The sequence below is a fragment of the Pelodiscus sinensis genome, chromosome 24 (assembly GCF_049634645.1).
Source record: "Pelodiscus sinensis isolate JC-2024 chromosome 24, ASM4963464v1, whole genome shotgun sequence".
Taxonomy (NCBI): Eukaryota; Metazoa; Chordata; order Testudines; family Trionychidae; genus Pelodiscus; species Pelodiscus sinensis.
The window spans coordinates 13222892-13362896 of record NC_134734.1 but is presented as its reverse complement, the minus strand read 5'-3'; the positions used below and the strand labels follow the sequence as shown (position 1 = coordinate 13362896).

Sequence of the window (140005 nt, the reverse complement as noted above, 5' to 3'; positions counted from 1 at the left end):
GCCCCTCAGCCTAACCAGAGGGCAGACTCTCCACGGGACGGGCCAGAGAGCCGACTCTCCATGGGGTAGCGTGGAGAGGTGAAGCCAGGAGGAGGGGACAGTGGGGCAGGCATCCTGGCCCCCTCCCTCAAGGAGTTGAGGGGGCGGGGCAGGACACCCCAGTCCTCAGTTTTGGGGGTATCCATCACTTTTCTGAGTCCATCTTGATGATGTTCATCAGGGCGTTTTTGAGGCTGTTCTTGCTGGGGGACTTGACGGCAGGTTTGAGGCCTGCGGCCTCAGCCTCGTCCCCCCTCAGTTCCATCTCGATGGTCATGACGACCTTTGAACTGCGGGGGGACTCGGCGCCCGCCTTGGGGGTACCTTCCCTGCCTGCTAACCGCTATTTCTTGTCTTTGCGGGACTCGCCCAGGAGGCCCTTGGATTTCTTCTCGCTGGCTGACTTGGTGCTCCGGCTATGGTCCAGCATGGCGTACAGGACGGGGGGCTGTGGAGGGAAGGACAGTGGTGAGGAGGCATCCACAGCGGGGCAGAGAGGCCATGGCTGATGGGTCACCTTTGAGTGTGTGGGGAGATGCCAGCAGCGAGCGATGCCAGAGTTGGCTCAGGGCAGTGAGCCGGGCCTTAGGGTACTGGCCCATTTCCCAGGTCTGTAAACCCTCCTACCAGCTCTGCTGGCACTCGGGCCCTGACCCCACAGGGCACGGTGAGCCCTCGATTGCCACAGGTCTCAGGCACCTACGGGCAACTCACAGGGCCAAGTCCTAACTTGGGACCTTTCTGTGGGTCCCACAGGAGGCGGGGGGAGATTTACCACTGACATGAGGGAGAACAGGTTACTTCCTGCTCTCCTTTCCAAGGCATGCTCCCATTGGTTTAGTTGCCTCCCCCCTCACTTGTGGGGCTGGAGTGTGATGCTGGGGCTGGGATACCTGGGTTCTAGTCCTGTTTCCTACTGCCCAAGTGCACCCCCCTGTTCCTCCCCAACTGCAAAGGGGGACCTAGGTGTTTTATCCCCTTGAGAGCTGACAATGGCTCCGTTAGTGCTGGCCTAGGAGTGTCCCTCCCCCCATCGCACTGTGGTCATGCTCTCACCTGGCGGCCTCGTTTTGACGAATCCTTGGCTGACCGCTGCAGTTTGCCTTTCTCCATAGCACTAAAATTAGAACAGAAATTGGTCAGCTCTGCCTGTAAAACACCTAACAGGCCAAGCCCTGGGGGACCCATTGTGGCCATCTAGTCTGACCCCCGTGAGAACACAGACCACATGGCTTCTCCGCATTAATCCCTGCCCAGAGCAGAGCTTTTAGAAAAACATCCAGTCTTGGTTTTAAAATGCCTAGTGATGGAGAACCCCTCCCCCCCCCCCAGCCTTTGCTAAGTTCTTCCAAGGGTTAATTACCCTCAATGTAAAAAAATTGCACCTTGTTTCTAGTCTGACTGTCTAGCTTCAACTTCCAGCCATAAGACCGTGTTCGACCTTTGCTAGAGTGAAGGGCCTGTTATTAAATATGTGTCCCCCCATGTAGGTACACCGTGGACCGTGTGTATGGACCGTGATCAAATCACCCCTTCAGCTTCTCTTTGTTAAGCTAAATAGGTTGTGCTCCTTGAGAGTCTTGCTAAGAGGCAGATTTTCTTACCCATTAGGGCTATGTCTACACTACGAGTTTTCTCTGCAAAAAATATGCTAATGAGGGACTCATTTGCATGAGTCGGGATCTCATTTGCATATTTTCTGCTGATCCGTTTTTGTACTAGGTGTTTTTGCGCAAAAACAAGCAGTGTGGACGTTTTCTTTTTCTGCAAAAACCCCCTTTTCTGCAAGAGCGGTACGGGCAGAGGGCAGCCGGAGCCAGTGCAAACAGCAGAATGAGCATTGTCCTGACCAATGTTTCCTCTATTTTTTCCCCATCTATATGTGGAATAAATTTTGTCATGAGCACCCAGGCATGTGCAGAAGTGCACCACCAATATAAACACTTGCTGCCTGCTGTGGGTGCTCTGCTAATCAGCGAGGCAGCATTTGAATCTCTCCTGGGCAGTCAGCCAAGCTCTCAGCTTACAGGGAACACTGGTCCTGATCCATCCACTGGCCTGCCCCGCCATTACTCATCTCCAGGTAGCAGGTGCTGGGGAGCCAACCATCTATCTGAGCCGTCTCCCTGTCCCTCAGGGATGCCAGCCCGACATGCTTCTCTCACCACGGTCCTTCTCCACCCTAGCCCCACCCCGTCCCAGCACAGGGATCTCTGCACCCACCCCCAGCCCGATGCCCTCCCCCCCACACCCTTGGAGCCAGCCCTACCTGAGTTGTCTCTGAAGCGTTGCCTGCCTCCTTAGCCAGCAATACCTGATGAGATAGGCTAGCACCACCACGAGGATGACCAGTCCCAGCACGCCTCCGATGATGGACCCCAAGACCACACCGTACTGGGTGGGCACTGAGGAGGAGAGGGCCCTGTTACCCAGGCGTATGCCCTAGGACTCTGTCGCAAACCATGGACAAGCCCCACTTGGGCTCAGCCTCCAGATAGTGCCCTCGGGCCTTAAAAACTGTGAAACCCATAAGGGCTTGGTGGGTTCTTTAGTAGCATTTCTCATCTGTATTACAACAGCACTGCATGACCCAACTGAGACCAGGCCCATGTTGGTTGCTGCATGGACACACAGCCAGAGTGGGTGGCTCCTCCAGGCAACTCGCAGTCGGAATGGACAATGGATGGGAGGGGAAACTGAGGCACGGAGAAGGGGTGGGGGCGTGCCCAAGGCCAGTGCCACAGCTGGGATTGGAACGTGTACACTGGGATTCGAACACTGCTCACACTCAGAGCTGGGGAAGTCAGACAGCTCCAGTTCAGCCCCACATTTTAATGCTTGGGGGAGGGGGCGTTCCCATGTCACGGCTGTGTCAGGTGAGTGATGTGGGGGGGTCTCAGTGTTGCCCCTAGTGGTGGCGGTGGACAAGCAGGTACTGGCATTGGCCAGTGGCCACAGGACTCCTTGCCAGGGTGTGTTGAGGCAACCGCAGTGCTGGCGGTGGGGTGAGGAATTGGGGCGCGGCCTGTGGCCATTCTTGGCACGGGCTAAACACGAGAATTCATGTTCCAGAATTTCCATTCTTCTGCCACAGCCTACCATTCCCATCCCCCCACATTGGTAGGGCCCGACCCCAAGCCCATCACCATGACATTATGACCCAGGGTGGGTTCATGTCTCGGGGCAGGACAGCGCCATGTATGGGTCTGAGGCCCAGGGTGGGTTGATGTCTCGGGGCAGGACAGAGCCATGTATGGGTCTGAGGCCCAGGGTGGGTTCATGTCTCGGGGCAGGACAGGGCCATGTATGGGTCTGAGGCCCAGGGTGGGTTCATGTCTTGGGGCAGGACAGCGCCATGTATGGGTCTGAGGCCCAGGGTGGGTTCATGTCTTGGGGCAGGACAGCGCCATGTATGGGTCTGAGGCCCAGGGTGGGTTGATGTCTCGGGGCAGGACAGCGCCATGTATGGGTCTGAGGCCCAGGGTGGGTTCATGTCTCGGGGCAGGACAGAGCCATGTATGGGTCTGAGGCCCAGGGTGGGTTGATGTCTCGGGGCAGGACAGAGCCATGTATGGGTCTGAGGCCCAGGGTGGGTTCATGTCTTGGGGCAGGACAGGGCCATGTATGGGTCTGAGGCCCAGGGTGGGTTGATGTCTCGGGGCAGGACAGAGCCATGTATGGGTCTGAGGCCCAGGGTGGGTTCATGTCTTGGGGCAGGACAGGGCCATGTATGGGTCTGAGGCCCAGGGTGGGTTGATGTCTCGGGGCAGGACAGCGCCATGTATGGGTCTGAGGCCCAGGGTGGGTTCATGTCTCGGGGCAGGACAGGGCCATGTATGGATCCACATGTGGGTCTGATGGCTGGATCAGGTGTGGGTCTGACTGGGGGTGGGCACTGGGCACCCCACATAACGAGGGGCAGGCGAGGAGGGTGTGGATGGTGTGACTGGAAGTCAGCAGGCTCCCACATCTCAGTGGGGCAGGACGATGGGCCCAGCCCGTCCCCGCCGTACCTTTCTCGAAGACGTAGAGGGTGACCTGAGACGACTTGCCAGCAATGTCGGGCGGGTTCTTGACGTCGCAGGTGAAGGTGCCGTTGTCGGTGTGCTCCAGGTTGTGGATGACGATGGAGCCGTCCTTGCGGTGGGGGTCCCCCACCCACTCCATGCGATTCTTGAAGGTGCCCACTTCATCGACGTAGGGCTGCCCCTTCACAAAGTGGAATATCTGAGGAGAGAGACGAGACCGCCATGAGGGTGCGAGCCAAGCCTAGGGGACGGGACAGAAGGGCAGAGGGGCCCTGCCTCCGCTGACGGCCGCTTACTGAGGTGGTGTCCTTGCCGGTTTCTGGCTGGAACAGCCACGTGATGGAGACTTCTTCGGAGATCCACTCGCTGGACCAGAAGCTGCAGGAGAGGGTGACCTGGGATCCCACCGTGCCATGGACCTCCCGGTGTGTGTAAACGTGGATGGCCAGGGTTGGAGACAGCACTGCAGGGAGAGGAAGCTGGAGAGTTATTCCACCCCGGTACCGCCTCAGAAGCTGTTCAGAGCCAGCTCCACACACCTCTGCGTGGCATGCGAGGCCCCTAGGCACCCTGCCCACATCTTCATGGGAGGGGAAGGGGAAAAAAGCCCGGCAGTGGAGACTCCTATCTAGTAAGGACAATTCTCTCTCCCTCCCAGCCTAGTGAAGCGCTGACCCCAGCTGGGGGCTTGGGTTTTTTGCTTCACACAGTCAGTGCAGTGGCTTGCCCGGTAGTGCCAGGTAATGGCAGAGCTGCATCCAGAGCCTAGACTGCCTGGAGCCAGGCTGGAGCATTACCCACAAGGGCATCCACCCCCCGGGCCTGTCTGGTGCTGCACTGAGCACGGAGAACCTAAAGGGGTTTCCATCTGCAGTGCCAGCTGGGGGCGTTGGCAGGCGCCCCTAGGCAGCGCGATCACTCTGACTTCTCTGGATGGGTGCAGCCAGCCCGGACTCCCTGGGCAGTAGGCACACGGCTCCCTCAAGAGTCTGCATGCCCCCCTTGGTGCTGGAAATATGCCCGAGCCCCAGGCCTATGCCGCCGGCTGGGGGCAAAGGCCCCTTTGTTCCATTTCGGAGAAAACACAAGGGCTGGGCCCTGACACTGGCCCATTGTCCCCGCTGTGAATGGCTTTGTTCTGGGCCCCTCCCCGCCGCCCAGCCCCGCTCTGCTGGAGGGGTTCTGGCGGGCTCCGAGTTGGGGGCCAGAACATTGCTGGGCCTGCTGGAGCCACTTGGGTGAGGATGAGCCAGCAGCTCAGTCAAAGGGGGCATTATGCTCCTGAGGAGCGCTTGCCCAGGCCTTCAGCCCACCCCCGGGCTGGCATTCCTGATGGCAGCAAACACCCCCCCACTTCCCCGTGAGCGATGAGGGTGGGGCAGGGACTGTCAGAGCCACTGGCTGGAGGCTCAGGCCCTGCCGTCGCCTGGGTTGAGGGTCGTCCTGGCTAGCAAAGGAGCCGAGGTTCACAGACGTGGGCTGGCTAGGCTCCAACTCTCGGCACTGCAGATGCCAAGTGCCCTTTGTCACTGGTCTTAGCTTTGGCTCCCCCCAGGACCTGCCTTGACCTCCACCCCAGTGTGACGCACTCGCCCTGCCTCTCCCTGGGCTGGGCCCAGCCCGCACTCAGCCTTGTTCCCCACGGCCCGCAGCCCCCGTCCGATGGAGCCGGTGTGAGGTGGCACCTGGGCACAGCCAGGCAGGGGCTGTGGCACTCAATGGGCCAAGGCCGAGGCAGGAAAGACCCTGTGAAACCAAAGGGCACACAATTGCTCCGAGGACACTGCCATGGGCGACAGGGTCCGGGAGCCAGGCTGGGCCCCTGGGGCTGGCTGTGGGCAGAGAGGTGCTGCTATAGCTCTGGGTGTCTGAGGTGGAGGGCTGGGCTAGGCTCCAGGAACACAGACTCTGCAGCCACCCTCACATCACCAGGGATAAAGGAGGGGTTCCCCTCCACCACTCTAAGCCTGGGTCAGACCCTGCTCCCCCCACCCCTGCTTACACCAGCCAAATAGGTCAGGGCTGTGGGGAAATCCCCCTGTGCATGGGGGAGCACCAAACTTACATCTCCCTTCCCTCCCCAAGGGACTGGGTGGGGTGGAAGGGTGGCCCTATGCGCAGGGCACTACTACAGGAAACCTGCCTTTGATTCGCTTCCCTGACACAGGCTCCCTGCATAACCATGGGCCCGTCACTTAGCTTCAGGGGGCATACCCCACCCTCTCCTGGCTTTAGGGACGTGAGCCCCACCCTACCTCTCAGGGGGCTGTGAGGAGAAATACATTAGTGACTGGGATGTGAAGAGGCCTTCCCCGAGACGCACCCAGTGCAGCTCGGAGCCCAGATGGCTGAGGCCAGCCTGAAAGTGTCTTATCTGATGCAAATCCCTGCCTTGGTCTAGGCTGCAAAATGGTGTGCTCTGCTTGGGTGCACTAGTACCCCGTGCAGCATGACAGGCGTGCTCTGCTTGGGTGCACTAGTGTCCTGTGCAGCACGACAGGCATGCTCTGCCTGGGTGCACTAGTGCCCTGTGCAGCACAACAGGCATGCTCTGCCTGGGTGCACTAGTGTCCTGTGCAGCACGACAGGCATGCTCTGCCTGGATGCACTAGTGTCCTGTGCAGCACGACAGGCATGCTCTGCCTGGGTGCACTAGTGTCCTGTGCAGCACGACAGGCATGCTCTGCCTGGGTGCACTAGTGCCCTGTGCAGCACAACAGGCATGCTCTGCCTGGGTGCACTAGTGTCCTGTGCAGCACGACAGGCATGCTCTGCCTGGATGCACTAGTGTCCTGTGCAGCACGACAGGCATGCTCTGCCTGGGTGCACTAGTGTCCTGTGCAGCACGACAGGCATGCTCTGCCTGGGTGCACTAGTGTCCTGTGCAGCACGACAGGCATGCTCTGCCTGGATGCACTAGTGTCCTGTGCAGCACGACAGGCATGCTCTGCCTGGGTGCACTAGTGCCCTGTGCAGCACGACAGGCATGCTCTGCCTGGGTGCACTAGTGTCCTGTGCAGCACGACAGGCATGCTCTGCCTGGATGCACTAGTGTCCTGTGCAGCACGACAGGCATGCTCTGCCTGGGTGCACTAGTGTCCTGTGCAGCACAACAGGCATGCTCTGCCTGGATGCACTAGTGCCCTGTGCAGCAGGGCAGGCGTGTTTCTCCCAGGTGCACCTGGTGCTGCTGGCCCAGCTATGGGCTAGACTGCAGGGTTTATGTGCAGCTGAATGCTGGTGTCGGGAGGGGGGGGGGTGTCCTCCCTGACCTGTGCCATTCCTGGGCTGTGCTTTTCAGTGCCCACTCCCTGCTCCAAGGGACAGTGTCACCTGGGCCAGGAGGCTGTGATGGGTGCATGCCAAAGTCGACAATAAATCAGAAGCAAAGCCAGGAATGGAATCTGGGAGTCTTGGGGGCAGCTGCCTCCTCTACCCATTGGCTGGATATTTTCACCAGTGCAAGCTGCTGTAACTGCTGTCACACCAGCATGGTGGCACTGGTGCAAACGGCAGCACGATGGTGACTTAGCACCCAAGGACTCTCAGCAGGGGTAACTGAGCCCAGTGCCAGCCCACAGAGTAACTCACACCCGCTGGGGATCAAGCCCGTTATTCTCCGATCCAGACGCTGGACACGGGCAAGCTCTCTTCTGCTCTGCAGGGCCTTGCGCTGAACAGTCCTGGCCAGAATGGCTGGGAGCTCCTGGCACCACTGTGAGGCCAGCACTGAGCCCTTGGGACAGGAGGAAAGTGAGGGAGGGGGGATGGGAATCCTCCCTCATGGGTCTCCCCATCTGCACACAGCCCATGGGCACAAGTGAAGGTCAACTGGGGAAGGCAAGTCCTAACCCCGCCCCTTCTATCCGAGGCCCACCCTGGAGCCAAGCCCCGCCCTTCCCACCCCGATGCTATGCTGTGCCCCTGCCCCAGCCCTCCCTGGGGAAATTTGGGGAAGTCCCTCGCCTACACGACTGACTGCCCAGGCGTGCACCGGTGGGAGAGTGAGGAGCACAGGTTTGTTCACGTGGGAGCCAGGCTGCCGGCTGAGATAAAGGGCCTTGAGGACGACAGCCGTGGAGCCTAGGCTGGGGGAGGAACTTGGCGGCAAGGAACCACTGAGGCTGATGGTGTCCTGCCCGGCTCTCACCCTGGCCCCTGGGCTGTAGCCTGGTGCTGCCTTTAGAGACAGAACCAAACATCCCCACCTGGCCCCAGGAAGGAACCCAAAGGCAAACCCTGCGCTGGGGTAAAGGCAGGAATTGGCGGTGGGTGTGTCCTGAGGAGCTGCCTCTTGCCGCTCCGGGACATGGTAGGCAGCTAGTGGGGGACTGGCAGAAGAGCACTATGGCTCTGCCCTCTGGGGCATTCTCTGAGCCAGGCCCCTGCCTCTTCCTTGTCCTCTCCTCACCCTGCTGAAAGGAAGATGGGACCTGTGCAGCTAATGATGGTGAAAGAAATGAGGTCATAGGGTCTGAAATTGATCTGTGGAACTCACTGCTCCATGAACTGGCTAGCAAGACGTGCTCTGCTGCTAGAACCTCACCAGGCACTGCCGTGACTAGGGCTGATGGGCCATTGGGCTAATCAGAGAGCAAACGTCATGCTCCAGGGTGTGGCTGATCACTCTGGGGTCAGGAAGGAGTCTTCCGTTCACCGTGTGCAGGACGGCCCAAAGGGCCCAGGACATTATGGGCTGTTCCAGCTTTAAAGCATCCAGCACTGGGCTCCTGCCGGAAGTGAGCTATGTGTGTGGATGAATCAGTGGTTGGATTCGGGCAGCAGCTGGATCAAGGGCTAGCTGGACCCAGGCTCTGGTTCCATAGCAGATAGAAACCTGGCTCCCCCCAGGAACATTTTAGAGCTTTCTCGATTCCCAGCGGAAGCACTGGCTGTAGATTCGTGTATTACTTGTAATATCCGACGAAACTAAGGAGCTGCAGCCATACAGCAGGAGGCAGGAGTGGGTAATAGAACGGTGGCAGTTCACCAGGTTTAGTCCCTGGTGGGCTGCTGATGCTACATTTACCTCTGCAGGTACAGGCGATCACAGCTCCCATTGGGCGGGAAGAGCGATCAGCGGCCAACGGGAGTTGCAAGCCCCTGTACCTGAGACGGTGCATCCGGGCTGTGGGGGGCCATGAGGGGCTAATCCTGGTGGACAGGATCCAGCCTGCGGGATGGTATTTGCTCACCCCTGGGCTAGGTGCACCAATGACCTGACCTGATATGGCAGAAGAGACAGCAGCAGCTCCTACGCTCTGATAACTACAGGCTAATTCTGGGCTATGTCACCACTGAGGCTACAGCCAGATTGTTAAAGGGATTTAGGAGACTCCTGTGATTTTTAAAGCTCCCACTAGGCACCTAAATGCCTTTGCCAGCCCGGTCCTAAGAGCGTGTTACAGCCGGGATGTGTCATCCCCCCAGAGAGACACGGCATCTGCTACCGGCTTCCAATGAAGAGAAACATGCCTGGATGGGACAACAGCTCCACCCAGCCCCAGCCCGGGGGCTCTAGGAGAAGGCCAGGGAAGTAGCTGCCCACAGCAGCCAACGCTCTGAGTAGCTGGATCCTGTCTCTGCCCCGTAGGGTGAGAGGGAGGTTGGTGGGAAATGCAGGGCCAGGAGTCAAGGGCTCTCTCCCCCGGGATCGCATGGCATGAAACGCACCACAGGATCCACCCATGCCAGTGGGCGCTGATACCCCAGCCAGAGCTGGGTTCTTGCCCCAGCCCCCAGCTGGGGATGGGAGAGACATTTCCCGGGGGCGGCGCAGGATCCTTCCCTCCTGTCTGTGCCCAAGGACTGCAGGGCTCTCCAGATGGAAGGGAACCCTACGCGCCCGCGGGTCCGAGGCAGCTCAAGCACAGAGGCACAGCCCTAGGGCTTCAAACAATCCCTGACATCGTCCTGCCCAGCCCTAACTCTGGCTCCTGTGACACCAGAGACCTGCAAAATGTCTCTGCCCAGCCAGACCTTCCCCACTAGCATCACCCCCTCTCTCCAGCTCCCCCGCCTGCACCTTCCTTCCAGGGCGGCCGGGTCCCCGGCACCGCGGAGGAGAGGCCCAGAGCTTCATGCCCCCGGGCTCCATTCCTGTGGCCTGGGGAAAACGTTGACAGAAAGTGCCGGGGAAACATGCTCATGGAGCAGCAGGAACCTGCCTGGGGAGGGGGCAGGGGCAGCCACTGCCAGTCTGGCAGAGCAAACTCAGCTCTCCTGCAGCAGAGCGCCTGGCCCTGGGACGCTGCAGGTGGAGCAGCATCTCCTCCTCTGCCTCCCTCTCCCAGCCCCCCAGGATGCACACTTCACGGCCCTGCTCCCACTATGTGCTGCCCCCCCTCCCACACCCCAGGAGAAGCCTCTTACCCAGTGCAGAGAACAGGGCAGCAACCAGCAGGAGGCTCCCGCTCCCCGAAGCGCCCTGGGACCACATGGCTTCCAGTTACGGTACGACTCCTAGAGGCATGGGCGAGCCAGCGGTGGGGCGGAGAGTTCCTCGCCGAAGGATGGCTGGCGAGCGGCCCTGGGGCTTAAGAACAGCCCGTGCTTCGGCGAGGCAGGGTCTGCCAAACGGCCGGGCCAATGGGAGCCTGGCATCCGGGGCAGTGGGGGAAAGGGAGAGCGAGAGGAACAACACTGAAAGGGGCATTTTGTTTGGTGTTTGCGCGAGTGGTAAACATGCCGCGGGCACACAGCCACCTTTGTCCGGCAGCATTCTCTGCAGCCGCGTAGGGGCCCCCGCGGCCCCCGGGAGGAATGCGCTGTGAGCCAGAGGGCAGGAGCAGGGCTGTCGGACAGACAGAGCTCAGTCCCTGACAAAGCCAGGCCCCAAGCGAGGAGCCCTGGGGTAAATCACCTGCTCGGCTCTATTGTCAGCCTTGCGCCGCTCCACTCCTCATCTCCACTGCACCCATGCAAGGCTGACATGCAGCACACACATGGTACACCCCCCCTCCCCCAGCTTTTCCAGGGGGCTTCCCCTCTCGGGGGTGAGTGACAACCCCCCCCACTACAAAGTGCTGAAAAGACAAACTAGCAGCCACTCTGACCTCCCCTTTACAGACTTTACACTGGGCATGAGCCCTGAGCTGGCAGGGAAGCCAGGCCCTGGTTGCACTGCCTGGGAGTTCATGCTCTGGCACCCTGCCCCTGGCACGTCCCCCAGATCCCTAGTGCTACGGGGTCCCTCCCTGGGATGTGGCTCCCGTGTGGATGACGGTCCCATGGGTGGTGCAAGAGCCTTGTTATCGCCCTGCAGAGGGACAGACACCAGACTCCTAAATCTCACACACACACCAAGGGCAGCGCCCCGCCACCTGGCTCTGTGCATGGGGCTTTGCTCCATGGAGTGGAAGGAAACTTTCCTTCAGCTGAGCAATCAGGCCTGATCCTCCGGGGCCAGAGCTGCACACCCCAAAGCTGGCCCCTGGCCCTCCTCACGTCAAACAGGGACTTCACAGCTCACTGTGTGCAAGGGGACAATTGTGTGCCAGTTGTGCGGGTGTGAGGAGGTGAGGGAAAAGCCATTGCCTCCTGGCAAACCCCCTAAGGCAGCCAGCACCCATCTCTGAGGGGGGGGGGGGCAGGACTGTGGGCTGGGAGAAGGCCGTTTGTTACTGTGGGTAGTTGGGTTCCCTGGCAGCCAAATTTCTTGTCATTGTTTACATCCCAGTGCCTCTGAGAAACCCCAGCCCAGCTGAGGGCCCTACTGTGCTAGGACCTGTACAAACATGCCTGAGAGGCAGTCCCTCACCCAGAGAGCTCAGTGCAGTTAGCCACAAAAGGGAGGTGAAACTGAGGCTCAGAGAAGGGTGGTGACTTGGCCAACGGCCCACAGCACGGCAGTGGTAGAGTGGGGAGTTTCCTGGCTCCCCATCCACTAGCCACTCTGCCCTCCCATTGCTTTGTGGATGCAGCAGGGCCCTGATACAGCAAGGCTAGTCTACACTGGAGGGTTGTTGCGCCAGAAGTATGCAAATGAGGCTAAGCATGGAATATTGCCGAGCCTCATTTGCATACCTAATGAGCCGCCATTTTTGCGGAAGAGGCTCTTGCGCTAGAAGGTTCTGTCTACACTGCCCCTCCTTGCGCAAGAAAAACCTTCTACGCTGATTTTTTCAGGAATAACGACATTGCGCAAGAGGGTTTTTCTTGCACAAGAAGTGGCAGTGTAGACAGCTCCTTCTAGCGCAACAGCCTCTTCCGCAAAATGGCGGCTCATTAGGTATGCAAATGAGGCTCAGCGATATTCCACGATTAGGCTCATTTGCATACTTCTGGCGCAACAACCCACCAGTGTAGACACAGCCCAGGTGAGAATGGCCCATCCCAGTCCAAGCCCATTCCACCGGGCCAAGAATGACTCTTCAGCACAAGCAGGGCTCAGACTGGCAGGGACAGGCCCATGGTAGCAGAGCCTGAAAAGTTGTCCCAGTCCGGGCAGAGTGTACAATGCTGCAATGGGAGTCAGTGCACCTGTGGAGCTGGGAATGTGAGCTCTGGTTTCTGTGCCAACACCCAGCTCTGCTGCAAAGCCGCCATTTTGTGTCCCGTTTGGATGCAGCAGGTCATGGAAGACACACACACACAGGCTATGTCTACACTCGCGGCTTCTTGCGCAAGTAATATGCAAACAAGGCTAAGGGTGGAATATTGCCGAGCCTCATTTGCATACCTAATGAGCCACCATTTTTTTCAGAAGAGGCTCTTGTGCAAGAAGGAGCGTCTACACTGCCCCTTCTTGCGCAAGAAAAACCCGCTTGCGCAACGCTGATGCAGCACCTGTTCCCACCCCTGGCCTATGCCCACTCCCTTGGTGTTTATACCTTCACACTCAGCAGTGAGCAGGGCCCCCTTAGACAAGTCAGGTGGAAATAGCTCAGGCCCCGGACAGGCAGCCCCGCAACAGCCCCAGTGATTTCAGTGGGGAGCTGGACGGGGCACGGATCACATAGCAGAAGCAGGGCCTTGATGTTTCCTCCCACAACGGCCCCTCCAGTGCCTCTGTTGGGACCTGACAGGCCGTCTTGTCCCCAGTCTGTGCCAGCCACTGATCCCTACACCCTGACGGGGCAGCCGGGAAATGGGATCAAGGGCTGGAATCTCCCCCCGCCAGGTCTGGGAAGTTATCAGAGGGCTCAAGCACTCGGCCTCGCCTGCCATCGCTGGGTTTGTGACTGGCCCCTCACGCAGTTCGGGCTCAGGCCGGTACCTCCCTCGGCCCCTTCTCCCCTCCCACTGGCTCCCTCACACAAGGATTGCACTGGGACTAGCAGCCGCTGGCCCAGAACCAGCCTCTGAGTCAGTTCAGCAGCAGCTGCAGCCCCTGTGCCTGCCAGCCCTTCGGAAACAGGATGGGGGGACGCCGCCAGCGCCACCAAGCTCCAGGATTGGGGCCTGCGGGAGCAGCCACAGGATACTGCTAGCAGTGGGCTCCACACAGCAGGAGCAGCCGGGCACCCGTAGTTGAATACTGAGAGTGAGTGGGCTAAGAATCAGTGAACCCGTTGGGCCCTGGCCAGATGGCAGGCTTGGCCCCGTCCCAGCAAAACCTGGGCTGAGCATGGAGCACCAGAGCCACTGAGGTCCCACCGGTCCAGTGCTCTACTGGTTGGGGCGCCCCAGGAGGCTCTCAGGTGCCTGGCTCAGACCCTTCAGCCGGCTCCTCACTGCAGTGCCTGGGTATGGACTCAGGGAGTCCACTGCTGGGCTCCATGGATGAGAGCCCACCACAACTCAGCTATGCCCCAGAAAAAATGTCAGTGCCTGAGGTCTACCCCTCCTCCAAACCAGACCAGGAGCAGCAGAAGCTCCCCAAAAGTGGGGGGAGACATTGTGCTGCCCTTCCCCAGGGTACCATGTCCATGCTGCTTCTTCCCCCCGAGATCCTGCCCCCTGCTTACTACTGAAGTTAGATATTTTTAAATGACTCAGTCCAGACCACTTGCATCCAAGAGTTTTAAAAGAGCTGCCGATTGTGCTCACTGGACCATTAATGTTGATTTTCAATAACTCTTGGAATAGTAGGGAACTTCCAGAAGACTAAAAGGAAATTAATGCTGTGACATTAATTAAAATGGGTAAGGAGGATGACACACATAATTATAGGCCTGTCAGCTTAAGATCAATCCCAGGTAAAATAAGGGAACAGCTGAAACAGGATTCAGTAATTAATGAATTAACATAGGGTAATATAATGCCAATGAACTTTGGGTTATAGAGAATAGCTCCTGTCAGACTAACCTGCTCTTTTCCTTGATACAATTAGATATTTGGTTGATAACAGTATGAGAGTTAATGTCATATACTTAGATTGATGTAAGGTGCTTGAGTCAGTACGGCCCGACATTTTGATTAAGAAAACAGAATAAAACAAAATCGCCATGGCAAACATTAAATGGATTAAAAATGATCTAATTGAAGTAGCAATGTCAAATCCCGTTTAATTGGTTAACTGGTTAAACATAATGTTTAACCAGTTAACTGATTAAACGGGGAGCGGGTGGTTACCAGAAATGGAAACACATATAAATCTGTAGGGAAACATTTTAACTTGCCTGGTCACTCAGTTGTGGATTTAAAAGCAGCCATTCTTCTACAAAGGAGTTTCACTAACCAATTGCAGAGAGAGTCTGCAGAACTAGAATTCATCTACAGATTTGACACCATTACCAGGGCTTGAGCAAAGACATGGACTGGTTGGTGCGTTACAAAGCCAATTTCTCCTGCCTTTAACATCTGCATTTCCACATTAAAAGCTTTATACGGGACACATCCAGCCCACCTAATTAGCCTCATTAACATGGGTCCTACAATTGATAGATACTTCTTCTGCTGTATCTTGGTTTCTGTTATTTCCACTCCAATTCATCTGATGAAGTGGGTTTTACCCATGGAAGCTCATGATTCTATATATTTTGTTTAGTCTCTAAGGGTACATCTACACTGAGTGGCTATTTCAGAACACTGGAGGTATCCCAAAATAGCTACCTCATGTCTTAACAAGCCACCCATTATTTTGAAATATTTTTCAAAATAACAGGCAAGCTATTTTGGCATCCTTGTAACCTTTGTTTCATGAGGGTTAAGGGATGTCTCAAAATAGTACGTTATTTCAAAATCTGGCACTGTGTAGATGCACCAAATTGCAAAATGAGCTATTTCAAAATAGAATCAAAATTAGATATGCAATTTGCATAGCGCAAATTGCGTATCTTATTTTGAGTTTTGGGTGCTGTGTAGATTCACCCTAAGGTGGCACAGGACTACTTGTTTTTAAGGTAATCATCGGGTGCTCCCTCCCCTGTCAGCCATTCCCAGTTTCTGACAGACAGAGGCTAGAGACACCATTCCTACCCATTGTATTACTACTATAATAATCGTTGTGCAAGGTCTGCCTCGTGGGTATTATCTGAAAACTCCTGCTTTGGTGGGCACTATTGTCTTGATAAAATGTGTGGCAAGATTGCATGTGAACTTATAAGATTCCTTGTATGGTGTTATTAACACATGTTAAACTGCTCAAGATAGTTAAGACCAAAGCAGACTGTGAAGAACTTCAAAAAGATCTCACAAAACTAAGTGACTGGGCAACAAAATAGCAAATGAAATTTAATGTGGATACATGTAAAGTAATGCACATTGGAAAAAATAACCCCAACTATACATACAATATGATGGAGGCTAATTTAGCTACAACTAATCAGGAAAGAGATCTTGGAGTCATCATGGATAGTTCTCTGAAGATGTTCACGCAGTGTGCAGCGGCAGTCAAAAAAGCAAACAGGATGTTAGGAACCTTTAAAAAAGGGATAGAAAATAAGACGGAGAATATCTTATTGTCTTTATATAAATCCATGGTATGCCCACATCTTGAATACTGGACACAGATGTGGTCTCCTCATCTCAAAAAAGATATACTGGCATTAGAAAAAGTTCAGAAAAGGGCAAATAAAATGATTAGGGGTTTGGAACGGGTCCCATATGAGGAGAGATTAAAGAGACTAGGACTTTTCAGTTTAGAAAGGAGGAGACAAAGGGGGGATATGATAGAGGTATATAAAATCATGAGTGGTGTGGAAAAAGTGAATAAGGAAAAGTTATTTACTTGTTCCTATAATATAAGAACTAGGGGCCACCAAATGAAATTAATGGGCAGCTGTTTTAAAACAAATAAAAGGACGTTCTTCTTCATACAGCCAGCACACAGTCAACCTGTGGAACTCCTTGCCGGAGAAGGTTGTGAAGGTTAGGACTATAACAGGGTTTAAAAAAGAGCTAGATAAATTAATGGAGTTTAAGTCCATAAATGGCTATTAGCCAGGATGGGTACGTAATGGTGTCCCTACCCTCTGTTTGTCAGAGGGTGGAGATGGACAGCAGGAGAGAGATCGCTTGATCATTACCTGTTTAGTTCACTCCCTCTGGGGCACCTGGCATTGGCCACTGTCAGCAGACAGGATACTGGGCTGGATGGACCTTTGGTCTGACCCAGTATGGCTGTTCTTATGTTCTACACTCCACAGGCCTGCCCCACCCAAATTGGAAAACAGGTCTGTCCTAGGCAAAGGAATGGGTGCTTGCCTTGATTGGCATTTAAGCAGTGAACAGAATCACCAAGCAGGAAGGGAAAACAAAGGAAGCTCAAAACAGGTGGATCCCCACCCCAGCAAGGAACATCTTTCCCCATGGACTATTTGCCTCCCAGTTTTCAGCTGGAAATGGTTTTCAAGGGGACTGAAACTATAAAAGTGTTATGCAGGAAGCCAGACAAGAGGATCACAGATGAGAGGATGCCTTCTGGCTTTATCATCTATGAATAGGGCCCTTGTTGGTCGCCTAGAGAGGGACAGTCACCTGGACAGCCACATCCTGGCCTCGCTGAGGCTTTGTTAGTGGGGAGATCACATTTCCTAAAGGGAAAATGGGACAACACATGGGCTGACCCAAGCAGCTCACCCGGATTCCCTGTGAGGCTGGAGTTGCTGATATCTGGACTCCTTCTTGTTTCTCCCCTTGTTCCCCCACAAGGCTGGACTCACTTGTCCCCTGCCAACCCCTGCACAGCTGCTGCCGCTGGAGCCCTGAACAAGCCCTTCCTCCCCTCCCACAAGGGGCTGACATCACAGCTTGCTCTCCTCCAGGCACATTCCACCCAGAAAAAGGCAGGAAGGCCAGGCCAGGGCTTAAAAAAAGGGGACTGTCCAGGTCCAAACAGGACACATTGTAGGGAAGGATCGGACCTTTTATTTGGACTCTCTGCTAGTCAGGTGACCAGAGTTGCATGCTGGTGCGATGTGGCTCCGTTCAGGCTGCTACGCTTAGTCCCAGAGCCGTGGTGTATTCATCCAACTACAGCTCCCCTGGGCAGCTTTACAGCTCACACACCAGTCAATCCAAGCTGCACCAGGACAAATCGCCAGCTGGTGAGGTTTTCAGGGCAGGCAGGCCCATTATAGGATTTGAAGAAGCGCAGATCTGAGGAAAGCACCCTGGGAAATGGGTTTCTTTGCTCCCATATGACCCTGCCAGGCAGGTTGAGCTGAGCTCTGTAAGAACTGCTCAGATGGAACCTTATTTAATTTCACAGCGTCCCTGCCTGAGAATGATTGGAGCTCTATTTATTGTGTCTCAGCTGGAGAATTCAAGGGTGCATGTCTAGGTAATGAGCGCTGTAGTCCTGGGGCCTCCTCATGCCACCAGATGAGCCAGGGATATGTCTCAGTCAGAAAAATGAGGTTGTAATGCCAGGGTGGTCTCTAGTTTGTGGCTCCTAGTTATAACCTTGCGCCAGCAGGACCTGAGAACTTGGCCTGAGGCTGCACTGCACTTGGCACACACGACTGCAGCACATCCAGGGATAGCCGAGCTAGCTTTGATTGAGTTGGGTTATTTACACTAGTACTGTAGCCACTCTTGTGTACACCTCATAAGGTCTGACGACCCTGGGACAATCCCCGTTTCCTGCACTCTCAAGGCTCAAGGCATGACACAGTTTACAAAGGCACCCCCAGCCTTTCCCTACTAAAGGGTCAAGGTATCGTCCCTTTCCCATGAGGCTCAGGGAGAAACCTGGTCAGTTTAAGTACCCATCCCTACCCATGGGTCTTTGGGGCAGTGCTCCCTGTAAGCTGTGCAGCAGCTCAGAAGAGACTCAAATGCTCCCCATCTGATTAGCAGAGTGCCCATAGCTAGGTTTTTTCTTTCCACTGGTGGTGCACATCTACACATGCCATGATGCATGGAAAAAATTATTCTGCACATGAAAACAATCTGCACATGTATGGAAAAGATTAGAGGGAATATTGATCAGGTGAGGAGGCCCTCTATGGGGCTGCATGCCCTTTTCCCAATGAAAGAGCCTTACCAAGAAATCTGTTATGCTCACCACTTCCAAAGCGCAGATACATTTCACCTGATGGCCACTTGGGATCTGCTTGTCTGGGGGATCCCGGCAATTCTGTTGCACGTCAGGGTTGTGCAAAGGGGCCAGGGACAGAGTTCCAGCCGTTGGATGTAGAATGGCCGTCCAGAAATAGTTCCCACAGAGCACGGCTTTTCAGTGACATGCTATAGGCAAAACTAGCAACCTCCTTCAAGTTTACTAAACCCTTCACAGTATCCCCCACCCCTAAGTAACCAACGTTTTAACTAGTTACTCACTGGCCTCTTTGCGTCCTCCTTCCTGTCCATTTTTTTGTTTACATTTTATTTTTCATGTCCCAGTCATGCCCTTTTCTGGTTATGCATAAAAACAGCTGGTCAGAGCTAATCTCACCATTTGAAATTGAGTTGAGTCTCTTTCTGCATCCTTCCTAATCTCCCAGTGCCTGGGTGTCTGTGCTTTACAACATTGGCTGCTCTCTCTCTTGTTAGGCCATTCCTAAGGTGGGAGGTGCTTTATCAGCCGCAGACGGTTCTTTTTTTATTTTTAGTGGTGAGCGCCCAGGGGTGCATCCATGTCAGGTTTAATAGTGGGTAGAGAGAGGGTTGATTAGGTCTCAAGCAGACACCCCATGATCCAAGGTATGCACTGGGATGGCAAGCCTGTGTACTGTTATTTTTTAGCAAGCTAGACCAATCACAGCTAGCTCCAGCATGCCTTCATGTGCTGTTCCAATTGCAGTATAGACATACCCCTTAATCTTTTTATAGACGGAACCATTAATCTGTGGAACTCATTGCTACAAGATATTGTGGAGGCCAGGTGCTTAGCGGAATCCAGAAAAGGATCACATATTGATATGAACAATAGGAATATCTAGATTTGATACTAGCCATGATTAAAGAAAGAACAAAAAAGTGAGAACTGCCATCCCTTCTAGCTTCAAGGCACACACCAGCCTCTAACTAATGGGGATCAGGAAACAACTTATTCAGTGGACAGGTCATGCCATGCTTTTCCAATTCATGTTTCTATGAAACATCTGGCACTGGCTACAGTTAGAGGCAGAATAGCAGATGAGACAGACCCCTAATCTACCTGTTTCTCTGCTCCTGGTCTGAAAATATGTATTTTAAATACAAACATAATTTTGCCAGGAGTTACTTTTGTTCTTCTCGTTGCAGGAACGGGGGAAGTGTGGGGAGGGACAGAAGATTTGTGAGGAAATACAAAGTAGAACTTTCAACTTACATATATAAATTCCTGGCCGTTGTTATTTCACTTATTGTAGGGTCTGTTTTAAAGGGATGGTGGCACTGTATGAGAGGAAGGATACAATCAGGAAGAGTCAGGATACCTGGATACCTGGATCTGTACACGGCTGTCCCTCAAATGGATAAAAAAAACTTACGAGTAGTCCTGTAGCACCTTTGAGACTAACAAAAATATATATATAGTGTAAGGTGCTACAGGACCGCTTGTTTTTTAAAGTTTTTTAAAGTTAACACAGCTTCCCCTTTGAGAACTCAAATGGATAAGTCACTCCCCATCTGTGCAATGGAGATAATGTTGATCTACCTTGTGTGTTGTGTGTGTCTAGTAACATTTAGGACGCTATGATACTGGCAGAAGAGTGGCCAGTTCATGCTTAGGCCCCTAGGTCTCACCGAACACTGACAAATAGCTGGAGCCATATGGCTGCTCCGTGTGTTCGTACCATTACACAGCTAGCAGAGTTATAAAAACAGGCTCAGAGTTTAGACTTTCTGGAATGCTTGTACATTTCTGGGTACATTCATTTCGCTTATAATACCTGTGGGCTAAGTCACAAAGTAATATTACAGAGTTTGCTTTGTAACTGCAAATCACCAGAGGAGAGAAGCATTGCAAAGTGTGAAATACTTGTTTCCAACAGGAAGTGTTATCACCTGCCCAACAAAAGAAGACTCAGTAACACCAGAGAAACTGTTGCGGAACAGGAAACAAGATTTTGTGCATTGGTCCCCTCACCTCCTCCACACAAAGAGATGTGCAATCACATTCCTCCCACTAGTTGAATTCATAGCCCAAAACAGATTTGGGAAAGAATTAAAAAGACCAAACAAGGACAAACTCTATCTATCATGCTGCTTAGACTCTTAGGCTGTGTCTAGACTGGCAAGTTTTTCCACAAAAGCAACTGCTTTTGCGGAAAAACTTGCCAGCTGTCTACACTGGCCGCTTGAATTTCCGCAAGAACACTGAGGATCTCATGTAAGAAATCAGTGCTTCTTGTGGAAATACAATGCTGCTCCCGTTCGAGCAAAAGTCCTTTTGCGCAAAAGCGTTTGCGCAAAAGGGCCAGTGTAGACAGCTCAGATTTGTTTTGCGCAAAAAAGCTCTGATCACGAAAATGGCCATCGGGGCTTTTTAGCGCAAAAGTGCATCTAGATTGGCACGGACGCTTTTCCGCAAAAAGTGCTTTTGCAGAAAAGCATCTGTGCCAGTCTAGACGCTCTTTTCCGCAAATGCTTTTAACGGAAAACTTTTCCGTTAAAAGCATTTGCAGAAAATCATGCCAGTCTAGACGTAGCCTTGGAGTGAGGATTACCTGGGTTAGCCTTCAAGGACATATAGGGCTTGCTTATTCCATCAGCTTCTGTTACTTCTTGAAATTTAAGATTGGAACTCATTTGTGTGTCTGTGATTAGCTGCTTTAATATTGTAAGTAACTGTTCCTACCTTTTCTGATGTTATAAATCTCTAGATAGCTTATTATAGGATTGGTTGCAGCATTGCCTTTGGTGTGAGATCTAAGGTGCAACTGACCAGGAGTAAGTGACTGGGCTTTTGGAGCTGAGAGTAATCTGAATATTGCTGTGATCTTTGGTGTAAGGAACCATGTATCCACAGGCAGTGGGTGAACCCTGGATTGGAAAGACTATCCCCCAGCCCCACCCCTTCTGCTTGAAATCCCACCTCTTCCACACCCTATAGCACCCAGACCCCCTTCCCCAGCGCAGCCACCAGTCCCATGCCCTGTCCCAGGATAGCCCCTCCACAGTTGCTGAGGAGAATGAGGAAAGCAGATGGCGCATGGCCCTTGGCCCCTGCCTGCCCAGCCCTGGAGCACAGGGCAGGTGGGTGACAGGGCGATCTATCCCTACTGATTCACAAACTACACAGGACACCACAAAATTTGGAGCACCAAATTTTGTGGTGCTCTAGGCAGCTGCATGCTTCGTATGGGGCAGCATCTGCCCTGGTGGTCAGCCCCATCCCTAGGCTGAGCCCCTGTGGGCTGTGCCCAGCAGTACCATCCATAAGGGGGCTGCAGGGCCCGTGACAAAACCCTGTTGTACATGTTTTGCCTCTTCCCACTCTGCTCTGCCCCCAGTTAGGGATGCTAAAATAGTTCTCATCTTACTATACTTATAAAAAAGTTTTTCCTGTGGGATGACAGAGTGATGTCATCAGGTCACTCTGCATCCCACAGGAACATGCCCCACCCACCTCCAGCCTGGCCCTTCCCAGGGCCCACATAAAGGGCTGAGGTTGCCAAGCTGCTGCTTGTGGCGCATTTGCTGCCAAAGGCAGATTTTTGGCAGTGGTAACCCTCCCCTTCCCTGTGGCTGGAGGGAAAGCTGGGCCTGGGGCCAGTGTAACTCAGGCCCAGTCCCTCCCTCCCTGTGGGAAAACTGGGCAGGCATGACTCAGGTCCGGCCCCTCCAAGTGCATGGGGGAAAAACTGGGCCTGTGAGCCAGGCCTCACATGCACCATGGCCTGGCCACTGGCATTATGGTTAGGCCACAGTGGGGGGTGAGGAGGAAGAAGGGGGCTGGCTGGCGGAGGGGGAGGTAGAGAGGAGGCTGCAGCCACAGCCTGGCCCAGGGTTGCTTACCCCGAGACAGGGGGTTGGCAAACACAGCGAGCAAGGGGCACATCCCCCTAATTCATTTAACCATTTTAACTCTGGGCTCATTACCCAGTCCCATTGTAGCCACAGGGTACTGCAGCCACGGCTGCCCGCCCCTAGCGAGGCTGTGTGTCACAGGAGGTCACTGGCAGGGGCTGGTTAATCATTAAGCATAATGGTAAGCCTCATGTTTACCTTGGTTAACTGTTTTAACATCCTTCTCCCAATCCACCCCAACCCCCGCTTCATCCTATCTCTTCCCAACTCTGCTTTCCCCCCATCTTACCCCCTCCTCTGAGTGACACAGCCTGGGGGATTAGTGGGGGCTGGCACCGTCAGTATGTGTCCAGCCCATCCCAGCATTCTGGCTCCCAGAACTCTCCACCCCCGAGTTTAAGAACCCAGGCACCCTGGCTCTCAGAACCCCATGGGAAAAGAACCCAGACATCCTGGCTCCTAGAACCCTCCCCTCAGCTGGGAATGGAACCCAGACATCCTGGCTCCTAGAACCCTCCCCTCAGCTGGGAATGGAACCCAGGCATCCTGGCTCCTAGAACCCTTCCCCCAGCTGGGAATGGAACCCAGGCACCCTGGCTCCCAGAATCCTCCCCCCGCAGCTGAGAATGGAACCCAGGCATCCTGGTTCCTAGAACCCCCCCAGCTGGGAATGGAACCCAGGCATCCTGGCTCCTAGAACCCTCCCCCCAGCTGGGAATGGAACCCAGGCATCCTGGCTCCTAGAACTCTCCCCTCCGCTGGGAATAGAACCCAGGCACCCTGGCTCCTAGAACCCTTCCCCCAGCTGGGAATGGAACCCAGGCATCCTGGCTCCTAGAACCCTCCCCCCAGCTGGGAATGGAACCCAGGCATCCTGGCTCCTAGAACCCTTCCCCCAGCTGGGAATGGAACCCAGGCATCCTGGCTCCTAGAACCCTTCCGCCAGCTGGGAATGGAACCCAGGCACCCTGGCTCCTAGAACCCTTCCCCCAGCTGGGAATGGAACCCAGACATCCTGGCTCCTAGAACCCCCCCAGCTGGGAATGGAACCCAGGCGTCCTGGCTCCCAACGCCAGAGCGTCCAGCCACGAGCGCGCAGGGCACAGCTGGGGCGATGGGGGAGAAGCCCCGCCCCCTGCGGGAGCGGAAGTAGGTCAGGAAGGCGTACCCTCTATCTATGAGGTCATTTCCGGACTCTGGAACGCTTCAAGATGGCGGCCGCCTTGCTGAGGTGACGTCTAGGAGCGCGGGGAGGGGCGGTGGAGACTTGGTGCGCTCGGGTAGCGGGGCGGGGATGGGGGAGACCCGGGGGCGGGCGGCGGGGCGAGGCTGCGGTTGGAGTTGGGAGGGGGCCGGGGGCGGAGTTGCTGCCGACGGAACTGTGGCTGCGCCCCGGGAGCCTCCCCCGTCCCCTGCCTCCCCCTCACGCAGCGGCTTCGAGCCTCCCTGAATCGGGGGGCGGGGGGCGCCAGGACCGTGCCCGTCCGGCCGTTCAGCACGCGCCCCGCGTCCTCAGGGCGGCACGTTCTGCGAGGGAGAGTTCAACGGCACCGTCTGTGCCCCGCAGGCTCTGGCAGGTGGAGGGAGGTTTAAGTGAGCTGGGCCTGATGCCTGGGCAGACCGGCCCTGTCTCTTATAACGGAGTAAGGGCTTGTACAGGCCCACACGGACATTGTACGGTTATAACTCTACTGGTTTGGAAACGAGTGGCGGCTTAGAGACTAACAAACATATATAGTGTCCTGAGCAAAACACGCTTCTTCATAGACTCACAGGGCTGCAAGAGACCTCAGGAGGTCTCAGCTGCTTCAGAGGAGCTTTTTTCCCTCCTCCACTTAACTTCATCTGGAGAAGTGGGTTTTGCCCATGAAAGCGCATGACACTATAGTTATGCACATTTTTATTAGTCTCTAAGGTGCCACAGGACTGGTTGTTTGTAACTTTAAAAACAATGAACACAGCTACTCCTCTGAGATTTTTTTTTTGCTAGTTTAGGATATGTGGTTTAAATCATACTAGTGTGAGCAGAGTTCTACTGGTGCAACTTATCCTGATATGAGAAGGGGAATAATTTATCCTGGTATGAGGGAGGTCGGGTGGGTCAGATAATTAACATTTCCTGGACCTGTTCTGCTGGTGGGTGAGAGAGAGAGAGACTCTATGGAGCAGGGATGGGCAATAATTTTTAAAATTTTTAATTTTGTTTTGAAAATATATTTTTTTTCCAGAAATTTCTGAAGTGGTCCTGGCCACCCCAGAAGGGGTGGGGCCTTGGGCAGAAGGGGTGGGGCCAGGAGTCTTCTTGTGCTCCCCCCGCCCCTAGATTGGCCTGGGGTGGGGAGCGCAAGAAGTCTTTCCCTCCCCGACCCTTAGAGAAATGCCTGCTGTTTTAAAACAGCCGTTGCGTTTCTCTAGTCGCCGTGTGCTTTTGTGGGAGCAAGGAGACTTTGGCTTTGTCTACACTGGCGGCTTCTTGCGCAAGAACATCTTGCCCAAGGGTTCTTGTGCAAGAAGTTCTGCGCAAGAACACGTCCACACTGCCACGTGTGAGCTGTGCTTTTGCACAAGAGTGCACATGGCTGTGTGGATGCTCTCTTCCGCAAGAAAGCGCTGATGGCCCTTTTAGCCATAGGGGTTTCTTGTACAAGAAATCCCTGCTGAGCGTCCACACTGCCCTCTTGCGCAAGAGCTCCTGTGCAAGAGGGCTTACACCTGGTAAAAAAGCGTAGTTCTTGTGCAAGAAGCCCTCTCTTACCACGCCGTACTGTAAATTTCCTTGCGCAAGAGTGGGCGGGCAGTGTGGATGCTCTGTGGATTCTTGCGCAAGAATGGCTGTACTTGTGCAAGATGCTGCGAGTGTAGACATAGCCGTAGCGCGGTTACCTGTCCCCAGGCCCTGATTGGCCTGGGGGTGGGGCAGTGGCAGGGCAGCCACAGCCGGATCCACTGGCTTTTGGCCCGTAGAGGGCTCTTTGCCTACCCCTGCTTCAGAGCTTACAGAGAGTTCTTTTTCAGACTTGCTCACATAAAAGATATTACCTCACATGCTTTAGTCCCAGGTTATTAGGCATTGCAGCTACAATAATCGAGTATAAGACACTTTTATGTTGGTATAACTCTGTCCCCACTAAGGTTTGACAAGTGTAATTATTTTGGCCTTTTCATTGGTCATAAATTAGAGGGGAAAAAACAAATCTCCAACAGCTCCTACAAAACCAAGCACTTCTCCACGTTCAGATCACCTCTAAGGGTATCATAACGTAGTATTAAACAGCACAGGATAGATGGCTAAGCACCAGGTATATCTGTGACTGTTTTCATTTATTGCCACTGCTGCAGTCACTATGGCTGTGTCTAGACTGGCAAGTTTTTCCGCAAAATCATCTGCTTTTGCGGAAAAACTTGCCAGCTGTCTACACTGGCTGCTTGAATTTCTGCAAAAGCACTGACGATGTCATGTAAGATAGTCAGTGCTTTTGCGGAAATACTATGCTGCTCCCGTTTGGGCAAAAGTCTTCTTCCAAAAAACTTTGGCGCTAAAGGGCTAGTGTAGACAGCAGAGATTTGTTTTCCGCAAAAAAGCCCCGATTGCGAAAATGGCGTCTAGATTGGCCACGGACGCTTTTCCGCAAAAGTGCTTTTGTGGAAAGCGTCCTGCTAATCTAGACGCGCTTTTCTGAAAATGCTTTTAACGGAAAACTTTTCTATTAAAAGCATTTCCGGAAAATCATGCCAGTATAGACGTAGCGATCGTGTCAAAATAATGAAATATCATGTCCTATGGAATGGATAGGGTCCACCACACCATGGGCAGGGGGCTGCTCCATGGGCAGCCGGGCTGGAGCAGCTCCCAGCATCCACCTGTGTTGCAGTGCGGTGGCTCTAGTCTGGCCTGAGCAGCCCCCATTGTACTGTGGGTGAGGCTCCGCTGGCTCAGCCTGACTGGAGCAGCCTGTGGCGTGGCAGGCCTGGCCAGGCTGGAGGACGCGGTGGGGCGGTGTTCCAGCCCGGCTGGCGCCCCTCTCCTCCCGTTCCAATTTAAGCAGTTAACTGATTTACTATTTAAACATTAAATATAATCTGATTAAACTGGATTTTACATCCCTACTATGGTATTGCCACATTTAGTTCTGCCTTCAGAGCTGGGTCCTTGGCCAGAAGGAAGGGTGGCAATACTGCAGGTCCCCCCTTTAAAATAACCTTGTGATCCTTCGTCCTCCTGGAAACTTCCTTTGGTTAAAGACTCTGTTTGAGAAATGCTGGTCTTCTCTATGAAATCTGTACAGTATAGAGTAAAAATAAAAGTACACAAAAGACAATATTTTGTGGTCTGTGATGTTTTTCTTGGCTGTGAATTTGTCAGTGCCCTAGGAATGTGCTTTCAGTGTTCATATGAGATCTAGTTTCCTCTAGCAGATGAGAAGAGTAGATCTCATTGTAGTCTGTGGTGCTAATGAGACCAGTAAAGGAATAGTGTCCAGTTTTGGTGTCCTGCTTTAGAAAGATTGTTGAAAAATTGGAAGAAGTTCAAGAAGAGCCATAAGAGTGATTTGAGTGCTGGAAAGCTTTGCCTTACAGTGGAAGACAAAAGGATTTTTAATTATTTAGTTTATTGAAGAGATGTTTAAGAGGTGACTTGAGCATGGTCTATAACTCTTCTTCTTTGGCTATTTCTCAATACAAGGATGATGTCTGCCACAAGGGTTTATTGAGGGCCTTTTAGGCTGCTGAGGAGCTCAGTTTGTGCCCTGCAGATTTTCCCACAGAAGTGACGGGTATTCTTGGAGGAGGCAAAGTTGTTTGCTGGAGTATTGTGCCTTTCTTTTCTCCTCTGTTGCTTTTCTGTTTTCAGAGCAGCCTGTTCTCCAAAGAATGGGTGTGGCTTGATGTATAGTATGGCACCGCTGTGTTCAAGTCCTCCCAGTTGGGTTGGTGTGTACTTGAAGTGCTTCCCCTGCCCTCTACGATCCTGTCATCCTTGACTTAACCAAGAAGAGTACTTGCTTTGGGAGGCAAGTGTCAGGCACTCAGTGCCCAAACCTGCACAGTTGATGTTTCATGATCTGTCCTTTTAAGTTGCTGATGTGGTCTTTCCGGGTGATCCCAAGAATCCTCCTGAGGCATTGGTACTGGAACCACTCCAGCTGACTGAGATGATGTCTTTAGATTGAGATGTCTTTTAAGCCATGTAGAGAAGGGTGGAGATGACAACTGCCTTGTAAACCAAGATCTTGGTGCCTGTTTGCAGATCCCTGTCATTGAAAACGTGTTTAGCGATGTGCTAGTACAGCAGATCCTGTCTTTGATTTCTGTCTCAGTGCTGGCTGTGTGGGAGAGGTGGCTGCCAAGGTATGGAAAATGGTCCACATTTTCTAAGGATTTTCCACCAGTGGTGATTTGTGGAGTAAGAAGAGTAGTTTGTGCAGGTAAGAGCTGGTAGAAAACCATGGTTTTCCTGATGTTGAGAGAGACCTCAGCTGTAATAGGCTTCTGCAGAAAAGATGTAGGGTACTTTGCAAGTTGGCATCTATGTGTGTAAAGATGACACAATTATCTGCAGGCTGTCAGTGATGCCAGCTCTAGTGATCTTAAATTTTCTTTGAATTGTTGTCCATCCATAGAATATTTAATCCAGATTAGGGATGTTAGTCATTAATTGAATAGTCGTGTAACCACACAAAATATTATCTGATACAGAGGCAGCAAGGAGGGGTGGGGAAGTGCAAGTAGTTGATAAGATTAACTGATACACTTGGGTTTACCAGTTAATTGTGTACTCGGCTACACGTTACATGCCCAATCCAGATTCCATCAGGAAAGTAGTCGTGGATGAGAATCAAGATCGAGGCAAGATAAATGGTGAAGAATGTTGGAGCAGTGACATGGCCTTGCTTGACAACAGTGCAAATGATGAATAGTTTGGTCTCTGAGCTGTTGCACAGAATGGTGGCAGCCATTCCATCATAGAACGGTCTGATGATGGAAATAAATGTCTGTGGACAATGAGATCTACATAGTATCTTCCATAGCGCATCAGGATTAATAGCGTGAAAGGCCTTGATTAGGTCGATGAATGCCATGAGCAGTTCTTTCTGTTGCTCTCAGCACTTCTGAATTGTACCACAAAGGTTGTGTCGGTTGTGCCTTGGGATGGCCTCAAGCCATACTGATTCAAGGAACAGGGTTCTGTGTGTGGCCCACAAGATATTTTGTTTACTATTGTCTGTGGCAGAGTAGCTAGATTCCACTGGTTTCCAGCTGCATAGCTTTTTCCTGCTGGTATTGCTTTACATGTATGTCACTTTAGTAAAGGCACGTTAAGTGAGGTGCATGCGGATTCCACACAACATTGCATGCAGAGCAAGCACATGGCTCTCGGTCATTGAAAGTGCTGCTAAGGTTCAGTCAGCGCACCTTGCAAATTCTAGGTATGCAAGCACAGTTAGCAAAACTACCCTATCTTGGTTACAACACTCTTGTGGCCTACTGAGATGGAGGGTCACTCATTCTGCCCACTCATAAGCCTAGGCTGACCATGGCTGCTCTAGATCCTCCTTCCTCTCCTGACTGCAGAAATGCCAGATTTGTTTGGCTGTGTTCCTTGTTCAGTTTTCCTCCAGCTTCCAGAAAAATCTTTCACTGAAAGAAGTTGGAGTGGGATGATGGGAGGAATCTGGCCACATTGGGAGCTCTCATCCTTAAAAGTCTGTTGTCATAGTAATTCTCTTTGTCATTACCATAGCTTCATAATGAAAGACGCTCCAGAGAACTGTATTGGGATCCGAGCACAGAGCAACTATAAACTAGATTATCCCAGACAGTGTGTATATTAATAGGGCATAGTGAATTGATCTCAGGAGACAGAGGTTCTGAATTTCTAATGCCAGCTAACTCACGATGTGACCATGGTCAGGTCATTGTACGACTGTGTGATGTTTCCCTTTGTTTTATTTTTAATTGCAGTAGTGTCTAGGGACCCCAGGCACGGGCTATGGTGCTGTTGAACTAGGCGCTCTATAAACACAATAAAAAGAGGGCCCTTGCACTAAAGACTAAATTGTAAAATGAGGCTGATCCTGAGAGTGCAGAGCCATCAGTGCTATCGTTTTGTGTCCGCTGTCATTTCTGTTTTTTTTAAAACCTTTCTTGTTCTGATATTTGTGTAGATCGGGGTGGGCAATAATTTTTGATAGGGAGGCCACTCCCAAGAATTTGGTAAGTGATCAAGGGCTGCACTTTCCTGTGATAATTAATGGAGGAGATATGGGGTCTTGGATGGAATTTGGGTGCAGAAGGGAGCTTAGGATTGGACTGCAGGAGGGAACATGGGGAGGGGGTATGGATGCAGGATAGGGTTTTGACCTGGTGGGTGGATGTAGGAGGGGTGTGCAGGGTCTGGGAGGGGGTTGTGATCTGGAACAGGCATGCAGGAAGGGGTGCAGAGAGTTTTGGCTCTGGCTGGGAGGCGTGTACCCTTGTATATCTCTGGGTTGCACACCCCTTGAAGGGTGGATTCTCCATGTGCTACCTGTGCTTCAAGCACAGTCCAGGCAGCTCCTACTTCCTCCTTTCCCCAAGAGGTGTGTGCTGTGCAGATTCAGATGACTCCAGCAGCTGGCTGCATTGAGTGGCATGCGGGGGCACAGCAGGCAGGGAGCCTGCCTGAGGGTCCCACTGGTCCATGATATATTGGCAGCCCAGAGTATCATGGCAGTTCATATCCAAAGGTTTGACGGGCCGTATTTTGCCCATCTCTACTGTAAATGGTATCCAGGAGCCAGAGTCTTGATTTATGCAAACTTTTACAGCATAGTTGAGGTCAATGGACCTATGACATCCTGTTGGGGGTCTGGTGCCCAGGTGTTTTTACCACTATGTTTTCCAGATCTGCTGGGGGATAGTTAAATGTTGGTGCTGTGTTTACTGACTGGTGTTAATGAAACAGTGAGAGATTTCTTGAGATGCTGGAGCAGACACAGTTTGCATGCATCTGAGGGTTAATTAGTGTTTGTCAATGTGCTGTAGATGAAAGTGGGGAGTGTTGTTATACACTTAATTCTAATCATGTCACCAGGAAATGCAGTGCTGTCTTTTGTGCCTTGTCCTTGACAGTTTCTCTGGAGAGAGAGAGAGAGAGCGGGTGCTGTAGATTCCAACCCACATCTGCAAACTCTTCAGCTGTGGCTGGATCAGAGTCTGCCCTTCTTGCTGGAGAAATGCCCTTGAATGTCAGAGTCACAATTACTACAATTGATCTGTAGAGAATGGCTCCCACTGCTTTGGAGACCATAAAAACCTTATTTACCTCCCACCTCCAGTGTTGATGTGCTTGAAATACTGTGTGCATTGGGCTGTGGCATTGACCTGCCATCTTACTAACACACGGAGAATAACGAATAGCGAGAGTGAAACAATATAATGAAAAAGAGCTTTTAGGAGGAAAGCTGGTGATCTCTTTATTACAGATGCTTGAAGAGCTGTAGTCTGAACCGTTCTTTTCATACTGCTTGGCAGGCACGTCTTTTGGGGACATTTCCTTCCCGGCCCTCATAATTGCTTCTCCTGAGAGTGAAGAATGGCCTGCGTCAGCCTCGCTGTTAGTGCAGAGTGCTGTTTATGCCTGTCTTATTAGGAAGGTATTACAGCTCAGTATGGTAATTACAGGGTATCATAAAGAGTGAACCCTTGGACAGAGACTGGAGAGTCTAGCTAATAGCGAGGGTCGGCGTTACAAGTGATGTTAAAAATAATTCCTCATCCCTCACAATTCACTCTTAAAACATCAGGCATTACAGTTTCCTCAATTCCTGGTTATAAAAATGCTCCAATGTTGTATGCATTTACCCCTTGCTTTGTCTATCCAATATTGACAGAGCTCTTCTGGTCTTTTCTTTTGCAGACACGTGGGTCAGCGTTGCCTGTGGACTCGGCTTGGCCCCAGCCTTTCTGTGCGACAGTGAGTTTCTGAGATTTTATAGGAATTAATTCCTTTAATTTTTCTCCGTAAGGGATCCCTTCTAAGACTACACTGTGTATATATATATTCTGCTTGGTTACCAATTCTAACCATTCAAATATCTGGCTGGTGCCGTGTATTGGCAGGGTATTTACTATGTCATTGCATGATAAATATATGGCTAGTTAAATAGCCTGCAGGTGTTTCCCTTGTGAGGTACTAATTATGTCCATGGATAAAATAAATTCCTTGCTGGAGGCCGGGGAGTGTGTTAGTCCTGAAACTGGCAGTTACTGAATGGGTCAGTGATGAGCATGTACGTGTACAGACACAGTTGGATTACAATAGTGTAGCTGGAATAAAAGCAGGCTCATTTTAGAGGAGTCTGGAAGGGCCTTTGGCATAGTGTGTTCTGGGGGCAGCATTGACTGGGATTTGCATGTCATACAGGTACATCAGTGACTGTGTTGCATCCCTGTGCTTTGCCCATCACGGCTCCATTTCAATGTCATTCTGTGTACGCTGCAGTGCAGTGTACACAGTAACTTTATACTTAACAAAGGTATGGTCAACAGAAACCTTCCCAGCTCCCATCACCGGGCTTAGGGGGTGGGGGAAGCTGTTATTTTGTTTTTTTGCTAAATCAGGCTGTAAGTGTAATTGCCGAGTTATCTCGGGAACATAAAATTACAAGGTCTTTCTTTGGTACAGCGTGCAATTACCATGGCAGTAAAGAGCAGGTTGCATGGTATCAGCATTATATAACGTGTTATCAGATCACTAATAGTCCGACTTGGCTGCGGATGGTGCTTCTCAGGTTGGGGGCGTTGGGGATATCAGTATGGAACTGAGCATAACACTTTCTCTCCATTTATTATGAAATGTTGAGAGCTGTGCCTGCCTCTTTTGCCTCTTGTTTTTTGAGTGATCCGTGCTGCATTCCTGCAGTTGAGATTAGCAGAAGTTTAAGAGTTTGAAACTCTCCCTCCACCCCATAAGTGCACCAGGGCCCCATTTTGTTACCCTTCTAAACACGTTACAAAGCCTTTCTTTCCCTTTTTGGTTAAGGCTGTGGATGGGCTAACACGGGTGTATTTATGGGCAGTCCTTTTTAAAGCTGTAATGTTTAAGTTGTGTGCTTGATGCTGACCGCTGATGGCATTTGTAGATATGAATTCATGTCAATAGCCTGCTTCCCTGGCATCATCTCCAGTCTTACTCGTAGTCTCACTATGTCTTCCTTGGGCTCATGCATACCTGGTGTCATTTTTATTCTGCCCTTGAGTTCTTTTTTTCTAGGTGCTGACTTGCAGGGCAGTTATGAGCTGGCCCCATAGTCAGAACTATGCCCATGATTCAGGTAGTTTTCCTGCTTTGGGATAAAACTGCAAAGAGCACAAAGCTGCTCAGTGGGAGCAGCATTATGTATGGACAGTGTTTGACGTGTGCTGGTGTGGAGATGGGTGAGGTGTCTCCCATGGGATGTAGCAGTTCTGCAAGGTGAAATGCCCCTCTGATGTTGCCCTAGTGATCTGGTACAGCCCTGCTCAGACAGTGATGTTCCGTGGGTACAGGGTAGAACATTTAATTCTGTTGCTCTTCCTTTTGCTCCTCTCACTTCACGCATCTCCTTTTGTTCCAGTGTGGTCCCCATGGGAACGGCAGCAAAGGAGGAGATGGCTCAAGTTTGGGATAAAAACGTCCAGTCGAACCGTCCCATGTCGCCTCATATCACCATCTACAAGTAAAGCTCCAGAGTCTGGCAGAGGGCCTGGGGGCTTACCCCTCCATGTCTTTCCTTCCGCTTCCTCCCCTTTAGACATCATGAAACACCTACCCTGTGGCTAGAGCTGGGAAGTGGGAAACGGGGTTGTATTTCTAGCTCTCCTGTGGACAGTACAATTTTGGGGGATGGGTGGCATGGTTGTTACTTTTCCCACTTGTGACAGTTTTTTATTATTGCCAGTGCACAGATGAAGACTGACCTACTTCAAGGGGTTGGGAGATCTAGTTAGTGTCTTCAGAGCCCTCTAACCTCCCCGATGGAAGGCACTACATCAAGCCTAAGGATTATTTCCCCCAAAAACCTGAGTCCAAAGGTGTTAGGGTGACATGAGGTAGAGGAGGGGAATCATGTGAGGCCACCAGACTGTTCCTTCTCAGTGCCCAGTGTCTCTGCTTTGGGTTGTTCCCATGATCTGAGTCTCCTGTGCTGAATTGCCTGTTGTGTTGAGATTATTCTCATTTCTCTCCATGTATTGGGAAGCCTGAACCTATCCTGCCCTTCTGAATTGGTGACAGCCTTGCGCTCTGCCCCATCCTTGCTCCCTTAATGCCCTCCCAGTGAACACGGGCTTTCTCCCTCCCAGGATTCCTGCCAGTGGGGTTTGTCATTCCTGAGACACCTCTGCAAATTCCCCATCCATTTTCCTTTCCTTCTGGCTAGATTCCTTGAATAATTCTGAGTGCAGACGTATACAGCCAGCAGCACAGAGCTGTCTGGGTACAGATCGGTCATGTCTCTGCCTCTGAGCCCCTTCTCCGGCAGGTTTACGTGAGTTTCCAGTGTGTCTGGAAGGCCAGCATGCCCTTCAACCTCGCATTACATCAGGCTTCTCCCCAGACTGTCTCACTTCTAGCATGTTTCAGACACCTCAGACGTGCTGTTTGCATATCACCCGCGCACCGTCGGTGGCTCATCTTTCTGACATGGTGTGTTGTTTTGCAGGTGGTCTCTGCCCATGATGATGTCTATCGCCCACCGTGGCACTGGCATTGCATTGAGTGCAGGTGTGTGATTCTCTGCCTCAGGTACCTTTGGTAGTGGATGGGCTGTGGTCAGCATTAGCATAGAGAGCTTTCATTTGCAGCCACTACTGAGACAACTTGACTTTGATTGAGTTGATTACCTCCTCTCTCTTTGTCCTCAAGGCAAGCAGCTGCAGTGTTTCGGCTGTAGTTGCCACAGCTGGGATTTGTAGTGGATTGCACTGACTGCGCAAATAAGTACCCATTGCAATTGGTAGGGAAGTTATCCAGAGCTTCTAATCTCCTTCTTTTCCTTCTGCAAGCTGTGTCTTGCCATGTACACTAGTAGAGCCCTGAGCTGATACACCATTTGTATCCACAGAACTGCCAAACTCTGGCAACAATGAGTGAGGCCAGCAGGGCTGGGGCCAGAGACTGGATCAGGAACTGCAGCGGGAAAAGTAGCAGCATATGTGACCACCACTCAGCTTCTCTGGCGTGGCTGTATCGCGTGCCCCTGCCTCCCATTTGGGGTGCACCAAGCTCACTAATAGCTGTTGTGCTACAGTAGTGTGCGTGAGGGCATGACAGGAGATGTACACTGCTGGGGCAGGGCAGAGCCGTGCCAGAGGAGCTGCCTGGGCTGGGCGCGGATCGCTATAAGCAACGGCCTGACATGTGTTTGCTATCACTGCTGCAGTTCCTGGCCTGGTTGCTGACTATGGCCCTGCTGGTTTGACTCATCATAGAGCTCTGTGGATATCTGCTTTATATTTGTCAATATAAATTATGCATCTGTATGAGGCTCTATAGACTAGTGTCCAGACCCCTGTTGGTTGTCAGACCTGGTACCCTGTACATGTGCCCCTTTCTGGGAAAGTCAAGGAGGCAGCATTTTCTATTGGTTAGAGAATGGGAGACTGGGAGTCAGAAAACCTGCCCTTGGGTCTGAAATCTGTCACTTCCTTGCCTGAATTTGCACAGCAATTCACTTCCCCTTCCAGGGCTTTGTTTTGTGTGTTGGGGATGTCTCACTCTTCTTGCTCTCAGATGGGGTGTGGTAGTATGTAAGTGCAAAGTGTTGTTGGCTTTTGCTTTGCCATGGCTTCCCATTAATGGCCCCAAGCGGGAGCCCCTCATGGGAAAGCCACTTGTCAGGTATGAGATGAACGCGCAAGTTCAGAATATACTTTCCAAAATTCAAATGGGTTTTCTAAGCTTTTTGTAGGTACTTATTATTTGTATTACTGTAGTGCCTAAGAGCCTTAGTTGTGGATCAGAATCTCATTGGTGCAGGCCCTAGAGAAATACAGCTGCTGCCTCCCAATTAGGGCCCCTTACCAAGACACTGTAGTGCACCCTGGGTGGGGGAGTAGGTGGCACCAAGATTGGGGCTGCTGAATCATGTCCAGACAGATAATTTGACCTTGTACCATTTAACCAAAACCCTAATGTTGAAACCTTAGCAGTTTCTCTGACCCTCATTATCCTATTGTCCTTCCCTCTTCTCTGGCAGTGTAAAGCGGCCCCCTTGTAGCACAGTCTAGGAGCCCAAGTCGACAGACTCAGTCTGCCATGCTAAAAAGAGCTATGTAGATGCTGCAGCTCAGTCTCTGATGCCTAGGGACCAGAGTGGGCTGCAAGGTCTACACAGCTGTGTTCAGTACCATAGCCCCAATCTGTCGACCCAAGCTCTGAGACTCTCAGCTGCTCACAGCATAGATGTGCTGTTAGGCCAAGATGTTTGGGGGTGGTTCTGACTTGCAAGGTATTTTCAGAGCAGAAATGCATCTTCCGCAATAAGCAGTGGGATACGACTGCAGGTTTTAGGAAAACCCATGACTAATGGGTTTGCATGAGTCCGTGCCCCTCACTCCCTACTGGTGACTCAGTATCAAATTTAATTCTAGTGGTTTTGGACTGCTGCCCTTAGAACTAAATGGAAAGGGAGAGACTGAGGGGTTACTATGAATAACTTCACCAGTCCTCCCTCTCCATCAACCCCTAAAGCTGGCCTGGGCATATCTTTGTGGGGAGACAACCTGCTAAATCCCGCAAATACATATATACACACACGCACACTTTCCATAAGGTGGGTGGAATCTGAAATGAAGTCCACAGCAAAGCTTGTGTGTCAGAACCAGAACACTCTGTTTCTGCCGTTGCGGGAGTTTAACTAAAGGTTGGCTAAAAGAGGCACTAGCAACTTTGGTGCTGCTTCCAGGTGGACTCCCTAAAACAGTTGCTTGTTTGAAGTGGGTCTAGTGTAGGTTGGGCCTCAAGGCTTGAAACTGACCATGGCGTCTTCCTCTGCTCCCTGCCTCCCTCTTGGGCCTTCACATGATTAAACTCCAGAATTGGTAACCTGTGCAGCTAAGCATTATTGTCACACAGCAGAAAGGCTAAAGGTCCAGCCAGGTGCCAGATGTCAGCAGCGTGAGCTGCACAGTCTGATTTCAGTTACTGAAGTGAGCTACATTGAGCACAGCAGCGTTTGAGTGCTTGCTGCACATCACCCCAGATGGATTTCAATTACGTCAGAGCAATATATCTTTTGAGCCCAGCGGGTTCGTTCCTGATGCCCTTTGAGTTAGCCCATGTGCCCTTCTCTGTCATACTAAAGTAGGAGGAATGACACCGTACTAGGTAGAGAGGTGGTTTGCCAACATGGTCCGAGCCTTGTGGTCCTGTTGGTCATCCTCACCAGGCCAAAATTAGCCCACTCGCCAGAGGGCTGGGAAATGCCTGTCTTTCTATGGGGGGGCTTGGCCAGCAGCCAGCTTGCTAATGACCTGCAAGGAGTTGTTCAAGCTCACAGAATTGCCATTGTCTGTAAAACAGGCTTTATTTCTCACTGACAGAATGAGCCCTCAGTTAACCTCTGCTATTGGAACAGCAAGAGGCCTGCTCCCCAGGCTTTACAATCCAAAGGGTAACCCCATACTGGCTGCACTGTCTTGCCAGACAGATGTGCAGCCCAGAAAATGGAACAGAGCTGGGAGCTAGCCTTTCACCAGCCAGGCCAGCAATTACACGAGCCCTCGATTCCTGCACTTCACAAGGCAAACACAGAGGTCATTGAAACCACAAGTAGCTGAGTGGGGAAGCAGCTAGTTGGCTTGGATGGCGCTGGCACTGCTGCCGATAGAGCTGCTCAAGCCAGCATACCAGAGGCGAGCAATCAAGCTCTACAGAATGGAGGATTAATCACAGCTTGGCTAGCTCTTCTCTCATTGATCGCTCCCGTTTTGGCAGCACCATCTGTTAAAAAGCCTTTTGGCCTAGAAGTGACAGAGAAACTGCCACTGCTTCTCATGCTAGTGTACTCCTGTCAAGCCGGCTTTGTGCACCAGCCTCTTCATTGATGTCAGAAGAGCTCTGGACATGCCATTGGGCTGGGCTTAGCTCGGCTCCTTATAAACTGTCCATTTGGTTGGCGGGTGGATATTTTTGTCTTGTTGTTTCGGACTCAAGGACTCTCTGGAGGAGCTCCCCGCTTAAATTTCACACCTTGAGGGGGTCCTCTGAAACCTGCATTCCCAGGTATTTTAGCTTGTGGTCTAAGGCCCTGACTCTGCAAATGCTTGAGTGTGTCAGTGCAATCTCAGGAACAGTCACTGGAAGTCAGTCTGGTTACTGACATGTATCAGTGATGGCAAGACTGGGGCCAATAGTAAGGTACTTAATAGCCTTGTTGACTTCAGGTGGTAACAGTCTGACATGAGAAGGTGACCTCACACCGTGCATTCTCTTGCTATTTGTTTAGCAAGTTGAGTCTGTGACTGGAATTGTTCTCATAGGTGCAAGTGTGTCAGAGCAAAAAGTGACTTTTCCTGGAGCAAAGTAACTCCATCTCCTCACGATGACATGCAGATCTGAAGGCCGCTCCCTGGTGGGAGCCAGGGATGTAAAGTCCCATTTAATTGGTTAATGGATTAAAGGGGGGTAGGCACCCTGCAAGGCTGGAGCAGTCCCCTTCTCTCAGCAGGTGGCGCTCCTGCTCAAGTCCTTAACAGTTAGCTCCCACCAGGGACGTGAAAGGTTATGTTGTACTGGTTCAGAGGAACCAGGAGAGAGAGAGAAGAGGTTGGTTCATTTTGTGGAGAGTTAGCATTGGCTTTTCAGGCCCTGGGAGTAGGAGCCCCTGGCTCCCAGCTGGGGAATGCCGAATCTCTTGCCAGGCTTTCTCTTGCTTGGTGAGTGAGCTGCTGGCTAACATTGGCAGCTGGTTCAATTTATGGATTCTTTCTTTTCCAGGAGTCTCTCTCTTTGGCATGGCTGCCTTAATTCTCCCAGAACAGTTCCCCTATTACCTGGAATTTGTGAAGTCGCTCAGCCTGGGGCCTGCTCTTATCTACTCGGCTAAGTTTGCTTTGGCTTTTCCCCTTACCTACCACACCTGGAATGGAATCCGACACCTTGTGAGTAGTCTTGGCGGAGTTGCTTATATGTATGTGTCTGCAGGTTCAGGGAGTTGGGTAAGCATCTGGGGTAATACTTTCAAAAGTGCCTAAGTCACATTTGAAATCGGACATAAGTCCCTTTGGCACTCCTGAAAGTGTAATCTCTTGTTTAATATCCCTGGCTTTTAATGTCATTGTCTTCTGATGATGTGAGACTTTCCAAAATGACTCTTTTCCAGTGTTAATATCAGCTCATAATAGTCATATTATATATTAATATTATTTTACCTATTGTAGTCTCTTGATAAAAAACAACCCTTAATATTTTTGCCCTGGGTTGAAACTTAGGAAACAGTGTTTCAGCGTAGAAGAGCTTTGTAGATTTAAAAACCAGCTAAACAGAATACTGGCTGTGCAAAGTGAGGGAAAAAGCAATGCTGCTTTTGCTGCAGATGGCAATTGTCTTGTGTTTCTGCAACTTCAAGTAGATTTAGTTTTACAGAAACAAAATTGCAAAGGCAGCTGGCTCATAGCGTGACCTGATCCCTTCTGCTCTAGGGGAAGTACGGCTCAGGGAATGCAGTTCTTCAAACATGGGTTTGTGCTGCACGCATTGACATGGCCTGTGTTCTCACCTGGGTAGCAAAAGCGCTGCTGCTGTAATAAAGCATTGATCTTCAGAGTTTGTATCTTGCTTCTGGAACTGGCCATTACCAGATGCTTATAATGAAAAAAGCCCAGAAAGCACTGGCAAAGCTGTCCCTGCAATGATCCGTGGCATCCTGAGGAGTGAGGTGTGGGTGGTTCGTAAATCCCTCAGTTGGAGGGGCTGGATGACCCTGGTGTGGCTGGCACTGCTGCAAACATTGTCCATTTTGCATCCTCCGAGAACTGCAGATTACATCTGCGAACATGAGGCCTGGCCCTGGGCTCTATCATTGATCCAGCTGGCTGAGCCCCGTTTGCTCCTGGGGTTGCTGTCAAGCAAATAGAACAAGTCTTAACAGCCTTCCCATTAGGGCCTTGTGAGTCAAATGCAGGTTGAAAGACTGTAACTGTGCATTTACATTAAACAGGCAATGATACTACCTCCAAATCCATCTTAAAATAACCAGTAGTGCTGACAGCTGGCCAGCCGGATGGCTACATGGCACAAATGCGGGGCAGGGGATGGTAATGCTTACATTAGGTGCTTCTTTTCATTGAATAAACTGCAGTGCTGCTGGTGTGTGTGCATGCACTCCTGTTGCTCCACCACTTGAGAGCTCAGTACCCAGGCCTAAATTAAGGTAGGTATCAAAATCAGACCAGTTATCCTAGGGCTATCCATGTGAAATTCCCAGCTCTCTTCACCCTTAGTGCACTAAATGGCTAAGCTACGTGTTCTGATGACCTGATAATTCCTGTGTGAAATGGAGCAGACCTACATTGGCCAGGCTAGCGGCAGAGTAAGTGACCGATTTGGTCCATATCTGACACTGAGGGTTGATTCAAACCCCGATAGAGAGGTGCAGTCAGAGAGAAGTTAAGACATTGAGGAAAATGACTCCTGATCGCTGCATTCCCTGACTTTGACGGGACAGGGCTGACTGCATGGGTGGCCAGGTTAGAGGCAATGTTGCTCTGGTAAGATTCCCCACTGGTAGGGGAGATGCCTCCTGTGACTGATTTCAGCTGGGCTGTGGAGCTCCTTGGTGTATTACTGCATGGGATCAGTAAGTTCCCATGCACAGATGGGGAGCTGAGGCACATGGCAACTATTATATCCAGAGTTTTCTGGAGTGTGGACTAACTTTGGCTGCCTACTCAGACATCAGGGGCCTATTCTTCCAAAGGTGCCTTTGTAAGATTAGCGCTGAGGCTGCCCTGCATCTTTGGAAATCAGGCCACTGTCTCAGATTGGATCCCCAGCACCAATGGATATTTAGAAAGTTTAAACTGAAGTATCCGGCACCAAGTCATTCAGATAGTCAGTGGCAGATCTGGGAACTGACAAGGCTTGTCTGTTGCTGCCGGCCCCCTCCATGCATTACTAATAGCCAGTCAGAAACCAGGTGGTCCCAGTTTCACTGGGACAGGGTTTGTCATTTGTGTGATGAATGAATCACTGTAGCTAACTCTACAGGATGTTATCAAAGGTTGCTCATTTCTGTTGGATTATCTAGGGTGTTCCCAGGGTGATCCCTGGCAGCAGCATCTCTAGTGCTCTGCCCAGTTGAAGTGCTGGGGCTCCCATTGCCATTGTGCACAGCCTGCACCCCTTACCCTAGAGACTCCTACAGGTCTTGTGATAGACCCTGCCTCACCTGAGCAGTTCTCTGCACTTCCTCCCATTTTCAGTCAACACAATACTCCATGCAGAATCTCCATTGCCAGAGGGGCTGTTCCCTTCTCTGGCGTGTTCTTGGCCCATTTTCTGCAATGCTCTGACTGCCCTGGGCTTGGGAGGCTTGGCATGCTGGGGTTCAGCCACAGACTGGGCGAGTGCCCAAGTGGAACACTCTAATTCCTTGCTGAGTGTCTCTCTGTTCTCTTTGTCTCTAGATGTGGGACATGGGGAAAGGGTTCAAGATTCCCCAAGTCTATCAGTCTGGAGTCCTGGTCCTGGTCCTGACTCTGCTTTCCTCTGCTGGACTCGCTGCCATGTGACGGTGCCTCCCTGGTGAAGCCCTGCTTTCTTCTACAAGGATTTGGTTCATCTGGTGATCCGGTCCAGACAGAGCTCTGTGTGTGTGTGAGGGGAGGGCAGAAGGAACAAGGGACTAGAGACTCCTAGGTAACTAAATTGTTGGGGGCAAGATGGTGCTTTCCCCTCTCTTAGGGCATGTGAATGATCAGAGTTTTATTACTAGCCCTGAGTGCTGTCACTAGCCCAGTGAGATCCCAGAACACCCTTCTAGACTGCCGGGGCAGGTGTCCCAGGCCAGGATGTCCAAGGCTATAGGTAGCCACATGCAGCTGGTAACTGACAGCTGATAAGCAGTTGATTCTTAGCCACCTAGAACATGCTCAGAGGAGTTGCCTTCCTTAATTATTGCTGTGCTTTCAAACTAACTCTGGTTGACTTGGTTTCTGCTCTGCCCTGAAGCTTGAGACAATACTGGCACTGTGTGCCCCCTCACTGGGCCTGAGCCGGGCTGGGGGAGGAGATGAGAGTGCCTCTAGCCTAGCATATGCATGTAGGCTCATTTAAAAGACAACTGTCCCCATTGATGCTGGCGCTGGTTCTAGAGCGGGCACAGACTGAGCCGCCGACGCCAGCGCCCGTGATGCTTGCAAGGGGAAGAGGGAATTAGATGTTGTCCTGGGTAAAATGCTGAACTGCTGGCATCTGGCTTTCTGCTGCAGTCAGCAGCCTGTGGGCTTCACAGTGCGGAGAGGGCAGCTTGTAGTGGGCCCAGTGCTTGGGGCTGGGCGTGTTGAATTCAGAGTGCTCTGTGCAGCAGTTCGCAGCTCTTCCAGCAGATGAAGGATAAGCACCCGTATATTTTTGGAGTCTTCAATCAAATCTGTTTTTTTTCCTCTGAAAATAAATCTGTTCTTTGAACCTTTTGGAGGACTGCCAGCACCACAGTCTCCCCCTCCCAACCTCTCTGTGCACTGTCACGCCGGCATGTGTGTTTGTAACACACCCACCCTTCCCAGTAAAGCAGGCTTGATCTTTCACACCGTATGCTGGCAGCTGTGTTACTGTTACAAATTTTCAAATGAGTTATCACTTGGGGTTTTCGATAGACTAATGAAACACATGGAGAATTTACCCTAAGTGGAGTGTGTCATGTTCCCTTCAGAGAAGCAGCACAAAGGTGTGTGTTGTGACATGGGAATCAGGGCACGCTCGTCTGATATTGTGGTGCCATAGTGGCTGGCTGCCCCTGGGGATACGTATTTGAGGGGCCTGACGCAGTGAGCCTGCACCCCACGCTCATTGACACTGATGGGGAAATGCTCCCAGCTCATTGTGGTGGCATTTCTGTGCTAGTGAGGCCACGTGGGGGCTAGAGGTTGCTGCTGAAAGCCAGTGTGCTCCAGGAGTTGTTTACACATTTGCAGGCTCTGTTCTGCTCTGCAAAGCGATTGTAAAAATGGCTCCTTCCTATTCAGCGGCTCTGCCTCCTCTGTGGAGTAGTTGGAGCTATTGACTGACTGTACTATCTGCAAGGAGGGATATCCTTCTGTTGAAACTGGGAAGCCAGCATGCGACTGTTCTGAAACATGAATTCCTCTGTCTGCAGGACCAGCCAGGTTCCTCCCACGTAGCCCCAGACAATGCATCAGCTCTGTGTGTTCTAGTATCCCGTGCCTAGGGAGGGTTTGGCCTCTGTTGAGAATAACAGTGAGATTGTAATTCTCCTGTTAGCTCTAGGCCCTAGAGTGCACCATCTGCAGATGCATTTACCATCGAGCTGTCATGAGGTTAAAATGCATGTGGCTAATCCCACTCTAGCCAGTGCAGGTGGCAGAGCTGCGGAGGGGAGTGTCTTAAAATTGTCGTGAAGATGCAGGCCTGGAGAGGCATCTGATACATGGGCACCTGACTGGGAGGAGGCAAAGAGATTATCCCAATGGGAGCTGCAGGTGTTGTGCTCAGAGTCACTGACTCCTCCCCGTCCTCAAGTTGCTGCCTTAGCTCTGCTGCCTGAGGGAAGCAGCACTTGGACAAAGCCTGTATGCCCAACTCTGTGTCCCAGCCTTGAGCCACCGTGCATCCAAATTCCTTTCCAGAGCTCAAACCCCTTCCTAACCCTCCTGCAACCCAATCCCTACCCTACCCTAGCCCCTTCCCAGAGCCTGCACCCCAGCCTGCTGCCTGAGCCCCCCCTCAGAGCCAGTACCCTAACCCACTGCGCCAGCCTTGAGCTCCCACAACTCCTGCCTTCTGCACCAAGACACTGTCAAATAGCATACTGTCACAAGTATCCTAGGGAAAACGTATAATTATGTACAGCCACTCCCTCACTTACGAACACACCTACTTACGACCAACGTCCCATTAACCCCATTATAGTATTTTCGAGTTGAGAACGATGTAGGTCAAGTTTTTCGAACAGTGTATTCAAAGGTATTTCCAACTTACGACCAAATTGAGTTACGACCACGTGTTCGGAACGTAACCCGTTTGTGAGTTGGGGACTGCCTGTATAGTAGGCACTTGGTGTCAGCTTTTTACAGCACTGTGGTTTCTGCATTTTCTTTGAGGTAAATCCCTAGGTTGCACTTAAATTAAAAAAGTGATCTTGTGCTTGAAAAGGTTGGAGACCACTGGTTTAGATATTGACATTAGATCAGACCTTCCAGTGCCAGAAGGGACCACTGTGCTCATCTTGTCTGACCCCTTGGCTAACACAAGAGAAACACTGCCTGCCCTGGCCCCACACTGCCGGCCTGTTCCCAGGAGCAGCCAGCCTGGCCCCATGTGTGTGGGCAGGAGTCTCAGCCCACTGCTCCTGCCTACAAAGCATTGTCCCTGTGGCTCTCATGGCCAGGAGCAGGAAACTCCCCAACGGCAGCTGAATGGGATAGTGCTGGCCAAGAGGAGCAGTGCGTAGAGCTGTGGGCTGCCTCCAGGTGCTTGTTGGGCCCTTCTGGGAATGTGTAGAGCCCTGCATGGATATAAATGTCTACCCAGGGCTAGACATTGGTCTCTGCTGATCCACAGGGCTTTTACTCCCAGGAGACACTGTAGCCAAAGGAGAGGAACGTGGTGCAGCTGCTCCCAGGAACCAGCTCCCCATGTCAGAAGCTCCTAGAGCCAGCACCACCTCTGCACCCCTGCCCCTCTCCCAGAACCCCCTCCTACCTCCATCTCAGAGCCAGTACCCTTTACTGCACTTCTGCCCCAGCCCGAACACCCCATAGCCTGCATCCCTTCCTGTACCCCTAGCCCTGAGTCCCCTCCCGAAGCCAGCACCCTGCCCTGACCCTCCTCCCAGGAACAGCACCCTAAAACCCACCCAGCCCCTCCGGGACAGCACCCCAAAACCAACCCAGCTCCTCCAAGCCAGCACCCCAAAATCCCACCTCAACCTTGATCCCACAGAGCCAGCACACTGTACCTTCCTCCTGCACCCCAGTCACCTGCTTCAGCCCTGATTCCCCTCTCACAGCCAGTACTCTGATCTCTAACCCCCACCTCAGTCCAGTAAAGGTGATTGAGGGTGGGGGAAAGCAAGGGAAGAAGAAGGGAATGGAGTGAGTGGGGTGGGGCTTTGGTGAAAGGGCAGGGAAGATCTTGGGTTGCCCTTTAAATTTGGAAATTGATCATGGGCATAAAAAGGTTGAGGACCACTGAATTTAAACTTTATTTCCAGTCTGAATTTTTCTAACTTCAGCTTCCATCTGCTGAATCGTATTCTACTTTGATAGATTGAAGAGCTCAATATTGTATATTCCCTTTGTAGCTACTTACAGACTTTGATCAAATCACCCTGTAACCATTTCTTTGTTCAGCTAAGTAGATTGACCTCCTGGAGTCAATCACTACACAGCATTGTTTTCTGACCCTTTAATTGTTCTCATGGCTTTCTAAATCCTCCACAATTATCAAGATCCTTCTTGAATTCTGGATGCTAAAACTGGACACACAATTCCAGCAGTGCCCAGTACAGTGCCAAGTCCAGAGATAAAATAACTTCTCTCTTCCTATTTGAGATTCCTATTCATGCATCCAGGGATTTGCTGATTATCCACCACAATCCTCCAATCTTTTTCACTGTAAATGCTTCCCAGGATAGATCTATTCCCTCCCCCACCCATTGCAAAAGCATGGCTGACATCCATTGTTCTTATATGCATATGTTTACATTTAGCCATGTTAAAATGCATGTTGTTTGCTTATGCCCAGTGTAGTAAGTAGCCACAGTGCTGTGTCAGTGACCCATCTTCATTATTTACCACTCCCCTGATTTTTGTATCCTCTGCAGACTTTATTAGTGATGATTTGATGTTTTCCTCAAGGTTACTGATCCAAATGTTAAATGGCACAGGGCATAGAACCAGTACCTGTGGGATCCCACTGGAAACACCTGCTTGATGATGGTTCCCAGCTTACAATTACAATATTGCAAAACACAAAACAGCAGAAGCAAACACAGTAGTGTAACAGTCTGAATAAACCCTTCCCCCTGCCAGACGTTCAGCCTTCACTTCTGCCTCCTGCAATGTTATCATCCTCAGTCACCACAGAGGATCCAAGCCCAGAAGAGACCTGGCTCTCCAAATTCAGGAATCAAGCAGGGACAAATATCTTTAAAAAAAGCTTCAACCCTCCCTCCCCTTCCAAAAACATGTGTGGGAAGGGGAGGAGTTGCATAGCCTTAATCCCACCTCCTTTGTAAATGCATGCAGTCTGCAGCAATCCACTGAGAGCAGCCCAGCAGGAGTTACCTTCCCCCAAAGAGTGAAAATTGTTGTGTCAGCCCTTACCAATTATATGCTGCAGTTGCTGAAATGGCTGCTAATTAGAATCTCTTGATTTCTGATCAGTAATTTGGCACGTGTCTGCTGTTAACAAGTTTGGACTTTGCCATGCCTAATTACCTCTCACAAAGGCTCCCAGCACCGAGTTGGCGTCAATGCAGACGGGGAGATAGGCAGACAAGCTCTGAGTTCTGGGGAATCAGAGCAGCCTAGGACCCTGGTAACAGGGAGAAGCAGCAGAGACAGGCAGTGGTTTTACAGTTGCAGAATTTGGGGTAATTCTGTTTCCATCATGCCCTTTCTGGAGCTTTGCCTATGATTTCTCTCTGCATTTGAAACCTGCCTTCTAAAAGAGGAACCTGGGCTTCTGTCCCACCTTCAGAGAGAGGAGTATATGTCATTGGCCAACTGGCTAATTTCTTGGGGATTATTCTGGGCTCACTAGGAGGCACTAGATAGGAGGGGCATGCCAGGATGAGATTGGGAGGATCCAGTCCTGTCTTCCTTTGCCCACACATGCTCCTCAGCTGCTGGTGATTAAATTGTTTTTCCGGCTGGGACCAGCAAAGGGAGGTGCGTGAGTGGGAGGGCAGATGGCAGGATGAGTGGGAAGGAGCCTATTGCTGGGCCCAGTTGTGGCATTGTCTAGCTAAGAGGCCAGGAGCGTGAGTGCCCCAAAGTCTAGTTCTACGTGGTGGCCAGACAGGAGCAGGCACGCTGATTCTGAGATCTCTTGTCCTGCAGCCTGACTCTTAAGAAGATGTTTTGCTGCAGGGCTGCCTTTCCTTGGCACAGGCCTGGCCTACATCCCTGTGCTGGAAAGTCCCACCCAGACTCCATCTCCAGTCAAGCTGTGGCCACTCGGGCTGCTATGTGGGAGAGTAGAATGCCACCTGCTCCCACAATCCAACAGCTGTTGTACTGCATCCCCCCGGGCTCCCTTCCATCCAGGGCTGGGTTCAAACCAGCTGCTGAGAGGAGCTGGGGTCCTTAGCTCCTGCCAGCTCCCCCACCCCAGCCAGCTGCCACTCACTCTGTTTTGGACCTGCAGAGAGGACCTATAGTGCAGTGAAATCCCCACCCCCTGCCAGGCTTTGTAATGCAGGATTCTTCTGCTAGTGCCAAGAGCATTAGTCCTGGTTCCCCCTCCTCCATGCTGGAGCAATACTTATGCATTGCAGCCTGCATCCGCTTGGGACAGAGTCAGAACTCCACTGAGCCTCCATGGGCTGGCTTTGTATTTGTTCCATGACTCTAGATTGCCCCTCTCCCCACCATTGGTTGTTGCTCCTGAGATGAGTGAAGCTCTTAGTGCTAGAAGAAGATCCAGCCCTGCAGGAAAGCAACATATCAAACTTTGAGAGCCCATGAGTGGCTGAGAACTGCAAAGGCATCTCACCAGGACCCCAACAGCCTGAAATAGAGAAGATTGCAAGTGCTTCCCCCCAATTAGAACACATGGCCGGTAGAGAGCAAGAGGCCCAGCATACAGGGCTCTAGCATAATCTGATGGGGCAGCACCGAGCTTGCTGTCAGGAGCTAGTGTGGATGGGTGGGAGTGGAGGGTGTGTGCTAGCCCAAGGCCTTTGGCATTAATGCTTGTGGGAGTGGACAGTGCCAACCATTGGCCTACCACTGATGCCAATGCTTGTAAATGAAAACTGTTGGGAGATTTTTGGTTTTTTAGTTTTATTTTTGTGTTGATTCCCATGAACACACCCGCTGGCCACAAGGTACAGTCGTATCATTAGCATCCCTTGGACTCCTTCAGAACCAACCACCCTTTTGCCAACTTACGCCAGCCTTGGCTGGTTTTGTCCTCATGCTCAGGTTGAAAAATGATTTGTGCCTGGGGTGAATGTCCCTCAGGCAGCGTCTTTGTCCGAAAGCCCCGACCTTGGGGCTCAACAGGCTTGAAAGTGGATTGTGTGTCTGCTGGTCATCCGGGCTCGTTCTTATCCAGGGGGAAGCTCCTACGCACAAAGAAACTAGCTCACAAACAGGATTAAAAATGAAGAGATTTACAACTAGATGCAGGGAAAGCAGCGAGGGAAAGGAAATCCCTCCAGCATGGGGATGGAGAAGACTAGAACTGAAGAAAGTAAAGGGCAAGAATGGCTTGAAATGCTGAGCAAAATGTTTGTCCTTGGTCTTGGTAGTGTTTGTGTCTTGGGCATAGAATTTGCTGAATTTGCCTTCAGTTGAATGTTTGCTCAAATCTTTCTTCAGGGCAGGACATGGGTCTTGCTGACCCTTCCATTTTGGGTGACATGTTCCCGTTCCCTTCTGCTGCGTGCCTTGAAGTTCTCTTCGGGGTCGCAGCAGTTTCACTAGCCTTTGAACCAGGGCGACTTGATGCCAAGGCCTCAGGCGAGATGGCTCCCCTGGGATTGGCCTCCATTGACTCAGGACAAGATGAAGCCACAAGCTCAGGTGAACTGACTCCTTTTGCTTTAGCCTCCATTGATCCAGGTCGACTTGCAGCTGGGACTTCGGCAGAGATGGCTCGCCTAGGATTAGCTTCCCTTGAAGGAGGTCGGAGGGAAGCAGGGCCTTTGGGTGAGGAGCTCTCTTTGATTCGAACATCCATGCAGCCAGGCTGGCGTGACAGTGGGACCTCTGACACACCTCTGTTCCTATCCTCCTTTGAGCCTGACTGGCACAAAACTGAGCTTTCTTGGGAGGTGGCTCCTTTGATTCGAACATCCATGCAGCCCGGCTGGCGTGACAGTGGGACCTTGAGGGGGGCGGATTCTTTGTGATAAGCCTCCTCTTCGGGGGGCATTTTGGCGGAGGACCTGGGGTGCTGGGAGCCTCTGCTAGATGCCCGGCTGTTCTTATTAGAAGGCTCCTTGGTGGTCTGCATGTGTGATTCAGGCTCCTGAGGCTGTTTGGAATGGAAGAAGTGCAATCGTGGTTTGAATTCTACCCCTGTGGCTTAGCTGAGGTGCCATCAGTGCCAGGGAGGAGTTTCTGAGGAGCCAGCAGGGAGAGCGGGAGGGAGAGGTAGGCAGAGCTGGCCCTGCACGCAAGCTACTTTACTACCAGTTGGGCTCTGCACCTGGGGCTCCATGCAGAGAGAGGACTTGCTGCAGTTCTCCCCCTGCCTGGGTCTCCATGTTCTGGTGGGTCCCTCCCCAGGCTGGCTGTAATGCTTTCCTTTCCTCAGCCCGGACACCTGAGGATGGGCTGCCACTCAAGCATCACCCAGGGCTTGTGACCCAGGGCCAGTCTGCTCTCATCATTGACCCCAGTGGCATGGAAGAGCTTACTGTCTGTGCTTAAAGTTAACCCTTTAGAAACAGGCTGGCCAGTGTCCTTCAGGTTCAAGAAGGCCTGACCTGCCTTCCTCCTACCAGGAGCCCCTTCCTTTGGCTCTGGATAAAATGCCCAACATGTCCTAGCTCCACTTTCAGGTCTGTGGGTTCCCAGCCCTTCCCTTCGGGAAGACACTGTGGACAGAGGTCACAGGTCCTCCTCACTGCTTGGGGCACGGGCTTCTATGCAAGAGTGAGTTTGTCAGGCAACCAAAGAGATGCCACTTAGCACTACCAGGAGCAGCTGGGACAGGGTCACTTCCAGACATGAAAGCTGCTCCTGGGGCCTTGGGACCCTCCTCTGCATTCTGTGCAGCTCCCGCTCAGCAGCAGGAGTCTGGCAGGAGTGAGAGCTGTGGCTTGAGCGCCCCCTGCTGGTGCAGCTGCATCACTGCATGGGCATGCACCCCAAACTGCCAGGGCAGTGCACAATTAACACTGTACAGCCCCCAGCAGCCCCATTACACCAGTCAATACAACCATGCAAGCCAGCATACCAGCAAATCTAGCACCTACCCAGGTGGAAAGGGGCCAACTCAGTATTTCCCCTCCCCAGATACTGTCAGTTTCCAGAGTCCATGGCCATAGTGAGATGAGAACAAATCCTCAGCACTAGCAGAAATTAGGGTTTTAATGGGGAGTGAGGGTTGCAGATATGGGGGTGGGCTGGCAGCCCACTGAGGTGCCTTCACCATGCAGCTGAGTCAGCCCCTCCTGAGCATGGCACAGGCTGCCATGTTCAGAAAATTGCTCTGAAAGGACGGACAAGAGCCTAGGAAAGCGTGTCCTTGAAATTTGCACGTGGGAAGCTCCCAGCTGGCTTCAGAACTCCTGGCCTTGGTCTTTTGGGGCACAGCTACTATCTGATCATTTCCTCAGCACAGAGCCCCTGTGTTATTCAGGGCAGGTACAGATTAGTGCAGGCACAAAATTGCACCAACAATTAATAGATACTCAGTTTCCCAGTGCCACCTAGGAAGGCCTGCATGCCAGGATCTCTCCACCTCTGCTCTACAAGGGTTCAATGCAAGCCTCAGCAAACAGGTGCCTGGTGCTGTCAGCTCCCTGGAGGATGGTGCTGCCCCCGTGCACAGGGCTCCCTACCTTGCCGGTGATCTGTGGACGGAGGCCGTTGCAGGCGTTGGTCAGTGTGGTGGACTTGTGGATCCAGTTGGTGAGGCGTGAGGCTGCGGCAGCTGAGCGGGAGGTCAGGTTCAGTTTGGCTGGGGGAATCTTCAGTGGCATCTCCCAGGTTCCCATAAATGTGCCCCAGGGGGAAGCCTGCAGAGCAGGGGGAGATGGCTTTGATCTTGGGCATCAGAGCCCTGTGTCCCAGAGAAGTTCCCAGAGCAGCCCTGTCTGCATTGGTATCAAACGACTGCTACAGCCATGTTTGAAGGGGCCTTCTCTAGTGAGCTGGCAGCGAGACCCCACTACCCAAAGCTTCCTGCACCGCAAGAGGGGGAAACAGCCATCAATAACCAGTTTTACACACAATTGTAGCTTCCCTAGCCCTGGCTCTAAGGGCGGGTGAAGTGGGGGTAGTAAGAACACCCCAGAATCCAGCTGCTGCCTCTGGCGCCTCCTCACTAATTTCCTGAGGTGACTGACTACTAGCACCAGCTAGCTGCACCCTCTCAAAGGCTGGGCTCTTGTCCCACTAGGCAGAGCTAGTGTTCCCAGGAGAGGGCCCTGCACAGTGGATTGGGTGCCCCAGGAAAGATGAGCCCTGTATAAAACCAGCTGGTCTCCTAGCCTAGGGTTAGAAAATATCTCTCTCACACAGAGCAACCTCGAACCCAGTCCAAGAAGGGCAAAAAGCAACACACTGATGGGGGCTCACGGGCATATCCCTTCCTGCTTGTGATTACACTGCTCCCTGGACCTGCACCCGCACTGAATGCTTATGGGCAGAAGACATCCGGGTTAACTTCTCTTACTGTGATTCAGCAATGGGACATGAGGTGATCAGCCAGAACTTGGGCACTGCTCAGTTTAGTTCCCTATAGTTTGCACAAAGCAGATCTGAAGTACCTGGCAGAGCTTAGATAGCACAGTGATGGACAACAGAGACAAGGCAGGCAGTTACTTACCCACTCACTGGGGTTCCCAACTCCAACCCTGAAAACTGCTCAGGCAATACAAGTCAAACCAACCGTCTCACCTTTGAACGTGGCACTGAGGGAAGCAGGTGTCCTCGTTCATTGGCTATAAATTGAGTGTAGCCTTCCCGAGCAGAAGGGCGCTGAGGGTAGAAGAAAAATGGGTTGAACTGTCCCTGTGTCAGAAGAACAGAAATGGACAGCCACAGCCACTCTGGGGCTGGCCTATGTGGGAGTGCCTGAAAAGGGCTGAGGGGGCAGTGGGAGTCCATCAGTCAAGCTGACAACATTGTCTCCCTTGGCAAACAGGGTTTCCCAGCTGTGTGAGATCCAAACTTGTAGGCCCCCAAACTGGCCACCTGGCCCACCCTGGTCTGATCCCAGCACCGATGCAAGGGAGATGCAGGGTCCTTTCTCCAGATTATTCTGGATCCATTGACTCTGTATTATTGCCAGTCTCCTCCTTTGGGCCCCAACTCATGTTGGAGGCTAAGAGCTCCCGGCTAGGAGCAGCCAGGAAGAATAGCAGAGGATGGTGGGCTAAGACACGGCTGGGCCCAGGTGCCATTGTAAGATGGTGCAGGCACTCTTCTGGTACAAGTGAAGTGCAGATTCAGTGCAGTGAGGCAGAGCTCTGGGACCCGTTGTCATAAAAGGAGTCCATAGGCAATGCAGGGTGAAGGCAGAGGGGCCCTACCTCTTTGTAGATTTTGGGTAGGGTCCAGTTTTGCAAATTCCGTGCAGTAAAGGCATCTTCATACTGCAAAAGAGAAAGGGGACAGGCTATTCAACAGAGGTAGCTGAGCCAGGATACAGGTACTCAGCACAGCCTGGCCCTGCACTGACCTCTGTGTGCATTCAAATAGTCTGATGTGGCCCACTCTGAAACCCCTCTCCTTCCCTGCCAGAGTTCTTTCCAGCTCATCCTTTATCACTGACACTCTTGTGCCCTTAACACAGACCTAGGCAAAATATGGCCCAGGGGCCAGATCCAGCCCACCAAACCACTGGATATGGCCTGCAGATGTAGCAGGGAGCCTGAGGCAGACTCCTTGCTTGCTTCATGTCTCACTCCCTCCTCCCCATATAGTGCTCAGAAAAGGCTGCAGCAGCCATTTCTCTTTCTCAGCTGTGAGCCTAAGGGAGGGGGGAATGGTGCTTCGTGCTGTTCCCACCCCCAGACAATCCCATTGGCCTATTTCTGGCCAATGGGAGCTGCCTGTTTGAAAAACTGGTAGTGCATGATGCATGCCCTTGTTCACCAATGCACATGGCCTCTGCAGTCTGTGCGGGAGTGAGGCAGGTTGAGAATCCTGCTGGGCTGCTGGCCAGGAGTCACCCAAGGTAAGTTTCCCTGCCAAAGCCTGCCTGTGGCACCTCTTCCCCAATCCTCTGCCCCGCCCTAGGTCACAACCCAAACCTCTGCACGCCGATCCTCTGCCCTAGGTCATAACTGTTTCCTTCAGGCAAACTCCCTCCCAGGCCCCGCACCTCCTCTTGCACCCCAATCCCTTACCCCAAGCTCCCTTCTGCACCTGACCACCATCCCAGACCCCACATCCCCTCCATTAATATCATGGAAGAGCACAGCCTTTGACCAATTTCCAAAACCTTGGAGTGCCACCCCATCAAAAATTATTGCCCCCCACTTTTATCTTAATAGCAGGGGGTAGGTGGTGAGCAGGGCTCATAAGACCCTATTTCTGTGAGGCATGCAGGCAAGCCACACTGGGCCCTGCAAAACATCCTGGAAACACGCAGGAGCTTCCAGCCCTGCTCTGTGGCCAAGCAGCCTGGCCTCGGGGGAAGGAGCGCAAGGAGGAAGCCAGTCACAGGGGGGTTGTGGGGGCCCGAGGGGAAGCCGGGGGGGGGGGCCGTGTGGGTGTCTGTCTGGGGGGTCCTATAGGGGGAAAGACCGGGGTCCGCGAGGGGGGGTGCGAGGGGGGGTGCGGAGCCCGATGGAGGCAGGGCTGGGGGGCCACGCGGGGGGGGCGGGGGTTTCGGGGGGGTAGGGGCGGGGGGGTAGTGGGGCCCGGGGCGGGGGCCGCGCGGGGGGGCGGGGGCCCGAGGAGGCGGGGCGGAGCCCGATGGGGGCAGGGCCGGGGGTGAGTGGGGGGCAGTGGGGCCCGAGCCGGAGGCCGCGCGGGGGGGCGGGGGCTTTGGGGGGCAGGGCCGGGGGGCCGCGCAGGGGGGGCGGGGGTTTTGGGGGGGTAGGGCCGGGGGGCCTCGCGGGGGGCGGTGGGGCCCGAGCCGGGGGGCCGCGCAGGGGGGGCGGGAGCTTTGGGGGGGCAGGGCCGGGGGGCCTCGCGGGGGCGGTGGGGCCCGAGCCGGGGGCCGCGCAGGGGGGGCGGGGGTTTTGGGGGGGCAGGGCCGGGGGGCCTCGCGGGGGCGGTGGGGCCCGAGCCGGGGGCCGCGCGGGGGGGCGGGGGTTTTGGGGGGGCAGGGCCGGGGGGCCTCGCGGGGGCGGTGGGGCCCGAGCCGGGGGCCGCGCAGGGGGGGCGGGGGGTGCCGCCCCGGCTCTCACCTGCCCCGCTCTGTAGTTCGTTGCCATGCCGCCTCCGGCAGCTTTCGCTCTGTTTACACCCGTCTCCTAGCAACCACCGGGGCAGACACCGACCAATGGGAAAGCGAGGCCGTGGTCCTCCCCGAATCCCACAAAGTCTCGCGTCGCTGTCGGAGAGCGGCTCCTTCCCTAGAGCCCCGCCCCCGTGTCGCGGCCCCGCCCACACCCTATCGCTCCGCGAACGAGACCCCGCCCCTCGTCTGACGGACTGACTCCGCCTCCCGAGGCTGTGGGGGCGGGGCCGCTTCTTCCTCGGGAACACCACGTGTAGGCGCGGTCTGGGCAAGGCTCCCTGGCAGCCGGGTCCTGCGGAGCCTTGTATCCGCCCTCCCGCTCTGATTGTTCGCGCTTGCTGTCTGGCAGGGCCCTGCCTAGGATTTAGGCTCCCTCCAGTTCTATAGAGCTGTGATTTTATGCTCTTCAGCTATGCCCCAATGAAATGTTTAAAGCAATTATGTTTAAACTCAGACTCTGTCCCCTAACCCAGAACAGAAACTGAGGCCAAGGCTACACCATGTGGGTGTCTGTGTGGGGGGCCCAAGAGGGGGAAAGACCGGGGTCTGGCACAAGGGCTGGGAAACTCCTATTCCATATCCCTGCCCTTGTGCTGTAGTTTTCTGGCTTGGGTGTTAAAAAACCCTCCCCCGGTGCAGCAAGTTACAGTGCTGTAAAATGCCAGTGTGAGCCAGGCTACAGTGCTGGGAGTCTGTGCTCAGAAACATGGAGCACCTGGGGAGCTTTCTCCCAGCCCACCTACTGTGCTCACACTTTCAGTTTGCTTTGAACTTGTAGATACAGACAAAGCCTGACAGTATATTCCCCGCAGTTTCACATGCCTGTTAAATGGCTTCATTGCCACTTGAATGACTCTTTCAGAGGCTCAATGTTTTGCTGATCCCTCTGGCAGGCTTTGTCACATTGAAGTTAACTAGCTTCGGGAGTTGGACTTGCCAGGCAACTACAGAACTGGGATAGAAAGAGGCAAGTGCATGGACATTAAGACCTCAAATTTTCGGGTATTTCCAGAATTGCAGCTGCCGCCTTACAGTGGCTGGTCTCACCAGCTGCTGTCAGAGAAGGACGGGAATAAAGTCTAGCAACTGCAACAGCTGCCCCCCTAAATTACACAGCAGCAGGAGAGGGCCAGGGGCAGGATGCCCAAGACAAAGTTGCTGCAGGAGAGTTGCATTTTCAGATGTGGAGCAACAGTGACACCCTGTGGCTAATTTCAGCTAACCAAGCTGCTGAATTTCTGCCTCCCTGGTCCCAGGGCATGTTCCAAAGGGGCAGGAGTTCTGATGTCTGAAATTATCACTATATGACCCCTTGCCTCAGTGCTGCCCATGTCCCTGCTGCGGTGCCTCAGTGCTGCCACATTCTTACAACAGAGCTCCAGCCATCCTGGCCAAGCACACAGCTGGGAGCACTTCAGTTGTCTGCACATGTTGGTTGCTCCGTTTGCCTTGGTAATGGTGCAGCACATCCATATAGCAAATCGTTTAGCAGGGAAGCACCTATTCCATATCCCTGCCCTGCGCTCCTTCCATCCGCTGTTGAATCACAGCTTTGCGGGTCCCAGGTTCCTAGAGCACGCACTCAAATACCTGCTGGACAGCTGACAGATTCCTAGGGGTTTAACACTGCTGCTATGAATGCTCCCAACACACATTTCGGAATCATAGGGAAAACCAGCAAAACCAGGGAAGTGCAGATTTCATCTTTTGAGCTTTCCATCTTTCCATGGTAAACACCCGACAAAACTGCCTCCCAATGGGCCTTCTCCAGGCACCAGGAAGAAGCAAAACAAGGGGGCTGTGTCTAGACTGGCAAGTTTTTCTGGAAAATCAGCCACTTTTCCGGAAAAACTTGCCAGCTGTCCACACTGGCAACTTGAATTTCCGGAAAAGCACTGATGATCTCATGTAAAATCATCAGTGCTTTTCTGGAAAAACTATGCTGCTCCCGTTCGGGCAAAAGTCTTTTTCCGAAAGACTTTTGCTCAAAAGGGCCAGTGTAGACAGCATAGTACTGTTTTCCGCAAAAAAGCCCCGATGGCGAAAATGGCGATCGGGGCTTTTTTGCGGAAAACCGCGTCTAGATTGGCCACGGATGCTTTTCCGCCAAAAGTGCTTTTGCGGAAAAGCATCCTGCCAATCTAGACGCGCTTTTCCGAAAATGCTTTTAGCGGAAAACTTTTCCGTTAAAAGTATTTTCGGAAATTCATGCCGGTCTAGACGTAGCTGGGCAGAAAATCTCTTTTAGTTTTCCTTAGTTCAATAAATAAACCCCAAACAGAGATTTCTAGGAAATCCTACAAATGCTGGAGGCACGGAACCTTTGCTCTCGCCAACCTGCTTCCAGGAGCTGGCCCCCTGTCCCTGAATCCCTTGTGATATCCAGGGACATGCAAGAAGAATATGCAAAAGGACGGGATTTCCAAAGTGCTCAGCATTGGCTCGACTCTGTTCCACTTGGAGTCAATGGCAGCTTTTACAATTTCCATGGGAACAGTTAGGTCCACCCGGAGGCCTGGGTCTACGATGGTATTTAGGCTCCTAACTCTCATAGAAATCAGTGGGAATTAGGTGTCTAAATACCTTTGTAAATTGGTATCTGAATGCTTCTGCGGATCACATGTAAGATGCCCACACAGGATCTGGGCAGCAGGGATGAATGAACTCTTGAGTATGTGCTGAGCCCTATAGCACAGATCTGAGCCACACCATCCACTTTCCTAGCTCGTGACTTGGCTGCTAGAGCCGCTCTGGGGTACCCTGAGCCCCACCTTCCTGCGTCTGCATGCAGAACTCCTGTGGGAGGAAGGGCTGCAGCGCTATGTTAATTGTGCTGGCTGACGAAGTCCCCGCTCTGCAGATTTTCATTGCCATTTATCCACGCCCTCAGAAAGTGACCACGATGCACTGAGGAATCCCTTGTCAGCCTCCAGCTCCTCTCCTTGCTGCTGGAGAAATGCAGCCTCTGCCACCTGTTCTCCTTCTCTTAGGGATGCTTGCTCAACACGTCCGGAGTGCCACGAGTTTGTGCTTCTCAGGCCAGGTCCTAGTGTGCCCCCCCCCACACCACCCTGCGACTGGCAGCAGTTGGCTCCCTTTGCCGGCAGGGTTAAAGGATCAAAGAGGGTGACCTGGCTCAGGGCAGCATGGCCTCTTGGTGCCACTGCTGTGCCTGTTCTGCAGTGAGATGGCCAGCTGTGGCGCTCAAGCAGTGTCACTGTCCTATCCTGGTCACAATGGGTAGAGCCCTGCAAATCCACAGCTATCCACAAATTTACCACGGGTCTCTGCGTCCATGGATGTGGATACCCCCCAGCTCATTTTTGTGGGTACAAATTTTGTATCTGTGCAGGTCTCTCACAATGGGATCTTTCCAGTCCTAGGGGCTCTGTCCTTTCACCCTGCAGATGTGACTGAGCCCTTCCCACTTCGGAAGCTTGTCTGACTACACACGACTCAAAAACCCGCCCAGTGTGTGTGTGTGTGCGCGCGCACAGAGGCGGTTTCCCTCTTCCGAGGCCTGGCCTTCCTTCCTCCTCCAGCAGCCTCGAGGTGCAGGGGGCCCTCGGGGCATCTGGTGCAGATGGTGCAGCCTCCCTGGAGCCTGCGAGGTACGTGACAGGATTTCTGGAGGTCTTCCCCCCCCCCCCCGTCTGTCCAAAGGGGAGAGCTAGGATCAGAAGAGGGCGGAGAATCTCTCTGAACTGCAGCTTTCTGGGTTGGAGGCAGAGTGAAAGTGAAAGTGACAGAGTGGACACGGCTTAAGATGCAGCTTGTAACTCTCTGCAGTGGGGGCTCTGCGGGGCAGGGTCTTTGGGCTTTTCCATTTCACGTGGAGAGGTCAGATCTTGGTCCGAGCTCAGCCAGGGAGCCTCGTTCCCCAGAACATGCCTGGTTTAGCCCCTGGAGCCAGACCCTCTGCAGGCCCCCAGACTTACATGCAGCCTAGGCTGAAACAACCGGAGCCTGCTGAAGTCACCTGCCTGTGCCAGGGTTGACTTTGGCCTTGTAACACGGAGGCTGCTGTTTCTGCACAGTTGGCCCAGTGATCCCTATGAGGGGTCAGCTGTTTTTGCTGGTCTGAGCCATCCTGGCTCGAGGCTGATGCCTGTTGAGCCTGTTCCTGTGCCCCTTCTCCACGCTGCACACAACTAAATATCCCGACTGCACTTGGGCTTGGGGCTCAGCCGTAGAGCGGTGTGAACTCGAGCTGTCGCCCGAGTACTGCCCTTAACTGGAGTCCAGTCCACACACACAGACCCTGCCCTTGCGGGCAGCGGTGTTTTTATCTGGAGCTCGCTGGCCCATCAGGTGGCTGCTACTGGGGAGGACAACTGCTGAAAACCATTTTTATGGACAGAACAGAAAACAATTCCAGACAAGCAAACTTTTGCAGGGCCGCTTTCTCACGTAAGATAATGACAAAAGTGCACAATATCCAGTGTGTTTATTTGTGCCTCTCAACACTCCTGTCTCTCAGCTGAGCTGATCGTGACAGCTCTTGTGAAATCCAGCCCAAGGGGCAAACCACGCCAAGCTACAGGCAGGCGGCTGGAGAAGAGGGGAGCCCACCAGACAGGCAGCTGGACTCTCAGCACGTTGGCCAGGGGCTGAGGGGTCCTTCCCCTTGGCTCCGGGAGGAACTCTGCACTGCAGGGCAGCTCCAGGAAGGCTACAATTCCTGGACACAACCCTATTCCTAGTACAGCCCACCTGGCCCCAACCATTCCTCCTCCCCTGGGAGGAGACATCCAGGAGTCACACGCCCAGCTGGGAGTGGAGCCGCCACCACTGACTGCCCTGCTGTGACGTAACAGCAAGAAGCCTGCAGGGGCTGTTACCCCCAACTCACTGTATTCATCCCCCAGCCGGGGGGAGCCTGGCGGGGTGTATGCTGCACGCCCGCCTGCTCGCCCGCCAAAAGTTGCTGCTTTGCGGATGCTCATGACCCTGAAGAAGAGTTCAAAGCTCGAGGTGGAGAGGAGCAGCCCCCACCAGCCAGCAGCAGGGCAGAGGGAGCCCTGCCAGCAGAATTCCCCTCTCCGCCCCGCCCTGCCCTGCCCTGCCCTGGGAAGTGTAGCCTTCCTGGAGCTGCCCTGCAGTGCGGAGCTCACCCCGGAGCCAGGGGGAGGGACCCCTCAGCCACTGCAAAGCTCGGTGTTTTCTTACTGCCCTCTACGTGTTTTTACGGACTGGTCCAACTGCAGCTCTTTTTTACAGACCGTCAGTGAATTTACTGGCGGTTGGCAACCCAGTGCAGCCTCCTTCCCTCAAGCTAGGCCACGGCTACTGTTAGAGGGCTTTTCCTTCACCCCCTTCCATGAGCAGTGGGTGAAGGGAGGTCCCCAGCCCTGCCCCTTTTACCCGGGCCCTGCCCCCACTGGAGCCACGCCACCTACCCCAGCACAGGGAGGGCAGGTAGTGCATGTCCCCAGCCTCAGAGCAGAGAGGGCAGGCGTTTGGGGGGAGCAATACTCCGCCCTCAATACACCTATAGCAGGTGTTCTGGGGGTGGAGAATGGATGGGGCCAGGCTGGTGGTTTGGGAAGGCAATGCCTTCCCTTGCTTAACATACCCACCGCTCCTGCCCCCTCACCTGAATCTTGTCACACAGAAGAAAACAGAAATGCAGGCCAGGTGATGTTTATTGAAGGGCTCTACCAAATTCACAGTCCGTTTGGGATTTTTAAAATTGTAAATGTCATGATTTCAGCTCTTTATATCTGAATGTTCACGGTGTTGTAATTGTAGGGGTCCTGGCCAATGAAATAGTTGTGTGTGTGTGTGTGGGGGGGGGGGGGGGGCGTTGCTGGCCGTGCACTATCTTCAGAGCTGGGCAGCAGGACAGAGGTGGCTGCTGGCCGGGAGCCCAGCTCTGAAGGCAGGGCTGCCATGGCATCAGCACAGAAGGAAGGATGGCATGGCATTTCTGTGCTGCAGCCTGTGAGTTGGGCTCTCAGTCAGCAGCTGCCACTGTCTGGCTGCCCAGCTCTGAAGGCAGCAGCACAGAAATATGGGTGTCATGGTACAGTATTGTCATCCTTATTCCTGTGCTGCTGCTGGCTGGGTGTTTCCTTCCGTGCTGGGCACCCAGCTAACAGCTGCTGTTGTTTGGCTGCCCAGCTCTGAAGGCAGCAGAGCAGTAAGGTAGGCAGTGCTGTGAACTTCCTAGAATGACCCCTCCACACTGGCCCCACAACTCCCTTTTGGGTCAGGACCCTTTAGATACCAAACCTGGACCTTGTTGCTGCCAGCTCTGGCTAGGTCTACACTATAGCCTTTTTTGGAAAAACGGACGCAAATTGCGCTCCACAAATTTGCGTAGCTTTTTCCAATTGCTTTTCTGGAAGAGGCTTTTCCGCCATTTGGCCCCATGTAGACGGGGCCCCCATCTACACAGGGCCAAATGGTGGAAAAGCCTTCTCTTTTGGATGAGCCCTTATTCCTCATAGAACGAGGTCTACAGGGCTCCCTGAAAGAGCGTGTTTGCTCTTCTGCAAAAAAAAAAAAAAGAGTAAGAGCAAATGCGTTCCCTGGATGTGGTGGAGTTTTTCCGGGATACTTTATGGTATCCTGTAAAAACCCCGCAGTCTAGACATACCCTCTGTGAGGCAGAAGGGTTACGTATGCATCTGAGGATCACATTAGCTCTCTGGCCACAGCATCACCTTGGGAGCTTGTGTTCAGCATATTATCCACCGTGACTCTCAGATCTTTTTTGGAATCTCTGCTTCCCAGGATAGAATCTCTCATTCTTTGTTCCAGGAGGTATATACATTTAGATTTCACAATATTCAAGCACCTGTTGTTAGCTTGTGCCCAAAATACTGAGAATCCAGATCACTTTGAGTCAGAAACTTCATTATTTGACCACTCCTCTAATTTTTGTCACCTACAAATTTTATCTGTGATGATTTTATGTTTCTTCCAGGTCACTGATAAAAATTTTAAATAGTTTAGTGGCAAGAACTGATCCCTACTGGAACCTATTGGAAACGCTTGCTTGAGGACGATCCTCTGTTTACTGTCACCTTTTGGGACCTATCAGTTAGCTAGTTAGAATCCATTTACTGTGTGTCGTGTCAATCTTATATTGTTCTGGATTTTAATCAAAATGCGGTGTGATATCAAGTCAAACACTTCACAGAAATCTAATAATATTCTTATCTTTGTCAATCAAAGTGGTAATGTCATCAAAAAAGATGTTGGGTTAATCTGACAGGATCCACTTTCCATAAATACACATTGACTTGCATTAATTACATTAGTCTTTAATTCTTTATTGATTGAGTCCCATCTCAGCTGCTCCATTATCTTGGTGGGACTGATGTCAGGTTGAATAGGAATAAGAAATCCTCCGGAAAAGGCTTTATTTTCCGGAGAATAACGTCTAGACTGGCGCTTTTCTCCGGCCTTTTCCCAAGCTGGAAAAAAGCGGCAGCCATGTTAATGCAAATACTGCGGGAGATATTTAAATCCCCCGCGGATTTGCCTATTCCAACATGCTACTTTAGCATCCCTTTTCCGGAAGGGATGCCAGTGTAGACGTAGCCTATGTGTACATTAAACAGAACCGGCCAAGTTTTTTGGTGTTCAATTCCCAGGTTGCTGGAGTAAGAAAAGGTCTCCGACACAGCAACGGTCTGTGTGAAAGTGCACAACTGGGACAGGAGTGCCACCTTCACTAAGAGGTATTGCACAAATATTTTATTCTTGTAAAAATGGTTGCTGCACCCTCTAAGTCTGTGGTTCTCAACTCGTGGTCCATGGTGACTTTTTCGGTGGTCCACAGGAACATTGTCCAAAGTCACATGGTGTGACTACCATAGAGAAATTTTGGGCCAGCGTGACCGGGAGTTACCCAAATCTGTCAGCACACGCAGTCAGATTTCTTTTGCCATTTGCATCAACTTATATGTGTCAGACTGGATTTTCATGTTTGTTGCACGTTCAGTCCAAACAGAGGAATCGGCTTGCAGTGAAAAGCGATATTCATTGTGCATTATCAAGTATCATTCCAAACATTGAAAGCTTGTCAGTGAGAAGAGAATCTAAAAATCTGTTACTAAGAAATCAATTTCAAACCAAAATGTTCGCTGTCTGCTCTTTTTTATCATGTCTCAAAAAGGAGGTGGTCCAGGAAATTCTTTTGATTGGTCCATGGACTGAAACGAGTTGAGAACCACTGCTCTAAGTCAAGGGTAGGGAACCTCAGGTCTGCGGGCAGGATGCAGCCCCTGGCTTGCCTGGATCTGACCTTGAGGCTCAGGGCTCCCCCCCAGCATTGGGGAGTCCATGCTGGCGCTTCAGCCCTTCCCCACCCACAGGGCTGGAGCACACAAAATCTACGAACCTGGGCTCCCCTACGCGGTGGTGTGTGAGGGGAATGGCGGGGGGGGGTGTCTTTCTCCTTCTCAGTCCGGGGCCACGTCAGTGAGGTTATGTTTTATTTTTTTGCTTCTCACTTGTGTGCAGCCCCCCGACTGATTTTTCTGTGGGTCAGCGGCCCCTGACCCCAAAAAAGGTCCATTCCCCCTGCTCTAAATCCTTCCTCTGCAATGTAACACAAATGGTAACGGGCTAGAAACATTCACTTCCATTTGGGAGCGAGGGCACGCTGTCCAACGCTGCTGATTTTCTACAGTCTGTAGCTAAGGGCCATGATCCTCAAAGGTCTGAGAAGTTGTCTACATGGGGAAATGTACTTGCATCGTTTTACCACTGTAGTTATACTGGTATAACTCCCATGTGGACACCCTTATTCTGCAATAACTCTACTGCCTTTTTACATCCCTCGGCAGTAAACATAATGAATGCCCCATGTTGCTTAGAAAAGAGGAGACTAAGGGGGAGATGATAGAGGTCTATAAAATCATGACAGGTATGGAGACAATGAATAAGGAAAAGTTATTTACTTGGTCCCATAAAATAAGAACTAGGGGCCACCAAATGAAATTAATAGGTAGCAGGTTTAAAACAAACCAAAGGAAGTTTTTCTTCATGCAGTGCACAGTCAACCCGTGGAACTCCTTGCCAGAGGATGTTGTGAAGACAAGAACTTTAATGGGTATCAAAAAAGAGCTAGATAGATTCATGGAGGTTAGGTTAATCAATACTTATTAACCAGGATGGGTAGGAATGGTGTCCCTAGCCTCTGTTTGCAAGAGGCTGGAAATGGATGACAGAAGAGAGATCACTTGAAGGTTCCCTGTTCTGTTCATTCCCTCTGGGGCACCTGGCATTGGCCACTCTTGGAAGACAGGATACTGGGCTAGATGGACATCTAGTCAGACTCAGTATGGCGCTGGCACACAGCCAAGACAATGTAAAGGGGCCCTAATGTGAAAAAAACCCAGGCCTTATTGACAAGCCTTTTAAGAGGCCATTTTAAGAGTGAATAGAACTCACGAACTAATTAACAGATGTACTTGCAAGTCGTCAGAAAATTCAAGCTTTATTTTGCGACTGTGGACTGAAAATCGGAGGTGGGGACACATTTTCATACAGAACGTAGAGATCAGACTCCAGATTTAAGGGCAAAATTACCCAACTGTGGCTAGGGCTGCTCCTCCATCAAGCAGAACAATAAACCTGGAGACGGAAGTGATGTTGCCTGTCTCTGATGTATATTTCCCTCTCCCTAGACTTCTTGGCGACGCAAGAGCCCAGGGTGACTAAAATGGCTTCCAACCAGCGGCGTGCAGTGAGCGACGGTGCGTGAGAGCAACGGGCTCCTCTTCTCATGAGCAAGGCAGCGCTGCCCCATCCCAAATAGCGTCTCCTGGGAGAGGCCGGGACTAGAATAGCGGTGAAACTGTAACCTCACCAGTCCCTGCAGCGCCTCCTGCAGGGAGAGGCTGGGAACGCAGTTGTGGCGCACTCCCTCCCAGGCAGTGCTCCTATGTATCTGGAGTAGCTGTGAGGTTGGGTGCTAGTTATCCATGGCTGGCTATGGACCCCCTCCCCCCCATGTGCTGTGGTGCCTAAGAGCTGCTCTTCTCTACAGGTGACATTCACGCCTTCAGAGAGCACCTGGGTAATTTTACCCCTGGGGAGCTGATGAGGCTGAGTGAGCACTTCCGCCCCGACTTGGTGTACGTCATCGAGAATGACATCCTCACTGTGCTGCAGGAACTCACCGCCAGGCGCGTCCTCACTGCTCAGCAGGCCCAGGTAGGGCTCTGCTCCTTGACCAGGCGTTCTGGGACCTTCGAGGGACCCATGGAGTTGGTGTGTGCAGTTGGGTTCCTTGTTGGAGACGCAGGAGGGCCAGGGCTGGCCAGAAGGCCCAGGGAAGTGTAACAGCAGATACCAGAAACCTGAGCAAAGGGAAATACAGTGTAGATGAGCACCCAAGCCAAGTTGCAGAGATCTGCCCCCTAGTTCATGCACTCGTAATTCTTGGTTAAGTGTAAGATCTCTTGCTCTGGACTGGCCCCCAGCTAGCGTCTGGTGGGAAACCATGTTCTTCAGCCACTTTGCAGCTTTCAGGCATCCCCAGGAGTGAGCAGGTGCAAGATTTTGCACGCTGACCCTCTGACAGGCACCCCTTAGTGACTGAGGGCATGTGCGCAACTTTCTCCACCCAAACTGTCTTTGGGAGTGTAGGTGTCCCGGATGTGTTTCTGGGGGTTGTGTGTGGGGATGGTCCTAGCCCAGGGACCCTATAAGTAGCAGTTGCCTGCTCACTATTGCTGCTGTCTGCTGCTACCTTTCTCCCTGGGCCACTTCCCCAAGAAACTGTTCTATCCAGCCCTCACTTTCAGGGCTGTGAGTTCAAGTTCTCACTTTCCCCCATCCAGGGTTCTGTAATTGCTATAGTCTTATTAGCCGCTGGGTCTGGAGTTCAGTTCACACTCAACACTGTCCTCCCAGTCAATCCCCAGGTCTGACTGGATCGCGCTCAAGTGAGGAACTGCCAGGCCCTGGCCCAGCAGCTTCTTTTATATCAGCCTGCTGGGCCCTGATTGGCTGCCAGAGAAGCAGCCCCTCTAGACTGCTTGGAGGACCTATTTTCTGCTCTTCTCCCTGGGGCAGCGTGGGGCAAGGCCTCCAGCAGAGTGTGTCAGGCCTAGTCCACCCCGTCACAGGAGGCCAGAGGGCTCTCAGCCTGTCCCTCCATTTTAGGCCCCTTGGCATCCACTCATCATGCGTCTCTACTTCCAGGCATGCAGGGAACAGAGTTAACCCCTAATGACACTTCGGGTTGGCAAGGAGAAGGCTTTGTATGAACGATACCTGCCCCGACCAATGCAGCACAGCCCCCATCCTGCACTGATGTGGGGACTAATGCAATGGGAAGTCACACACAAACTCTGCTACAACAAAATGCTGGCACCTTTACTTCCCCACTCTGCCCCGGCAGACCCTCTTGCTGCTTTTCTACCCCGGGGCCAGCTGCTGTGTAGGTCCCTTTTAAGCAGTGGCCCTTGGCCATAGGGTGTTATGTCCCCCACCCTTCTGATTCCATTCTAGCAGCCATGGCAGGCGGCTTCTGACTCCCCCACCTCTTGTGTCCCTCTGGGGTGTAGGGCTACAGTGACTGGGAGAAGAACCACGACTCAACCAGAGCTGCAGAGGGGCTAGTGGGTGACATTTTGGCCAAGAGCTATGCTGCAGGACTGGAGCTGTGGACGGGTCTGTTTGCTCTGCAGAGTCGGTGGGCTCACCCCAACCTCCATGGAATGCTGGATGAAATCATTCAGAATGGTAACGTATCCAACAATACAGGCAGGGTGGTCTAAGGGAATCATATGGACAGGTGACCAGAGAGCTGGGGAAAGTGAGTGTGAGCCAGAGAACTGGACACAAGCAGGGAAAAGAAAGAATCTGTACAGACGATGGAACCACGTTTGGATGGATAAGGAGCCTTAGAGAGATTGCTGGGTGGAGAGCAGCTCCTACAGTGCAGGAGAACAGCAAACAAATGGTCTGTAAATAGAAGGCTGTGTCCCAATGTTCCCTCTAATTTTTTTCCATCCACATGCAGAATGAATTTTGTTTTTTGCACCGACACACACACAGCTGTGCACCACCAATAGAAAGCTCTGCTGCCATCTGTGGGTGCTCTGCTGATCAGCTGGGTGGCATTGAAATCGTTCCTGGTCAGCCTCCCAAGCGCTCAGCTTACAGGGAACACTGCCGTGTCCAGATCTCAGACACACGGCTTCAGGTCTGCACCAGGGTGGGAGCTGGTTTTACCCACGATGTGGAGCTGCACCCAGGATCCCTGAGGTCTCTCTCATTGCAGAGGAAACAAGATTCAGTTGTAGCACACAAAGGGACACTCAGCCTTGCATGACTGAGGTAAAACTACAATCCCAGATTAGTGCAATGTGATGATATGAGGGCCGTGTATGTCTCAATAACCCATGTCGCATAACAGCCCAGCCTGCATGCTCTGTCTCTTCTAGGTCAAAATCTGTTAAAGGAAAATCTCCTGAATGAACACGGACACACGCTTGAAGCTGAACTGAAAGGTACCGTGACGGAATTAAACTGTATGTAACTGTAGCAACATTTCCTCCATGTTCATGCCAATAATGGGCTCAGTCATGCTTTCTGGGCACTGATCTGAACTGGGGTTGGGACAGCTCTCCAGTGGTCTGAGGAGACACCCCGGCAAAGGTGCTTCAGTCCCTCTCTGTAACCCAATGCCTTCCCTTTCCCCCAGAGCCAGGCACTCCCAGCCTCTCTGCTCTAACCCAATCCCCCCTTCTCCCCCAGAGCCAGGCACCCCCATCCTACCCCACTCTAATCAAGTCCCCCTCCCCTTCCCTAGAGCCCAGCACCCCCAGTCCCCTCCTCTCCCACAGAGCCAGGCACCCCCAGCTCTAACCCAATGCCTGGGTCCCAGAGCCGCCGTTGCCACCACACGCTTCTCCCTCCAGGCACTGGGGCATGTGCGCAGAGCGGCCGGCCGTGAGCAGTCCAGGTGCACGGTTCAGAACTACCAAGAGCCGAAGTTCTTTAAGCAAAGAGCCGCATGCGGCTCGAGAGCTCTGGGTTGCCCACCCCTGCTCTACAGCTTGAGTTATAAAGCCAGCTGGTTCTCAGCCTAGGTTGCAGAGGGCTCTTGATCTTATCTGTTGCTGTGGTCTAGGTACCACTGCATGGGACAGTGAGCCACACTAGGTGTGTGGGGGTATGTCTACACTAGCCCCCTAGTTCGATCTAGGGAGGCTAATGAGGGTGACCGAAATTGCTAATGAAGCACGGGATTTAAATATCCCACGCTTCATTAGCATGTTCCCGGGCGGTCGCCATTTTAGAAATTGACTAGCCCGAAGTAACTGCCCGCGTCTACATGCGGCAGAGAAACGGGATTCCGAATTAAAGCCCTAAATCGAATTAGCTGGTAAACCTCATTCCAGGAGGAATAACAGCTAATTCGATTTAGGCCTTTAATTCGGAATCCCATTTCACTGCCGCATGTAGACGCGGGCAGTTACTTCGGGCTAGTCAATTTTTAAAATGGAGACCGCCCGGGAACATGCTAATGAAGCGTGAAATATTTAAATCCTGTGCTTCATTAGCAATTTCGGTCACCCTCATTAGCCTCCCTAGATCGTACTAGGGGGCTAGTGTAGACGTACTCTGGGTTACACGAGTGCAAGTTTGCGTTAACCAGAAAATATTCAATATCTGCCTCGGCGAAGGGAAGAGCACAGTGAGGACAGAGCCGTGAGATCAGAGCAGGGGCTTGTCTGTCCAGGTCTGCTTGTAGATTATAAAGGAGAAGAGAAGTCTCTCTTTTCTGGCCTGTGCTTCTCTCCCCAAATGCATATGGTGATGAACAGTTGCAGGGCAGGTCAGGAATGGGACAGAAAGACAGAAATGGGATAAGAGATAATGCATCCCGTTTCTGCATTCCAGCTTGCCAGGAAATGCACAAGGCCAAACTCCGCGATCTCACAGGGTTGATGAAGGAAAACAAGACCCCAGGGCAATCTGAGGGGGAGATTTTCCCCATCGCTAGCCGCTATGTGGAGCTGAAGGTGGTCTCAGACCGTCATTTCATGAAGCAGACCCACCAGGAGCACGAGGCCCTGGCCGCGGCGGGGGAGCTGAATGAATATCGCCTCCAGAGGAGAGTGAAGAGCGAGCTGGAACGTATCACCCCTGACCGGCTCTTCCGCTGGTGCACTCGCTCCCGCCGGGTCCCCCTGTCTGTGATGGTGAGCGGAGTAGCCGGCGTGGGCAAGACGACTCTGGTGCAGAAATTCATCTTTGACTGGGCAGTGGGGGAGCACTACCAGAAATTTGCCTTCGTTTTCATCTTCAAGTTCCGGGACCTGAACACTGTTGGTGAGAAGAGGAGTCTGGAGTCTCTGATCTGTCAGACATATCCGCTCCTCAGGGACAAGCTCCCAACAGTCCTGGAAGACCCTGAGAAGCTGCTTTTCATCTTTGATGGCTTGGATGAGAGCCGGACTGATTTGCCACTGAGGAAAGAAGAAGCCCAAAAGCTGTGTCTGAAACCTGGGGATGTGAAGCCCATTTCTGTGATTGTTGCCAGCCTGGTGAAACAGACACTGCTGAAGGGCTGTTCCGTGCTGCTGACCAGCCGCCCCAGCAAGCTGGCCGGTCTGGAGGCTGGTGTCTTCCACCGAGTGGCCAATATCGTGGGCTTCCTCGCTAAGGAAAGGGAAAGGTACTTTTTCACTTTCTTCCAAGATGAGCGCGTCTCCAGAGAGGCCTTTGCATACGTGCGGGACAGTCAGGTTCTGTACACGCTGTGCTACAACCCCTCTTACTGCTGGATCACATGCACGGCCCTGAAGCCCTGCTTCACCTCCCAGGCAGGGAAACCACAGTCTGCCCCCAAAACAGTGACCCAGCTCTTTGTGAGCTACGTCACCCATATTATGGCCAATCACACCCAGGAGCGGCCTGAGACCCGGAGCATGCGAGATACACTGACACGCCTGGGCTGGCTGGCCGAATATGGCATCAAAAACCACATTCTTGTCTTTGATCTGAAGTATTTACGGGATTTCAAAGTGGAGTTTTCTCCATTCCTCACCGGGTTCTTGGTGGAGAACCCTCCAACTGATAACTCTTCCAAGGTGACCTATTCCTTCCTTCACCTCACCATCCAGGAGTTCTTTGCTGCCCTTGTGCATTACCTGGATTACAAGGAGGACAGGTTCAGAGACACAATGGCTAAAGCCAGGACCTGTAAAGAAGGTGACTATGAGATCTTCTCTCGCTTCCTGGCTGGGCTCTCCCATCCTGCCACCCGGATGCCCCTGGAGAAATACACGGGGAAGTTCTCTGCAGAGGCCACTCGCCAAGTTATTGGGTGGCTCAGCGAAATGAACTATGAGGAGCTGCAGAGCAGAGACGAGCCCAAAGGGAAGAGGAGGCTGATGAACATTTTCAATTTGCTGTTTGAATCCCGGAACAGCCAACTGGTGCGTGACGTGGTGGGCAAAGACCCCCAGCTGGACTTCTCAGACTTGTACCTCATGCCGGTGGATTGCACCGTCCTCGCTTACGTGCTGAAATGCTGTGAAGAAATAGGGTGCCTCGTCCTAGAGTCCTGCTTCATCCAGAACGAGGGCCTGGAGAGACTCAGCCCGGAGCTGCACAAAGTCCGAGAACTGAGGTGAGAAAAGAGGTTGTGTGTAAAGTTTAAAGAAATCAGGGACTGGTCATGTCAGTGGCCCCTAAACACAGTGGTGAAGAACAGGGGTTTGCCCCAGTATCCTGAGACAGAGCAATTTCCCTCCCTCGCTGAAGTGTAGCCGCACTCTAGCAGAGCAAGCTGCATTTCAGTGCTTGTCTTTGTCCATGGGACCAGTGTTCCCCATAAGCTAAGTAATTGGGTGGCCTCCCCATAGAGATTCCAATGCAGCCCAGCTGATCAGCAGAGCACCCACAGCAGGCAGCATGAGTTTCTCTTGGTGGTACAGATATGCAGATGCTTTGGTGCCCATAACAAAATTTATTCCACACATGGACGGAAAAAAAATCAGAGGGAACATTTCGTGGGCCCCAGTTCTGCTTGTGCCCAGCACTCCCACTGGATTCAGCAGGAGCTTTGCGGGGACAAGAAAGGCAGGTTCAGGTCTGAGACTTTGGGAGGTGGCAGGGTGAAAAGTCGCCTTGCACTAACTGCGGTGCAAGCGAAGGTTCAGGTCCAGCTTTCCCTCTGCAAGGGAGGATGGGTTTGTGGTAAAAGCTCAAGGCTTTGGCTGGCTCTGCCAATGACTCAATGTGACTCTTTTCAAGTCATTTCCTACTTTCTGAGCCTCAGTTTCCCCTTCTCAAAATAGCAACATTGAGGCAGGAGGTAGTGGGAGGGCTGGTCGCTAGGGAATTTCACTGATCAGTGTCCATTGGGCATTTTAGGATCCTCAAGTGGAAGGAGATGGGGAAATGCATAATGCCGTTTGGTTGGACCTGGTTTCATTCTCTCGTGGCTGTCTCAGGCTCTCTGGGCCGGAGATGGTCTTGTGAAGGCTTAAGCCCCTTGGCAAGTCCCAGCAGAACCCCGGAGTCCTGAGCCAGTCTGTATCAAGCTGGTCCGCGGGAGTGAACAGAGAACTCAGCCCAGGGGTGCAGCCCTCGATCCAGCCTCACACAAACTGGCCCAGAGGCTCCCAGGAGCCTTGGTCCTGAGCAGCCATGCCCTATGGGAGGGGGCAGGCTCCTGAGGCTGTATTCCTATGGGTAGACCCCACCCTGGGAGGACTGTCACCAAAGAGACCCTGCCCAGAGCTCTGCCTCCTGCTTGCTTACAGCTGTGGAGCGACACCGTGCCGTGTGTGGCAGGGCATCGCTCCGGATGTTGCCGTGAGCCTGTGAGGACCATGCTGTAGGCAAAGGTAGCCGGGAGGGGAACCAAGGGAGGGGGGTTTGAGGAGGTGCTAGGCAGGAAGGGAGTCAGAGCAGGTTTCGGGGCCCTCTGAGGGTCACCAACTTTTTATTCCCGCAAAACCAAACCTCCTAGTCCCACCCTTTCCCCTGTGCCACACCCCTGCCCATCCTTTCCCGGAGGCCCCACCTCTGCTCATTACATCCCCCTCCATCCGTGTCTCACTCTCCCCTGCCCTCACCCACTTGCCCTGGGCTGGGACAGGGGCTTGAGGTGTGAGCAGAACAGTCCCATCCATTGGATGGTTTCAGGCAGTTGCCCCAGGCCCTATGCTTTGGGGGGACCCTGCGCTTCAGGGGGATGGGAAGCCTTATGGGGAGCAGCACAACCGGCCCCGCTTCACTCTACTCCATCTCACCAGCTCCTGGTGTCACTCGGGAGAGAAGGGGTCGGGGCATTTGGGGAAGGGGAAGAATGGGGCAGGGGTAGGAAGAGGTGGAACAGGGGCATGGGTTTGGGGGAAGGGGCGAGAGGCAGAGGAGGGGCAGGAAGAGGAGGGGTGAGGCTAAGGTCTGAGGCAGAGGGGGAGTTGTCCTGGGCCCTGCACCCTCTAGTGATAGCTCTGGGGGTGGGAGAGGCTGGGGGTGGGCGGGCTGCGGGATTCAGAATGTAGGAGGGGGCTGTGGGTTGAGGCAGGGGCTGGGGTGTGGGAGGGGGCTCTGGGGTGAGCGTTCTGGGGTGGGGCCTGAGGATGAGGTGTTTGGGGTGCAGGGTGGGGCTCTGGGTTTGGGGGGAGTTGGGATTGGGGATTGGAGCTTGGGGTTGGGGTTTACTTCAGGAGGCTCTTGGTCAGTGATGCAGCAGGCCTAAGGCAGGCTCCCTACCTATCCTGTCTCCACCTTGCTCCCCAGCAGCGAGCAGCAGGTTCGGCTCCTAGGCAGGGATGCCAGGAAGCGCCACATACCACTCTTGTCCACAGGTACCAGCGCCACAGCTCCCTTTGGCTGCGGGTCCCAGGGAGTGCAAAGCCAGTGCTGGGAGCTGGGGGGCCGTGTGGAGTCCCTTTGCTCCCCACTCAGGAGCCAGGCCTACTGGCTTCTTCCAGGGCACAGCATAAGTGGAGACTAACCTGCCTTAGCCCAGCATCGCTGCCAAAAGAACTTTCAGCGGCCCGTCAGCGGGGCTGCCAGGCTCCCATTGATCTAGCACAAGGGCCAACAGTGGTGAGGCCGTAGCTGCATGGGCTGCGTTTGCACAGTCTGTGTTTTTGCTGCCTGAGCTTCCGAGACCACAGTCAGCTCCAGTACGTCGGACTCTGAGGCTATGTCTAGACTGCAGGCTTCTTTTGGAAGAAGCTTTTCCAGAAGAGATCTTCTGAAAAAACTTCTTCCGAAAGAGAGCGTCTACACAGCCAAAGCGCATCGAAAAAGCCATATCCTATTTCGAAAGGGAGCATCCACACTGAATGGACGCTATCTCTCATGTAAGCTGTGATTACTACGGACGGAGTGGCCACTGGGACACCTGTGCTTTTTCCTCTTTCCTCTTCTTTCGAAAGAACTCCCTCTTCCCCATCCACACACACCTTTTTCCCAAAGAGCTCTTTCAGAAAAAGGCTTCTTCCTTGTAGAAAGAGGTTTACCAATGTTGGAAAAACCCCTCTGGTCTTTCAAATTTTTTTTTCTGAAAGAACACAATTGCAGTGTGGGTGTAAGTGAAGTTTTTTCGGAAAAACGGCCCTTTTTTCTGAAAAAATTCTGCAGTGCAGACATACCCCGAGGCACAGAGAGGACTCATGGATTGGATAGGGAGGAGGAGCAGAAAGATGTGATGGGTGTGGCACAGAGGTAAATGAGGCAATGCAGACTGAACAAACCCGCAAACCCACCATTGCACAATTTGCACAGTGCGTCCAGCCTCCCAAACCCACCGCCGTTGCTGATTGGTCTCTGTATCCAGCCTGAAACACTTTTTTCTGCCGTTTGCCCCCAGTCTCCTGGATAACTATCTGAAGAATCCTGCCATCAAGGAGATCGGCAAGGCCCTGGTGCTCCCGAATTGTAGGATCGAGGCTCTGAGGTAACTGCGTGGTCGGTGTTGTACGAGAAATTCAGTGTCACTCGTTTTCAAATGTTTTTCATGTGCTGAAGTGTCATGGGGCCAGCTGCCAGGGCACATGGCGGGGTGAGGTACCCTGGGGGCTCTGCGGTTTGGTCCTGGGCCATTTTGGTTTTGTTGTACCACTGAGCGGTTGCGGGGCTGTTCAGTACGTGGATGGGAGATGTCTGGGGAGGCCGCAGGATGCAGCTGGGTAGTGGTGGTGGTGATGTGGAACTCGGCTCTTTCAACCGTGGAGTGAGCTCTGGCCCAGTGTCCTGGCTGCGGCCATGTGACGGTGATGTGAAATCTAGCTCCCCGACTGCTTGTGGTCTCTAACGAAGCCTTGGCTGCTCATTCTGCGTGCAGCAACTAGGGATGTTAAATATCGGTTAATTGACTAGTCGATTAACCTCCTGAATTCTTACTGGTTACTTGACTATTCTATAGTTCCTGGGGGCGGGGCCCTCTGCCACTCAACGTTGCTTCCTCTGTATCAGAGGGAGCAGCGCAGGGTGCCAGGCTGGAACTGGTCCACGAGGGGAGCCAGTTTAAAAACCGGCTCCCCTCACAGACTGGCAGCCTTTCACCCTGCAGAGTGGCAGCAGCCTCTGTCCAGGTGAGGTCTGAGCTTCCAGACATGGCATGAGCCAGGACGGCGCCGCGTTGCCTGCCTGCTTATCTCCTAATACACTAAACACAGCCACAGCAGGGGTAGGTCCTGGACCCATTGCAAGCTAGGACTGAGCCGGGCTCTTGGCCAACCTGCTAAAAATTTAGTGGTGGGAGGGAGATGCATGTAGTCTATAGCGTTAACCTATGAGCTTTTGCTTATCGATTAACCAGTTAATCAACTACACTATTACATCCCCTAGCTGCAACCCATCCTCCCGGGACTCCCTCTGGCTCAGGGGCCTGTCTGGCTCTCCTCCCTGCCGAGTGGGCTCCTCAGTTTGGTAGCGCGGTTTGTGCTTTACCCCTCTCCACCTCCCGGTGCCTGGTGTGCCACCCCACAGGGCTGCTAGACCCTGCAGGGCCAGGGAGTGACAGGGTGAGTTTGGGACTAACCCAATGTCTCCTCCTTGTAGCTCAGACCCGAGTTCACCATGCTTGCCCCTCCTCCCCCATGGCAGTGGAGTTGACTGTATGTATGTGATCATGCAATATCACACACCCCTGGGACTGGGTTTGGTTGCATCGCAGCCGGTCCCCCTACTAGAGTCCAGCAGACGGAATCAGATTCCAACATGCAAACTCTTTGGCTTCCAGTAGCTCTGAAGTGCAGAGCAAGAGTTAAAGTTCCCTAAAGGCTAATGTAACCTTCTGCTTCTGCCTTATTCCTCCCCTGGGGATCCTGATTCCTGCCCTCTCTGCAAGCAGCCTCTTTATCCTATCGCCATCTGTGTGTCATTCATTTGGATGGTTCTCCTCCAGCGTTCCCTGTAAGCTGAGCACTTAGGTGGCCACCCAGGAGAAATTCAAATGCCGCCCAACTGATCAGCAGAGTGCCCACAGTCGGCAGCCTGTTTCTCCTGGTGGTGCACATCGGCACATGTCTTGGTGCACATAATAACATTTATTCTGCACATGGGTGGAAACATTTGGAGGGAATATTGGTCTCCTCCCTCCTGGCCGGCTGATTGTCCTCTGGGCCTTTCTCCCATTGTGTGTCTCACTTATTCCCTTCCTACCTCGGTTCTGATCTGCCTGCTTATTTCCCTGTGGTCTGTTCTCCTCTTTCTTCTCACTCATCCTCCTTTTGGCTTTGACACTTTCGCTTTCCTCTTTAACTTTTCCTGTTTTTCTCTTGCATTCATTTGGCTCCTTCTCTCCTTGCCTGCTCTCTAGCCTGGGGAAGAACATGTTCACGGAAGAGTGCTGTGCAGACCTGGCGTCTGTCCTCCAGAACAACCGGACCCTCCTGAGTCTTGACCTTAAGAAGAATAAACTGGGGAATAGGGGCCTCTCCTACCTCTCCAGGGTGATTGAGTCCACAGAGTGCAAGCTTCAAAAATTAGTGTAAGTATCAGCCTGCCAGTGATGCCTCTGCTCTAGGGGCTTTCCAGGCTGTTTGCTTTTCCCCTTCAGACACTTGTGCTGGGCTGCCCCTTCACTCATGTCCTGGCATGAGCCTCATTTCAGTTCATGTCAGAGAGGGTGACACGGACACGAGGATTCACAAGATTGCAAAGAATCTTGTGAGGTTCCCACCACAGGCTGGTCCCATCTCCTGTGGCGCAAACTGCTCCAGGGACGGGAGAGGTCTCAATCCGCCCCTCGCTGCCCCACGAAAGAGCTCAGTTACATTTGCACCGCTCGGAAATCCCAGGCCCAGGCATCTCAAGATGCTGATTACGTCTGGGCTCCAGAAGCAAACTGCTTTCCAGAAAAGAGAGGTCAGGCTTGTACTGATCTTGTCAGCACAGCAGGGAGTGGAAATGGAGGGGTTTCCCAGCACGCAGACCACCGGCCAGCTATAGGACTAGCAGGAATTATTTCTGGGAAGTTCTGTGACCTGTGCTGGGCAGGAGGTCAAACCAGATGATCGCAGTGGTCCCTTCTGGTTTTAGAAGCTAGTAGATTAGGTGAAGTGTCCCTGCTAATATGGATGCAGCCCCCCGGGCCAGCTTTAGAGTGGTTAAACCTGCCTGACTGTGTCATACATGACGAGCTTCGCAGGGGGAGAGGCAGAGGGAGGCAAAGCAGTGTGGGCCAGGAAAGGGAGGATGATGGGGAGATCGGCAGCTGGCCATAGACAGCCAGACAGGGAGGAAACCCCTGTCAGTGCTGCCCTGCAGCCTGTCGCTAAGGTTTGTGTCTGATGCTCCGCTGCAGCCTCCAGGGAACCGGTTTGTCGGATGAATCCTGTGAGAGCCTCTGCTCGGCTCTCTCCAAAAACTCCAGCCTCCGGCACCTGAACCTGAGCGCCAATGTTTTCACTGATCGGTGCGCTGAACACTTGCACTTTCTGATCCTGACGTCCCTCAGCCACGTCGAGCTCAGGTAAGGCGCCCCCAGCTCACCCCGCAGGGCCGACCCCGCGCATTGGTTTTCTTTTCTCCTCTCGTGACGCGAGCTCCCTCTGCTGGGCAGGAGAGGTTGAGAGAGAGGGAGAGGGAGAAGCATCATGGGGCTGGGAAGAGATGCCTGGAAGCCCAGGGAACGGATCCAGTCCTGGTTGATGGGGACCAAAGGTCACTGTCGCCCCACGGCTGGTTGGTGACTCAAGTCACAAAGTCTGTGTCTACACTGCGTTTTTTTTGCGGAAGAGGATATGCAAATGGCACGCTCATTTGCATATCTTCTGCTGATTCTTTTGGCGGAAGAGGTTTTGCCGCTAAAAAGCCCCGTGTAGACGGGGCCATTTGTCGGAAAAAAAACCCTTTTTCGCAACCTCGATATTTGAGGAATAAGGGATCTTGCGAAAAAGGGTTTTTTTTCTGACAAATTGGCTTTTTAGCGGCAAAACTTCTTCCGCCAAAAGAATCGGAAGAAGATATGCAAATGAGCATTTCATTTGCATATCCTCTTCCGCAAAAAAACCCCACAGTGTAGACACAGCCTCAGTTCTGATGCTCTTTGTCCGCTCCCCAGTGGACAACTCTCACATCACAACAGTCAGTGCCCGCACAGACATCTCTTATCCCAGTCTGCTGGCAATGAGAGCAGAGACGAGGTGGGTCGTGGAGCCTGGCTGGTGCTCTCAGCACTGGAAGGGTCTTGCCAGGTAAGCGGTGGCCGGTGGGGCCATGAAGGCTTCCTGTGCTGCGCTTGTCCTGGGAGTCTGCCAAGGAACCAAACTCGGGTGATGTCCGTTCAGCACGGCCTGAAAACCACCCCTCCCCCACAACTATTTAAAGAAGCGAAACGCTTGTCATTGGTGTTTTTCTTTTCCCGAGGGAGCAGCAGCCTGCAAAGGAGCGGTCGGGGCTGAGCTGGCGTGGCGCAGCAGTGGGCAGAACTGTGGAGTGAGAGTGGTGGGAGCTCGGGAGGAAGGGCGATGGGCGTCCGTTGCTTCGGATTTAGAGGGTTTTTAGGGGGTCAGTGCAAGATGTCAGTGACCTCAGTGGCCAACCCCCAATTGGGAGGAATTTGGCAGCTTTCCAGGGCTGCGTGGACATCACATTGAAGGGGTTTCTTCTGCTTCGATCAGAGGGACTTGAGCTGATGGGCTCCTGACTGTTCCACTCTGCTGCTTTCTGCCCTTCCTGCTTTCCAGTGACCACGTCTCGAGTTTTATACCCCCTCCCAGCCTGTGGTGCCTTCCCAGCCCTGCGCCTCCCCAGTTGGTTTGGAATGCAGCCAGAGTCGCCTGGCTGGCCAGACAATTGGACTCCATCGCTCCTGTCAAGGTTGCTCCCCACACTGGCACTACAAATGCAGAAGTGGGGTGTGACGGACCGGGCCGGGTCTGGGCACAGTTGAGGGCGTCCGCTCAGGGCGAATTGCTCAAACTCAGGGCTCTTTATAGCCCCAGACTGGAGGCCCTTCCCAAACAGGCCACAAACCAGTCGCACAGAGTACTTCAGCTGCCTACCTGGCCTGCCAGAAGCCTCACGAACAAACCCCCTCAGACACACCAGCCCTTTCTATGCCCCAATCAGCCCCAGGCCTAACACACACAGAGGAGGGGTTTTAGAACCCAATCTCACCTACCCCGAACGGGTTTTTCTGGTCCCGAGAAACCAGCCACAGGTCCCAGGTGTGTCTTTGGCATTTAGAGATCTATTGTCCTTGGAGCCTCACTCATCAGCATAGCCATTGAGCAAACATTCCTGGCACTTTGCTCTGCCTCAGGCAGAGAATTTTCCAGCATCAACACGGAGTAAATATTTATAACTCCACATACAGATATTATACAAATATATGAATAACATCTACAGAATCAGTAGAACATAAGCTTTTATGTGACACCTCACATGGCCCCCTTTGTATACATTTTGGGGGCAAATACCCCCCCAAGGGTGCAGCAGTGATCTGGCTGCTCCCCTTAAAATCCAGTAACGTGACATGGGGGCCCTCAAAAGCACCCAGAAACCTTATCTCTACCAGCTTTGGTACAAAAACTTCCTCCCCCAAATCCTAATACCCAGATTTTGGAGAATATCCACTGCCATCATCCAAGTAATTCCATGAAAAATCAGGGAAAGGATCACTCGGGAAATCTCATCCCTAAGGTAAAACTAGGATGCCAAAATGAACCAATACCAGTTGGTTAGAAAAAGAAACAAACTTTTATTATCAAAACAAAACTACAGTTGCAAGCATAGTAAAGTGGCTAGATGGAAAGAGCCATTAATTGATAAAGATTCTCAGGGAAACCCCTCTGGGCTAACTTAGTTACAAAGAGAAAAAAAAAAACCCCACTTAACAAGCTCAGACATTATTTCCAAATTCTCAAACCAGGAAAAACAACAAATCCTGACGGATTATCTAAACTTTGCTCTACTTACACAGTATAAGAAGTCTTTTCTTGGAGAGAGACAGGCCTCCTATCTCCCTGTTACTTGGAAGAAAACTGCTCTGACTCAGACAAAGGAGGAAAAAGATAAAAATTCCTTTGCCCCAGTTTGAAATCCCTACCTTCATTGCTATTGGCTGACCAGATACCTGGCTAGGGACAGGAGACATAGTTAATCCCTTAATCCCCAGGTGCTGGTCAGCACTACTGATTATGACAGCTCCCCTCCCCTGTGTAGACCAGTTGCCTCTCAGATCCTCCCCCTCCCGTCTCTCCCCAGTGCTGCTCCGGCCCAAAGCGCTGCCCTTGTTCCTTGGCAGGGTGGTTCCAGAACTTGGATATTCCACTCACCTTTGTACTCCTCTCTGTTAACGCAGTCCCAGGGCCCTGGGAGGTGTGGGCTAGTCTGAGGGGAGAGCTTTAGAGAGCTGCTTCTGTAGGGAAGAGGACAAAAGGAGGCCCTGGAGGCTGCCTTCTGAGGGCAGGAGTCTCAGGGTGGGATTTGCAGCAGGAACCCACCTTGCATTCACCCCTGCACTGGAGCCTCCTTCAGTTATTGTCCCACAAGCATGGCTGGACTTGGCTCCCTACTTTGCAACTAAGTAAGACTTGGTGATAGGTCGTCATCAAGATCATCTGATTATGCTGATACCTGACCATGGCATCAGTGTGTCTTTTGACCCTAAAAAAACCTTGTTTGGGCCTGCTTTTTAACTGTGGAGCATGATACAGCAATGTTATGCAGTGGAATCTCATAACTTTACATACAATGTTGATCCACATATGTTACCAGGATAATAATGTTCAGTAGATTATGTATTTTCTAATAATACCTCTCAGGGCATACTTTGTACAAAATGTATCAGTCTTGTAAAAGTGGTGAACAATAATGGTGTAGACTTGTGCCAATGGGTCTCTGTGTTTTCTACAGTGCCAAGCATGCTGTCAGAGGGGATACCAAAGAACAATAGTACTTGATCTTTCAGTGAAAAGAGCTGTTCTCTTACAGCAGCAACAACGAGGGATATGAAAAAGAACTACTACATCTTAGAGATTGCAGAGTTCTTTGTATAGAAACTAATCATGGAAGAAAGATATTCCATGTCTCTGTGGCCCTGGGGAACCAGTGTTATTCCTATAGCAACAGGATAGTGCTGCAGACCAGGGTTGCTGGGTAACAAGTGGAAGGATTATGTAGTGGTTGTGATGCTAGCCTGGGACTTCAGAGATCAGCATTCATTTCCTTGCTGTGGCATAGGCTTTCTATCAGCATGTCACTTAGGGTAAACTTCAAAAGCTCACAAGTCCCATTTAAAAAAAAGACTCCGTGATTCTTAGGTTTTGTTGACTTCCATGGAGACTTAGGCACCTGAGCTATGTTTGAAAATGTAAGTTGGGATCCTAACTCACTTTGGTGTTTTTGCTAATTTTACCCTTAGAACTTGTCTAGGACAGTGAAAGTGCAGCACGCTGGGGCATATACCTACAGTGCACCAGTGTGCCACACACTGTCTATGCTGGGGTGGGCAATAATTTTTTGCGGGGGGCTCTGGAAGGGGCGGGGCCTCAAATGGAGAGGTCAAGTATCAGAGGGGTAGCCGTGTTAGTCTGAATCTGCAAAAGCGACGAGGAGTCCTGTGGCACCTTAGGGTACGTCTAAACTACATGCCTCTGTCGGCAGAGGCATGTAGATTTGTTTGTTCAGCAAAGGCAAATGAAGCCGTGATTTAAATGATCGCGGCTTCATTTACATTTACATGGCTGCCGCGCTGAGCCGACAAACAGCTGATCAGCTGTTTGTCGGCTCGCGCGCTAGTCTGGACGTTCCCCCTGTCGACATCAAAGCCCTTTGTCGGCAGCCCCGTTATTCCTCGTGGAATGAGGTTTACCGGGGCTGCCGACAAAGGGCTTTGATGTCGACAGGGGGAACGTCCAGACTAGCGCGCGAGCCGACAAACAGCTGATCAGCTGTTTGTTGGCTCAGCACGGCAGCCATGTAAATGTAAATGAAGCCACGATCATTTAAATCGTGGCTTCATTTGCCTTTGCTGAACAAACAAATCTACATGCCTCTGCCGACAGAGGCATGTAATCTAGACACAGCCTTATAGACTAACTGAAGTGTAGGAGCATAAGCTTTCGTGGGCAAAGACCCACTTCGTCAGATGCATGTCAGACGAGGTGTGGCCAGAATGCTTCCGGGCTTCCCCACCCACAGACCATGATTGGTATGGGGTGGGGGAGCGCCTTTGCCCCCCAAGCTCTCCCTAGGCACCCATGCCCCTGGCAGTGAGATGAGACTTCCCGTGCTTCCCCACCCCCAAGCCAGTCAGGGCCTGGGGATGGGGAAGCACACGGAGCCTCCTCCCGCCCTGCCAGGAGCGCAAGGCGCTTTCAAGTGCTGTGCACTCCTCACAGGGCGGGGCTGGGAGGAGGGAACTTCGTGCACTCCCCCTGCCCTTGACCAATCAGGGCTTGGGGGCAGGGGAGTGCACAAAGTCTTCTCCCGCCCTGCCAGGAGCACGTGGCACTTCGAAGTGCCACATGTTCCTGGCAGGGCAGAGGAAACTTGGTGCACTCGCTCCCCGCCCCCAGACCCTAATTGGCCTACGGGCGGGGGAGCGGCAGGGCCCCCACAGCTGGATCAATCCACTTGGATCCAGCCCGTCGAGGCCCTTTTGCCCACTCCTGGTCTATGCAGATCCTACTACTGTGTGCTAAAAGTTCCTCAGTGCACATGGAGGGGCTCTGCTTTGAAATGGGTGTAGCTCAAAGTGCACAGGGAACGTTAAGCAGGCATTGGCAAGGTTCCCGTGGACAGTCTGTGCCCAGCAGGCTAGTGCACCATTGATTACACCCACCTTGCTGCGCACTCACTGATCTTTTAGACAAACTCTTAGTCTCTCTAGGCCTGACTTCCCCAGTTGCAAAGTGGAGCTGAGGACTTGCCTGCCTCCTTGGGGTGCTGCACGGAGAAATACACTAGGCTGAGAACGGAGCCGTACAAGTACCTAGCGGAGAGAGCAATAGCAGAGTCCTGTTTGTGATATGCGGTACCAGAGGGTAACCCTGGGTATTTCCTCTTTGTGTTCTAGGCTGGGCTTGAACGACTTCTCTCCAGAGGTGGAAAAGCAGCTGAAGAGCCTGCAGAGAGAAGGGCAGATCATTCATTTTTAAAGAACAGCTGTTCCATGGGGTGAAAGTAGCAATCGACTGGAGAGAGACACTGCCCGGGGCTGTGTCTACAGCCCGTGATTCAGTGTGGAAGGTGACCCAGCCGAAGATGAAAGCACTTTACATAAGGCATGTAGGGGCACACGGCAATGAAACTGGAGCCAAAGTCCTCTGATGGATCTGCTGAGCTGGGCACGACGACTCCTACTGGTCCATGCCACACATCCCCTTCCTCCTGGTTCGCGAAGGAAGTGGCATGTGGCAGGCAAGAGGCTGTGGGGAACCTGAAACAGCAGCCGCATGCCAAGCAGGGAGCTACAGTGAAGCTGAATTCAGAGCAGAGTTCCCAGGAACCGCATGTGCACAGCCATATGTGGACCCGGCCTTGACTGCCCAATATAACAGCAGATGCAGGTCTGTGTGGGACTTAGGGAGGAGCAGCAGTGGCTGGGCAGAAACCCAGCACAGAAGGACCCCGACGACAGACACTGAGCCTGGCTTGGAAACCTACAAGTTCTTGTTTGCTTGGAACAGAGACAGACTGGAGCGGCACGAGGCAGGAAGAGCCCTGACTCAACTGGACTGGCCCAGGGGTCCAAACATTTACTGTTACCACTCCCTTTAAACTCTGTACCTAGCTACAACCTTCCCTTTCCAAATCCATGTTGCCAACATTTCTAAAGCATTTCCCTTCTCTCCATGAAAATTATTGTCCCCTCTTTCTACTAGTAAACACATTCAGCTGCGGAAGGACCCCGACTTCCTGGCTACAAATCCAATATTTTAAAAAGTCTCCTGAGTCTCTTGGCCTTTCCCCAGAGTCAAAGCAAGTTCTGTTTGAACATCCGTTTTTCTTGGATTTTGGTGGCAGATGACAGGTTAGATCATGTTGGAGGATAATAAGGTGGTAAGTAACAGTCAACATGGATTTGGTAAGAACAAATCATGTCAAACTACTATCCTTCTATGACATAATAAGCTGCCTTATAGCTTGGGAGGAGAAGCTGCAGATGTGGCATATCCCTTCTCATAAGCTAAGTAGGGAAATACATCCAAGAGGAACCTACTATAGGGTAGGTACCCAATTGGTTGGAAGAGCATGCTCAGAGTCGTGATCAATCAAGATGGAGAGGCATGTTGAGTGGGGGCCCACAGAGATCTGTCTTGGGTATGTTTCTATTCAATATCTTCAGAAATGATTTCGATGATGGCATAGAGAGTACCCTGGAAAGCTTGTCAACCATACCAAGCTGGGAGGGGTCGCAAGTGCTGTGCAGGACAGGGTTAGAGTTCAAAATGATCCGGACCAACTGGAGGAATGGTCTGAAATACACAGGATGAAATTCAGGCAGGACAAATGCAAAGTGCTCCCCTGAGGAAGGAGCAATCAGTTGCACACATACATGGGATGTGACGCCTGAGGAAAGAGTACGGTAGGAAAGGATCTGGGAGTTATAACGATTAACATTAAACATGAGGCAACAATATTAAAAAAAAAAAAAAAAGTGAAGACCATTCTGGAAAGGTGCCATTTGGAGAGGGCCGGGGCTGGCTCCAGCCAAGCGGCCTGGGACTCTGCTTTTCTTCTTCTTCCCCTGAACTGTGACATCACCCATCAGGCCTTCTTCGATGTGGCTTACTATTAGGTGATCTGCTGCAGAATGAACCATGGTTCATTCTGCAGCAGGTCACCTAATAGTGGCTAAAAATATAGACCAGTCCCCCCAAGCCTCTGAACAGCAGAGATTTCAGGGGAACTACAGATGGAGAGTGGGGCAAGAGGCTGGTGATTAGAGAGGGGACTGGAGGGGGCTGGAACGGCAGCTCCCCCCAGCCAAAGAGAGGGAGAGACCAGTGTCTCCCCTCCACTCCAAAATAGCCAGCACTGTGCTTTTCAAGTCGGGGGCTATGTCTACACTGCAGGCTTCTTGTGCAAGAACCTTTTGCGGAAGAGATCTTGTGCAAGAGCGCATCCACGCTGCCATGTGCTTTTGCACAAGAGAGAGTCTACACAGCCATGGACGCTTTTGTGCAAGAAAGCTCTGATGGCCATTCATAGAATTGTCATCAGAGCACCTGTGCTTTTTCCAATGGGGTTTCTTGTGCAAGAAACCTCTGTTGTCCAATAACTCTTGAGCAAAAAGGCTTATTTCTTGCAGAAAGAGGAATAACTCTTGCACAAAAAGCCCTGTCTTCTGACAATCTACTATACTTTTTCCTTGTGCAAAAATGCACTTATAGTGTGGACGCTCCACGAGTTTTTGTGCAAAAATGGCCATGCTGTGTAGACATAGCCACGGTGATCACCTACAAGTGGGGGAGAGGGGCTACTCCCACAAAGGCCCAACATTCAGAAGGCAGAAGCAAAACCCTGGGAAGCATCAAGCCTTCTCCCTCTCCCAGCCCCCAAGAAAGACACCTTGTGATTTTAAACAATCTGTGGGTTTTTTGGATTCTGACTCTCGAATCCACCGCAGCAGGCTGCACATCAAACACTGAGTTTGTTTTGCTGTTTCAATCAAATGAAAGGACAGAGCTGAACTGCTCCCAGCCCCAGGACTGGCACCCAGCTCCGCAGTCCCGAGAGGTTCTTTACACGCTGGGTGACGTGTGCGCATGGAAATAGCAGCAGAGGTGTATGCCCTCCTAGAGCTGCCCGCTGGGCTAAGGAGATGCCCCGATGTCTGATTTGTGTCCATTTATTCTTTTGCGCAGAGCCTGTCCGGTTTTGCCAGTGTGCGCGGCAGAGGGGCATTGCTGGCACATGATGGCGTGTGTCACATCAGTGGCTGTGCAGGTGAATGAGCCCCTCAGATATGTAACGTAAAGCAATTTTGCTTCTCTCAGTATACATGCCTCCTCACCAGCTGTTTGGAGTGGGCCACTTCCTCCCTGCCTGAACTGGCCCCATTAGCACCACTCCTCCACTTGATAAGGTAACTGCCTGCTTTGGGAGGAGGGATAGCGCAGTGGTTTGAGCATTGGCTTGCTAAACCCAGGGTTGTGAGTTCAATCCTTGTGGAGGCCATTTGGGGCAAAAATTCATCAGCGTGGTACTTGGTCCTGCTGTGTATGCAGGGGACTGGACTCAATGACCTTTCAAGGTCCATTCCAGTTCTAGGAGATAGGCAACCTCCATTAAATGTTTTTTTTTCATGTGCTGGTCTAGTTATGCTGCCTTGGTCATTTCCTCTCCATGCAGCTTACAAAGTGGGTTTTACCCAGGAAAGCAATGCTCAAATCAACCTGTGAGCCTACATCTACACTGCCGGCTTCTTGCACAAGAAGCCTTTTGCACAAGCATTTTTATGCAGAAACTTTTGTGCAAGAGCATGTCCACACCTCAAAGCGCATTGTAAAAGCGATGTGCTTTTGAGCAAGAGAGCATCCACATTTGCGCAAGAAAGCTCTGATTGCCATTAACTGTCCTTTTTCCCATAGTGGTTTCTTGCACAAGAAACCCCTCTGGACCGTCTACACTTGCCTTTTTGCTCAATAGCTGTAGCGCAAAAAGGAGTTCTGCCCTGTAGAAGGAGGTTTACCTGCACCAGCAAATCCCTCTGTTCTGCCGTTTTACTGCTGATTTACTTGCGCAAAAGCGCATTTAAGGTGTGGATGCTCTGCAGATTTTTGTGCAAAAACCTTGCAATGTAAATGTAGCCTGAGTCTTTAAGATGCCACGTGACTTCTCATTGTTTTTGGATACAGACTAACATGACGAAGAACTAAAGAAGGTCAATATAATTAATGCCCATCAACCAGAGTTTATGCAAAATAGATCTTGCAACTAATTTGATATCCTTTTTGTTGAGATTACAAGTTTCATTAATAAAAATGATAGCGTTGAAGTAATAGACGTGACTTCTGTAAGGCATTTGACTTGATGCCATGCAACATTTTCATTAAGAAACTAGAACGACACAAAATTAACATGGCACTCATTACATGGATTAAAACATGACTGCATGATAGATCTCTAAATGTAATTTTAAATGGGGAATCATCAAGTGGACCTGTTTCTAGTAAGGATTCCAGGGATGGGTTCCTGGCCTTAGCTACTTAACAATTTTATCAATGACCAAGAAGAAAATATAAAACCATCACTGATGGCATTTGTGGGTGACATAAAGGTTGGGGGAGTGGTGGTGTAATAATTGAGCCCACTCATTTATGCAAACTGTGAGAGATGAGTGAAAGTTCATCAAACGTCACTGAAACCTGTAACAATGAATGTCGAGGGGAAAAAGTGCAAAAGGGAGACAAAGATGAAATTAGTCCAGATGAAAAGGTCTGTGTTAAGATTGTGCCGAGGGGGAAGGCAAATCAATGGACCCAAATTGAGGTGTTGTAAATTAGGACTAATTGGTAGACAAAAGAATGAAGGGATGGGCTATTCCACCCAAAGCTCTCTTCTGGGGTCTTTACAAGACAAGACCCTGGTGTGCAGGGGAACATAGCTGCCGACGGTCTCACTGCAACAGGAAGCATTAGGGATGCTGGAGGTGCTGCCGCGCCACTTGGCTTGAGGTGGTTTCTATCCTACACAGGGTTTGCAGTTTGGTTCAGTGGGTGCCAGCACCCCCGCTGTACAAATGGTTCCAGCAACCCTGCTTCTACGGCTGACCGGGAGACAGGCAGACTAGAAGAAGAGGGTTCTCGTCATGGGGGCCACACCAACCACTCCTTGGGATCTACCGGGACACAGATGGGTCTTTGTCATCTTGGTCTTGAGAGATGTTTCCTGCTTGGATCAGGCCAGAGAGCGGGAGCTGGATGACATTGCTGCTTTCAGCAGCGCCGGCTTGGGATATGAGACTTGGGTTCTCATAACATGCCCACCCATCTCCATGCGACTTCCCCACCCTGTGTTTTCTTTCACCGTGTCACAGGGTGCAGCTCCCACTGCCAGACTGGTGCCTCCTTCTGGCCAGGCTGGGGATTAGCTCAGGGTCGATGCCCCAGGTTTGCAGACTGTCACTCTGTCTCTGCGTCCACCTATGGCCCCTTTCTCGCCATCTGGAATTGCAGCGCCCTCTTCATGACTCAGACCTCTGGTTAGATCGCCCCCCCTCTTCCCCCCTTTTACATAGCACAGCCTGACTGCCCAACTGCTTCCCCAGCTGCAAACGGAGGGGACCCACTTTTCCAGATACCAACCCAGGGGCCTTGTAAACCGCAGCCTCCTGCTGCTCCTCTACGTTCTCTCAAAACTGCTCTGTTTCCCTGGCCCATTTTCCCCCTGATCCCAGCACCTTCTTCACCCTCACCTCCAGGCCCTCAGCTGCTCAGCCCCAGCAGCCAGCCAGGAGCTCCCTCTAGCTCCTGCGTCCCTGATAGCAGCTGCTCTGTCCAAGGTGCTTGTGCCCTGGTCTTTCCACCCTCCAGGGACATGGTCCTCACTCCCTGCGCGCTCAGCAGCAAGTGACAACCTCTGGCCCAGCCGGCTTTTTCATGTGACCTGCTAGGCCCTGACTGGCTGGTACTTGTGGCCTCCCTCCTATTGGCTGCTTCTCACACAGCTGCCCGAGGCTTCTATTAACCCCTTTTATTCCAGTGTGGGGTAAACACCCCCCCACACACACTGTCCTTTTATCTCCAGTCTAGGAAGCGTCTGGCTTAGCTGACCAAGACTGTATTTTGCTGTAAGACTGTGACTAGAGTGACAACTTAAAGCAGTGTCCTCTACAGCCTGATTTATCAGATCTCAGGATGGTGGATCAGACCATGAGCTGGGCCTCTGTTTCTCCAGCAATGAGATTGCAAGGGAGAGTCGACTCCCATGGCAGAAGCTGCATTTTCTAGCTTTGCCATTCTCTTCTTTCCTCTTTTGTGTGTGTGTTTGTCTTCTGTCTTCTGAGACACGGGATTAAAACTGTAACAGACAACCGCAGCTCATGCATTTCTCTTCATTCCCCCCAAAGAACAGTGTATCTACTTTTCCAAACCTTAGAAGAGACTGCCACATTGTGTGTGTGTGTGTGTGTGTGTGTGTGTGTGTGTGTGTGTAAAAGAAGAGTGGGGTTCTTTTAAAAGCGAAGGAATCAAGCATTACTGTTATACCACCACCCTTATTTCACACTTTGCATTGCAAAGGCTTTAACTGTTTTCCCTTTGTTCTATATCCTCAATAAAAAGTTAATACAATTTTAATGGTGTTTTGCCAGTGGATGAAGCAGACATTGGAATCTTGAGCCACATTTAAAACAACAAGGAGTCCCACGGCCACCTGACGCCGTGGGTTTTACCCACGAAAGCTGATGCCTAAATAAATCTGTGAGTCTTTAAGGTGCCACAGGACTCCTCGTTTTTTCAGATCCAGACTAACACGGCTCCCCGTCTGCAACTGGGAAACTGTTCCTATTGTACAGTGACCCTTAGTCTCAGGGAGTGGCATGCAGATAAGGAGTTAGAAGCAGGACTTCACTTCCTCACTCAGCTGCCCCCGGACTCCTACAGAGCCAGATGCCACACTTGGGAGGGGGCTGCAGATGGTGCTTCTTCGCCCAGCCTGCAAGGTAAGTGACAGGATTTCCCTGGGCATTTTCTACCTCCCTCTCCCACGGGAGCACAGGGGAGCTGTGAGGGGATGGTAGAATCTCCCCAAATTGCAGCTTTCCTGGCTCATGGCAGATTGAAAGTGAAAGCCCAGGCCCCGGCTGGAGAAGGCAGAGCAGTAAAGTCTGCAGCCGGGCATTTCCATTCTACCTATGCCAAGGAGTCCAGCATAGTTACATGAATGCAGCAAACATCACTCCCCAAAACAGGCCCAAATCAGCCCCTGGAGAGCTCTCTGAAGGGGCTGGAGGACCAGGCCTGCCTCAGCCTTGATGTACACAGGTGGAATTGCATTGAAATCCAGGGGAACTGCATCTGTGCTCACTTTGCCCTTGTTCATGAAGAGTCTGCACCGAACCACCCCGGAGCGTTTTTCATTTTGGTTGCTCTGAGTTGTCCCCCCAGAGCAGCTGCCATCTACAGAGCCAGTTCACACGCACCCAGGGATGGTGCTGGGCCTGGCTCCTGGAGCGCAGAGAAAATCAATGTGGGGAGAGCAGGTTTCCATGGTGAGCCCCTTGTGCAAATCCTCTTTCCATTTCCCACCGCACAAACTGGGAGGATCTGGCCCCTGGGGGTTTTCTCTCCCAGTTGGAAAACAAAACATGATGCCCCCCAAGTCCCAAGCTGTGGAAGTTCTTGGGACAAAGGGACTCAGCCCTAGAAGTGCAGGTGGAGACAGAAAAGCGGCTGCCCAGCATCCAAGTGCAGTGAGAAACTGCAGGAAAAGCAGAAATAGTGGGAAAAGAACAACTGGCTGGGCTTGCTTCCCCACCCATGTAAATCAGGAATAATGTCGCTGGTGGCCACACAATTAAACTTGGGTTACATTGGGGTGAGAGATGACACCAGCCCTGTTGGGGTGTGGGCTAGAAAGGAATGTTGGATAACGAGGCACATTTAGCTTAGGGCTGTTGCTAACAAGGGCACTGGGACAGTGTGGAGGTGGTTTTCAGGATAACAGGAGCTGGTTTGGGCCCCAGGAAATGTTAAGGTAGCTCTGAGGTGCAGCCTTAAATTGTACCTTCATGGTAACGGCCCCTCCACATGCTGCCCACGTGCCATTCTGTCCTGGAGCATCCCTTGCACTGGGGCCAATGGTCCCTGTAAGCTGCGTGGGCAGATTCAAATGCTGCCCAGCTGGTTAGCAGAGTGCCCACAGCCTCTCATAGCCAGCAACCTGTGTTTCTACTGGTGGTGCACATCCACACATGCCTTGGTGCACATAACAAAATTCATTCCACACATGGGTGGACAAAATTAGAGGGTACATTGACTGGGACCTCCTGCTCCTGGATTGCAGGAGAACAGCCCCTGAACTGTGCCCAAAGAGCCTGATTCCCCTTTGCCGTATACTCTCTCGATCTCTTCCATCCAGGCACACTGAATACAAATCCTGGCAGCTCAGAATTCTCCTGTGGCACAGACACCCGGGAAGCATTTGCACACACTCTACAGATGTGCATGGCTGTGGCAGGGGAAGCCTAGGCCCAGCTTATCAATTGTGCACAAAAGAGATGATCACAGGCATAAGGAACTTAGCCCTCCCTGGTACAAGTGTGATGCTTTCCATGCTGGTCAACACACCAGGGACCAAGCCAGGAACATCCAGATTTAAAAGCATGGCTGACTGCAGGTCCAAAGTGCTGGGGCTTGTAACACCTCATCCCCTTTGCAGATCAGCACAGTGGGGACTTGTAATATACTCTCATCAGCAGGTTACAGGAGCCCAGGGAGTTGCATGGAGTGATGTTTGCATAGATTGGACCATTGGTTTAGAGCAAACGAAAGGGAACGAGAGCACGGAAACATATTCTCTTTAGCATGGGCCATGTAATAAAAAGCATTCTCCAGATGGGAATGAGCTGTAGACCAAAATAATCTCCCTGACTCTGTATGATGCACATTTTCCTCTCTCTAAACTTCCCAGGGACACGATGACACAGAGCAAATAAAATGTCTTCCAGACAAAGGCCTGTGATGACCGAAGGTGAGTGTAGCTGATGGGCTTAGCTTGTCATTCTTGAAGAATTAAAGATGCGTAATGTAATTCATGTCAATCAACATGGGTATATGCAACATAGTTCCAGTCCGCCTCACCTGATATCTTTTTTGATGAGGTGGCAAGTTTGGCTGAGAAATAGAATTAGACGTCTGTAAGGCATTTGACTTGGGACCATATGATATTGTGATTAAAAACCTAGAACGATATCAAATTAACACGGCACGCAGTAGATGGACTGAAAGCTGGTTAACTTACAGGCCTGAACATGTGCTTGCAAGTGGGGAGTCGCTGAGGGCTGTAATTCTAGTGGGGCACTGCAGGGATCAGTTCTTGGCCCTGTGCTCTCTGATATTTTTATCAATGACCTGGAAGAAAGTATAAAGTTTGCCAGTGGCCAATAGGGAAGCGGACAGGCCATCCATACAGAGCTCGTTTGCTTGAGCCACGCTTAGCAATATGCATTTTAATATGGCTCGATGTGCACGTATAGGAACAGAGAATGCACTTACAGGAGGGGGGACTTTTCCCTGGGAAGCAGAGACTCTGAAAAAGATGTAGGGATCATGGTGGACAATCACGTGCACACAAGCTCCCAGGGGAGCCAAAAGGGCTCCCGTGACCCCTGGATGTGCAAACAGGAGACTCTCCAATAGGAGTAGGGAGGTTATTTTATCTCCATAGCTGACACGGGGATACTGAGTCCAGTTCTGGTGCCCACAGTTCAAGAAGGGCTGAGAGGTTCACGGGAGAGTCATGAGAACAACGCCATAGGGTTGGCCCCTTCGCTGGCTGACAGGGCCTGCATCCTCTCAGTTCTTTTCAGCCGGGTGGCACTCTCCTCTTACAGGCACCCCGCTTTGGCCAATGGGTCTCTCTGTGGGTCTGCAACAACTCAGCCAGAGGACGGCCTGCACTGTCTTTGTAGCCCTCCCCGGGCTGTGGTCCTCTTGTCAGACTATCCCCAGAACTTTCTCCCTGGAATCTCTTGGCCTGCCCTTTAATTCTCTGACCCTAGCTCTCCAGCTGGGTCAATCTAGATCTGTTACCCTTGGGGGGGGGGGGGGGGGAGGAGTTCCATTGATAACCCCTTCCCTGAGCCTGTCTTCAGTGAGTCCTGGCAGCCAGCCAGAAGCTATTCCCTTGATTCTCTGGTCCCTGCCCTGTGTTAGCCCTTGCAGCTAGCCAGAGGCAACTCTGCTCCCCCACTCTCTGAAGGCAGATGGCACTCATTCTGGCCCTGCAGCTCCTTTTATATGCACCTGCTGGGTCCTCACCAGCTTTGCTGATTGGCTGCTTCCCCTGCAGCCACTCTAGCCTGCTTGGAGGACCACTCCTCTGCTCCTTTCCTGGGATGGGTGTGGCTGGATCCTGAGGCCCCCAGCAGAAGGCCTTGAGGTGTAGTCTACCCTATCTCACTGCCTTATATCATCGGCTCAAGGTCCTCAATCTATTTACTTAACAAAGAGAAGGTGAAGGGGTGAATTGATCACAGTCCATAGGTAGCAGGATGTGGAACAGATATTTAATAATGGGATCTTCAGTCTAGTGGACAAAGCTCTCCCACAGTCTGATGGCTGGAAGTTGAAGCCATGTTTAACAGGGAGAGTCATTAACTTCTGGAACAACTGGTTCCCGTGGTTAATTACTCTGGTTGGGGCAGATTCTCCATCACGGACCGGTTTCAAATAAGGGTGGGATGTTTTTCCAGGAATTTTTTGGGGGATCTCTGTGGCTGGCATCATACCGGCGGTTCAGGCTGGATCATCCCAATGGCCTTGGAGTCTATGAATCATGAACCAGGAGGCGCTGCTCCTGCCACAGAGTTCAGCCCCCCAGCTGTAGCTCCTGCCCCTGCCTCAGTTTCTCAAGGGCTTTGCCTAAGGGCGCAGGATGCAGCAGCCCACCTCTGAGGCGATGCTGCTTGGTGCACCATGTGTTATCGATTCTCTGATCTGCTCTGGCTACTGACTGGTCGGGTGAAGTCAGGCACTGGGTGTGACCTGGGGAGTCCTAGGTGTGGTTGGGACCTTGCTGCTTGGGTGACCCCCTTTCTCCTTGTGCCCGAGTGGCACCGCTGTGATAAGCAGAGGCACAAGAGCTGGTCCCCCTTGGGTTAAACTGTGCTCCGGATCAACTTTCCTACCAGCTTAAAATAATCCAGGGGTCTACTGACTTCTGGCCATGCTGCAGGATACGTCTCTGCCTACGGGATGCAGAGGAGGGAAGTCTTGGTGAAACATCAAGGGGCAGAAGGGAGGTTGGTGCTCTGTGGACAATCTCACGCTGTTTTCAGAATATTTGGTGGGATGAAGAGCAAGTTTCTTTATTCGCTGAATCACTGCAGCTCCTAAGTGTCCCAGGCAGGGATCCCCCGTCTTTTGGGCCGGGTGCTGTACAACCTACGAGCCTCTTCTAAGTTTTTAAAGATAAATCTAATAGTGTAATCCGGGCAAAGGCTGGGGGTGGAGTATCTGTAAGCTCCTCACACCTTGTGCTCCAGCCCAGCTCCCACCCTGCATCACCTGCCATGGTGACCACCGAGAAGTGTGATTGGTGGGCTCCTCTCAATATGGACCAATCAGAGCTCGCCCCCATAGCCAGAGTACCTGGTGTGTGTGGGGGGGCGGTTAGAGCGCATAGAATGGGTACATGTCCCTGCCTGACAGTATGTGCCAGGGTGCCTATGGGCTGCTCTTCTCCACAGGTGATGTTCACGCCTTCAGAGAGCACCTGGGTAATTTTACCCCCGGGGAGCTGATGAGGCTGAGCGAGCACTTCCGCCCCGACTTGGTGTACGTCATCGAGAACGACATCCTCACTGTGCTGCAGGAACTCACCGCCAGGCGCGTCCTCACCGCACAGCAGGCCCAGGTAGGACTCCCTTCACATTATGCTGGACCCTAGGCTAAAGCTGCCTGAGCGGACGTTCTAATTTCCCTAGAGAAGCCTCGTCCTCCGACACCAGGGCAGATGGACCTTGCACGCAGAGGCCTGTCTTTCTCCAGGGCAGGAGAGAGTCTGGGCTGCTTCTAGCCACAGGTGCCATCACATGCCAAGAAAATAACAGGCTCCAGGAACTTTCAGCTATGGACTCATTAGACCTGTTAGAAGCAAGCACCAGAGCTGGAGAATCTGAATTTGCTCAGTATTTCGGACCCTGCTGCCCCTGAAAAGCACTTCTACAAAGCCCCAATTTGGTTTTTTAGATCGCCACACTCTGGGCTGGTCCCTAGCTTGGGCCAAGTGTGGTCTGACTTGCTGGGCTCAGGGCTCCGTCTGGTGGCCAGTGTGGGGTGTAGATAGGGATCTAGACAAAAGCCCAGATCCACAAGGAGACAAAAGTGCCTAACTATCACTTTAGGGCCTAAGTCCAACATTTAAGCCCCATTTAGATTCTCAACACCCCCTCGCCCCTCAGCTGTCACCCAGGGCTGGCTCGAGCCATTTTGGTGCCCCGGGCCCTGGCGCCACCCTGAGCGCATGGCGCATACACGAGCCTGCCCCCCCGGGGCACACGGGCCCACCTCCAGATGCACGGCGCATGTGCGAGCCTGTCCCCAGGGTGCGCAGGCCTGCTTCTGGGCACATGGCGCATGCACAAGCCTGCCCCTGGGGCGCGCGGGCAGGATGTGCCTGACTGTGCAGGGCCCCGCAGCTGCGGGGAGAAGGACACTGGCCACTGCAGCCCTCCGGGAGCCAGGTGCGCGGTGCCTGATGGCAGCACCTTACAGCTACCATCAGGCGCCCCCCATTGGTTGGTGCCCCGGGCAGCTGCCTGGCTTGCCCACCCCTTAGTCTGGCCCTGCTGTCACCCAGTGTGTGAGCACCTAGAGCCCCTGGGTGTCTAATTTTCCACCACTGATGTTCTCAAGAGGCTTAAGGGTCTGATGCTGGCCATCCACCCCACACACATGCAAAATGGGAAATGATTACTGAGATGTAGGAATACATCCGAAAGAGTCCTGGGGGTCATAGTGGATCAATATGAGTCAACAATGTGATACTATTGCAAAAAAAGGAAACATCATTCTGGGAGGGTATGTCTACACTACAAAGTTAATTCAAACTAGCGGAGCTCTTAGTTCGAACTAGGTAAACCTCATTCTACGAGGACTAAGCCTAGTTCGAACTTACTAGTTCGAATTAAGGGGTGTGTAGCCCCTTAATTCGAACTAGTGGGAGGCTAGCCCTCCCCAGCTTTCCCTGGTGGCCACTCTGGCCAACACCAGGGAAACTCGTCTGCCCCCCTCCCGGCCCTAGAGCCCTTAAAGGGGCACGGGCTGGCTACGGTGCCCATGCCAGGTGCAAGCCTGCCAGCACCCAGCTAGCAGACCCTGCACCTGGCACGGCTCGAGCCAGCCACCCAATGCCCCCCAGCCCTCCCCCTCTTCACAGGACCAGGCTGGCGGCTCCCGGGAGCTTGCCCAGGACCTCAAGAGGCAGGCACCCGCCTGGTCTAGCGTGGACATCATGGACCTCGTCCACGACCTCTGCACTAGGCACAGAAAAGTGGCTGTCTAGGGCAGGAATGCTGCCAGCCTGGCCACTCAGGAGCAGGTTTGCATGAAAATCAAGGTGGTCCACTGAGACCCCTGACCCTGAGCCCTGAGCTTACAATGGCCGTACTGGGTCAGACCAAAGGTCCATCTAGCCCAGTAGCCTGTCTGCCGACAGCAGCCAACCCTAGGGACCCTGGAGGGGATGGACCGAAGACAGTGACCAAGCCATTTGTCTCGTGCCATCCCTCTCCAGCCTTCCACAAACCTTGGGCAGGGACACCACCCCTACCTCCTGGCTAAGACTACTCCATGGACCCAACCTCCATGACTTGATCTCACTTCCCTTTAAACTCTGTTCCAGTTGTAGCCTTCACAGCCTCCTGCAGCAAGGAGTTCCGCAGGTTAACTATTTGCTTTGTCAAGAACAACTTTCTCTTACTAGTTTGAAGCCTGCTACCCATTCCTTTCCTTTGGTGTCCTCTAGTCCTTCTATTATGGGAACTAATGAAGAACTTTTCTTGATGCACCCTCTCCACCCCACTCATGTTTTTATAGACCTCTATCCTATCCCCCCTCAGTCTCCTCTTTTCTAAGCTGAGAAGTCCCAGTCTCTTTAGCCTCTCTTCATATGGGACCTGTTCCAAACCTCTGATCATTTTAGTTGCCCTCCCCTCTCCCACCCTCTCTCTTCCCCTCTCCCACCTCCTTTTCCCAGTCTCCCCGAGTTTTGTTCAATAAAGAGAGATTCTATTTTTGACCACACATTTTCTTTATTTTGTACATCAGGAAGGGGGGCTAGGGTAGGGTAAGTGGAAGGAGGTGAGGGAGGAATGGGGTGCGAGCCCCCGATGGGGAGGACTGGGCTGGCTCTGCGGGCTTCTGGGGGTGGAAGCTTTCCTGCAGCCCCCCAATTATCCCCTCTCCCCAGATGGCAGCCGGCAGCAAGTGCAGCCAGTCTGATGGCTGAGTGGTGTGATGTGCCCAGTGTGGACACTCAGGGCACTCCAAGCCAGGACTGCTTTGCAAGCGGGGCATCCCTGAGAACTGTCTGTCCGGGGTGGGGGTCGGGTCCCTTTAAGCACAGCCCTCGGCTAGCCTGAGGCAGCAGCTCCATGCTCTAAGTCCTCCTCTGATGCCCTGCCGGCACTGCTTCCGGCCATCCTTAACCCCGATTCAGGGTCCACTCAATGTGGACATGCTAGTTCGAATTAGCAAGATGCTAATTCGAACTAGTTTTTTAGTCTGGATGCGTTAATTTGAATTAGCTTAGTTCGAATTAGCGGTGTAGTGTAGACATACCCGGATATATTAACAGAAGTGTTGTAAGAAAGATATTCTTCTGCGCTGATGAGGCCTCAACTGGAGAATTGTGTCCATTTCTGGGCACCAAATTTCAGGAAAGATGTGACAAATTGTAGAAGGTCCAGAGAAGAGCCACAAAAAAGATTAAAGGTCTCGAAAGGTCTAAAAAAATGAATTTGTTTAGTTTGGAAAAAGAGAAAACTGAGAGGGGACATAACAGCTTTCAGGTACCTAAAAGGAGTGAGAAAACATATTCTCCTAAATCTCTGATGATAGCACAAGAAGCAAAGGGCTTAAATTTCAGCAAGGGAGGTTTAGGTTGGACATTAGGAAAAAGTTCCTAACTGTCAGGGTGGTCAAACATGGAAGAAATTACCGAGGGAGCTTGTGGAATTTCCATCATTGGAGGTTTTAAGAACAGGTCAGACATCTGTCAGGGATAGTTTAGATAATACTTAGCCCTGCCTCACTGCTGGAGTCCTTTCCAGTCCTACATTTCCATGATTCAGTGTCATGCTTGTGATTGCTTTTTCAAAGCCCCCCTCCTCTCTTCCATGCCATTGCAGGCTGATTCTGACTTTTCCTCCTCTTGTGTCTCTCTGGGGTGTAGGATTACAGTGACTGGGAGAAGAACCATGATTCAACCAGTGCCGCAGAGAAGCTAGTGGGTGACATTTTGACCAAGAGCCACGCCACGGGGCTGGGGCTGTGGACGTGTCTATTTGCTCTACAGAGCCGGTGGGCCCACCCCAACCTCCATGGGATGCTGGATGAAATCATTCACAATGGTAACGAACCCATCGCCCAGGGCGGGGGACACGGGAAATGGGGGGATCCATAGGAATTGATGCTCTTCACTACAGCTCTTCCTTGTCCAGCCCTGATCTCAGGGCTGTGCTCTGTGGGGTTAATTAATCAATCTTAGGCGATTCAATGTGGGAAGCAGGAAGGAGAGGGAGGGGAAATGCAGGGGGAATGTGAGATACAGGCTACAGTAGCCAGGATTAGGGGAGAGAAGGTACCATTGTGGTTCTTTGGGTGGGATGTCACAGGACTGGAATTCCATCACTGAGACCTCAGTAGCCTGCAGATCCTGATCTCGGAAACATGGAGTCTCACGGGTGGGAGCGGGGGAGAAGGGGGAATTCAGAGCTGGGCTGGAGCTGCTAACATACGAGCCCTGGGAGCACTCTTCCATGCCAACTAACAGCGTCGTCTGTATCGCTCTCTGTTTAGGTCACGATCTGATACAGGAAATTCTCCTGAACAAATCAGGACACGCCCTGGACCCAGAACTGAAAGGTACCATGAGGGAACTGACCAGTATTAACTCTGCCAACTCCGTGGCTCTTGTCAAGCTAAGAAGGGCTCGCTCATAGGCCTGCTCTGGGGCAGTGCGGAGGCTACTAGCCCCACTGGGAGCTCCGAGAGGGGTTGTGGGTCAGTGGGACACAGTTCCTCTTGGAGTTCCTCAGCCTGCAGGGGGAGCATGTCTTGTACTTCACCCCTCCAAGGGGTACAGTACATACCCATGGGTACGTCTAAACTACATGGCTCCGTCGACGGAGCCATGTAGATTTGTTGTTTTGGCAAAGTCAAATGAAGCCGCGATTTAAATGATCGCGGCTTCATTTACATTTACATGGCTGCCGCGCTGAGCCAACAAACAGCTGATCAGCTGTTTGTCCGCTCAGCGCGCTAGTCTGGACGCTCCCCTGCCGACATCAAAGCCCTTTGTCAGCAGCCCCGGTAAACCTCATCCCACGAGGAATAACGGGGCTGCCGACAAAGGGCTTTGATGTCGGCAGGGGAGCGTCCAGACTAGCGCGCTGAGCGGACAAACAGCTGATCAGCTGTTTGTCGGCTCAGCGCGGCAGCCATGTAAATTTAAATGATCATTTAAATCGCGGCTTCATTTGACTTTGCCTATGTGTCTAATCTACATGCCTCTGCTGATAGAGGCATGTAGTCTAGACAAAGCCCATGTGTGCCCAGCCAGCCCTGGTGTGCAGTATAGGGGGAGCACAGGGCCATAGCCCTACCCAGGGCCCTCCTTAGGGGAGTGCAGACCCTGTGGCAACTCCTCCCAGTGTCCTAGATATAGGTTCCAGGGTAACCCCTCCCTCACAGGTCCTGCCCCTACTCCGACTCTTGCCCTACATGGCACAAGCTGTGGGATTACCAGGGGCCTGGAAGCAGGGGTCATCCTCATCTCTCCCCCACACTCACCACGGAGATAGGAGCTGGAGTGGCCGAGCAGCCTGCTCCACCCTCCTGCCCTCCCAGCCTACTACTGAGAGGTGAGGATGACCCCTGCTGCCAGGCAGAGTACCCTGGCCCCAGGGCGATCCGCTTCCCGTCGCCATGGAGAAGCAACTACCTCAGGGCAGCTGGTCAAAAAATATGGCACCCCCCCAAACTGGTGATATGTTCTATAATTAGATTTCCCCCAAGCCAGTGACCAATGTGAACTCCTGGATCCATATTCCAGTCTTACCACCGAGTCATAGACAGCCCCCTTAGACTCTCAGTTTATCTTGCCACCCAGACAAAGGGGATTTTGTGATAATAGGTCACTGAAATCAGAAATCACACGGCATCTCCCAAGGGACCAATCACTTCACCCCCTACTGGGTCGTAGGCCAAAGATAAGACAATGTAAGCAGTCAACTCCATAGTAAACTAAGTAAAGCTCGATTGGCTAAGGAAAGGAAATGGGAGTTATTGAGAGGTTCAGGCCAGTAAACTATGCACATTGGTGAATCACAGTGTGTAATTCCACATGTTAGTGACGTTGTAAGCAGATTGGCAGTTTTCCAAGAGTCTTATCACAGCACCTGGACTGTCTCTCAGGATCTCCACTTTGCACTTGTCCCTCTCCTCGCATGCAGGTATTGTAAGTACCTGTTCCCCAGTGGATTACATGAGCCAGACCTACCAGTTCTGTCTGAGCAGGGCTAGTTCCACTAGAACTATTTGTGATGAGGTGTAGAAGAGGAGAGAGGGGATGAAACAAAGAAATGAGGCCTGGGCATCTATCCGCCCAACACCCTCGGCATATTGTGTGATCAGGGTGCGATTTAGAGATGTTTTTCTATCAAACTTCCACTTACTGATCCTCATAAAATAAACAGCGATGAGAAGTGCGAGATGGCAAATAATCATATTGCTCTTTTTCAGCTTATCAAGTAGAGCACAAGGCCAAACTCCGTGATCTCACAGGGTCGATGAAGGAAAACAAGACCCCAGGGCAATCTGAGGGGGAGATTTTCCCCATTGCTAGCCGCTATGTGGAGCTGAAGGTGGTCTCAGACCGTCATTTCATGAAGCAGACTCACCAGGAGCATGAGGCCCTGGCCGCGGCGGGGGAGCTGAATGAATATCGCCTCCAGAGGAGAGTGAAGAGCGAGCTGGAACGTATCACCCCTGACCGGCTCTTCCGCTGGTGCACTCGCTCCCGCCGGGTCCCCCTGTCTGTGATGGTGAGCGGAGTAGCTGGCGTGGGCAAGACGACTCTGGTGCAGAAATTCATCTTTGACTGGGCAGTGGGGGAGCACTACCAGAAATTTGCCTTCGTTTTCATCTTCAAGTTCCGGGACCTGAACACTGTTGGTGAGAAGAGGAGTCTGGAGTCTCTGATCTGTCAGACATATCCGCTCCTCAGGGACAAGCTCCCAACAGTCCTGGAAGACCCTGAGAAGCTGCTTTTCATCTTTGATGGCTTGGATGAGAGCCAGACTGATTTGCCACTGAGGAGAGGAGAAGCCCATGATCTGTGTCTGAAACCTGGGGATGTGAAGCCCATTTCTGTGATTGTTGCCAGCCTGGTGAAACAGACACTGCTGAAGGGCTGTTCTGTGCTGTTGACCAGCCGCCCCAGCAAGCTGGCCGGTCTGGAGGCTGGTGTCTTCCACCGAGTGGCCAATATCGTGGGCTTCCTCGCTAAGGAAAGGGAAAGGTACTTTTCCACGTTCTTCCGAGATGAGCGCGTCTCCAGAGAGGCCTTTGCATACGTGCGGGACAGTCAGGTTCTGTACACGCTGTGCTACAACCCCTCTTACTGCTGGATCACATGCACGGCCCTGAAGCCCTGCTTCACCGCCCAGGCAGGGAAACCACAGCCTGTCCCCAAAACAGTGACCCAGCTCTTTGTGAGCTACGTCACCCATATTATGGCCAATCACACCCAGGAGCGGCCTGAGGCCCAGAGCATGCGAGATACACTGACACGCCTGGGCTGGCCGGCCGAATATGGCATCAAAAACCACATTCTTGTCTTTGATCTGAAGTATTTACAGGATTTCAAAGTGGAGTTTTCTCCATTCCTCACCGGCTTCTTGGTGGAGAACCCTCCAACTGATAACTCTTCCCAGGTGACCTATTCCTTCCTTCACCTCACCATCCAGGAGTTCTTTGCTGCCCTTGTGCATTACCTGGATTACAGGGAGGACAGGTTCAGAGACACAATGGCTAAAGCCAGGACCTGTAAAGAAGGTGACTATGAGATCTTCTCTCGCTTCCTGGCTGGGCTCTCCCATCCTGCCACCCGGATGCCCCTGGAGAAATACACGGGGAAGTTCTCTGCAGAGGCCTCTCGACAAGTTATTGGGTGGCTCAGCGAAATGAACTATGAGGAGCTGGAGAGCAGAGACGAGCCCAAAGGGAAGAGGAGGCTGATGAATGTTTTCAATTTGCTGTTTGAATCCCGGAACAGCCAACTGGTGCGTGACGTGGTGGGCAAAGACCCCCACCTGGACTTCTCAGACTTGTACCTCATGCCGGTGGATTGCACCGTCCTCGCTTACGTGCTGAAATGCTGTGAAGAAATAGGGCGCCTCGTCCTAGAGTCCTGCTTCATCCAGAACGAGGGCCTGGAGAGACTCAGCCCGGAGCTGCACAAAGTCCGAGAACTGAGGTGAGAAAAGAGGTTGTGTGTAAAGTTTAAAATATCACGGACTTGTCATGTCAGAGGCCTCAGAAGTGCTGTCAGGTAGCTAACGGTGTTACCATTACGGGGGTTGCAGCACTGGGTAATATACAATCAAACCCCTGCTCTCATAATTATGGTGCTACCAAATTCATGGAGTTAAAAAATGTGCTCTTGCCCATGGGAGCTGGTCTTTCGTGTGCTTTTACTTTGTGGCGTGCAGATTTCACAGTGGAGACCACGGCTGGCCCACAACATTTTGGCACCTGAGGCGGGGAGCACAAATGACACCTCCATGCCCCCTCGCTTGGGACAAAACTTTGAAAGGTCTCAGTTCTGCTTTCTTCCTGTTCTACTCCTCTCATGGTGCTGCTCTGCTACCTACCCCAATAAAGGAGAGCTAACAGCAAGCAGCACAATTTTCTACACTCTGGGTCCTAGTGGTGCTCCCCCCCCCAGTCTGGCACCTGAGGCGTCCACCTCAGTTTGCCTCATGGTAAGGCCAGCCCTGGTGGAGACCAGTGTTTCTGTAAATGGGGGTCCTGACACCAAAAAAGGATCATGGAGTGTCACAAAGTTATTGTATGGCAGGAGTTGTGGTATTACCATCCTTCCTTCTGCATTGCCTTCAGAGCTGGGCAGCTGTCAAGTTGTGAGAGCAGCACAGAAGTAAGGGTGGTAATACCATCACCTTGCTACAATAACTCCCCCTCCCTCGGACCCATTTTGGGTCAGGACCCCCAATTACAATTCTGAGTATTTTCAGATTTAAACAACTGAAAAAATGACATTTTTTGATTTTTTAAAACCCTATGACTGTGAAATTGACCAAAATGGATTGTCAATTTGGCAGAGCCCTAATTATAATGAATATGCATGAGGTGCTAATTAAGGTTGCACAGACAACCTTAAATTCTGGCATTTCTTAACTTTGGAGTGCTTGATTTTGAAACCTTAATAATGTTATTGCAATGGAGGCATATGCTTTTTATGTGTGCAATTTTCTAGATTTACATAAAAAGCAAAGTGTAAACCCTCCAGAAATTCCATCACATGGCCCCTTATTGACAGGCACATAGGTTATTAGCAGGGGGATCTAGATCCACTGCGAAGCCCTTTGCCACTCGAGTAACTGGTATTAGTAGTAGGTTGTCATCCTCTGTGTAGACCTCTAAGGGAGATTGGACACTGCCATTGGATTTTGCCCATATTTACAGCTGAGGAATGGGTAGACTCGAGTTCCATTCCAGCCTTTGGAGGAGAGTGCATTCTGGTGGGCACAGATTCTGTTTTTCTCCAACTGGCACAGTCAGGTCTTTTCTCTACCTGTGGCTCCTTGCTGCAGTTCTGTTCTCCTTGCCTACCCAGTCACAGTCTCCAGTACTGAGACTTCACCTCCCTGTCCCAGTCACCTTGCTCAGCCAGTCCTAGTCAATCCCTCCAGGTTTGCTGTCCAAGTCCTAGCCTCCCCCACAATCCCAGCATCTCCCTTTCCCTAATTCAAGTCTCCTTGTTCACCTTGTACCAGCCTCCCCACGCAACTCCCATTAATCCTTCCCTAGGCATTAGGGTTGCCAGGTGTCTGGAACTGAACTGGACAGTTCGGTATTTTCACCTCCTGTCCAGCAAAAAAATTCAGAAAATACTGGACACCTGAAATGTCCAGTACTTCCTGATTTTTTCCCAGCTAGGAGGCGAAAATCCCGGGCTGTCCGGCTTTATACTGAGGCAGCCTGGCAACCCTAGTGCTTACCGGGTTCTGCAGGGGAGCTATCCGGCCCCATGCAGAGAGGCAAGAATGCAGGCAGACGGTGGCAGCCTGTTAGTGCTAAAAAGCCTCACCACACGTTTTTTAAAGGGGCCACACTGTTTAGCTGTTTTTTTTTTTTTTTTGATTAACAACTCTTGGGGTCCTTTTTTTTTTCTTCTGTATTTTTTCTGAAACCATCTGGCAACCCTAGGCATAGATGTCCCTGGACTCTCCATGCCTGTTTTCTAAGCTTAAATCATGTCTCCCAGGCTCTGCTTTGGTCACACAAAGAGTAGAACAAGAAGGTCGCTGCATCTGCTTCCATTTCAAAAGCCCACACCCTGTTTCCATTGGCTCTTCTGGCCTCTTGCCAACTCACTTTCTGCTTTGCTAGCATTCCCAAAGACTCTCTAGGTCCCACTGTCTGTGGTTAACTCTTACAGGCAAGACAATGAGAGTTAGGTTTCAAGAGTGAGTTAACCAGTGAGGCAAGACTTTAGTTAGCTGTATGACTAGAATGTCCAGAAAAGGGCATTACTTCTCCCCCATTTATCACACATGCTCAGTAAGGATGGGATCTTGGGAGAATTTAGCTGCTAAATTCTACCAGTCCCTGCTGAGCATGTGCGAATTGTGCTTTTCCATTTGTAAAGCTGGGGATGGATTCCAGAAGTGCTTACGATCAGTCTTGCGCCTTATCCACACATCCACACTGTCTTAGTAAGTAGTATTCCTGCAAGGGACTGTAGAGAAAGCTCAGGCCAGGATTTCAGCTTGGAAGCTAATGCCCATGTTTCTGTACCAAAATCTGTAATTCTCTCTATTCATTTCCCCCCAGCCTCTCAGACAACCATTTGAAGGATGTTGCAATGAAGAATATTTGCTCTGTACTGAAGCATCCAAACTGCAGGGTGGAAGACCTGAGGTAATCAGAGCTGAAAGGAAGCAGGTGAACCCTGGCGTGTAGCTCCAGCAAGAGCTGGTTAAGCTGCAGCAAAAGCCAGCAGGAGGCTATTTAAAGAGCTGGCAGGGACCCAGGTTGTAGCAGGACAGTACCTGTAAGAAATGTTAAGTTACTTTCACTGCTGGAGATAACTTTATGCTTGTTTTCTCTCTGCGTCCTCAGAGTATTTTCCTGTTTCTGCCTTATTCTGCTTCTGAGGCTTCCACCCTCGCTCCACACTGTGGCTCTTGCATTCCATCCGCATTGTTTTTTGTTTATTCTGATTTGTCTGCTCCTGGGTGATTCTCATAGCCTCTCTCTTATTCTTTCTTTAATTCGGGGTATGCCTACGCAGCAAAGTTATTTCAGAATAACGGCCGTTATTCCGAAATAACTGTGTGAGCATCTACACAGCAATTCTGTCATTTCGAAATAATTTTCAAATAATAGACAGATTATTACGACTTCTGTAAACCTCATTCTACAAAGAATAATGCCTATTCTTAAATAGCTATTTTGAAATAAGGCGTGTGTAGATGCTCCACTGCTGCTATTTCAAAATAGCCCCTCACCAGGGCCATTCTAAGTTATTCCTCCCCAGTGCCTCCAAGGACTCTGAATCAAGATAGCATGTCTACAGTAGGGAAGCTTGCCTCCGACTAATTTTGAGGCTTCCCTGCAGTGTAGACATAAACGTCCATGACTCCTTTCACCCACCCTCCTGCTCTCTCTATTATTCTGGGTATTTTTCTTTTTGCTTTATCCTCTTGTTTCTTCATCTATTTTATTTTCACTCCTTTTCCAGGCTTCTCATGCTCTTGTTCCTCCTCTTCTCTGTATCTTTTCCTCCCTCTCTCTTTCTCACTCTTTCCTTCTGCTCTCTAGCCTAGGGAAGAACCTGTTCACAGAAGCATGCTGTAAAGACCTGGCCTCTGCTCTCAAGGAGAACTTGACCCTCTTCAGTCTTGATCTGACCAAAAACAAAGTGCGGAACGCTGGCCTTTCTGCCCTGCTAGAGGCACTTGAGGCCCCACAATGCAAGATTCAGAAATTAGTGTAAGTATCTACCTGACGGTGACACTTCTGCCTTATGGCATGAATGTCTTCTAGAGCATCAGCTTTTTGGGCAAAATATTTTGTGCCCCTCCTGCAGTGTTCCCTGTAAACTGTTCCATCCATGTGTGCATTTTTTCCAGCCGTGTGTGGATTTTTTCCCATGCATGTGCAGAATCAAATTTTATGTGCACTTAGATACACATATTCAAATTTGCACCACCAGTAGAAACAAAATGTAAATTAAAATAAAACATTATTTATTTTTATTTTTATTTCTATTATTTTTATTTATACTATTATTAATTATTATTTTATTGTTATTATTTATTTTATGTACTTTATTAATCTTATTTATCATGTTTATTATTATTATTATTATTATTATTATTATTATTATTATTATTATTAATTAATTAAATAAATAAAATGTTATGTGGACTCAGGTGCACATATGTGAATGTGTGAATGTGCACCACCAGTAGAAACAAAACCTACCTGTGTGTGCTCTGCTAATTACCTAGGTGGCATTTGAATCTCTCCTGAGTGGCTGCACAAGTGCACAGCTTACAGGGAACACTGCCCCTCCCCCAAAATAAATTCTGTGGAAAGCATATGCTTTTCTGTGAAATGTTTTCATATTTTAACAAAAACCTGAATTTCTCCTGAAAAACAGTTTTGATAGTGAGCAGCCCTGGCTATACTCTGAGCACAATGAATCCCTGATTGGCGTTCCTAGATGCTATCATAATACGAATAAATAATAATAGCAATATAGGGAAGATGGTGGGAGAGGCTCAAATGGGCAGGGGGGTAGATAGGCCCTGTCACTGCAACCAGAGGCTTTTGTCTAATGGATGTGTCCAATGCTCTGACCCAGCCTCCAGGAAAATGGCTTATCAGATGAATCCTGCGAGAGACTGTGCTCTGCTCTCTCCAATAACTCCACCCTCCAGCATCTGAACCTGAGTGCCAACGTTTTCACCGATCAGTGCGCTGAGTACATGCATCTCCTCATCCTGACCAGCCCCAGCCTCACCGACATCAGGTAAAACAGCCCCTTCCAGCTCCTCCCACTGTTCAGACTCACAGCGGCTTTTGCACTTTTTTTTCTAATGTCTCCCACGTATTTACACATCTGTGGATTAAGTTACCGGGTTGTGTATCAGGAGATGGCTCAGAAGAAGCCTGTCCCCTCTTGATCCCAGGCTGGTGAGTGACCTGGGTGAGATGAACTGGCAGGGTTGAGTCTGGGGCACAGCTATCCCACCATACCCATTAATACTCAGACTGGTGTCAGTTTGTCCCCTTCACTGGTAAACTCAGCAGAAAAATTAATGACTGAAGGGGCCATAGACCTGGGTCTTCCCACTTAGTGCTGGAGGTGGGGGAGATCCATGCAGGCCAGGGACAGGGCATGCGAAGTAGGGGAGGTCTCCCTGTGGTGTCTGCTCTGGGATTAATCCAAGGATTCAGTCTTCAGCACCATCAATCCAGAACCTGCCACTGTCATAATTCCTGTTTCCTCCACACCCCTCCCCAGTATATTTATGGAAAAAGAGTAACGAGTATCAGTTGAATTCTTTTTGGCTCCGAGAGAAGGCGATAGTCAGGATTGACTCAACCCATCTGACTCGCTGTTGGATTCCTGTGTGCACACTCATTGGCATAGCAAGACAGGAATGCCATGGATATAGCTTTGGTAATAGGGGTCTGGTGATTTAGAGAGTTTTTAGGCTCCCTTGGGGTGTGTCTACATCGAACATTTAGCTTGAAATGAGCTATGCAATTTGAGCTACGCAAATGGCGTTCCTTTATTTGAGCCAATTTCAAAATAGCTTATTTTGTCATTTGGCGCTGTCTCCACAACGCCAAATTTCAAAATAAACCACTATCCCAAAATGTCTTTAATTCTCGTGGAATGAGGTTTACAGGGATGTCGGAATAGCAAGCCTGTTATATATAGAAATAACAAGTGTGCGGTTAAGACGCGGAAAATGCTATTTCGGGATACCAAAAGCAGTGCTTTTTTTGTAAAAGGTCTGGAGGTCGGGGCCAAAATGCGGTCACGGCCCCTTTAATTGCCGTATGTCCCGAGCAGGCTTCCTTCTGGCACGGCACAACGGCTCCCAGAGCTGGCTGGGGGCTTTGCTGGAGAAAAGCGAGTGCTCCCAAAAGAAGGTGTGTCCCGGCACAAAAAAAAAACACTGACCAGAAGTATTCTGAAATAGAACCACAATGTAGACGTGTCCTTGGTGGCTCAGTGCAGGAGACCTCTGGCTTCATCACAGCCAAACATAATGGGCAGTTTGGCCTGGAGATGGACTATGTAATAGGGCCACATGGGCATCACATTGAAGGGACCTTTTCTGCATGCACAAAGACTGACCACAGGAACAAGAGCTGACTACCTGATTACTCTTCCTTTCAGGGCTCCTTCCCCTCCCACCCTATCACATGTATCTAGACTTTAAACTATGCCCATTGGTGTGAGGGTTTTAGCATTTTCCCCATCTTGCTTTCCTCCAATCTAGTCCACAATGCAGCAGCCAAAATCACCTCCCACTCATGTATTCAGATCTGTCCGCTGAGTCTTCTGACTTGCTCTTTCAAATCACGTTCAGGTATCGAAAAGAGTGTCACAAGGTGGAGGGAGAAAAATTGTTCTCCTTGGCCTCTGAGGATAGGACAAGAAGCAACAGGCTTAAACTGCAGCAAGGGAGGATTAGGTTGGACATTTGGAAAAACTTCCTAACTGTCAGGGTGGTTAAACACTGGAATAAATTGTCTAAGGAGGTTGTGGAATCTCCATCACTGGAGAAATTTAAGAGCAGGTTGGATAGACATCTATTAGGAATGGTCCGACGGTACTGGGTCCAGCTGTGAGGGCAGGGGACTGGACTTGATGACCTCTCGACATCCCTTCCAGTGCTAGTATTCTATGATTCTGTGATTCAAGGCTATATCTGGCCTACCTCCCCAATCTTGTAGCATATCAGATCCCACCCTCCTCCCTTTCACGTCCCCAGAAGTTGTAGCCCCACTGTCCTTTGATGGCTTTCTGCCTCCTTCAATGCCATCTGCTCTGATGTCTCAGGTGGGCCAGACTCCCATCTACTTTTCATTTTAATTCCACTGCTTCTACAAAGTCTACTGACGTACGTCCACCTCAGTATTCAGCCAGCGCTATTTCCTTCTGCCACAAATATTAGAAGTTCAACATGTCTGTTTGCTGGCTTATTTTTAAATTGCAAATGTCACTAGAAATAGGGACTTAGGCTTTTAAATCTCTTGTACAGCTCCAAACACACTGTCAGGGCTTAAAAAAGATAATAATGAATGACTCACGTAATAAAACACCAGTGTCTGTCATGGGGTTGTTTTTCCAGAACGACTGTCATAGAAATTAACTGCGACCTCTCCAAAAGACAGAGATCATAGAGTCATGTAAACAGACAGAACCTGGAAGACAGATATTGCACTGATATGTCCTGTTCCTATGAGAACACAACAGGACTACTGGCCAAGGTTTGCTTTGTAACAATACTGGAGTTTTGCGCGTTTGGGCTATGACTTCCCAAACAGTAACCCTGGGTGTTTTCTGCTCTTCTCCTAGACTGAGTTTGAATGACTTCTCTCCAAAGGTGGAAGGGCAGCTGAGAAAGCTGCAAAGTGAAAATCTGAAGATTCATATTTAAATAACTCTTTAACTGGATGCACTGCGGTGCACTCCCAGCTTGTGAAAACAGACGTTGAATCTGGGAACTGCAGCTGTCTGAATACACTGCCTGGTTTAACATCCACTGAGATGATACATTGTGGGAGTAATAAAATCAGGACTCAGCTGCACTCATGAAATGCATGGAAATAACTTCCCGGAAACCCTGCCAAGCTTCGTCCCCAGCAGTGGTACAATGGCTGCTCCTTTCTAGCCTTTTAGTTACTTTATCTTTTTTTTCTCACAAACAAGATTACTCTGCAGTTTCCTACACAGTTCTACTTATGCTTATATATTATCAGAACAGACCCTTAACATTTACAGCAGGCTTCTCTAAATATGCCTGCATTCCCAACATAGTGTTTGCATCCATTCCAAAACACTGTCGTGACGGAAACTTCAGATTTGTACTGTTGTGTGATATGGAAAGTAGCGCAAAAAGAGTTGCCACAAATGGAGTGTGATGCTGTGTATAAAGCAAGGTGATCATTTATATCACTGATGTTATCACTGTTATACGGTTTCAGTAAATCTTTGACTAAGTATGTCATGTAAGGCATCGAATTTGAAGTTATGAATTGCTAAGTATGATTATCTTGTTCATAGGTTCCCAAACTGGGGGGCGTGAAGAAATTCGGGGGGGGGGGGGGATGAGCCAACCCAGCCCTCCTGTCAATCCTCCCCCAAGAAAGAGCCCACTGTAGGGAATAATTCTGGACACTCTGGATGCAAGTGAAAACAAGCTGAGGATTTATTGTACACCAGCGCGGGTAGAGTACCAACCAGGGGTTAATCTGGAGAGCACTAGTTAATCAAAACATTACAGTGAATTATATAGGCAGCTGGTGGGTGGAGTGGAAGCAATTTCATAGATCCTGGTGGCAAGACGTAATGAGCACATAAGCCAATAAACTACAAAGGTTACACAGTATCTCCGCCCACCACCAATTAAACATCTTATCAATGATTCTGGTAGTTATCCCTAACAAGCTAACTAAGCCAACGTAAACAAAAGACATGTTGATGGCAACTTTGTTTGCTGAAATTATGATACGTCTACTGTAGGATGATTACTGCCTTGTGTTGGCGTGGTCCTTGGGATCCAGGTTTATTATCTAGAATTAAGGAGACAGTGAGAACGACTTCCGTGAAGTTTGTTTTGGTACCAGCCAGGGTCTTATCGGAGTGAGGCCCTCTTGGAATGTGGTTGCCAGGGTGACCAGGGTCATGTTAACTGCTTGTTCTGTGTGTTCCCAGGCCTTGCCTCAAATTTAGGATTTGAAAGAGAGTTCTTAGTAGAATACCATGGACTGCCTCAGTTTACCCTTACACCTGGTCCATGTAGTTTGGGCTGGCTGGGGCTGGGGGAGGATGGAGCATCTTGAGCAGACTTCAAAATGGCCGTCTTAGAAGGGCAATGCCTGCTCTTCTCTTAAAAGAGCAAACCCCCCCCCCCTTTTTTTTTTTTTGCTCAACAAGTTTTGTGGCTATTTTTTTGGTGTGCATGTGAGGGTTTCTCAAAAATCAAAAAGGGGGTATGATGCCGAAAAGTTAGGGAACCACTGATTTCTTGTTTATAGGCATGTATCATCTTTGGATCTGAAGTTATGAATATTGGCTAGGTACTTGTTTCTTAAATATGTGTTGTACTCTTGGGTGACACCACCATATAGATTTACATCAGGGCTAGACAGGCCACAGAAGAAATTCATTCCACCCAGAAGGCTTTTCCAGTGGATGCTTCAGACAGTAAGGAGCCAATCACCAACCTTTATGATTCCAGCATATGATATGCTCATGTGACCCATGACTTCATCTTGGACCAGTAATACAGAGGCTATAGCTCTGTTTGGGACAGTAACTTTCCATGCACACAGCAAAGGATATAAAAGGCAACTGCGACATCTCCATTTTGCCTCTTTCCTGCTCCAATTTTCTGGACTGTGCATTTACAACCAAAAAGAGTATGTAGACCTGTGGACTGAGGTATTCAATTCTTCTGGAAGTTACCAGAGAGACCTTTGCAAGTCAGTAGTGTGTTCTGTCACTGCTATATACCTGATATAAGGATCTGTAAAATAACCATTTTAACTCTTGTTTTCTTTTCTTAATACATCTTCAGTTAGTTGACTAAGGATTGCCAGATAGTGTGATATTTGGATAAGATCTGAGATATACATTGACCTGGGCATGGGGTAAGTGTGATCCTTTAGGACTAGTAAGACCCTTACATTTGGCAAATGAGGTTTTCAAAAACTCCTCACTATATGAGACCATTTTATCTAGATGGGAGTCAAAGGGGAATGACTAAATGGGGCTATGTCTTAGTTTATTGGGAGACCTGCAGTTTGCACGTGTTTCTGCCACTCTTTCTATATAGAAGGATATTAGGGAAGTTGTGTAGGAAGTTGTATTTGGGAGTCTGTTCAGATGTGTGGCGGGTGAGTTTGGGGGTTGATCTCAGCCAGTAGAATTGGCAAGGGCAGCACAAATCATTAAAGAAGCAACATTTGCCAACAGTTGTCATATGAGGGTTTCTGAGACATGACGTACCTATTTCCTGTTCTGTTTCTACAAGTGTCTAATTCAGATATGAAATGGTTCATATGCCATTCCTGGTCTGTGTTTGTATCATTTAGATTATCATTGGTGGCTTATAACGCTTTATTGATAATGTGGCAAGGTCCTAGCTCAGGCCCCTCACCCTGGGACACTTTCTTTATCCACAAATCAGCTGGAGACCCTTTCTGGTGCAGACACCCATGCCTTTTATTGTCAGCGTCCCACCATCTTCTATTTACAGAGCTTTCATTTTCCCTCAGGTAACTCAGCCAGCCTCTCCTTCTGGCTAGAGAGCACCCTCAGCCCACCCTGGCTCCTGGCTTCTCCCTTTCACTTCCCCCCTGGCTGATTTATCCAGCCCTCTGGCTAATGAGGCCCACATCTGCTACCATTACCCCTTCAGGCCTGGGCTTGCTCAGGCTGTGATTGGCCTTCTCAACCAGGCTGTAGTGGCAGAGCTCTGGCTTAGCCACCAGTCTGTCACAATAATGACAAAAATAACTGTGAATAGCTTTGCAGACCCAAACCCCAGTGCTCATGGACTCCCCTGCTCCAGCCCCAACTACTTGGATTGTTGCAGGAGGGATTTGGGCTCCCTGCTATCTGGTATCACATTCCTCTCTGTCTTTGTTATTGCTCAGTGTCCTATATCTAATGTGGTTTTCAAACATTTTGTACTGGGGACTCCTTTCACACAGCGAGCCCCTGAGTGAGAAGCCTCTTATAAATTAAAAGTGTGTGTGTGGGAAGCAATGTCGTGTGTGTGTGTGTGTGTGTGTGTGTGTGTGTGTGTGCAGGAGGTAATGGAAGCTGAGGGCCCCATGGAGCTGAGGGTATGTCTACACTACAGCACTAATTCGAACTAACTTAATTCAAATTAGTTAATTTGAACTAAGCTAATTCGAACTAGTGCATCTAGACCTAAAAACTAATTTGAATTATCGTTTTGCTAATTTGAACTAGCATGTCCACATTGAGTGGACCCTGAACCAAGGTTAAGTCTGGCCAGAACAGGTGTCGGCAGGGCATCAGGTTAGGACTTAGAGCGTGGAGCTGCTGTCTCAGGCTAGCCGAGGGCTGTGCTTAAAGGGACCCGACCCCCACCCTGGACAGACAGTTCTCAGGGTTCCCCGCTTGCTTGTCTACCTCGATGAGGGACAGCAAAGCAGTCCTGTCTTGGAGTGCCCTGAGTGCCCACACTCGGCACATCACAGCACTCGGCCACCAGCCCAGCTGCACTTGCTGGAGGCTGCCAGCTGGGGAGGGTCAATTGGGGGGCTGTCAGGATCCAGGAGACCCTGCAGGAGAGCTTCCACCCCGAGAAGCCTGCAGAGCCACCCCAGTCCTCCCCATCGGGGGCTCGTACCCCATTCCTCCCTCACCTCCTTCCACTTACCCCTCCCTAGCCCCCCTTCCTGATGTAAAAAATAAAGGACACGTATGTTCAAAAATAGAAACTCTCTTTATTTAACAAAACTGGGGGAGGGGATTAACCTCTGGGGAGACTGGGTAAAGGAGGTGGGAGAGGGGAAGAGAGAGGGTGGGAGAGTGTAGCCAGACACAACCCCCATCTTGTTTTTCCACGAACCCCATCTTGTTCCCTCCCACCCCCAGAGAGCAAGAGAAAGGCAGTCAGCCTTTGATGCCCTGGGAACGCAGGTGTGCTGCCTGTCCCTGACTCTACCATAAACAGAAACCAGACAGTAAATGGGCTAGCTGACGACCCGGGGCCTCCCGTCGCCCTGATGGCTAGTACCAGTAATTGACACGCCTGCACTGTCCCAGGAGAGGAATCTTCGCCCATCACATACCAGAGGTGCCCATTATCTGCATTTTCCCAGGTGTAAATTATGCTTTGCACCCTTCGTGGGAAACTTGGTGTTCAAAGCCATTTTTCCTAATTAGCCACTTGAGACCAGGAAGAAGCCTACATGACCCAAGGGGTATAAAAGAGGTTCAGCAGCCCACCCCATTTGAGCTCCAATCATCTATACCTGCTGGCAGGTATTGATTGTCTCCCGAGGTCTGTGGGACGCCCAACCTCGCCCTACTTCTTCCCGAGGGATTGAGAGAAAGACGCTGGCCACGCCAAGTCTGGAACGCAGGGGTGAGAATATATACCTGCTATGTGTCTATTTTGCATGCATTTAATAAGAGCTCAGAGAACCAAAAGGGTTTCATGGTACCTGTAAGTGACTTATTAGTGTAATTTCTGTTCTGTCCTTTGTAGTGTCTGTGTTATCTGTAACACAGCAGTAGCATTTAACAACTAAGTTTACCCTGTAACAATAAAATAGTAACTGTTTAAGCTTTAACCTGACTCCTTCAGTTGCTGTAACAGAACCAAGCACAATTTAAAAGAACTTCAGCCGGTAATAAGGGACTCACTGCCCTGACCGTCGGCTGACAGAGAGGGGCGGGGGAAACCTGGGAGGAGGGAGCTGGAAGAGGGAAGCCAGGGGAAGAAGGAGGAGGGGAAGTATAAAACAATGGTACGCCATATCTTCAGTACTGTGTACAGATGTGGGCTCCTCACCTCAAAAGAGATGTTTTGGCCTTGGAAAGGGTTCAGAAAAGGGCAACTAAAATGATTAGGGGTTTGGTTCTTATGTTCTAAACTCAGGGCTCAGGGTCGGGGGTCTCACTGGACCACCTTGATTTTCATGCAAACCTGCTCCTGGGTTCGCATGTGGCTTTTGGTGGCCAGGCTGGCAGCTATCCTGCCCTAGGCGTGTGCCTAGCTCTTCTGTGCCTAGTGTGGAGGTCGTGGACGTTGGAGGCCTCCCCCCAAACCTGGACGAGGTCCACGATCTCCGCACTAGACCAGGTGGGTGCTCGCCTCTTGCGGCCCCAGGCAGGCTCCTGGGAGCCGCCAGCCTGGTCTCGGGAAGAGGCGGAGGGCTGGGTGGCAGCGGGTGGCTGGCTCATGCCATGCCAGGTGCAGGGTCTGCTGGCTGGGTGCTGGCAGGCTTGCACCTGGCACGGGCACCGTAGCCAGACCGTAGCCCTTTAAGGGCTCCGGGGCTGGGAGGGGGGCAGAAGAGTTTCCCTGGTTTGGCCCAGAGTGGCCACCAGGGAAGCTGGGGAGGGCTAGCCTCCCACTAGTTCGAATTAAGTGGCTACACAGCCCTTAATTTGAACTACTTAATTCGAACTAGGCATTAGTCCTCGTGGAATGAGGTTTACCTAGTTTGAATTAAGCGCTCCACTAGTTCGAATTAAGTTCGAACTAGCGGTTTGTATGTGTAGCGCCTATCAAAGTTAATTCGAACTAGTTAACCTGAGCTGGTTAAATGTTTGGTCTTTCTTTGTAACTAAGCTTTAAGCCTGGGGTTCCCTGAAAATATCAATTAGTGGCTCTTTCCATCTAGCCACTTTACTATGCTTGCAACTGTAGTTTTGTTTTAATAATAAAAGTTTGTTTCTTTTTTCTAATTAACTGGAATTGGTTGATTGGTGTGTCCTTGGACTCAGTGCCTAACTGCCAGGGCAGAGTCCATTGTTGTCTGTGAATCCCCTCCTGGTTTTCCCAACTCCAAGTAAAATGGAGGTTGGAGCAGGGGAGAGTTTTACCTTAGGGAGGAGGTTTCCCAAGTGATCTCTTCCCTAGTTTTCTTGGAAGTACTTGGGTGGTGGCAGCAGATTTCTTCAAAATCCAGGTATAGGATTTTGGGGGGAAGTTTTGGTACCAAAACCTGTAGAGACAAGGTTTTGGGGTGCTCTTGCGGGCCCCTCACTTCTGCATTTGTCATACCACAGTGGGGAACAACCTTGACAGGCAGAGATTGTCTAACACCTAAAATGACAGCCCTGTGGTCAGGGTGCTTGCCTAGTGCAAATTAGCAATAATAAATTAATCACAGAGCTGCTCTGAAACAAAATACAGGACTATGTTTCAGCAACACCAGACTAACACGGCTACATTTCTATCACTAGAGCTGCTCTGGAGAGACACAAAGTAGGTAGGGTAATTTCACTGCAGTTTAACACACTGGAACTCCTGCATCTTAATGTCTATAGTTCTTGCCTTGATCACACAGTTCATGAGCTCGGTACAGAACATTCTGTACCTTGCAGGCAATTTGTATGTTTTAAGCTTTGCCTATTGTATTAGCCGTCCATACATTTGAATGCCATTTGTAAATGTTTGCAGCATCAAATGCTGTAGGAAAGTTGTCACCTCACGACAATAAGGCACCCTTGTTTTCACTCCTAGCATGTTGTCAACAATGTTCTGTTTCCAAATCACTTCATGTCTGAAGAGAGTCCCGTTGCTTCTGGTTTTAGCACAAAGCTTGGCCAGATCGCCCAAAGCTATAGGCTACATCTACACTGTGCATTGTTGCGCAAGAAGATATGCAAATGAGGCACGGTGATGAATATCGCCGCACCTCATTTGCATACCTAATGAACCGCCATTTTTGCAGAAGGAGCTTTTGCACAAGAAGGAGCTGTCTACACTGCTCCTTCTTGCGCAAACCCCCCCTCTTGCACAGGCGCTGTTCTTCCTGAAAATAAGCAGCAGAATAGCTCCTGCACAAGAGTGGTTTTTTGCACAAGAAGGAGCAGTGCAGATAGCTCCTTGCACAAAAGCCCCTTCTGCAAAATGGCAGCTCATTAGGTATGCAAATGAGGTGTGGTGACATTCATCGCCACGCCTCATTGGCATATCTTCTTGCGCAACAATGCACAGTGTAGACGTAGCCATAGTGTTTTAAGGGCTGCTGCCCAATTCAGTATCAACAGGTGGTATGTGATGGCACTGCAGCCTCCTCCTTAACCCTCAAAAATGGCAGGTGCTTTTTTGTGGCCAGTAGTGAAGACATACAATTTGCTGCTGCTTAGTGCCCAGTCTGCCAAACTGCCAGGGTACAACAGTCCAGCAGCAAGGCTGAGTAGCCGCTAACAGTCATGTTTTCAATTCGGGACTGAATCTTATATATTGACCTAGTGTGTCTGAGCAACCCTGAAGAGCTTTCCCTTGACTTTGTGTCGTTTCAGGCTTTTGCGTTTTCACGCTTTAGAAGTGAAGGGCAGTTTCTGACTCCCAAGGAGCTAGGAAATTAGAGTCTTTTCTGTAGCTCTGAGTACTTTCACAGCGCAGCTTTCAGTGTGGTGTTTTGGGAAGAAACTACCCCGCTCCCATCCATCCTGAAGGGGCGATTTCAGTCTCCTACTTCCTTTGGCAGTAGCTGTTACTCTGTCCTGTTTGAGCCAGGACGACAGATTCATCGGGCCACCAGTCTGATGTAGTACGGCAATTCCTACATGCGGATGGGAGCAAGTAGCAATTTAAAATGCCAATCTTAAGCTGGGGTAAGTTACCGTACTCTCATGGATATCAATGTAACTGAGGCTATTCACCCAGCTCACAATTAGGGATGTAAATACCCATTTAAACAGTTATCGGGGTAAATGATTACAATTATATTTGTTAATCATTGGAGGGCAGGTGCAAAGCAGCTGGGGCTGGAGTCCTGCCAGGGCTAGGAACCAGTTTTCTCTGTGGCATGGTGGGGGCTGCTCCAGGCAGGGACTGCCGTGGTCACAGTCCTGCTGGACAGTCCATCCTGGGCTGGCGGGGGGGGAGCTGCTCTAGCCTGGCCCGCTGTGGTTTGGACAGGTACCCTGTAAGGCTAGTGCCTACCAGGTAACTGGTTAATTGGTTAACCTTTCACTTCTCTACTCCCCATCTGGTCCTTGGTATTTTGTACTGAAAAAGAATATTCATTTATCATTCATGCGTTCATTCGCAAGTACTGCTGCCTCACAGGCTTGACAGAGCAAATCGGCACAGTCTGCTTAAGGCAAGAAGTGGTCAGACTGCCAAGCAAATCCATACAAGGAAACAAACATTATGAAGACAGGTTTCAGATAGGTGGCTGTGTTAGTCTGCTTCAGCAAAAACAACAAGGAGTCCGGTGGCACTTTACAGACTAAAATGTATTAGGGTACTCAAGTATAAGCTTTCGTGAGCTACAACTCACTTCCTCAGATGGTGAAAAGAAAGAAAGAAAGAAAGAAAGAAAGAAAGAAAGAAAGAAAGAAAGAAAGAAAGAAAGAAAGAAAGACTTTGTCTCTGCCATAACCTATATAAACATGTAAGAGGGAATAAATATCTATAAAAGGAGAAATGGCCTATACCAGGGTGTGATGGCTTGTTGAGGTCTCTCCAACTTCTGCACCCCTGTAGTGGCATGAACAGACTCCCAGCCAGTAGAATTGAGGGAGTTTATTGCTTCTCCAGGGTACAGCACAGCACAGATGTAATCTGGTCACAGTAACCAGGGCTAGGAGGCCTCAACCGCCCTTGAGATGGGGGGGGGGGGAGAGACTGGGCCCCTACAAACCTAGCCCTCTCCCTAGTCTGTTCTCCTCCTGCTTCCCCCGACCGCAACTGCCTCCCTCCCAGACCCTACCCCCCCAGCCAGGTGTTGGTCTCCGCCTTCCTCCCTTTGTCTCTCTCCCTGGGAGGCTGAGCCTAGGTGTCTGGGTTAATACACATTTGGGAGAGTCAGTAAGAATCTCACATCACAGCATAGGGGGGGACACCGGGTTACAGAGCAGACAGCACCCCCACTATGCCACACAGAGGTCTGTAACCTATGGCTCTCAAACCAAATATGGCTCAGTATGGAACCAAATATGGCTCTTTTATCATTCCCAAAATGCCTGCATCTTTTTAAATTAAAATGAAAAATTCATTCAAAATTTTAAAAGTGCAGATTTACTCATGTCACTTGAATGCGTGCATGAACCTGAATTTGACCAGTTATGATGTAAACATCAAAGCAATGTGCAAAAAGATGCAGCAGCAGAAGTCCCATTCAATAAAGTCTGTGAGTACAATGTTTCATTTGTGCTATTATTAATCATCATGTCAATTATCCATAATGTGATGTTGTACATTTTCAGTCATGCAAATGGACATTCTGACACTTGGTCTGAATTTTGATGTAGTTTGTCTCTTTGGTTTGAAAAGATTGCCGACCCCTGGCCTATACCATGTGTTTGATCTGTCACCACTATTATTCAGAGAAAGAGATTAGGAGGGTATCAAAGAGACAGGGTAAGAGGGAGGTTACGAGTGAGTGGAAGAAGGTTAGAAGAAGGAAATAGGAGGGAATATGTAACTGTAGTGGAGTGGGTGGGCCTGCGCCTCCCCTGCCATCCACGTATCGGGTGGCAGCCTCCCCCCTCGCCACTGCCACAGGCGACCCGCCTGCACCCCTCCTGAACAAGGAGCTCCCTGACTGTGTGTATGTGTTTGTTGCCACGCCCTGAACTGAGGGCCTGGCCACTTCTTATAAACTGACTGGGTTTGTTTGCTGTCACACCCTGAACTAAGGGCTGGACCGTGCCCAGTGAACTAACAGGGCCGGCCTTAACGGGGCAGCGCAGTGGGGCGGACTGGCCGCCCACTGAGCCGGACGAGGAGGAACTCCTCCGGACAGGCAAACAGACTACACATGGTGGAGAATGTGGGTACTATACAGAATTATCCCGTACTGACAACTAAAAGGAAGGTCCGGCAATTCCTGGGACTGGCGGGGTACTACCGCCGATTTGTTCCCCAGTTTGCCAGCTTGGCCGCTCCTCTCACCACACTACTTACGAAGGATCAACCCCAGAGAGTGAGATGGAGCCCAGAGTGTGACACGGCCTTTCAGCAACTCAAAGAGGCTCTGTGTAGTGAGCCCATCTTGTTTAGCCCAGACTTTGATAAACCCTTTATTGTTCAGACAGATGCCTCAGACAGCGGGCTGGGGGCCGTACTCTCCCAGGAGATCAACGGAGAGGAACACCCCGTGGTCTACATCAGCTGCAAACTATTTCTCCGAGAACGCCAGTACTCCGTAATAGAAAAGGAGGCGCTAGCCATCAAATGGGCGGTTGAAGCTTTACAGTACTATCTCCTGGGAGACACGTTTACTTTATTTACAGACCATGCCCCGTTAAAATGGTTACAAAATATGCGGGACACCAATAGCCGGCTTATGAGATGGTATTTAGCCCTCCAATCCTATGTGTTTTCCATCCGCCACAGGGCGGGAAAGGCAAACGCCAATGCAGATGCGTTGTCTCGCCTAGCGGAGGAGCAAGGGCCCAGTCCCGATGATCGGGGTCTGGACTTAAGGGGGCGGGTTGTAGTGGGGCGGAGTGGCCGCCGACTGAGCCGGAGGAGGAGGAACCCCTCCGGACGCCATGCTGGGCTGAGGCTAACCCCACCCTGTCACCTGACCGGAAGCCAAGGGGCGGGCCCAAGCCTATAAAAGCCCAGGCAGCAGCCTCAGTCAGGGCTGAGCCTGCCAAGCGGCTAGAGGCCTCTCCTGGACTCCCAGCCTCGGGAGTGGGGACTGAGGCCTGGCCAGGGCCTCCTACCTGCCGGGGCCCAGAGGCAGACTACCGGCTCCCTGCCTGGGAAGCGGAGGCCCCGCACAGCCGCCTACCTGCCCAGAGGTAACAGTGGAACCACAGGGCCAGCCCGAGCCTGTGCCCCAGCGCCTGCCCCGGGACCGGGAGAAGCAGCCCCAGCTACGGCCTCTGCTACCTCGACCGGAGGCGCTGCCGAGGATTTCCACGGACCCTGACCCAGAGGCCTGGCTCAACCGCCCGACCCTGCCTGCACCTGGAGCCCAGTTGAGCCCCAGTGACCACGGACTGGATCGGGCCGCCCCGGTGGGACGAGACTCCCCTAGACTCCCTGCCTCCACCGCCCGACACCCGGGTACCGCCGAAGTGGGAGAACGGAAGTGGCCCAGGGATAGAGGGAGCTGTTAAAGGCCCCTAGGCCGGCGCGTTTCGGGCTGGAGCCCCCGCTGAGCCAAAGCAGCCTGCACTGCTGCCCTAGGGCCCTGGGCCGGAGCGCAGTGGAGTGGGTGGGCCTGCGCCCCCCCTGCCACCCACGTATCGGGTGGCAGCCTCCCCCCTCGCCATTCCGACAGGCTATCCTCCTGCAGCCCTCCTGAACAAGGAGCTCCCTGACTGTGTGTTTGTTGCCATGCCCTGAACTGAGGACCTGGCCACTCCCGTATAAACTGACTGGGTTTGTTTGCTGTCACACCCCAAACTAAGGGCTGGACCGTGCCCAGTGAACTAACAGGGCCGGCCTTAAAGGGGCAGCGCAGTGGGGCGGACTGGCCGCCCACTGAGCCGGACGAGGAGGAACCCCTCCGGACAGGCAAACCGACTACAGTAACCGAGAACTGAAGGTCATTCTAGGCCATCATTTCCTTACTCTCTCTCTCCATGGCCTTCAACACAGGAGTAGTGTGATTCCTTTTACTCCTCTAGTACATTATGTTGACTCTTTTCCCTGCCTGTGTTTCATGTTTACTTCCACCACAGAAAGATGATTTTCGATGAAAACTTTAGGGATGAATTGTATTATTGGTCCTACCATTATGGGGGTGGTTCCAGAGGTTACGGCTGCTGTAGGCCATGTTTTGCCCAGGAGGAATAGACCCAGAACATGGAAAGACCAGGTAGCATTAAGCAACATACAGATTCAGGGCTGAACTTATGGGAAATAGGTTTCAGAAATGCAGAGCACCCTCAACTCCCGTCGGAGCTGTGAGTGTTCATCGTCTCAGTAAATCTGCCCCATATCTCTATGCCCCAGGTTACATTTGTTGACTGTTTCCTTTGTTGCTTTCCATACTCTCTGCTTCTTCTAGAGTAGTTTGTTCAGGTGCGAACCTCAATTCCATGAAGGCCCCTTTAAGGCGACTCTGACACAGTAAGGGTACGTCTACACTAAACCATTATTTTGAGATAACTAGAGACATTTCGAAATAACAATGTGAGCATCTACACAGCCATACCATTATTTTGAAATAATTTCGAAACAATGGACAGCTTATTCCGAAATCTGTAAACCTCATTCTACAAGGAATAATACCTATTCCGAAATAGCTGTTTCGAACTAAGGTGTGTGTAGATGTTGCACGGCTGCTATTTTGAAATAGCCTCTCACCAGAGCTATTCTAAGTTATTCCTCCCCAGTACCTCCCGGGGGTCTAAATCGAGATAGCATGTCTACATTAGGGAAGCCTCCCTCCGACTAATTTTGAGGCTTCCCTGGAAGTGTAGATGTGCTATTTTGAAATAAGCTATTTCGGAATAACTATGGAATAGTTTATTTCTAAATAAGCGTGCAGTGTAGACATCCCCTAAATGAATCAGGGGCCTTAAGTTTGGGCAAAAAACATTTACACATACTTTGAAGGCTCCTTACAAAAAGGACTTGATTATCAAACTCTACAGCTCTGATGAAGAATGAAGAACATCTGGTATGAAATGCATCACCTTGAAGCCAATGATTCATTTTGGACCTTCTTGAAACCTTGGTGATACTATTTTGATTATGATTTCTTACTGTCGCTTGCTGCGTACTTGTCTTCCTACTCACATTAAAATGGTTCTGAATCATAATACCATCCTGGTTTTTCTTTCTGCTCCATTCCTTAGGGACCAGCCATGCTGGCCCAGAATCACACAGCTACTTTGGTGCCTAATGTTACTCCAGAATTCAGTGGTGTATGACCTTAGAATTTCAAGCTAATTGTGGTCATATTGTCTGCATGCAGCCACTGTGCACTATTAACATAGAACACCATGTAGGTACGGGTTCATTTGGAGAATCAGGACTTTTGGAGGCAGCATTGAATACAAGCTGCACACTCTGTGTTTCTGCTAACCAGAAAAGGAGAAGGGGAGAAAAGAGTCAACTAATTGAGACTCAAAGAAAATAAGTGGATGAAGACCTTGGTTTGGCCACCTTTGACATTAGAGGCTTATTATGGCTATGATGGTTAGGAATGTTTTTGTTGACAGACTTAGGTGCCTAAATAGTTTGTGCAGGGAACTTGGGCCTGTACACTATTTCTGCCCCACTTGAGCTATGTAGTGTGGAGAACTGGGAAGAGTCTGTAAATCATAAGAACAATATTATGTCAGGCAAAGGGATGTCCCAGTAGGGGTCACTATGAGCTGTAAAAAGGCTAGAAAATACAGTGTACTCTGGAGCAGTTCTTTGAAACAATCTGGAGAGACTTTTTCCTGACCTCCTACTCTCTGCGGGAACATGTTTGGCTATTGCTGACTTGCTGCTAATGACTCAATAGCATCTCAGATTTTAGGTAATTATTTGGGATGTTGTAAACGCATTGCTTATATCTCCATGTGCTTAAATCTAATAAACTGTAGTTTAAATAAGAGCACACTTACTTGTATCAATCTTTCCCCGGCTGGAAGCGTTACGTCCCTATTGATTTATTTCTGGCACTCCCTGAAGCGAAACAATTAATTTACCACTGCTCAGGACTCTGAAAACCCTGGGTAACACCTAAATCTCCTTGAAAGGAATGTGACTTAGGTGCCTAAATATACTATTTCTGCCCCACTCAAGCTATGTAGTGTGGAGAACTGGGAAGAGTCTGTAAATCATAAGAACAATATTATCCCTGTGGTTCCCCTCTTTCCACCAGCAAACCCAGAATGGGTGTTGGGCATTATCTCTTGTTCAGAATATCTTGAACTTCTCAGTCACTGCTCAGTGTCCAGCAACCAGTGTTTGGAATGTCCCAGATGGGCAATGGGCAGTACTTAACCTGTCCTTCCTTTTCCCTCCCATATGGCTGAGGTAAAAGAGCAGCCTGGTGTTGCCTCGCAAGTTATTCCAGCTCCCCAGTATTGTTTAACAAAAAGTGCTTCAGATCTACGTGTCAGACATCTTAACCATAATGGGGCTGGAGCTTAATCCACCATCATCATGGAAGCATGTCCTTTGGATTGGCAGCCGATGCATGAAGGGGCATGCGAATGTTTAGTATATCTGGCACATAAATACCATGCAATGCCAGCTACAACAGTACCATGGAAACATCTGTCCTCACTTTCAGGTGCCATTGTAAAGAAGCAGGCAGCATTATCAGGTTACAGTGGGGAAGGTCTAGGTTGGGAAAAACTATTTCACTAGGAGGGTGGTGAAACACTGGAATGGGTTACCTAGGGAGGTGGTGGAATCTCCATCCCTAGAGGTGTTTAAGTCTTGGCTTGACAAAGCCCTGGCTGGGTTCATTTAGTTGGGATTGGTCCTGCCTTGGGCAGGGGGCTGGACTTGATGACTCCTGAGGTCTCTTTCAGCTCTATGATTCTATTTTTATCACCCACAGATATAAACAAACTTGTTTGTCTTAGAATAGTGATAGAAATGTAGCAGTGTTAGTCTGGTGTAGCTGAAACAAAAAACAGGACAATGTAGCACTTTAAAGACGAACAAGATGGTTTATTAGGTGATGAGCTTTTGTGGGCCAGACCCACTTCCTCAGATCAAATAGTGGAAGAAAATTGGCACAACCATATATACCAAAGGATACAATCAAAAACATGAACACATATGAAAAGGACAAATCAAATTTCAGAACAGAAGGGGGATGAGGGGGGGAGATAAATGTCTGTGAGCTAATGATATTAGAGGTGATAATTAGGGAAGCTATCTTTGTAATGGGTAAGATAATTAATGTCTTTGTTTAGACCAAGGCGTAAAGTGTTGAATTTAAGCATGAATGGCAGTTCAGAGGATTCTCTTTCAAGTCTGGTGTGAAAAGGTCTTTGAAGCAGGATGCAGGTAATCAAGTCATTGATACAATGCCCTTTCTGGTTGAAATGGCAAGAAACTGTTTTTTCTTTGTGATCCTGTCTAATATCTGTTTTGTAGGCATTGATTCTTCGGCAAAGTGTCTGAGACATTTGTCCACTGTACATAGCAGACGGACACTTTCGGCACATGATAGCATAAATTATATTTCTGGATGAGCAGGAATATGTGTTCTTGATCTTATAACTCAATTGGTTAGGTCCTATAATGGTATCAGCAGAGTGAATATGTGGACAAAGCTGGCAACAGGGTTTGTTGCAAGGGAAGTTTCCAGTGTTGGTATTAGTGTGGTATGTCCTGTGATTGTTGGTAAGAATAATCTTGAGGTTAGGTGGTTCTGTATAGGAGACTATGGGTCTGTCTCCCAGAACCTCTCAGAGTTTAGTATCCTGTTCCAGTATAGGTTGTAGTTTATTGATAATGTGTTGGACAGGTTTAAGTTGGGGGCTGTAGGTGATGACAAGTGGTGTTCTATTGTTGGTTTTCTTGGGTCTGTCTTGAAGTAGATGGTTTCTGGGTATTCGTCTGGCTCTTTCAATTTGTTTATTTATTTCTCTGGGTGGGTAGTTGAGGTTTATAAATGCTTGGTAGAGATTCTGAAGTTTCTGGTCTCTGTCAGTGGGATTAGAGCAGATGCGGTTGTATTGAAGGACTTGGCTATGGACGATGGATTGTATGGTGTGTTCTGGATGGGAGCTGGAGGCATGTAGGTAACTGTATTAGTCGGTGGGTTTTCTGTAGAGAGTGGTGTCCAATTTTCCATTGGTGATTTGTACTGTGGTGTCCAGGAAATGGATCTCTCGTGTAGAATGGTCCAGGATAAGATTGATGGTGGGATGTAGGTTGTTAAAATCTCTGTCGTCTTAGGGCACACAGCTCCAGCTATGTAGAATACGCAGCTGGAGTCGGTTTACTTTAAGCTGAACTTGGAGGTGTCCCCATAGTGGGAGGCCAATGGGAGCAAATGCTCCCAGCTCCCTTACTTTGCATGACTGCGAGGAGTACAGGGGCCAGCTGGAGCTGCTCTCAGCAGTCCATTTACGGATCTCAACTGGACTCGTTAAATCGAACACCAGAAGGTCGAACTCTGGCACACCATGCAAAGATGTGCCCTTAGTGAGCACTGTACACTTTATATTCTGTATTATAATTGAAATCAATATATTAGATCATGTAGAAATATGTAGAAAAACATTCAAAATATTTAATAAATTTCCATTGGTATTCTATTGTTTAAAAGTGCAATTAAAACAGCAATTACTTGCAATTAATTTTGAATCACAATTATTGAGTTAACTGCTTGAGTTAATGACAACTAATTGACAGCCCTAATTATTTTCTACCAAATTACTGAAAAATATAAACATTTTATGAATATTTATAGTTAAATATATTTGTTGTTTTTTATAAGCTGTGGTGGAAGAATAGCCAATATATGTGGATATGGCAGCTGAGAGATTGTTGGAAGACAGGGAAGCCAAGAGCCAGCTGACAGACCCAGATTCCAGGAAAAGTGGTGACATTGTTACTGTAAAAACAGCTTAGAGCGTTCTGAAAGAAAGTGCTATAAAACGATGAGGGGGTTAAACACAGCTGTACAATTATTTTCAAGAAGAGGGCGCAGGTCCGGTTTCTGATGCCATGACCACTGGAGCTGTTGGGGATGATGTTGATTCAGAAACAGACAAAGGTATGACTAAGATAGCACAAATAAATGTTAAGCCTTTTTTGTTTTTAAATGACTGCAGCCATGGATTTAAAACCTACTTTTTTTCAGTTGCTTTTGACAGACATAGATATAAAAGCTCTGAACACTTTACAGCAGTGTTTCTCAACCCATGGTACGAATACTCTTAGGGTTACTCAAAAGTAGTCTGGGGGATACGTCGACACAACTAAAATTTGGAGAAAACTGAATTTTTGTTTTAAGTTTTACAGTGCTTTATTATTTTTGTCCTTTTTACACCCAAAAATTTCATCACCCACCTGACTATGATTAAGTTGTTTAAACTAATAGGTTGCAATGGTAGAGAAAAATTGTGTGTCTGAAAACTGTAGGTACTGGGGTACTTTTTTTTTTTTTTTTTAAAAGGGGGGACTTAATAAAAAACGGTTGAGAAACACTGCTTTACAGCAAGCAATTGCTGCATCAAAACCACCAGATGGCGTGGTGTTTATACCAAAGAATCTGGGTTGTTCAGAACTGGTGGGTTTGGTCCCTTTGAGTCAGCTGCAGCTGCTTCAGGCTTGTTTGTCTTTGCCCTTTTTAAAGCTAGTTCGTAGGTGTAGCAAAGGCTTAAAATGTGCTGGAGTGCTCAGAATCAGGGGGCTTGATCCTTTTGAATCAGCTGAGCTCAAGGATCTAGGCTAATTTACCCCAGATGTGGATTTCCATCTAACATTGTTACTTGTGCAGACAGGATGGATTGATTTAAATCACCTAGAAAAAAATAATTGATTTAAATCAATTCTTCCATGGATACGTCTTTGCATATTTCTTAAACAATGGTGCAAATCTGATGACTAAAACTTGTTAATTTACCATTCAGTACAGCATTTTACAATATCCAAGAGGGTGGGTTTTTTGTTTGTTTTCGTTTTGTTTTAAGATAACTTGATATTTATCAATTTAAGAAATACAGTTTGAACTCTCTAGTTTGGCACTTTGGTCCGGCAACAACCATGGTCCAGCATGATTTTAGTTAGCTAAATGTTCACTTATCATGAGCATGGCCAAACTTTCTGTGGTCCCATAAAGTTTGTTTACAGCCACCAGTCCTGGGTCCCAGTGTTGGGTGCTATTATTTAGCTCTAATTATTTAATAATCCACTTCCATTATGCCCTTGATATTTTTTACCCTCTGCCTCTTCTTGTCCCCCTCCTCCCGTTTTTTCCTTCTTCCACCCCCCCTCCTTTCTCTCCTATTTATTTTGGTCCTGGACATCCAACACTCTGGTCATCTGAAGAAGTGGGCTGTGCCCACAAAAGCTCATGATACCATTCTACATGTTCTGTTAGTCTATAAAGGGCTACCAGTCTATTTTTTTTTTAAGTTTATCCTGTACAGACCAACCCGGCTACCCCCTGACGCTGTCTTCTAATGATCTTCTACCCCTAAATGTCTTTTAAGAGCCCAGTAAGCAATAGAAGTGCTGGTAATGCTGCTAGACAATACTGAGCTCCCATAGTTCAGAACCAGTCAGGTCCCGAGGGCTCTGGACTAGAGAGGTTCAACGTGGAGTACCTAATACACATTACCTGTGTCAAGCTGCAGAGGCAGCAGTACTACATTAGGAATGGTAAAAACTAAATCACCCACACAAACACAGTAGCACTCATCTTTTAACAAAATCTTAAATGTTACATAAATGTTTCACATTTGCAATTGCAGCAGTCCCCTGAGTTGCCACTGATGGCTGTCCTTAAATTCTGTGTTTTTTTTTTTTTTAATTTTCAGATTTTATTAACTCTAGCAGACAAGTCCTCACAACACTCCATGTACTGTCTCCTTAAAACTTCTACAATGAGCTCTCCCATCTAATCCACTCCCACGGTCATTTTGATGCATAGACTGAAACAGAAATACGAGTTTTCCTGCTTTTTCAACTCCCAGTCGATTTCTTGGCTTGGAGTGAAGAACACTAAACCATGACAACATTCTCTCTGTTCCTGCAGAGGAAGCTGTGAAAAGTTGGCTGAGCATCTGAAGGAACTCTCCAACCCAAGTGGCCTGGCTAATTGATGATTTCCACCCATTCAGGGGAGTTACTTTGTTCAAAACATCATCAGTAAACATGCACAGTACTGGGAGTTAGGGGTGGAGTTTGGTTGGTGCCTTACTTTGAATGGCTCTGGGAGCATTCATACAACCTCACAGCTGGGTGTGGGGTTCCACATGCAGTGGTACCAAGTGATAACAGTGCCTGGGGGGTTGCCGCTCGTCACTAGCAAAGCACTGTGAGAGAGACAGCCCAGCCTGGTGAGCTAAAGGGGGCACAGTGGTCCCACAGTCCCTGACTGTATCTCAGGGAACCTGCCAGAGGATGAATTTCTCCTTCAGGTGAAATTCACTTCCTAATCCACCTCTATTATGTCACTGATCCTGTGCGATCAGGTTGACCATGAATGGCAGAAGCTCACTGTTTCCCCAGTGGCAGAGTTGGTCTTTGGTTGGGTGAGGGATGGTGGTGACTGAAACCAAGCCGCCCAGTCTTTTACAAAGCCTTTGCGATAGACCCTAGAACATTTGTGGTAGCAGCAGCATTTCTCCATCCAACAGCAGCCAAGAAATGCAACTAATGAAGATAAAACGCCAGAAGGATAGGGATCTGGCTTCCCTGGCCAAGGCTTAGATTCAATAAAACTGTTTTTTAGGTTTTTCCAGTAACAGACTAACTCGGCTACCCTTCTGAAACTTAGCTTCAATGAAAATCTGACCTGGCTAGGGCATGCTGCCAGACTGTCGGCTTGCACAAAGCTTGTCTGCCATGATAAGAAAGATGCTGAAAGTTCAACATGGATGCCCATGAATGAGAGGTAAGGGGGAGGAGATTCATTGTCATTTGAAAAGCACTGAACAGCTGTGAATTCTGTAAAGCTGTCCTACCTTATGCCAGTTGATTGCATGCCCTTAAACTCAACAAAGGCATTGTAATACTAACACACAAGATTTCTTTTTAATGGCCATCAAATAGTCTCGCATTGTTAGCTACCAATCATGGCCCAATTAAGGGACTGACAAGGGTCACCTTGATATGTATCTCTTTAAATCATAGACTCATAGAATGCTAGAACTGGAAGGAACCCAGGGTATGTCTACACTACCCCGCTAGTTCGAACTAGCGGGGTAATGTATGCATACCGAACTTGCTAATGAAGCCCGGGATTTGAATTTCCCGGGCTTCATTAGCATAAAGCCGGCACCGCCATTTTTAAAAGCCGGCTTGTTCGAACCCCGTGCCGCGCGGCTACACGCGGCACGGGCTAGCTAGTTCGAACTAGCTAGCCATTCCGAACTATCTGTACGCCTCGTGTAGCCGCGCGGCATGGGGTTCGAACAAGCCGGCTTTTAAAAATGGCGGCGCCGGCTTTATGCTAATGAAGCCCGGGAAATTCAAATCCCGGGCTTCATTAGCAAGTTCGGTATGCATACATTACCCCCCTAGTTCGAACTAGGGGGGTAGTGTAGACATACCCCTAGAGAGATCATCAAGGCCAGCCCTTGGAAGAATTAGCCAGACTCAACCGGCCAAATAGCCACATGTGGCTAGTGGCTAGCATGCTGGACACCACGGGTTTAGATCATCTCTGACAGGTGTCTATCCAAACTGCTCTTAAATATCTCCAATGATGGAGATTCCATAACCTCCCTCGGCAATTTATTGCAGTGTTTAACCACACTGATAGTTAGGGAGTTTTTCCTAATGTTCAACCTAAACCTCCCTTGCTGCAATTTAAGCCCATTGCTTCTTGTCTTTAAAAAAACAAAACAAAACAAAAACCCCACACCTTGAGTCTATTACTCAATTAAAGGCTGTCTTCCAGGATCAAGCTACTAAGAAAATAATAATCTGTTGCTTTGGATATAAAAACCCTTAATGAGTGTTTGGGATGTGCTTCATTACACCAGAGCCCCGAGGAACTAGACCATTCTTCATGTGTTATGATCCCTGTTTTTTATGCAGCGGACTAGAGGACACATTAAGGTGAAGGTCCGACAGGGAATTTGCAGAGTCACAACTAAAATCCAGCAGTCTTGAGAGCACGGGGTTTGTGCGTACACAAGATTTTGCTTCGACTCTGGGAAATGTGCTCACAGTCACAGCTAAACAGATGTTGTATCGGAGTGTTTAGCACATGGGTGGTGGGATAATACAGCCACTGCTGCCCAACAATAGATGCCCAGACCCTGGTGACCCTGCCAGCACTTCACCTCTTCCCCTCCCTGCTCCACTCCTTCCTCCACTACCCACCGCTGCTTGGTCAATCCCTCCTCAGCCATCCCCTCCACTCTACCCCTCCAGAGGTCCCTACTACTCACCATATCTCTCCTCTCTTCCACCCCTTCCCTGCAAGACTCCCCCCACCCACTGTGTCCCTCCTCCCCCCTTTCCCATGAGACCCCCCCCCTCTACTGCATCCCTCCTCACTTCCCCACTCGACGCATGCTGACTCATGCCCGCCCCCCCAGTCCCCGTGGGGAAGAGGTGGAGGAGAGGAGTGGCATAAAGCATGCAAGCGGCAGGTGTTTGGGGGAGAGGATGGAGCAGAGGAAGAATGTAGGGAGCGGCAAGCAGAGGGGGGCCTGGTGAAGGAAGGGGATGAGGAATTGTCAAAGCTGGTCCCCTCTCCAAGTACAGAAGCTGGGGGCCCGCAAGAAACCTTAAATACCTTGTCTCTATAGGCTCTGCTTATAAAAACTCCCCAGAGTCACAGAAGCACTGGCTCTGAGAAAAACAAACAAACCCCAAAGCTGCCACCATCAATTGATTTACTCTAAAAAGAAAATGGGGGGAACTCTTGAATTTCACTCCCAGGGATGCCCCAAGTTCTTTTGCCCCTAAAGAGCTTAAAAAAAGAGAAAACAAAGCTGTAGTTTCTAGTAGCTGATCGCTCAGGGTACATCTAGACTACAATGCTTTTCCAGGATACCAAAACTCTGCTGTGTCCAAGGAACGCAGACGTGTTTTTTCAGCATCTCTGTAAACCTCGTTTTATGAGGAAGAAGGGATGTTTGAAAAAGGGCTTTTTTCCTGACATTTGACCCCGTGTAGATGGGCCAAATATCGGAAAAGCCTCTTTCAGAAGAAAAGTGGAAAAAGATACGCAAATTGCAAACTGCAAATTCCTACTTTTCTTTGTAGTGTAGACAGAGCCTCAGTCTAAGCAGGGAGACATATACAGACTCCCTATTACTTTTGAGAACACAAGAATCAAATCATCACCTTAGAAAAGTGATTTTTATTAACAAAACAAAAGATATACTTGAGAAAGCATACATGTTTGCTAGGTGTGACAGAGCAACTAAGTAAAACAAATTAAAACACAGAGAAAATCTCTGAGAACAACTCTGAGACAGTGAATGGGGAGGGAAGGCATGGATTCACACAGAGAAGTTCAAACCAAACAACCAAAATAAAGAAAAAATACCCTGATTGCGACTAGATACACTTTTCCCTCTACTCATGATCCGTGCTGATCTGTATTTCCAGGTCCCAGTTCACGCCAATATTTCTTATAGGCATGGTAATTCTGATTACTGCATCTGCTCCCTCCAGCCCTTAACTTAGAATCCCCACAAAGGAAGAGCAGATCAGGAATTTACAGTGAAATCTGTGTTATCCGGCATGCCCAGGGATTAGGCTGTGCCCGTAACCTAAAAATTCTGGTTATCTGAGGAGGGAGGGTGGGAGCCTTGTGGGGCCTATAGAGGGCAGGGAGGTGTGCAGGGGCTGGATGTGGCCTGCTAGGGGTGGCCTGGTGAGGGGGGTGGAAGCTGGGGGGGCGGGAGGTGGAGATGGTGTGGGCGGCCTGCCAAGGAGGGGAGGGGAGCTGTGGGGAGGCTGGCCTGCTGGGGGTGCAGGAGTGCATGGGGAGCCGAGATGCTTACTGCTTGCTTCTGGCTGCCGTTCGCCCCCTCCCCCTCCAGGTATGTGCTGCACGCTCATCTGAGGAGTGGCCCAGCACTTAAAGGGCCAGTTTCCTTTTTTTTGTTTTGTTTTGTTTTGCTTTTCCCGGCATCAGAAATTTGCCGGTTTCTACAGTTCCGGATAGCACAGGTTTTACTGTATATCCCATTCACATTTCAGGACTGTATCCCCATTGGTTCTTCTGGCCCCCTGCCAACACCTTTGCTAGTTACCTGAGTTTAACCGCTTAGTCACTGGGTGCAGGTCAGCACGCCTCCTATCCATCACAGGGACACTGAGGGCTGCAGGGGCCTTGTGGTGGGAAGGAAAAGAGGGATGTGGTGAGCTGTGATGGGGGGCCCAAGGCAGAGGGGACCAAGAGGGAAAGGGGGCGGGCTCTGGCCTGGAGTGGGGGGAGGAGCAGGGGTGGACTGTGGGTGAGGCCAGCAGAAGAGGCAGGACAAGAAGCTAGCATCTCCCCAGGGAATTTTCTCCCACTGCCCATGATTTAGCATAAATAGCTAACATCTGTTTCAAAGTGAAGTGGCCTCTCTGTAGCTCTCCAGTGATAGGCAGGAAAGACTGAGGTAAAAAAGATGGGAAGAGGTTACTGAATGTTGCAACAAGCCATGAATCTAGTCTCTCTATTCAGGCCATGATGCTGAGCCTGTAGCAAAGTTACTGCAGATCCCCTGGAAGATCAGGGCCTGAGGTCACATGGATTGCACATGATATGCATTATTTCTCTTTTACCGTTTTTCTGTGTTTGTTCCTGGGACTATGGGCATATGACCAGAATCTATAAGCTGATAAATGACATGACCTCACCCACCTTGCCCGACTGAGCAGAGAGGGATTCAGAAGAAGACTCACTTGTCTTTTTTTTTTTTTGTGCTTTGTTGGATGAGAGTCTAGAGCAGGGATGGACAAGATGGGCCCTGCCCAGCGCCTCCATCACTGAAGCACCTAAGGCTGCTTTATGCGGCTGCTGCTTCCTGTGGCTCTCTGCTCTGAGTATTGGGCCAATGGGAGTGGAGGGAGAGCAAAGCCTTCCTCCCCCCACCAGCACCTGGAGCAGAGAGGCACATGGAGAGAACAGCCAGCTGCTTTAAGCAGCCTGTGGCTGCTGGCAGGCAGGGAAGCCTGGCTCAGGGTCGTGCAGGGCTGCTGGCCAGGAGCTGCATAGGTAAGCATCCCAGCCAGTGCCTGCCTCTGGCACCCTACCCTCTCCCTCTCCACTATTCCCTGCCCCAAGTCCCCACCCTCTCCTGTCCCAGGTCACTACTCAAACCCTCTGCACCCCTACCCCAGGTCACAACTCCCTCCCACCCAGACCCTCCCTCCTAGACCCTGCACTCCCTTGCCCCAGATCACAACCTCCCTCCTTCACCCAAACTCTCCCTCAGACCCCACACTTCCTTCTGCACCCTACTCTACCCCAAACTCCCTTCTGCACCCAACCTCAATCCCAGACCATAGGAAAGTACAGCCCTTGATCACTTACCAAAATCTTGGGTGTGGCTCCGTCCCCATCAAAAATTATAGCCCACTCCTGTAGAAATATCAGCTTCCAGCTTAATCAAACACAATGAACTATTAGCTAATGTTCCTATCCGCTTTGCTTTCTTCATACATTAAGATAATCATTGCCCGAGAGAACAGCTAGAGTGTGATTTTTAATCTTCTAGTGGGTGGCATACAATTCCTGTTCTTGAGATATAATTAAGAGGCACACAATGAAGCTTCTTAATTTTACATGGCTGTTGGGTAAATCACCACTACTGTCCCAACATCCTAAAGGCCAGGGAACTGAGCGATAAGGAGGAAGACCAAACCATACCTTGTTACACTCTCCTGGTATTAGTCATAACAGTGGGATACTGAGGAAGAACCAGTAACACACACACGCATGCACTCACCACAATGGCAAACTTCATCCTAATGCCTGTCATAAAAGATATCTTAATTGCATAATCAGTATGCTAATATGGAAGTGAGGGGTCTACCTTGCTGGAGGAGGTGGAGAAGTATTTGAAGGAAAGTGCGGCTAGAATTAAAATTTTGCTTGACAGTAACAGCAGGATTTTGCACAAGAATAAACATAAATGTCACAGCACTTGGTATTTAATATAACATTATAAATTGAAGTTTCTGATACTAAACCACCACTTTAATTGTTCTTTGTTTTTGCTTAGATCAAAATAGAATTCATCAAGACGCTTGCCAAACAAAACAAAAACCTCCTGAGCCATTACTTACGACAGCAGTGCTTAACTTGTGCTGGGGCTTGCCTGAGCAGAGCCCCCACACCTCCAGGCTGGCCAATTCATAGTCCCCAGCACTTCTAGGCTTGCTGCATCAGGTGTGAAAGTAAAAAGTGTGCTTGATGGATGGTATCTAATTGCTTGAGCTTTCATTGCAAATTAATGACCAACTGTAAGTTGCCTATTAGGAGGCCAAAAACACTACTGTTAACAAACCTCTTGGCAAATGTTCTGTAATGCAGTCTAAGAACATTAAACCAGAGAGTAGCATGTGGCAGGAGAAATCAAACTACGAGGTTTTAGTTCTGCCTCTGCAATTCATTACTTGTCTTGATCTTCAAGGCATTGAGCCCGCGCTTATTTGCATCTGCTGTATCTTTGAGAGAGTTTGTCTGTTTGCGTGTCTGGCTGTCTGTTCAAGAACTCCTCCTAAATTATAAAAGCTAGGACCACCAAATCTGGAAGGCAGTTTTCTCTTATCAATAGCTTAAAGCAAGGCCAGGGTTTGGTTGTGCCAGAAAAATGGAATGTGTCTGGAATGAGATTCTTTCTCATAAAACCAAACAGAAAAGAGACAGAATCACCAGGCATCCTTCCCCCGATTCCTACAGGAATTTGCTGGCTGTTCCCCTTCCTTAGGGGGCAAGGGAAAGTGCACAGTTTGCTGCATTCCTCACTCTGGCTGGGGAGTGCAGGGGGCAGACAAACCTGGACCTGTCCCAGCCCAGGGACATGCACCCTTCCCCTGGCTGTGCTTGCTGGAACTGCAGCAGCCACTGAAAGGTGCTTCTCACCTGGCCCCAAGCTGCTGCAGTGAGTGAGGGTGAGGTAGTCTTCTCTCCCCAGGGCAGCCTGCGTCCCCAGCCCCACCCCAGAGCAATGATTTAAATGAAGCATGAACATTTTCATTGTATTTTCCAAAAAGCAATGAATTAAGGATCCAAGCAACACTGAGGTAATCTTCTAGCAGAAAATAAAGATATTAACAGATCTTAAGTGGCATCCTTAGAACTCAATATACCAAAGCACTTCACAAACCTTCATTAAAGTTCCACGTATGCAAATATCATATGGTTTCAATATTACTTTTTCGTTGGTAGAAGATGCCCATCTTTTGGTAATAGGGTTGCTTTGCAAATGTATTTCAATTTCCCTTATTACTAGACATTAATCAGGTCATGAGTTCTAGCCTCAGCATTTGTCTCTTGATTTTTATTAAATAGCTGCTGCATGGTTTACTTTTGTATAAAATTCCATTGTATAGATTATGGGCCAGAGCCTAAAATCCTAAAAAGTTTCCTATTAGATTAATGAACAACATAGCAAAGAGTCCAAAAAATGTGTTTTATGACTAATAAGGACCCTCATACATAAATGGTGTCTCTGATCTTCCAGGCAATTTGAGAAAATTTATAAAAAGATCAAGGCACTCAGGGCTCCTCTTACCATCCTCTTTGGTGAGTTGTGTAAGTCTGATTAGAATCAATCTCTTGATAACTGTCGAGTGTCACATTAGTAATGTGTACAATTCAGGACAGATTCTTGTATGTTGACTCTGTGATTCTCAGCCCTTGTGAGGAATTTTTTCCATAATTTTCTGTAGTTGTTACGCTTCAGGCCTTTGTGAATTCATGCTTTAGAAGTAGAGGGTGGGATTTGCAGGGCCATAGAATTTTCCCACACTGAGATCCTATAATTCCTAACTAGTGATAGGAAATGTAATCCTTTTATAGATGTGAATAATCTCACAGTGCAGTTTTCATTGAATGGTTTTGGGAAGGAATTCCGGTACTTTCTTCTATACAGGGCCGTTTCAGGGCCCTACTTCATTTGGAAGTGGCTTGTACTGTGTGAGACACGCTCATGGGTTCAGTGGATCGGTGGTCTGACCTAGTCTGATCTTGTTTCTATGTTCTCATGTGTGCGACTAAGTATTTTCCATGCAGATCTTAAACTGGGGTAAGCCACCACAGTGCCGCTGAAGTCAGTATAACTGAGCCTAACCCAGCTTGCAATCTGGTCCTTAGTATTTTGTGATGAAAAAAAATATTCATTTCCATTTATTTGTAACAGGGTGAGGCTTCACAACCCAAGTGCCACAATCTGTTTAAGGAGAGATGTGCTCAGAATGCTGCAGCAAAATCCATACAAAGAAAATAATTATATGAACTGTGTCCCTGTTGTGCTTTGTATAAACATACCGTCAAAGGGAATACATGTCTCGTTGCTACAAGGTAGCAATGGTCTGTGCCCTGTGTTTAAACTACCATCAGTATTTTTCAGAGAAAGGGATAGAGAGGTTGTTTGAGAGGGAGGTTAAGAGTTGGTGGAAGAAGAGGAGTAGGAGGAGGACACGGGTGGCAACACACAGTGAGGAGTGAGGGTCCCTGCTCCATCTCTCTCCATGGCCTCCAATACAATAATAACCCTTTCAATCCAGCTGTGTGTTTCAGGTTTACCTCCAACACAGAAAGATGACTTTTGAGGAAAATTTGATTGCTGAATTGTAGTATAGGTCCTGCTACTATGGGGTTGGGTTACAGACGCTGTAGGCCATGGTGTTACCGAAGGCTGTAGAAGTACTGCTGGGGCTAGTCCAAAGTTTGTTGCTCCCCTTACCCTTTCCCCTGGGGCTGGGGATACGGCTATGGAAAGGGTTGGCCATGTTTCATAGAATCACAGAATACTAGCACTGGAAGGAACCATGAGACAGACCCAGAGCATGGAATGACCAAGAAATGGCTTTCAGAAAGAGAGTGCCCTTGACTCCTATGGGAGCAATTATGTCTATATTTCTCAGGCTACATTTGAAGACTGTTTTCTCCCCTGCCTTCCATACTCTCTGCTTCTTCTAGAGTCCTCTGTGTGCTTATTAATCTGGCTTCCATGCATGTCCCATCAATCCAGTCTGACACAATCAATGAAACGGTGGCTTGACGGGGAGGTAAAAAAAGTTTACATTCACTTCAAGGCTCCGTAAAGAACCCTGTAAGGATGTCTTTGTGTTAATAAGACCAAAGCCCTACACTTTCAAACCTTTTCAGGGATCTATACCACTTGTTTCAGGTTTCAACAGTTATAAAAACTGTATACTGGAGAAGCAGCTTACTTCTTAACTTTGGTTGTGCTTTGTTGCATTTGATTCTGGCTGGGATGAAAGAAGTAACTTAAAATAGTTTCAAACAGGACGTAGTTCAGTTGTCAAACTCTACCGCTGTAATGAAAAGCGAGGAACTGCGCCTGTGAAATGCATCACCTTGAAGGCGATGATTCATTGTAGACCTTGAAACCTTTGAAATAGACCCTTCCTGCTTTGCATTCTTTCTGTCCTTTGCAGCGTCCTACTCTTCTTCCTCCCATTGAAGTCATTCTACATTGTAATACCAGCCTTCTGGTTTTGCTGTCTGCTCCATTCCTCATTTACTAACCTGTGTGGCCCAAGTTCACAGAGGGCTTTTAGGTGCTGAACCCCTTCAGAAATCACTGTGTGTCGCACCTAAGGCTATGTCTGTACTATACCATTTAAATTGACTTAAGTGATGTTGACTTACAGCCACTGTTGAAAATAGGGTTGCCAGATACTTTCACAAAAAATCCCAAACATGGCGGGGAAAAAAACTGGTTGAGGAAAAGAAAACTGGGTCACTGCGCCTTTAAATCCCCCCGCTCTCCCTGCCCCCACCAGACGTGGCATGGGAAGAATGTCCCTGCTGGCCTTCCGTCCCAGAAAAAAAGAAAATACCGGACATTTTACATGTCCGGTATTTTCTGTTTCTTTTGCTGGACAGGGTCCACAAATACCGGACTCTCTGGGCAAAAACCGGACACCTGGCAACCCTAGCTTTAAACATACCACTGTTGCATCTCCACACTCTGCTCCTTGTTTCAGCAAGCACATGCACAGTAGCAACTCTTGCATCGATACAGAGAACAGCAGGTGGCGGGCAGCTCTCCCACTGTGCAACCAGGCACTGGGGCTGTGTCTACACTGGCACCTTTTTCCGGAAATGCTTAAAATGGAACAGTTTTCCGTTATAAGTATTTCCAGAAAAAGAGTGTCTACACTGGCAGGATGCTTTTCCGGAAAAGCGTCCGTGGCCAATGTAGACGCGCTTTTCCGGAAAAAAGCCCCGATCGTCATTTTCGCGATCGGGGCTTTTTTGCGGAAAAGACTACTGTGCTGTCTACACTGGCCCTTTTCCGGAACAGTTTTCCGGAAAAAGGACTTTTGCCCGAGCGGGAGCAGCATAGTTTTTCCAGAAAAGCAGCTGACTTCTTACAGTAAATCGTGAGTGCTTTTCCGGAAATTCAAGGGGATAGTGTAGATAGCTCGCAGCTTATTCCGGAAAAGTGGCTGCTTTTCCGGAATAAGTGGCCCAGTGTAGATACAGCCTGGTTTTGGGGAGAGTATGCAATGCCTCAGCTGGGTAGGCACAGTGTCTGTCCCATGATGCAGGTTTCTCAACCACAGACATCCTATTAGCATTCCAGCTGCTTTTCAACTGTCCTGGTAACCTGCAAACCAGCCACCTGAGTCCGAAAGCCTGGCTCCTGCACTGCTGTATAGTATTGTGCTGTGTGTTATTAACACAGCGGTACAGATTGAATCTCTCTAGTCCGGCACCCTCGGGACCTGACTGGTGCCGAACCAGAGAATTTGCCAAACTGGGGGAGGTCAGTATTGTCCTGCAGCATTACCAACAATTCCACTGCTTCCTGGGCTCTGAGAAGCCAGTCCGTGGTAAAATAGAGCTAAACAACAGCACTGAAGACTGAGAGACAGGACTGGTGGCTGTAAACAAACTTTATGGGACCGTGGGAAACGTGGCCACACCCATGCTAAGTGGCCATCGGCTAACTAAAATGCCGGACCCTGGATGTTGCTGAAGCAGAGAGTGCAGGATTAGAGAGGTTCAACTCACAAAAGAGGAGTTCAGTGTGTGTGTGTGGGGGGGGGGGGGGGGCTATTCACTACCACCCTGATCCCAGCCCTCACCTTGTAGAAGCAGCATGTCTGTGGTGCTGCACCAGAAGACACTATTGGTCTCCTTTGCCTTCTCCGGTGCCTGCTGCAGCTGGTTTATTGTTACTCTGCACTGCTGCCCTTCCCTTCCCTTCCATATGCTGAGTAACATTCTGGGGCTGGAAGGGAGCTCTGCCCGCACAACCTCTTCTCCCCACAGACCCGGGGATAAGCCACCTCCTGAGGAGCTGGCATGTTCAGCTGGGCAGGAGCTCTGTGGGCTCACCACACCTTGCAAACAGGAAGAGCGAGTTGCTGGGGCTTTAACAGGGAACGGTGCACGCCTGTGCACCTGGCTGCAGGACAGCAGAGTTCAAAACGCCGAGCATAGCAGCCACGGTAGGCATTGTGGGATACCTCCTGGAGGCCACTTCGGATGAGGTAAACTATGCTCTTACAGTTTTTAATAGGGAAGCCACTCCAAGATTTTGACAAGTAGTCAAGGGCTGCATTTCTACCAAGCAGGTCATCTTCTGCTCCTGCTCCTCCTCAGCTCCATCTTTTCAGTCCCTGCTCGGTGCCGCCTGATTTAAATAGAGAGTCCAGTGTTGCAGATTTAAGTATCAGACATTCCAAGCATGACCAGGCTGTGGCCCCATGTAAAGTGGAGAGTCACTCAACATCTCTTTTGTTCCACTATAGGGAAGCCCTTTCCCCTTTTTCCCCCACTTGGGTGGCAGCTAATCTACTTGCACAGTGCAGGGCCATGCAAAGACTAAACCAAGTAGCCCACAGCAATGCCGGGCCATGCAAAGACTAAACCAAGTAGCCCACAGCAATGCAGGGCCATGCAAAGACTAAACCAAGTAGCCCACAGTAATGCCGGGCCATGCAAAGACTAAACCAAGTAGTCCACAGCAATGCCGGGCCATGCAAAGACTAAACCAAGTAGCCCACAGCAATGCCTTTCCCGTATGGAAGCCTCGGGCAGGACCAGTCCTAACCAATTGGCAGCCCTGGGCCAGAGGGTTGTGAAGCAAAAATAATTGAAAAAGAGGCCAGGGAAAATTGGTCAAGCCAAAAAAAAAAAAGAAAAAAAAAGGATTAGGGAGTAACCAGGGAAACCTGCGGGGAGGATTTGGGAAGACCACCTTTGTCAACTGCTGCTTTAAAATGGTGGCCCTGGGCAACTGCCTGGCTCACTCACTCCTGAAACTGGCTCTGGCCCTGGGGAAGGAGTACATGTAATAACATGAGGGGGACTGCTGGCCCCTTAGTGACACTAAGGGGAGAGTTTAGGTTGGTGTTTTCTGAATGGGAAGGCGAAAGGCTGAAGAGGAGGCAGGGTCCAGAAGCTGGCAGGTGGTAATTACAGGCTCTCACCACAGCCTTGGTCAACTCCTGGTGACTGCCAAAGCATCCTCCAGCAATGCCGTGTTAATCACAGCACACGCGCGCACACCTGGTTCTGTGAGACAGAATTAAGGGGGTGCCCAGGAGGGCAGGAAAGCAGGCCCCATGGGATTTCAGCACATCAAGTGACAGTCACAGGGGGCTCTCTGTGACCTTCCCCGTAACAAATCCCATTGTGAAAAAGTTTGTCCGGACATGATATGAGGGATGGAAAAATTGGACTTATTTCTATGCTATCCCAAGACCACACACGGACCAAGTAAAAAGGGGTATTGGGAGCATTTGGCACAGCAGTAGCGGGTTCTTAATAATAGAAAAGTGAAGGTGGTTGAGACT

General features: G+C 50.6%; 5 protein-coding genes across 9 annotated transcripts in view; 3 read left to right on the top strand and 2 right to left on the bottom strand.

Moving 5' to 3' along the window:
* MPZ (myelin protein zero) overlaps positions 1-10612 on the bottom strand; it is a 12111-nt gene extending 1499 nt beyond the window's left edge. The window contains 6 exon segments of the mRNA XM_075907223.1: positions 1-487; positions 1096-1156; positions 2309-2444; positions 4053-4266; positions 4364-4530; positions 10440-10612. The exon segment at positions 1-487 is cut by the window's left edge and continues 1499 nt beyond it. Coding sequence (XP_075763338.1) covers positions 185-487; positions 1096-1156; positions 2309-2444; positions 4053-4266; positions 4364-4530; positions 10440-10506 — 948 coding nt within the window. The 5' untranslated portion in view covers positions 10507-10612 and the 3' untranslated portion in view covers positions 1-184.
* Positions 10613-23483: 12871 nt separating this feature from the next.
* Positions 23484-42129, top strand: SDHC (succinate dehydrogenase complex subunit C). Its single transcript, XM_006115190.4, has 6 exons — positions 23484-23580; positions 31249-31305; positions 32948-33049; positions 34034-34095; positions 38311-38474; positions 41001-42129. The coding sequence occupies exons 1-6, from the start codon at positions 23561-23563 to the stop codon at positions 41103-41105; spliced, it is 510 nt and encodes a 169-aa protein (XP_006115252.2). The 5' UTR covers positions 23484-23560; the 3' UTR covers positions 41106-42129.
* Positions 42130-47547: 5418 nt separating this feature from the next.
* CFAP126 (cilia and flagella associated protein 126) lies at positions 47548-53932 on the bottom strand. 2 transcript variants are annotated; one of them, XM_075908047.1, is made up of 5 exons: positions 53819-53932; positions 51992-52054; positions 51357-51437; positions 50297-50473; positions 47548-48762 (listed from the first exon to the last, which is right to left on the bottom strand). In XM_075908047.1, the coding sequence occupies exons 1-5, from the start codon at positions 53843-53845 to the stop codon at positions 48073-48075; spliced, it is 1038 nt and encodes a 345-aa protein (XP_075764162.1). In that variant the 5' UTR covers positions 53846-53932; the 3' UTR covers positions 47548-48072. The 2 variants fall into 2 exon arrangements, with proteins under 2 accessions (XP_075764162.1, XP_075764161.1); XM_075908046.1 differs by lacking the exon at positions 53819-53932 and adding an exon at positions 52944-53000.
* Positions 50469-84363, top strand: LOC102459692 (NACHT, LRR and PYD domains-containing protein 3-like). 4 transcript variants are annotated; one of them, XM_075908043.1, is made up of 11 exons: positions 50469-52638; positions 61476-61562; positions 63516-63584; positions 63878-64044; positions 65403-65580; positions 66285-66350; positions 67747-69481; positions 72686-72772; positions 74639-74809; positions 75626-75793; positions 81347-84358. In XM_075908043.1, exons 3-11 carry the CDS (start codon positions 63551-63553, stop codon positions 81426-81428), a joined length of 2688 nt encoding a protein of 895 aa, XP_075764158.1. In that variant the 5' UTR covers positions 50469-52638; positions 61476-61562; positions 63516-63550; the 3' UTR covers positions 81429-84358. The 4 variants fall into 4 exon arrangements, with proteins under 4 accessions (XP_075764158.1, XP_075764159.1, XP_075764157.1 ...); XM_075908044.1 differs by lacking the exon at positions 50469-52638 and adding an exon at positions 57342-57482 and having other exon boundaries at positions 65403-65508; positions 81347-84360; XM_075908042.1 differs by lacking the exon at positions 50469-52638 and adding an exon at positions 57342-57482.
* A 5597-nt stretch (positions 84364-89960) lies between these two features.
* Positions 89961-114136, top strand: LOC106731453 (NACHT, LRR and PYD domains-containing protein 12-like). Its single transcript, XM_075908301.1, has 10 exons — positions 89961-89970; positions 92690-92856; positions 96397-96574; positions 97023-97088; positions 98967-100701; positions 103302-103388; positions 104292-104462; positions 105340-105507; positions 108076-108144; positions 109845-114136. The coding sequence occupies exons 1-10, from the start codon at positions 89961-89963 to the stop codon at positions 109978-109980; spliced, it is 2787 nt and encodes a 928-aa protein (XP_075764416.1). The 3' UTR covers positions 109981-114136.
* Positions 114137-140005: the final 25869 nt, after the last annotated feature.

What these genes read in the sequence shown, in the direction of transcription:
- LOC106731453 (XM_075908301.1), top strand. An exon ending in TGCAAGATTCAGAAATTAGT is followed by an intron (nt 104,463 to 105,339) that starts GTAAGTATCTAC and finishes GCTCTGACCCAG; the next exon opens with CCTCCAGGAAAATGGCTTAT. An exon ending in CCCAGCCTCACCGACATCAG is followed by an intron (nt 105,508 to 108,075) that starts GTAAAACAGCCC and finishes CTCTTCTCCTAG; the next exon opens with ACTGAGTTTGAATGACTTCT.
- LOC102459692 (XM_075908043.1), top strand. Translation starts at nt 63,551, where the DNA reads ATGGCTTCCAACCAGCGGCGTGCAGTGAGCGACG. An exon ending in GCTTGAAGCTGAACTGAAAG is followed by an intron (nt 66,351 to 67,746) that starts GTACCGTGACGG and finishes TCTGCATTCCAG; the next exon opens with CTTGCCAGGAAATGCACAAG. An exon ending in TGCAAGCTTCAAAAATTAGT is followed by an intron (nt 74,810 to 75,625) that starts GTAAGTATCAGC and finishes GCTCCGCTGCAG; the next exon opens with CCTCCAGGGAACCGGTTTGT.
- SDHC (XM_006115190.4), top strand. Translation starts at nt 23,561, where the DNA reads ATGGCGGCCGCCTTGCTGAG. An exon ending in CCTCATATCACCATCTACAA is followed by an intron (nt 33,050 to 34,033) that starts GTAAAGCTCCAG and finishes GTTGTTTTGCAG; the next exon opens with GTGGTCTCTGCCCATGATGA. An exon ending in TGGCATTGCATTGAGTGCAG is followed by an intron (nt 34,096 to 38,310) that starts GTGTGTGATTCT and finishes TTTCTTTTCCAG; the next exon opens with GAGTCTCTCTCTTTGGCATG.
- CFAP126 (XM_075908046.1), bottom strand. Translation starts at nt 52,985, where the DNA reads ATGAGCCCTGCTCACCACCTACCCCCTGCTATTAAGATAAAA. An exon ending in CCCCTGCTATTAAGATAAAA is followed by an intron (nt 52,055 to 52,943) that starts GTGGGGGGCAAT and finishes TCTCTTTTGCAG; the next exon opens with TATGAAGATGCCTTTACTGC. An exon ending in GTCCACAGATCACCGGCAAG is followed by an intron (nt 48,763 to 50,296) that starts GTAGGGAGCCCT and finishes CATTCCAAACAG; the next exon opens with CCTCAGGAGCCTGAATCACA.